The sequence below is a fragment of the Hypomesus transpacificus genome, unplaced genomic scaffold (assembly GCF_021917145.1).
Source record: "Hypomesus transpacificus isolate Combined female unplaced genomic scaffold, fHypTra1 scaffold_131, whole genome shotgun sequence".
Lineage (NCBI taxonomy): Eukaryota > Metazoa > Chordata > Actinopteri > Osmeriformes > Osmeridae > Hypomesus > Hypomesus transpacificus.
Window position 1 is genome coordinate 200,516 of NW_025813707.1, and position 144,179 is coordinate 344,694.

Sequence of the window (144,179 nt, forward strand, 5' to 3'; positions counted from 1 at the left end):
CACCCTCCCCAATCCTCCGGGACATTTGCGAGAGCACATTTCTAATATCCCACTGCAAGTGAATGCAGCACGAGATGACTCCTATGGAGTTAGATTAGTTTCATAATTCAAACAAACAAACGCAACACGATTCAAACAAACTTGACACGATCCAAACAAACGTAACACGATTCATACAAACATAACACGATTCAAACAAACAAACGTAACACGATTCAAACAAACGTAACACGATTCACAAATGTATTTCGTGATTCACAAATGTAACGCAATTCACAAATAAATGACCCTATTACATTCGTTTGCAACCTGACAAACACAAGTTACAAATCCCTGCATTCGTTGGTGTGAATCCCTGCATTCGTTCGTGTGAATCCCTGCATTCGTTGGTGTGGATTTTTGGAACTTTCCTGACGCGCTTAGATTCACAAATGCATTTTTTCTAAAAGATATCCTCTGCAGCCTATCAGATCGTCTCTTCCAATCAAACAAGCATTCAATAACATAAACACATCAAAGAATACATCGAAGGTCGTATACCTTAAACACACTGTGCAATTCTGAAATGTCTTTACAAATAGAAAACATTGTAGTCATAGACCCTTTTAAATCAGCATAAAAATACCTTTTACACACATTTTTTTCCTTTTTGATTAACGGAATTAATATACATATAATTCAGTAGGGAAAACCAGTAAAACCAGGAAAGTCTCAAATATGAGCACTGGCCATAGCCCACAGTACTTCCGTCAGAGAAATGGTGTAACTCGGCTTTGACAACTTCTCCGAAGCTAGGAGGTGCATAACAGCGAGGTATACTCAGTTCTTTCAGATTGGTGAGATCCCTTTTCCAGCACTCCCACCGTGGCTTGAGTGCAGGTGGTAAGGGGTCATCCCAGCTGGTGCCTTGTTTACACATTTCCTGTAGGATCCTTTTTCCTTATAGCAGCAAAGGTGCAATGAACCCAAGGGAATCATACACCTAAGCAACTGTGGAGAGTATATTGCGTCTCGTGGCAGGCTGGTCTTGGACTTGGATTCTGAACTTGAGGCAGTCAGATTCTCTGTGCCACTGGATGCCCAGTGTTCTTTCTAATGGTACATCATCAAATGTGAATTCAACATCCTTCACTTCAGCACGTTCAGAAGTAGGGATGCTCTCCATAACGACTGCGTCGTTGGAAACAAATTTATGCAACCGAAGGCCACCTTTAGCGCATAGCATCCTTAACTCTGAGGCTAGTCTTATTGCCTCTTGTGTGTTAGCTACACTAATAACTCCATCATCAACATAAAAATTCTTAATTACAAATTGAGCACCAAGAGGGTATTCATTGCTGTACTCTTGAGCGAGGTGTTTCAATCTGTAGTTCGCACATGCAGGTGATGACATCTCACCAAAGAGATGAACTTTCATACGGAACACGTCCGGTGTTCTGTCTAAGTCGCCCTTTTTCCACCAAAGGAAGCGTAGGTAATTCCTGTCAGGTTTATCTACGTGGAATTGGTGGAACATTTTTTCCACGTCACACATCAGTGCTATTGGGTGCTGTCGAAATCGGATGAGAATCCCATTCAAATTGTTGATTAAATCTGGCCCTTGGAGTAAATGATCATTTAGGCATATGCCATGGTATCTTGCTGAACAGTCAAAGACCACACGCAGCTTTCTTGGCTTCTTCGAGTGGTATACGCCATGATGAGGTAAGTACCATGTCTCTCCCTTATCGCCATCTTCCATAGCTTCCTCAGCATCTCCCCTGTCTATGATCTCATTCATGAAGTCAGTATAATGCATGTGGAAAGTCTGATCTTTGGATAGCCTTCGTTTGAGGTGGTTGAGTCTGGTCATGGCAAGCTGCGTGTTGTCAGGCAGTGTGGGTCTTTCTTTGAATGGCAAGGGCATCTCATAATGGCCAAGGTTGTTTTTCTTTGTTTTCTTCCATTTTGTTAAGGAACAGAATGTCATCCTGTGACACCCTTTTACTGTCTTCATTGGTGTCTTTAAAGTCACGTTCTAAGATGTGAATGGCGTCTGCTGGAGTAATAGGAGGGAGCTCTTTAACGGCTATGCGGTGACATATACTGTTGGATTGAGGTATGTCAAGGCGTGCTGGTGAATATCCTACTATGCTCCATCCGTGATCTGTCTGTATGCCGTAGGGTTCCTCGTCACCGCCCACGATTACCCTTCTGGGAGCCATTGCCCTTGAGCAGTTGTAGCCTATCAGCAGACCAATTTCGCAGTCCTGGAGAGATGGAATTTCCTTTGCAATTGTTACAAGGTGGCTCCAACGCTTGGCCATCTCACAGGTGGGGATATGGGTGTGATTAACTGGTATACAATCTCTTGTGTAGGCAGACGGGAGGTCAATGTGATTGGTTGAACTATAGCTTCTCACTTGCAAGCCTGTTACCTTTCTAGTCGGTAAAACTGTGTCTTTGTCTAACATGGTGGTCAGCTTCAATTTCACAGGATAGGAGTCAGCTTGAATGGCATGGCTCACTGCTTCATCAATAAACGTGGTATCACTTTGAGTGTCAATGAGTGCATATACTAATTTTTCATTGCTCGGGTTTTTCTTTGTGGATACCTATACAGGCACTATCATAGAGGTGTTGGTATCCTGACCAGTGGCTACATTTAGAGCTGTGGCCCTTGCTTCATTCGACACTCTTTGTGGGTCAACTGATGGAGAAGCCTTTGTCTGCTTTACATAATTGCCGTCATGTAGACTGGTGGGGTGTTTGCCTTTGCAGATGTTGCATGGATGTCGATGGCGACAGTCTCTCGCACTATGTCCTGGCCGCAGACAGCCATAGCAAAGTCTTCTTTCCTGAACGAATTTCCTTCGCTCTTCAAGATCCGTATCTGTGAATTTGGTACAATTGTAGATTTGGTGGTTATTATATTGGCAGAATGCGCATGGCGGCCTTTCAGGTTGTCTCTCTGTTTCACTTTGATCCTCGCTGTTTGTTTGTGTGTTGAATACTCGAACCTTTTCCCCATTGCTGTCTTTCAGATTTTGTTTCTCCATAACTGTGTCTGAGGAGTGAAGGGCGTAGAAGGAGGTTATCGGGTTACATGCGATTTCTGCTTCTGTTGCTACCAATGGAGCGAATTCCTGAAAAGTTGGGAATTCTTGGTTTTGACTCAATGCCTGTGTGACCTGACGGTTCCACCGAGATATGGCCCAATCAGGTAGTTTCTGTACTAGTTTTTGGTTCTCTTGACAGTCATTCAAGATGTGGAGGCCCTTTACATGCAACATTGCATCCTGGCAGGCATTCAGAAAGTCAGAAAATTCTCTGAGACCTATAGCATCCTTTGGACTAATTCTTGGCCAGTTAGCAAGTTTCTCTCTGAAGGCCTTTTGTGTTATGAATGATTGTCCATAGCGGCTATTTAGTCGGCTCCAGGCATCATTATAAGATTCTTCATCATTTCTGTAGAAGGCTCCTTCCAGTGTTTTACGAGCTGGACCACTCACATATTTCTTTAGGTAAAAGAGTTTGTCAGCAGAAGAGACATTCTTTTTGTCAATGAGTGCCATAAATGACGCTTTCCATTCTATAAACTGGATAGGATCACCAGTGAACACTGAAGGTTCTGGTATTGGGAGTCTGCTTAAAGCAATGCTATCCTGAAGGGCTTGTGCGAGAGAGATTGTACCCCCGTCTGACAATGTGCGATGCTAGGTTTGCGCCGATCTGCGATTTGTTGTATTTTGGGTTTGAAATCATCACTGTGGTCGAAGGGAAGTGCATTTATTTCTCTTTCCGTTTCTTGAGTGTAGACCAGGCATGGGCAAACTACGGCCCGCGGGCCACATCCGGCCCGTTTGGCATTTTAATCCGGCCCGCCGAACTTGTCCAAATTATCGTAAAAATCTAATTCAAATTTTTCCCTGCAATGCCCGAGTTTCCCCAATAGATGGCGCATTCCAGACACAGTGACCCTTGTTTGAGTGGTGTAGGCCTACTATACTATTGTTGGGGGCTTTTTGTGACCTCAAGAAAGGAGTAAACTAGGACGGGGGTTAGATGAGGAGAGGAAACAGCCCAAATAAGGAATTAGGCTAGAGAGGAAGACTTGTTTATCCCCATGTAAGGAATTAGGCGAAAGAGGAGACTGGTTGTGTCCCATACTCAGTCATGAGAAAAGAGTGGGCTGGGAGAGTCACTCTCCCCTCCCGTTAGAATGTTCTTTTCAGAGAGGAAGTCAGGTCAGGATGACCTGATGGAGTAGTGCGTTGCTCTTTAGAACCACGAGTTGCACAAGAATGGCCAAGGGAGGGAGGACATCTGTTTATCTTGAACAAACTGTGTGTTGTCTGATAATTGCCAAAGATATTTGTATGACGTAGGAAGACTGTATAAAAGTTCTTGTCTATTGAATGCATGTCAGACTTCTCTGGCTAGAGAAGCTCTGCGTATGATTCCAAACTACCTGGCAATAAAGACGAAAGCCTTTGCAATCAATCTCCTGACTCCAAGCCTGTTAATTCTTACAACACTAAGAACCACTTTCGAGGCTCCAACACTATCTACGTCACGTTTTCCCGTTGCCGTTGGAATTCTTCTGTAAAAATGAGCGAATCAAAGAAAAGAAAAGTGGACCGTGAGTGCCGGGTGTTTAATAAAGAATGGACAACAAAATATTTTTTTACTGAAGTCCGATCAACGGCTGTATGTCTAATATGCCAAGAGACTGTTGCAGCTTTTAAAGAATATAATATCAGCCGTCACTTTTCCACAAAACATACTAACTATGCTAGCAAGCAGACAACGCATGAACGGGCGGCTACTGCTCAGAGATTGGTGGCTAATTTACAGACTCAGCAAAATCTTTTTCACTGACAAACTGCTATTCAAGAATCAAGTACCAAGGCAGGTTTTTTGTTGGCATTCAAATTGGCAAAGGCTAGCAAGCCGTTCTCTGAAGGCGAGTTTTTGAAAGAATGCATGGTAGACACAGCAGGTCTCTTGTGTCCGGAGAGCAAATGCAAGTTTGAAAAAGTCAGTTTGTCACGCAGGACAGTGACTCGCCGTGTGGAAATGATTGACGAAGATATAGCTAGCAATTTAAACAAAAAGGCGGAGTCCTTTAAATTATATTCACTAGCACTGGATGAAAGTACCGACGTAAAAGACACTGCTCAGCTTCAAATTTTTATTCGAGGGATTACGACAGTTTTGAGATAACGGAGGAGTTTTTGACCATGGAGTCCTTGAAGGGGCAAACGCGAGGAGAGGACTTATATGACATGTCATCGAGAGAATGAAGCTACCTTGGAGTAAACTTGCCAATGTCACCACGGATGGATCGCCAAATTTAACTGGGAAAAACGTCGGGCTGCTGAAAAGAATCCAGGATAAAGTGAAAGAGGAAAACCCTGACCAGGATGTTATTTTCCTTCACTGCATCATTCATCAGGAATCTCTGTGTAAATCTGTATTGCAGCTTAATCATGTTGTGAATCCAGTCGTAAAACTTGTTAACTTTATACGAGCAAGGGGACTTCAGCATCGTCAGTTTATTACGTTCCTGCAAGAAACCCATGCGGATCATCAGGACTTACTTTACCACTCTCGTGTCCGCTGGTTAAGTTTGGGAAACGTGTTTCAACGAGTTTGGGAGCTCAAAGAGGAGATTAGCTCATTTTTGGAGCTAATGGGAAAATCCAACGAATTTCCTGAGCTGAGCGACACGAACTGGCTTTGTGACTTTGCATTTGCTGTGGACATATTTTCACACATGAATGAGCTGAACGTGAAGCTACAGGGGAAAGATCAGTTTGTGCACGACATGTACACAAATGTGAGAGCCTTCAAATCCAAGCTGACCCTATTCTCCAGACAAATTTCAAACAAATCTTTCGCTCATTTCCCCACTCTAGCCACGCAGAAAGAGGCCACCCGAAACGTGAAGAAATACAGCAAATCACTGGACGACTTGCACAGAGAATTCTGCCGTCGGTTCTCTGATTTTGAAAAACTTGACAAGTCACTTCAGCTGGTGTCCTGTCCCCTGTCACAAGACCCTGAAACAGCACCGCAGGAGCTGCAATTGGAACTGATCAATCTTCAGTCTGACTCCGTCTTAAAGGAAAAGTTCAACTCTCTCAAACTGAATGACTTTCATGCTTCACTTGACGAAACCACGTTTCCAAACCTCCGGAGGAAGGCACAAACGATGCTGGCGTTGTTTGGCTCGACCTATGTGTGTGAGCAGACCTTCAGCGTCATGAACATCAACAAAGCCCGTCACAGATCCAAGTTAACTGACCAACACCTCAGATCTATCCTGAGAATATCCACTACAAAACTAACTCCAGACTTTGATGCTCTGGCAAAAAAGGGAGACCAACAACACTGTTCCCACTAAAAATGAAATTGAGTTTCTCAATACTGTTATGAAAAAAATGCATTTAGAAATAATTACAATAATAATAAATAATTAATAATAAAATATTCGTACAATAACCCTTGCATATTTATGCTTTGCTACCTGTTAAATGCCAAAACCTTTTATGTAATGGCTTTTATATGTCATTTATATTAGTTCACACAAACACTCCATCGATCTGCTCCTGGCCCGGCCCCTCTGTCAAATTTCAGAACCAATTGTGGCCCGCGAGTCAAAAAGTTTGCCCACCCCTGGTGTAGACCTTTAATTTAGCTTGAGCTGCCTTTCTGAAGTCCCTTTCTGCATGCTGTCTTTCTAGTTCTCCCTTTTGAGACTCAAGAGCTATTTTGTGTTGTTATTCTAATTGTTGTATTTTATTTTTGTACTCTCTTTCTTTTAACAGCACTTCATATGCTGCTTCTTTAGCTGCAACCTCTGCTGCTGCATCGACACGTTTAGTTGCTAAGCAGGACACAGAAGAGTATTGACTGTGTTCATGGCTCGCTTTGGAGACAATGGATCCGAAGATGGAAGGTGCATATTCATGATCAAGTAGTGTGCGGAGGCGGTTTCTCTCCCTTTCAGCATCAAATTCATCAATGCCTGCTATCCTCTCATAAGCAATCTTGATAATGTCTGTTGTCACAGCCTCGCATGCGTCTACACGTCGCCTTATATCTGATGAAGGTGTGACAAGTTGTCTTACTTCATTGTACAGCTTTATCACGTTGTTCTTTACGTCCTCTAGTGTATCAACAAGAATGGCTAACTGAGTTGATATGATGTTTGATTTGAGTTGTTCACGTGTGTTACGGATTTCAGATTTCCAACTATGATACGCTGCAAGAAATTAGCTTTCCTTCTTCTTTGCCTCTTCCTTTTGATAAGCAAGCATTTTTTCAGTTGGAATACGAGTGCGTTGAGTGTGTCGTACGCTTTGGTTAATTTTCTCAGTATCTGGAAGCTGCTCTGAAAGGCTATTTAGTGCCTTCTCTCCGTTTTGAATTTCCCTCTCTATTTTTTGTCTTCCTCCTGCATCAGTTTCACTCTCTAAGGGGACTTTTAAATCATTGATTTCTGTTAGATTTTCAGCTTCCAATTCTTCTAACCCATTGGCCACTAAATACTCATCATCTGACAGGTGGGACATTTTCATTAATTTAGCACAACAATCAAAACAGTTGGATATTCAGTATTTAGTTAGGCTACTTCTGTAATATCAAAAATGAAATGGTGTCACAGTCTCAAAGTCAAACTCATAGGATCAATATCAAATACCTCAAATACCTCAAAAACATCAATGTCAGACATGTTAACTGTTAGGCTAACCTTAAAGAATCACTGTGGTGTAGCACTGAATGAGTCCATTAGGATATATGACAGCATGAATCCATGAGAAATCGGAACAAGCAAGCATGCAAACCCTTTTTTGAAAAGTGTTCAGTTGAAGTAAGTCTCTTCTCTGTCTCCTTTAGCTGAGCGCCAAAACGGTTTCTTAGTCTTTGTTCAGTTCAGCGCCAAAACAGTTTATCTTTGATTAGCTAACTGAGCGCTAAAAACAGTCCTTTAGCCTTTGCTCAGTTCAACAACAAAAACGTTCACTCAGTTTAGCTGAGCGCCGAAATAGTATTTCCAGTGGCTGCTTAGCTTAGCAATATATGTAGCATCCACTCCTACCTGTTAGCTTGTGTTCGCTTGTGTTTCAACCTGTTGGTGCTAGCCGTATCTTGACCATCCACCGAGTCCCTCTACATTCTGCTCGTGTGTCGTAGTGCTCCCAGTTGACTGCAGAACCCTTAGCGTCAGGTCGAGAAGTCTCTTGCATCCGTCTGGTCCGTGTAGGGGATGGAGCGCTGTCCTTTGACGACGTGAAGACTGCAGGGTGAATTAGAACCGTAGAATCTCCGTTTTCCTCACTCGAACGTCTTGGCAGTGGCAGGGGGCTCGATGAAGAGTAAGCTCTTACTGTAGCTATCTCTACTAATGCAGTCAGGGAATTTCCCCCTTCTGCACTCCCGTAGTGGACTATGGATGGTGAGACTACATACGGTCATCTGCGTTGCCAATTCCAACAGTTTTCAAAATGTGCGTAGGCCTACGGGAGGGTCAGAGTTTGCGTGGAGGACCGCACATTCTCCCGTCAAGTTTGTTTTTTATAAATCACAACCTTTGCGTGGAAACCGGCGTACGCACATTTTCAGCCCCGTTTTGTGCGTACGCAAGCTTTATAAATGAGACCCCAGGGCAGTTGGAACGTGCATGGCATCCAACAGCTGTGAGATGGATTGTCCATGGCTAATTACAGTGCCATCGGCTCTGCGGAAGCCTCTCTGTTTCCATACACCTGACATACTCCGTATGCATATGCAGAATCAGTATAGACATTAAGACTCTTGCTCTTTGCCAACAGACTTCAGCCAATTGGGCAGAGCATGGTTGGTCAACCTTTACAGATTGGATGGTCTCAAAAGTGGTGTCATCTTTGAGTTGTACAACACCGTAGCCAGCATGGTTGCCCACGGCATCTCTACAGCAAGATCTATCCACGAACAGGGGTCAGGTGGCTGAGCGGTTAGGGAATCGGGCTAGCAATCAGAGGGTTGCCGATTCGATTCCTGGCTGTGAAAAATGATGTGTCGTTGGGCAAGGCACTTCACCCCACTTGCCTCGGGGAATGTCCCTGTACTTACTGTAAGTCGCTCTGGATAGCGTCTGCTAAATGACTAAAATGTAAAATGCAAATGAACAGAGTGAGATCTGCTGTGAAAGGCTCATTGTACAGGTCTTGTCGTGCACGCATAAAGATATCGACACAGTCGTGTGGCATCTACTGGTAACACCATTTTAGTTGTTGGGTTCACTGTGTCGCACCTTTGTATGGTAAGTAGTTAAATGTGAAGAGCTTGCTTTGTTCTTCAATAACAAAATAACTTTAATAACTTGATCAGAGCTAGTATTATTAATAGTGGGGTCGAAAATGACATCAGTAGATTCTGCAACGTAACAATGAGCACATTTACCTGTATCACACAGTGAACTTTCCAAAATCGTCAGCGAATCTAACTCCAAAACCTCAGATATTGATCTTATGCCTACAACATTCTTTAAGCGAGTGTTTAATAGTGTCTCAAGTCCGGTGCAAGAGATTATCACACACATCCCTTAGAACTGGCGTCTTCCAAGATGCCTTCAAAACATCTGTTGTAAAGCCCCTATTAAAGAAACCCAAATTGGATAACAGTTTGTTCTACTTACAAATTACAGACCAATATCAAACCTTCCATTTATTAGTAAAGTACTGGAAAAGATAGTATTAGTCCAATTAAATTATTTTCTTGAAGAAAATAACATCCTGGAAGTCTTGCAGTCAGGTTTCAGGAAATATCACAGTACTGAAACTGCTCTCACCAAAATAATTAGCGACCACAGACTAAACTCTGATGCAAATAAAGTCTCTATCCTTATCCTATTAGATCTCAGTGCAGCATTTGATACCATTGATCACAACATCCCAATCAATAGACTGGAAAAGCTCATTGGGTTCACGGATAGTGTATTGAACTGGATGAAATCATATATCACAGGAAGGAAGTTTTATGTTAGTTTAGGAGACCATAGGTCCAAGAAACATGAGAACTGCTACGGGGTTGCTCAAGGAAGCTGCTTAGGTCCATTACTTTTTCTTTGTATATGTTACCACTCGGCGACATAATCAGAGAACATAACATAGATTTCCATAGCTATGCGGATGACACAACCCTAACCCTAACTACATATATCCACTGAACCCAACGATGCAACGGCCATCAATTCCATTACCACCTGCCTGTTGGCAATAAACAAATGGATGAATGGTAACTTTCTTAAATTAAATGAAGACAAAACCGAAGTCCTACTATGTGGCCCCAAATCCAAAAGAGAGATGCTTACTAAGAATCTAGGAGGCTTAACCCCCTGTCTTAAACTAGAGGCAACGAGTCTCTGTGTAATCCTGAACGCAGATTTGAATTTCAACTCTTACATTAATAAAGTGACCAAAACAGCTTTCTTTCACCTGAGGAATATAGCAAAGGTACGACCATTCATAAACCAAAATGATGCAGAGAAGTTAATTCATGCTTTTATATCCAGCCGACTGAACTACTGTAACGCACTTTTCACTGGTCTTCCCAAGAAAACCACTTAAAGACTACAGCTCATTCAAAATTCTGCAGCTAGATTATTAACCAAAACTAAAATGAGAGAACACATTAGTCCTGTCTTAGCTACTTTACTCTGGCTCCCTGTTACCTTCAGAATTGACTTGAGGTCCTTTTCCTCACATACAAAGCTCTACACTGACAAGGACCTAGCTACATTGCTAACTCCCTTATAAACTACACACCAGCTAGAACACTGCGATCATCAAATGCAGGCCTATTAGAGGTCACCAGAAGCAGTCATAAGAAGATTGGATTTGGACTTTGTCAATTACGCCCCAAAACTATGGAACAACTATGGAACCAATTACCCATAAATATTAGGGAAGCAAACACACTAGCCATTTTAAAAGACAGCTTAAAACCTACCATTGTACCGAAGCATTTAAGTAATTTTATCTCAGAAGGGTTTTACTACTTTTTTTTTTTTACTTTTATTTATCAAGTGCAAGTCACAGGCATACAGTGCATACAGGAATGTAATGTCTTTTTTTTTTTTTTACTTAATTGAACACCTCCCTCCCCAGACCCATGGTACCCTTATACGTTAAAAGCATATCCTAAATAGGTAAATAAAACGACATACATGAAATAATAATAATCAAAAATAGGTAAATGGATAAACAAATAAATAATTAAATGAAAATAAATAAAAAGAAAAGTAAAATTATAAATACATGTGTACTCTTATGCACCTTATTACCACACAGTAATGATCAGAAATACCAATGAAAGGTGCTAGTGCTGATCGTTAACTGTACAAAGTAGGTATCAATGGTTGCTTACTCCTCAATCATCAAAGCAAGTTATTTGTTGTTATCTATAATGTTGGGGTGACAGATCATGGGGGGGGGCTTCCTGTACTGATCACCAACACAGGCACCCCCCAGGGCTGTGTGCTCAGCCCTCTCCTGTTCTCCTTGTTCACCCACGACTGTGCGGCAACGCACAGCTCCAACCTCCTCGTTAAGTTTGCTGACGACACAACCATCGTGGGCCTCATCTCTGACAGTGACGAGTCAGCCTACAGAGAGGAGGTTGACACCCTGACATCATGGTGTCAGGACAACAACCTCTCTCTTAACATCAGCAAGACCAAGGAGATGATTGTGGACTATAGGAGGCGGCAGGAGGAGGAGCATGCACCCCTATTCATCAATGGATCGGAAGTGGAGAAGGTCAGCTGCTTCAAGTTCCTCGGGGTGAAACATCAGCAATGACCTCACCTAGTCTGTTCACACGGACAAGGTGGTCAAAGCGGCCCGTAAGCGCCTATTCTTCCTGAGTAGACTGAAGAAGTTTGGTATGGACTCAGTCATCCTCACTAACTTTTACAGATGCACTTTAGAGAGCATTCTGACTGGTTGTATCACAGTGTGGTATGGGAGCTGCACAGACCGGGACCGCAAGGCCCTACGAAGTGTGGTCCGTTCTGCTGAGTTCATCATCGGCAGGAAGCTCCCAGCCCTACAGGACACCTAGCACACACGTTGCCTAAGGAAAGCCAGCAGGATTCTAAGAGACTGTTCCCACCCATCCTTAAGTCTCTTTACCCCGTTGCCTTCTGGCAGGCATTACCGCAGCATCCGGTCGCGCACACGCAGACTGGACAACAATTTCTACCCAAGGGTCATCAGGCTTCTCAATGGACACTGATATGGACATTTTCAGTGCACACCAGTCACGAATACACTGTCAATTTCAGCTACTGGTGCTCTTCAGTAACATTGCACTACTGTACCTCACTGTACCTCGCCACCAGGCTCCTGTTTGGTCATTGACATAGTCACTGATCTGCAAATTTGCACTATTGCACTGTACTCCACTTAGGTTAGAATAGGTTATAGGGTTAAAACAGGTTTTTTGTGCATTAGGGTTAGTATAGTTTACTATTTATTGTTATCTGTAATTTAGGAAGTTTTAGTGTTAGGTTTAGTATAGTCGTTTATTTATTGCTATCTGTATATTTAGGAAGTTCACTTATCTAAGCTCAGCATAGATGTACATTTGTTCTGTGTACTTATATGTTATGTAATGCCATGTGCTTGCGTTGTCTTGTCTTAAGAATTTCAGTGCCCAGTCTAACCTTGTGTTGTTCTGTGCACCTGACAATGCACCTGACAAATAAAAGACTTGAACTTGAACCTGCCGCTGGCGGACCAAAACAGACTGGCCAGTACACATATAAACATAGAGTGGGACTTTACAAAGAGATTTCCCGAGCTGGCATCCTGTCTAGATACTTAAGTAGTGGCCTCCACTGAGTGTAAAACCTATCAGATGATCCTCAAAGTGAAAACTTGATCTACTCCAGTTTCAGAAGGCCTAAAATGTTGTGGAGCCAGACTTTGATTGATGGTGGTTGAGGATCCTTCCACAATAACAGAATTCTCTTGCGAGGAATAAGAGAGGCGAAGGCAATAACATTACTTTGAATGTTTGTAGCACGGACGCCGTCCGGGGGCTTTCCGAAAATGGCGATATGTGGGATTGGAGTTAAGGTTATGCTTAATATGTCTGAAATTGTTTTAAAGAATAGTTGCCAGAATTCAGACAACTTGGGGCAAGCCCAAAACATGTGAGTAAGATTACATGGAGTCTGCGAGCATCTACTACAATTCCCATCAAATTTGTCTGGATAAAGCTTTGATAGTTTGTTCTTACTATAGTGTAACCTGTGGAAAACTTTAAATTGTATCAGTGATAGTTTAGCGCAGCTAGATGAGGAATTAACAGCTCCAATAGCTCCGCCCCAGAATACTTCAGAAAAGTTCAATTGGAGTTCTGACTCCCAATCCATCTTGATCCTACGTGAAATAGATTCATCGGCGGAGGACAGTAAATTATAAAAATAGGAGATATGGCCCTTTGACAGGGTTTTAGCCTTGAGAACCAGGTCCATCCAGCTGGGCGTTGGTATCTGGGGGAATGACGTGGCATGTGATTTCACAAAGTCCCGCAGTTGGAAATATCGGAAAAAGTCTGATTTATTTAACTGTAAGGTAGATATTAACTGATTGAAGCTTGCAAATATACCATCAATGTACAAGTCTTCCACACTACGTAGTCCTTTGTTTTCAAAGATGGAGAATCGTGGGTCCATCTTTGCTGGAATGAAAAAATGATTATTGCAAATAGGAGTTGCAAGGGGGAGGGTGAGCCATCCGAAGTGGTGTCTTACTTGAGCCCACATTTTTAGAGTTCCAACCACAACTGGATTAGAGGTAAAACTTGATGGGGAGAAGGGCAAGGTATTGCATGCTAAAGCTAGTAGCGACGAGGAACAAGAGGCTTACTCACTCTGGCACCAACTGGATTGAGGGGAGGTAAACCAAGATATCATCTTATGTACGTTGGCCGCCCAATAGTAGCCGATTAGATTGGGTAGCCCCAGACCCCCAGCTGACTTATCCCTACAAAGCAGTGTATGACTCGCCCTTGGCCTTTTACCAGTCCAGATGAATGATGAAATAGTGCCATTTATAGCTGTGAAAAAGGATTTGGGAAGGAAGATGGGCAGACATTGAAAAACATACAAGTATCTTGGCAGCACATTCATTTTGATAATTTGTATCCTACCGGCTAGAGACAACGGCAAGTGATTCCATCTTTGTAAATCTGACTTGACCATGGCTGTTATTGAAGTGAGATTTTTTTGACAAAGTGAGAGCGGCGTCTAGTCTTAAATTGTCCTCGGGTGACACTTTTGGTAAGTCCAATTTTTCAAAAAAGTTATCTAGTTGGTTTTCATCTGCGGTGGTCTCTGAGGTAAACAGTTGGGAAAAGAATGATCTAAACGCGTCATTTATTCTGTCCGGGTTAGAGGTTATTGAGTCAGAGTCGTCTAGTATCTGAGTAATTTGATTTGATGCAGTTTTTGCCTTCAGTTGTTGAGCTAAAAGGCGTCCAGCTTTGTTACCATGTTCATACACTAACCCCCGATAGTGAAGGAGAAGCTGTTCAGCCTCAGAGGTAAGAAGGAGATCAAGCTCCGTTCGGAGTCTTATTCTTTCTTTATATGAATCCGGTGAGTTTGCAGAGAAGAGTGAGTTATCTAGATCAGCAATGGCTTCTTCCAGCTCCTTCAGCAGAGATCTTCACAATTTATTCGCATGTGACGTGAAAGAGATAATTGTACCCCTTATGTAGGCTTTGAGAGTGTCCCACAATGTGGACGGGGAGGTTTCAACATTCTTATTAGTTTCACAGAAGAAAGTGATCGATTCAGAAACATGTTTGCAAAAGTTGGCATCTGCCAGCAAGAGAGGGTCTAGCCTCCAATGTTTGAATCCCTTCGGCTTCATACTAGAGTGAAGAACGTTTTTTATTTATTTTTTGCTGGGCGCATTTTTTTGCGCCCCCCTCTGAGTGGCGCCCTAGGCGACCACCTATACCGCCTGTAGGAAAGACCGCCCCTGCAGACCGGCCCCCTCAGTAAACGGCGTGCGGCACACTCAATGCATCGCACGTATCGACATCTTGGCCTACTTGGAAAAATACCCATACACTTAGCATTATTTTGGATGATTACAAAGAAATAACATCACATGTTTAATTTCTTACGTTAAACTTCCGAAGTCCGTAAAAACACATTTCAGAAGACAAGTCAGAAAATGTTCGAAACATCGCACCATGAGTGTGAATACAAATCGGGAGGATCAGTATAAACCTCTGTCTGGTATTTTAGGCTTCAAAAGGTCTTAAAACAATTTATACGTAATCAAGCTGTGACATATGAAATAATATGAGATGCTGGCGATGTCAGAGGGCCGGTTGGTAATGGAAATGGGCCAGTATTTTGGGCCATCCCAACCCCGTCGGCCCACCAGGAATTCTCCCGGTATCCCCGATGGCCAGTCCGCCCTTGAACACATAACTTCACTTTATCAAAACTAGCTATTTTGCAGATATTTACTTTCATCCCACGGACAAATAACTTAACATAATTTTTGGTTGAGACTTAGGAACCTTGAATTGTGAACTGAGCTCGGGTAGTTGACGTCATGCAATCCCAGCATGCACCAGTCAATATCAAAGACTACAAAAGCATGCAAAAGCTTTTTTGGGGATATCTTGTTGTTTATGATCATTGACCAATGCACCAATGTGAAGCTCTCTCTTGGAAGTCGCTTTTGATAAAAGTGTCTGCTAAATGAATAAATGTAAAGACGCCAGAGTAGGACAAAGGAAAGTTGATTAGATATTTGTGTAGCAGCAACGCTATTGTTACCCTGAATGCCCCGCGGCAAGCTGAAAAGCTACAGAGTTAAAGGTTTAAACTTAGTTAGATAAGCATTGTTTTGAGTTTTGTTCTTGTGTTCGTTCTGTTTTGATATGTGTAATGTGATGGTCTGTAGTTTGGATACATAAGGTGTTCACCCTGAGTGTGAATGTTGTCCAGTTAGATCCCTATCTAACCTGTCCATCGGATAATTATGCGACGAGATATAATCTTATCCAAGTCGTACATATAGCCGGCATTACAGGTGTAATCTGAAGTGCTGGTAATGTCTGTAGTATTTGGATACTGATTACAGTATCTGAATGCTGTGCGTTGAGCACACGAGTTTCTTTGAATTAATATGATAAATCATTACAACCTAATTAGACTTGATTCTTAATTTGTATTTATTGGAAATACTGTTCTTTTACAGAGAAGTGATATTAATAAAAGTCATATTTACAGGCAAAGAACAGCCTGTAATGTGATACTACAGATATATCTCGAACATTTGGTTCTGGAAAATTACAATTATTTTACGGTTAATTGATGTTAATGAAAAAATATTTTTTTACCGTAATTTAATGGGAGTAATCTGGCGTCCCAGCTGCCAGATTGTTCCAGTTTTTTTACGCTGGTTTATTTTACAGTGAACAACTACACAAAAGTGTATGTACCTAGTACAATTGTTAGCCAGTCGATCTACGTTCCTACACTCACCTGTGGTCACAAACTATGGGTAGTGACTGAAAGAACAAAATCGCGAATACAAGCAGCCGAAATGAGCTTTATCTGCAGGGTGTCCGGGCTCTTAGAGATAGGGTGAGAAGCTTGGTTATCCGGGAGGGGTTCAGAGTAAAACCGCTGCTCCTTCGCGTCGAGAGGAGCCAGCTGAGGTGGCTCGGGCATCTGATCAGGATGCCTCCTGGACGCCTCCCTGGTGAGGTGTTTTGGGCACGTCCCACTGGGAAGAGGCCCCGGGGAAGATCCAGGACACGCTGGAGGGACTTTGTGTCTCGGCTGGCCTGGGAACGCCTCGGGGTCCCCCAGGAAGAGTTGGTGGAAGTGGCCGGGGAGAGGGAAGTCTGGGCCTCCCTGCTTAGGTTGCTGCCCCCTCGACCCGATCCCGGGATCAGCGGCAGATGACGACGACGACAATTGTTAGCAGGTATGGACAGACATCAATACAAACTACCTAGGGTTTATGAGGATAAACAAGGCACAATAGCGTCAGCAATAATTTTGTATCTAGACAGAGATGCAAGCACATAAAGTTTAGACATAAAGTATCATTTTGTAAGATCTACCATAAATGAAGGAAAGATAGTTTTGGAATACTGCACAGATCAAATGATAGCAGTCTCTCCTGCAACCTTACACCCCCACCCGTCACCTAAGGTTTTGTTCAGACAACCGCCTGGTGGTCCCACCGCTCAAGACTGCCCGGTCCCAACACAAGCTCTTCTCCTGCCTGGCCCCCCAATGGTGGAACCAGCTCCCCACCTCCATCAGGGACACTGACTGTCTCCCCACCTTCAAGAAAAGGCTCAAGACGCACTTGTTCCGGGAGTACAACGGCACTTAGGAATGCTTGGCTGGACCTGATGTTAGTTTCCTTCAGGATCACAATGACTCTTATTGAGTGACTTGTTGCTCTTGTAGGTTAGTTATAACAAAGTTAAGTCTTGTACTCGCTGTGAAATATTTTACTGTTGATTGTTCTTCTACAGGTACAGTCCTGCACTTTTTGTGGTTCATGTTGTTTTAATTTGTAACTTGTATAACTGCATGCTCTTATGGGTCTTCCCTTTTGGCACTTGTTTAGTTTTTTCACAATGTTTGCTTCTTGTTTTGGCTGCTTGCAATGTTTGGGACTACCTCGTTGGTATGATCAGTGACCTATGCTCTTTTGTAAAGCTCTCTCTTGGAAGTCGCTTTGGATAAAAGCGTCTGCTAAATGCATAAATGTATATGTAAAGATATGATGACAAAACTTTTATCAAAGTTTAAGTTCATTAAGTTCGCAAAGTATGTGTTTGGAAAACAACCATGTGTGTGTAAAGTTAATCGGATGAGAGGTAGAAGACCTCAGGGTATATTTAGATGAAAGAAAGTCACAATGTGAGATCAAGTGGGGGTGTTAACATGTGTGTATAATATGCTCACAATTGTGAAAATAAATGTTAGCAAATGAATGCCAACAAGATTGGCACGTGACCTGAGCATATAAATTGATGTGTTTGTGTTAAATAAAGTTCTCTTGTTTCTCTCCCCCATGACAGCTAGTTCAGTAAAGATGTGTGCTGAGTGTTTCTTTTAATCCGCACTCTAAAAACTCGGTTAAATAATTTCGCCAGGATCGCTGTAGAACTCTTTGTTAACAAAGACAAACCACAGGGTATTTTCTGTTGCCCTGGTGGCCTGTCCAAGTACACATGGAGGAAAAAGTAGAGGGTCAATGATGATTGTAATGACTTGGAATCCCAATAATACAGTTACCTCCTCGATCTGTTAAAGGAGCCCTGCCCTTTTAACAACAGTTGTTCTGATCAGCTTGACAGCGAAACATATATGATTCAGAACTTAATACATTGTTAATTTATGTTCACAACTAATCTATTGTTAATTTAATTTCACCAATAAATGTAGGCTTATTGTTTAAATATCCATTATAGTGGTCTTTGTTGGTCTACCAGGTCATTTGCTATTTCTGCGTTTATCAATGGTTTTTTGCTTCTTCCAAATACACCAAATAGTTAATTTTGACAGACCAATTTTTTTTTCCAGGATCTGATCCTTAAAGCCCCTACGGTGATTCTTTTAAAATCGAAAAAATACTTTGCTGTGATTCATATTTTGTTTAACAGTAGACTTCCAATGTCAGTATAGGATTGAAAAAACTTCGCACAGATGCCAGTTTAGTTATGTTTAGTTAAAGTTAAATATTTTATGGCACATAAATATAAGAAAAACAAATGTTTTGCTTTAGGGCATCTTTAATATAATTGATGCAGCTCTGCTTTACTCTTATGTTGAGATTGCATTTAAATTGGAATTAAAATTGATGCATAAAAAGAACAAATTGGTCAAACAAGATCTCCAGAATACAGGAAATTAAGTATTTAACTTTCTCCAACCCCCAGACCCCCATTTAATTATACTGCCAAGGTGTCCCTTATTTGACCACATTGGAGGTGGCAACCCTACGGTTGCCCTTCAACAGTATGCGCGTCCAGCATTCTAGCTCGGTGAATGGCGTTTTATGGTAAAATCAAGCACAACAAAAAATCTATCTTCAATATTCCAATTTTGCGCTATGAACTGAGCCGGATGTATGAACAAGAATCAAAGTTCAAGGCGCAATGTTATGACGACGCATGCATGCCGCAAGGGGCAGCTGCATTAGGCCATAATGCAAGCAAAAAGCTGAAGTATACCATAGTACGTAGTAAGTAAAATAAATATAAAACATTCAACCACTAAAAGTTGGGCGGGGCCAATTCCAGTAGCCTATGACTTGGCGTGCAACGCGTGAGACTTTCTTCTTCTTATCCTTTACGAATCGATTGGTAAAGCACATAATTTTGAACGGAGCAAAATTGTTCTGTGCTTAAATAGGCGCCCTTTTGTAGACATAGACATAGGCTATGCTACATTTCACCAAGATGCAAACCAATGTTATGTCCGACATGATTGAATTAAACGGTAAAGACTTGGGCAGGGCGCTCTGCATCATCACCGGAGCGTCGAAAGGATTTGGCCGAACCATAGCGAAGGAGATACCCAAGTTCCTCAAACAGAGGTCGGTGCTTGTGCTGGCTGCACGGTCCGCCGACCATCTAAGGGACGTTCAAGCTGAAATAGCCGCATCGGAGGCAAACAAATTCGGTCTGGTGACAAGGTGTGTGGTTGCAGACCTTGCGACGAAAGAAGGCGTCGAAAGTGTCATTAGTGTGGCGAAGAAGGTATCTTCGGATGATATGGATCATCTGATTTTAGTGAATAATGCTGGTAAGAATACCTGTTGTTGGTTGTCTTAATGCATGTTAAAAAGTGGGTCTGTGTGGGCAGTTATTTGGTTTAACGTGTGACTAAGTCGGGAATAATTTTCCCAGTTGGTTTGAAGTTTGATATTCAACAAATATTCGGACGCTCAGTATGGTGTTATTTAACCGATGTTTAAAACCGCTATGACCGGTGTTACAAGTCAACTGGTTTCCCTACACGTGCGCGTGCTGTGTTCCCTTCTAGTGATGTGTCGTTCGTGAACGATTCGTTCATTTTGAACGAATCCTTATAAGGACTCGGGAGTAACGAGTCCTCTCAACGAGTGATTCGTTCATTTCCCGACTCGGTCTTTCTACGAGTCTTTGGATCATTTTTCACGTGACCTGCATAGGCTCTGTAGCTAGAGGAAACGAACGATTCGTTCCTTTCCCGACTCGGTCTTTCTACGAGTCTTTGGATCATTTTTCACGTGACCTGTATAGGCTGTAGCAAGAGGAAACGAACGATTCGTTCCTTTCCCGACTCGGTCTTTCTACGAGTCTTTGGATCATTTTTCACGTGACCTGCATAGGCTCTGTAGCTAGAGGAAACGAATGATTAGTTCCTTCCCCGACTCGGTCTTTCTACGAGTCTTTGGATCCTTTTTTCACGTGACCCGCATTGTATTTTTTAGTAGAGGAAACAGTTTCCTTATTCCCTTTCGCGTGGCCGCTGTTTTAGTAAGACGTGAATGAATGATATTCGCTCAAGTCATCATACTGACTGGTTTTGTTATTTTCACTTTACATTTACACTTACAGTTTAGTGCAGTGTAATTGTTTGACGTGATAATTAAGTGCTAGTGTGATAATACACGACCAAATCATACAAACTCATGATACATTATTTTAATGCAGGAATTTATTTTGAAATAGTATTTGCTGGTGCACATGTCATGCACTAACCTACAGTGGACGTATAGGGGCTATACGTCCTTTGCAGTGGACGTATAGCCCCCAACCCCCCCCCCCCCCCCCCCCCCCCCCTCCCCCTGAAATGAACAAATGACTCGAAAAAAGATTCGTTCATTTTACTGAACGAGATTCAAAGAACCGAATCAGTAAAAAGAACCGAACTTCCCATCACTATTCCCTTCACATCTGCGGCGGTTGTCTGTCTCGGTCACCAGATTAGTCACACATTCACAAACGTATTACTGGATTTCTTCAAGCTACATTTCATATCCATGGCGGCGATCATGACTATAAATGAGCACTACATCCCAACGACGTATAAAGAAACATATTCAAGAAAATATATTTATAGAAAGATCGCAACGACCTGGATTTGATCCCTGTTGAGCAAAACGGTACCATAGCATAGGGGGGGGGGGGGGGGGGGGGGGGGCGTATAATTACGACCCCTTCGTTATTCCTTCGTTAATAATTCGTTACACAGTTAAGTTGTTAATAATTTGGTACATTAAATATTAATCCAAAATGATTCACACCTTCACAAATTAACAACAACTAACATATAATTTCTGCATTATGCATGTAGCAACGCTAGTGCTAAACAACTATTTAACTGGTCGGCTCCATGACGCCGAGTAAGTAGCTAGCTCTTGAGACTTCTCACCAAAAGAACGAAGGGGAAACTTCGAGAACTGTAGATCGCTCTGGATAAGAGCGTCTGCTAAATGACTAAATGTAAATGTGAGTAAAGTACCTAGCGAAAAGTAGCCTCAACTTTCCTCTAATTTTAGCTACGGCACTAATGCTGAAGGCTCGCTGATATAGCTGTCGGTCTTACTAGAACGGCATATGTATGCATTGTTGCTAACGTGTGCTGACGCAGCTGAACGAATACGCTGCGTATTTTAACCTAAATAGCGATAAAAAAAAATGTTTTACGAAACGCAATGTGTGGCGGCCGGTGTTGATTCTGTGGCGCACCGCCACAAATTAGTCTATGTGTGGGAAACACTGAACTAGGTCATTTAGGGAATTAGTAATGACGACACATGTCGGTGTCCAAGACACCTTTTGGTCTAGGTGAGCTGAGACAACTGGTTACCTGGTAATGTTGTACCCATAAACAATGGGAAGCAACTTTTGCAGACCTCCAAGCCACGCGATCATGACTGTAGAAGTGAGCACTACATCACAACCACGTATAAAGAAACACATTTAAGAAAATACATTTTTAGAAAGATCGCAACAACCTGGATTCGAACCCTGTCGAGCAAAATGGTACATGTGCACAGATTATTGACTAATCCTATGGAGCAAACAAATATTATGGGTGGTCAAGTCATCTAGGGCGATACCCATCACGTCACATCGCGTCTGTGTCCAAGCAGGGGCGGTCCTAGCACATTTGGCGCTCTAGGCGAGCTTCACTCATGGCGCTATTTTACTCATGGCTATGCTATTTTGCCCTGCAAGACTGCATTTCTTTCAAATAAACACAACAACGATCACAACGATGAATAAACATTAAATAAAGAACAAAATCCCTGAGAAAATGTCAAGTCTGTGTTGAAATACGCTTTGGCCACGCCCCCCTGTTCAACGGTGCACACACGGTGCACGGTCACATTCACTCCCTCATGGCCTGCAAATAATGTTTTTTTTGTCTTCTGTTCTGTTGATGCCTGGCAAACAACAATCTTAGAAGGTCTGGGTCACTTGTGGCACATATTCACTCATTTTAAGCCATCAATCTACCTGAACAAAATTAGACCAAACGGAATTCACCAAAATGTCATGATACATCGAAAATTACGCAAATGGCGGTACAGCTGAACTTGAACTGATGTTTCGACTGAATGGCAATAACGAACGTCAGAAGTCACTGGCTAGCTAGTGTTAGCTAACTATCTAGCAAGATTACATACAATTCATTCGCTGAAGTTGACAATACAACACTTGGATTTGTACCATTCCTCACTTGTTGACAAATTGCCGCGTAGCAATTATTGGGTGTGCTATGCAATGAGTAAAATATTTGTAGTGTTGTTGCACTGGCTATTGGCTTTATATCTGTGCCCCTATTTTAATCGTGTTTTTTTTGTATAACGTAGAATAAATGGACATATTATTTTTGATATAGGCTACCCGCCTCTGTAAAATCCTTAAAGAACTAGTTTATGTGACAGGGAGTAGGAACACGTTCAATGATAAGGTACATCTTTTCTTCTTAACTGCACTAAAGTGCCTGGGGCAATTCACGCATTCATGAACGTTTTCTTTTCTGGAATTCATCATAGGATAGACCAGAATTTAAGGATTTACCTTTCGCCTTTGCACATTTCTCTTATTCTTATTATTATTCTAATTCTCTTATATTTCTCCTTTCTTTCCTTCTTAAATTTCGCCCCGGATAGCTTTTGCCTCTTCATTATTTCGTTCTTCAAAGTTCTTGAACACACACACTCTAACCAAATGCCTCACTGTGCTAGCATGTTCTGATAACACCAAGGAGGTAATGTTAGATTTATTTTTTGAATGTAAAAATACTGGTTGGAGATATAGAAAGGCGAAAAGGGCAAAAAAAAAAAACTATTTTTTTATTATTATTTTTTGCGCCCCCCTCTGAGTGGCGCCCTAGGCGACCGCTTATACCGCCTGTAGGAAAGACCGCCCCTGTGTCCAAGACACTTTTAGGTTTAGGTGAGCTGAGACAACTAGTTACCTTGGGCGAATATTACAATAAAACACTTCCAAACATATTTAGCAGTTTCTTTCAAATATCTTCAGATTTGAATAATATAAAAACAATGATAAACTGTATTTAGCAGGCTGGGAGGAGGACGCAGCAGGTTCGGAGGGGACTAGAGCCAGTGACAGCATATGGTCTTTCTCCTCTGAGTCGGAGAGCAATTTAAGGGGTTGCCCAGTCACACTCAACAAGTAAACGCCAACAAGCTCACCTATGAAAAAGATCAGAAAGACACAAACACCATTTGTTTTAGTTATATAATAATAAAATACACATTATTGAAGGATAACTTACTTTGACAGGCTGTGTACTTTGTCGACACATCCCATGTCATGTGCACTTGTTCCGGGGAGTACAACGGTACTTAGGAATGATTTGCTGGACCCAATGTTATTTCCTCCAGGATCACAATGACTCTTGCTTAGAGACTTGTTGGTTAGTGGTAACTGATTTAAATTACTGTACTCGCTGTGAAATATTTGTTACTGTTGCTTGCTTTTCTACAGGAACACTCTTGCACTTTTTGCGTTTCTTGTTGTTTAATTGTAACTAGTTTAACTACATGCTCTTATGGTTCTTCCCTTTGGCACTCATTGTGGTTGTTCACAATGTACGCTCCATGTTTTGGCTACCCGCAATGTTTTGGGGATATCTCGTTGTTATGATCAGTGACCTATGCACGTTTGCAAAGCTCTCTCTTGGAAGTTGCTTTGGATACAAGCATCTGCTAAATCAATAAATATAAACGTCAATGTGGCAGCAATCAATAAATAAAAATATAACGTGACGGGCAAGACAAATCAAAGAACATACTGTACAGCAGAAGTCCTGCTCCACAGGCGGTTTTCCAATGCACCCCCAATGGAACCACAACTGACATGTTGTACACTGGATCTGAGGAGAAGTATGCCAGTAGATTACTATATTATATCTCAAACATTACATACCTGTTAGTTTAATCTTACCCAGTCATCATGGCCATCGCTTTGTCTCCCTGGACTTTGCCATGCATTGCCGCATGCCCTGAATAGTTCTGACAGGTTTTCTAACATATACACAAGTGTCATACATTTTTTTATGTTTAAATTATGACAAAAAATGTACATTAAAAAAGACAAACCTGAATCAGCGACCAGTTTGGAAGCTATTTCCCTTCTCAACTGAATGATGGCTGCCTCATCAGTGGGAAAATCCAGCATCCCACCAGTCAGTATGAGCTCTGCAACCTACACAAGATATGTTTATTCAGCAACATTCAGTGTGCAACAAAATGTCAGCTGCACTCTTACCTTGCAGACAAAAACCCCACAGGATGTTGAGTCCGGCTGTTTTGGATGGCTTCTTTTTAAACAACTCCACCGAGAAATGTTCACATTTCTGTGTCTCATGAAAGCTCTTGATAGAAAAATATAGTTTCTATTTGTAACAAATCATATTTTATGACATAAGCTGATGGAAAACTTGCCTCGTCATGTCCTTGCATTTCTGTAGCAGAGCAGGGGTTTCACCTAAAGAGTCTATAGACCAATTATTTGTTTGTAAACAATCGGGATGCTCGAGCACTGTGGCTGCAGAAAACCGGGAAAGGATAGCATTTTAAATGGCAAAAGGACCACACGGACAATACAAATAGTTAGATTTCAAAAGACCAAAAGCGTCGAGGAGGACCTGCCTTTAGGAGAGAAAGCGATTACCCAATGATCTGTCGCATCAGAATTTTGATTTGGGTCACGAAAGTATTGACATTTGAGTGAGAATGTCGCCCGGTACAGACCGCATAGTCGAGCGGCAACCATGTCTTCACGTCATGTCACAAAGTTCATAATTTTACACTTTTACAGTTAATTCTAAGTCGAGCAGGGCAACTTTCAAGAGATATGGGAATTCTGCTTTTAGTCAGCTGGTCCGATTATTTTTCTGATTTGTTTAAACTGGCAATCTGAGTGAGACTACATCCCAGTTATACTGTTTTGACGTTAGCCTCAGTTAGACTCGCTCACTGGCAGTGTGCACAATGTTGTATTTCACTCCATTCTACACCAGAAACGTCAGGGAGGACTGCCTTATGTAGATACGAGTCTGGTGAAGATAGCCAGAATCTCGGATTTCTTGAACCTGTCTGTTTCATTCGTCATTTGCCTGAGAAAGCGACCTCTGTTAGCCAGGCTAGTTTTGCCCGATCACTTGGACAGGCTATTTAAGGGTATCGGGGTCAAGTGACTTTTGTGCATAGACAAGTGAACGTAAATGTATTTGTCCAAAGGCCAAGAGCCTCAAAAAGTTAATATCAAGCCCTGCAATCCAGTGGCCAGAGATATATGATGACCTGAACGACACTCCAAGAGTAATAAAACGGGGAGAAGTTCGTCTTTTGCAACCCACATGCGCAGTTGAGCCTGCTTGACAATTGTGTGACGTAGGGTGATAATTGGTCTATATAAAGCAGCTATTTCTGCTTTGGATAAATGACCTTAAAAATACAATAAGAGGATTCATAATCACATTCAGTGATCATGCAAGATTACTACACACAGAAGTTCGGACAAACATTGTCCTCAAATTCTTTATTGCAGTCTACTCACCACAAGTCTCCAGTGCCGTTGGTCACAAACTGGTCCAATGATAATTTCAAAGGCCAAGGTGTATGTTATCAGGTCAAGCTGATAACATACACAATTAAAATGCGACTTGTATCTTTAATCCTATCTGAACTGATTTTAAAATGTGTTACCTTTTTTAACCCTTTGAAAGACCCTTGCCACATGGCGGTCATTTGGAAAGAGTCCACCTGGAACACTTTCCTCTCGAGTGCATGTTTAGTTATGGTTGCATGAATGAATGCATTCAAAATCTTAGGGGATAATTGTGTGTCATGTAAAAAATTGCCAGAAAAAACAACAAACATAAAGACTGCATGTTATTAAATGCCTGTACCTCACTCTCTAGCTCCCTTCCGGGAGCCAAATTTTCTTAGTCGCTGGCAAATATTTTAAATGGCCCTACTTTGCTCCACAGCACCCCTCTGAGCTTCCCGGCCCATATGTCAGCTATTACTGAGTTCAGATGACAGAGTTGTTAACCAATACCTCATTTGTGATTTGATGCAGTATCCAGTTCCAAAATCTCACCAAAGCATTAAATTGTATTTGTATTGACATCTACAGTATACTTACATTCCTCTGTGGAGGCAGGTGCGGTCAAGGTGTCGGATGGTGCACCTTTGGAAGGAGACTGCAAGGGGCTGTTCTGCTGTGTTGGAGGTGCGATGGGGCTGTGCTGCTGTGTTGGAGGTGTGATGGGGCTGTGCTGCTGTGTTGGAGGTGCGATGGGGCTGTGCTGCTGTGTTGGAGGTGCGATGGGGCTGTGCTGCTGTGTTGGCGGTGTGATGGGGCTGTGTTGCTGTGTTGGAGGTGTGATGGGGCTGTGCTGCTGTGTTGGAGGTGAGATGGGGCTGTGCTGCTGCATTTGAGGTGTGGAGGTCAACCATTTTGCGGGGATCCGCTCTTCTGGTTCCACATATTGCTTTAAATGATCGATGTTGATTTTTGAAACAGTGGATCCTTTTGCACTTTTCAGGTCTGCACTTTTCCCCTCAATGTTGCTAATTACATACGTGCCCAACCACTCAGCCTCTAGCTTCCCGCCTTTCCATTGCTCCTCCCGTATATTTTTGCGCAACACTTTGTCTCCGACCATAAAGTTGTTGTTGTCCCCCTTAGCCAATTTTCTTTTTTTCACCCGTTCTTGTCCTTTTCTGATGTTTTCCACCACTTTTGTATAGACATCAGGTAGGTTTTGGGTGAGGCTGCTCACGTCCTTATTATTTGCAAGGGCAGTAATGTGGTCCTCATTTATCTGTAACATTGGTGTAGAAAATGAAACAAATTATGGCATAGACACATACAAACTGATAGCGCAGGAAGAGACAATCATACCTGCCACTTGATGGGAAATTCAGAGGGGTAACGGGCCCCCCTCCCATACATCAGGTAGTATGGGCTGTATTTAGTGGTTAACTGCATTTTGGTTCTTAGGCCAAAAACAGTCGACCGGATGTAAATATCCCAGTCCTGGGGTGGTCCTGCACCATTTTTTTTTTTTAACCCTTGAATTGAAACACCATTATCCCCTCCAGACTGGTCCCCCTCTCCCCAGTTAGACTGGTCCCCCTCCAGACTGGTCTCCAAGCTTGTGGACCTGGGACTGAGCACCTCCCTCTGCAAGTGGATCTTCCACTTCCTGACGGGTAGGCCACAGGTGGTGAGAATCGGTGACTGCACCTCATCCGTTCTGATCACCAACACAGGCACCCCCCATGACTCGGTCATCTTCACTAACTTTTACAGATGCACCATAGAGAGCATTCTGACTGGTTGTATTACAGTGTGGTATGGGAGCTGCATAGACCGGGACCGCAAGGCCCTACGAAGTGTGGTCCGTTCTGCTGAGTTCATCATCGGCAGGAAGCTCCCAGCCCTACAGGACACCTACCACACACGTTGCCTAAGGAAAGCCGGCAGGATTCTAAGAGACTGTTCCCACCCATCCTTCAGTCTCTTTACCCCGTTGCCTTCTGGCAGGCGTTACCGCAGCATCCGGTCGCGCACACGCAGACTGGACAACAGTTTCTACCCAAGGGCCATCAGGCTTCTGAATGGACACTGATATGGACATTGTTTTTCTGCACACTAGTCACTTATACACTGTCACTTTTAGCTACTGGTTGCTCTATCAGTAACTTGCACTACTGTACCTCACTGTACCTCGCCAACAGGCTCCTGTATGGTCATTGACATTGCACTATTGTACTGTACTCCACTTAGGTTAGAATAGGTTATAGGGTTGGAACAGGTTTCTTGTGCATTTAGGGTTAGTATAGTGTACTATCTATTGTTATCTGTAATTTAGGAAGTTTTAGTATTAGGGTTAGTATAGTCGATATTTATTGCTATCTGTATATGTAGGAAGTTTCACTGATTTGACTGAGCTCAGCATTGATGTAAATTGTGTTCCGTGTACTTATACGTTATGTAATGCCAGGTGCTTGCATTGTCTTGTCTTAAGAATTTCCGTGCCCAGTCTAACCTTGTGTTGTTCTGTGTACCTGACAATAAAAGACTTGAACTTGAAAAAAGGAAATCAGTCATTCCCCATATGTTCTCAGAATACATTTAGTTTTTTTTACCCTTGAATGGTGCCATTGAGTTTTTCCACTAAGCCATTAGTTTGTGGGTGGTAGGGCACACATAGGCTTCTGGCTATCCCTAGCTTCTCACACAAGTCATGGTTGATCTAGAATATTCATTAAAAGGATAATTTATTTGGAATACCATAGTGAATTTTCCATTGATGTGACCAATAAGACAGGAATACTACTATGGACCTACTTTATTGACAAGTTCTTTGCCACGGTCAGTTAGGATTCTTTTAGGTGCACCATATTTTTAGAAGAAATCCATAACACATTCTGCAACCTCTTCAGCCGTTTTAGTTTTGAGAGGATACACTTCGACCCACTTCGTGAAATAGTCCACCATCACGCAGATGTAGACACAGCTCTTCTCTGTGGACTTGAGCTTGCCCACCAAGTCCATCCCAACCAATTCAAAGGGCTCAGTCACCTTTAGAATGCAAACCAAAGCTAAACACTAACAATACTTCCATTTAACATGTTAAATTGAATGTCTATTACCTCTGGGTTTGTATTGTATCTTTTCCTTGATGGAGCTCTCCTTTTTTTGGGCAGGCAACACACTGGGCAATCTAAGAAAGTGAAAACATGTGCAACACTTTAATATTGAATATGTAAATAATAAGCTCCCCATAAAAATGGAGCAATAAACACTTATCCATTTTTGTATGTCTGCCTTCATACCAGACCAGTAGTACCGCTGTAAAATGGCATCTAGTGTTTTGTCGATGCCACAGTGAGCCCCAATTGCACTGTCATGAAACTCAGAGAAAATTGTATTGGCTTCCTCCGGTGTAAGCACAACCTTTGAGAAATGGTGTCTCTGCTCATCCTGCCTGCGTCTGCACATGTAGTACAGTTGGCTATCTAGGGATTACATTGTCAACATTTGAAACTAGGAAATGCTTATTTTGCTTAATGTTTAGAAATGCTGAAATATTAAATACAAAAGCTGTAAATACTGAAAAGGGAAACTACTATTTAACTGAACATCTAAACAAAAATCCTTTAAAAGTATGAGTGAAAAAGTTGGAATTTTCGCAATAATCCCAGAGATGATGTGAGAGCGAGCAAGAGCAACAGACGTTAACCGGACCATTCAAATATGTACATTAAAATGCTCATGGTTCCCGCCTTAATAACTTTGCCGTCCAATCACCGATTTTATTTCTGAAAACTGCCAGATACTCGTGACAACTTAAGCTCAAAGCACATATCATTGGTTAAGGGGTTACTGGGAGGGGGAAATACATTTATCGTCAGCAACGGCAGCCATTGTTTTCCGAGGCGGAGCCAGAGCGGAGACCATGGGAGATTGCCTACAGTGTTAGATTTACAGCTTCGAATTGAAATCGGAGAAGATATGAGTGAAGACAAGTTTCTTAATATGTGTTGTCAATATTGTCAATTAAAAGTCTAAACTTTATAGTTACGAAGAATTTGTTTGTGGGAGTGACGCGAGTGTTTTCAGGAAAGAATGACGTGTCCGGCTTGGCCGTTTGTGACAGGCAGCTATGACGGTGGTAGCACTGTTTAGCTTCGATTTGAGCAGATTTCTAAAAAACTTGGAAAAACAACATTAACTACCTAGATTATGTACAAATCAAAATTTATTTGTATAGCCCTTTTTACACGCAAGCATGTCACAGAGGGCTTCACATGCGCCCATAGAACTGCCCCTCAACCAACCTAAACCCTCAAGGAAGACAAGGAAAAACTCCCAGAAAAACTCCCACCGGGAGAAAAAATGGAAGAAACCTTGGGAGGAGCAATTCAGAGAGGGATCCCCTCCTCCAGAGACGGTTGGTAAGAGAGAGGAGCAGAACACAAGCTAAACATAGTCATACAGTGTCAATGGGTTTTGAAACACCAAAATCCATTGTTCGGCTTTATAGACGTTGGATGGGACCGGGAAACTCGCTGTTGGCCGTCATGGAGACTGGATTCCGGGTGACGACCTGGTTCAGCGTAGGCAGACCGACGACCAAGCAGGTCCTGACAGCTCAAACCCCCCACACCACAGGGAATGTGTGGGGGGGGGGGACAGAGAGGAGAGCAGGGATTAGAGAATGCCAGGAGCAGCTAACAGTTACAGTCATAATAGAATGAGATCCCCACCGGTCAAGTGTGGACTAGTGCAGCAATTTAACAGAGCAAAAAGGGTATTTGATGCAGCCCCACACACCAAAACAACGACAGCCCCCCTCAGTTGGAACATGAAATCTGTTCCAGGGGAAAGAACTCTAAAGTAGGTTATACTTATACGAATAAGGATGAAAACAACCAGTCCCCCGTTGTCTCCAACTAGTAATAAAAACTATAACAGTAACAATATACAGCAACGGAACTATAATAATAATACTTACAATATACAGTAACAGGTTTACTTTATTTGTAACATCTAGCTGGGCAATGTGAACATAAGCTATAATTAAAATTTAAAAGTTACATGTGATACACACATAGGCAAGCACACACCCCAGGTTTACATAGAAAGTACACACATACTTCCCTTTAACATTCATAGAATTGACTAAACAAGAACGTTTTTAATCTAGTTTTAAATGTCGAGACAGTATCAGCTTCCTTAATTGAGATGGGTAATTTGTTCCAAAGAAGAGGTGCTCTATATGAGAACGCCCTACCTCCAGCAGTTTTTTTCTTAACTTTGGGTATTACCAGATAGCCGGCATTTTGAGATCTTAGAGTCCTTGCAGGGCAATAGGGTGCAAGGAGACCGGAGAGGTACAGTGGTGCCAATCCATGCAGAGATTTGTAAGTTAGTAGTAGAACTTTGAAATCAGCTCTGGCTTGGATAGGGAGCCAGTGTAAAGAGATAAGAGTCGATGTTATATGATCAAACTTTCTAGTTTTAGTCAATAGTCTAGCAGCAGCATTTTGCACCCGCTGTAAGTTTTTTAGGTAGGTAATTGGGAGGCCAGAGAACAACACATTGCAGTAGTCCAATCGGGACGTAACAAAAGCAAAAAAATGTACATTGTAAGCTAAATGTACATGCCTTGTTTGGCCAATTCGGTCGATTGTGGAAGAATCCCGAACGTTTTTCAGTTATAGAGAGGAGTATCCAGCCATAGCGCAAGCTACTTTTGGGGGAGGAAAATTCCGGTTTCCCCTATGTCTCCACTAGTCACTAGAATGGTCATAACTTTTAATCAAAATATGATATTTCTAATCTGTCTTCTGTTCTACATTGCCCACAGATTTGTGGATATTCCACCTGCTCAAAGTTTTTCTCCATCTTGTAATTAAATTGGTTAAAAATTAAGTTGGCTGATGAGGTATGGTGGATGGAGAAGTTTTTGTAAAAAAATGGCTGCCTGAAACCAACTTGATAAAATATGATTTGCCTTAAGTAATCATATATTTATTCACATCATAAAAATCCCCTAGTTCTCCTCTTCAATATGGTATAAACAGTTAAGGTGTATGATTTAATATGAAAAATCATAAAATATGAATATTAATATGAATATCATATTTCAACAGCATATGGAATGTTCAGAATTTTGGCTCAGGCAGTAAAGGGTTTCTACACACTTGGTTGGGAAAAGATAGTAGTGACTTACCGATCAGTTGGTAACTCTGTGCCCGTCTTTTCAACACATACCGTTCTTTTTTTGTGAAATGTGGTGGAAAAATATTATTTAGCTTGTAGGCAAGCAATTCTTCCACCTTTTGGGGATCCATCTTTCTTTCTCTCTTTCTTTCTTTCGTTCTTTCTTTGGTGTTTGGCGAAATAACCTATTTCTCCTGACCAAATGTCGCATTAGCTGGCACATATTCCTTTTATACCGAATTTACGTGACGTTTTTGCTTGATTGTCAATTAAAGGCGTGGTTTCTGTAATACCTTTATTTAATCTTTATTTTTTATTATTAAAATCTGAAGATATTTGAAAGAAACTGCTAAATATGTTTGGAAGTGTTTTACTGTAATATTCGCCCAAGGTAACCAGTTGTCTCAGCTCACCTAAACCTAAAAGTGTCTTGGACACAGACGCGATGTGACGTGATAGGTATCGCCCTAAATGACATGACCACCCATAATATTCGTTGGCTCCATAGGATTAGCCACCATCCTGTGCGCACGCACCATTTTGCTCAACAGGGTTCGAATCCAGGTCGTTGCAATCTTTCTAAAAATGTATTTTCTTAAATGTGTTTCTTTATACGTGGTTGTGATGTAGTGCTCACTTCTACAGTCATGATCGCGTGGCTTGGAGGTCTCCAAAAGTTGCTTCCCATTGTTTATGGGTACAACATTACTAGTATTAAACTCGTCCTGTGGCTCATGTTTGTAGTATCCTTTCACAGTACGATCATTACTGTATTACTGTTTATTGGTCACACAAAACGCACATTTGTTTTGGTCTAAAACCGTCAATGGTGTCTGGTCGCAGCCTCTGTAAAAAGCCTCGCTAAATATGTTTGGAAGTGCTTTAAGATCCGCCCGAGGTAACCAGTTGTCTCAGCTCACCTAGACCAAAAGGTGTCTTGGACACCGACACGATGTGACGTCATTACTAATACCCTAAATGACCTAGTTCACTATACTATTCGTTGGCTCTATGGGATAAGTCACTGACGAGAGCTATGTTACCGTTTTGCTCAACAGTGATCGAATCCAGGTCGTTGCGATCTTTCTATAAATATATTTTCTTAAATGTGTTTCTTTATACGTCGTTGGGATGTAGTGCTGACTTATACAGTCATAATCGCCGCTATTTAGGAGGAGAAGCCGTGCTGATATTCCACTGCCATCTCCTCACAACACACCCAGAACATACAATGACTAAACCGTATCAAACTTTCCAATATCTGTGCAATCGCACATGGCATGACAAATTATCAAATAATTGGAGTGCTACTCATCTGATAGCTTTATTACACAAGACCAGGTGGATGGTCACACCCAAATGATTGTAGAGGAGAAATTATAATAGCACTTTAACGATGCAACTAAATATTCAAAAAAGTTGTATACAGAACACGAGCCACAGATTTGTTTGTTTTCCCATAATATTTAATAAAATGTTCTAATCAATATATTGCAATAGGGATTGGGATTAAAGAAATAAGCAAATGAATAAAATTAATTATTTGGATGAAAGATAAATTATTGCAGCAGACATATAGCAGCCAACTCATCATATTACTGGGGTTTTCTGAAAAACACATGGACTTAAAGTATTAATAAGATATCTTTTTATTTTGTGTAGTCAGTCTGACAGTTCAGTTGAAAATATTGAAGATTTTGAATTCCTAATTTGACTAACAGATGACGGTCAGTGTTTCAGTTAGGGCTGCAACAAATGATTATTTTGATAATCGACTAATCTAACGATTATTAGAACGATTAGTCCACTACTCATCTATTTTTTCACTGATTAATCAGTAGGCTTTGAATAATTATTCAGCTTTTGCAATTTGTTGAAACATTGAGTTGTACGTATTCTAACTAATAAATAAAACCAGGAAATCACTTCAGCTTTTGAAAAAAATATTTTTATTGCACTTTGAACCAACAGAAGAGGCCAAGCTCTTTTTGTCCAATTACTCACTGTTTTTTATTGAACATAACCCTGTTTTCTTTCAAATGAAGCGCTTAATGCTGTTGCCTAATTTAAGAGATGTGTTTACATTCCTAGCTTTATGTCTGTAATGCATGTATAACTGGTGTCTGTGGACATGTTGCTACGGTCTTGGTATGCGTGAAATACTGCGTTATCAACTGGTGTCACTAACTGGCCATCTTGCTTCGTTCCAGCTGGAGCGCACTCACTTCTCACCATCTCCTTTCGTGCCGGGATGTTTCTTTTTTAAATGTTCCAGCATGCACGTTGTGTTCCCATGGAAAGCAAGTTCCGCCTTGCGTGCATTATAGATGACAGTATTTTTAGTGACGTGACTTGTTCTGCTCCGTTTGCACGCTGACATTTTAGCGCTGTTTTCTTTATTTATTGGATAGCATACGGGAGGGCTGCATTAGTCTAGCGCTACAACGCCGCACTGGTCAAATCACGTTGTTGCAGGCACTTAACGATTTGTCGCCAACAGAAATATTTGTTGTCAATTTTTTATCGTCGACGTTGTTAACTAATCGTTGCAGCCCTAGTTACAGTACTGGATCACAACATTGTTGTAATCCACTGCTTTGTCATGCACGGTGCTCAGGAGGACAACAGCCTTTCCCTTCTTCAGCACATAGCTTACCATGTTCATGTTGCCATTGAATCCAAATTGAATGGCAACATGACTATGGAAACATTTGGAACTTGCCGTCTCCCTTGATTTGGATGCCTTCGTGACTTGTATGTTCGGCTTGTTCTGGTGAAGAGTCCCCACAATGTTCAGGTTCTTCTCAAGCAGCTTCTCAGTCAGAGGGACACTGTAAGTGTAGACTTCCAGTCTTCCACTCAGTCTACCACATATGGTACCTTCACATTGTCTGGTTCATTGGCCGGTCGATGATACATTTATTATTCTTTAATTACATTTTTATTTTGAGCCGGCCCAAAAGGTGCCACAGGCCACCGGGCATTTGCCCGGTATGACAGATGTCCAGGCCTATTTGACTTTAAAGTTGGCCTTTGGGTTTTACACCTGACTCCACTTCCTAGGAGTCAGAGTTTGGATGTGTCTCTGTCATTACCACAAATTGTGAATAGATGAGAAAGTCTCACCCTCTAAGTTAACATGTGCAAATGTACTTTGTTAGCAATTAAACAGGGCTTTGACATGTACAGGTCACATGATGAAAAAGCTAGTGAAGTTTGAAATATTCAGAAATTCACTGAAAATAGTGTAAGATGAAAATGAACAAAATAAAGACTGTACAACATGTATACATAGTCAGTGAACACAGAAATGAATATGAGCTATATAGGTCACATGACGAAAAAGCTATTGAAGTTTGAAATATTCAAAGATTCACTGAAAGAAGGTTGATATGAAAATGAACAAAATAAAGGCTGTGCAACGTGTATTCATACATCTTGAACAGTTTAACATTATTTTGATGCTCATAGTTCATGTTGTTGAAAAGCTATTGACTGTTGAAATTTGTAGTTTGTTGATGGTCCCTAAACATATTCGTTTGAATATCTGTTGAATATCGAACTTCAAACCAACTTTACCATGGTAAATTACCCATGGACAATATTTGATATAATATATGGTATTTGTGGTAGCCTACATAAGACTTAAACCTCTAGCATCAGATAAATGTCATAAATAGAGAGCGCGTAGATTATTTGCACAGATATTAACTTTTCACTCACAAAATATATGTATTTACCCAGAAATTCAACAACCGAGAGTTGTACAGACAGCTACGAGCGAGTGCTTGACACGCTCTTATAAGTTAAAGGCAGGGTAGGCGATGTTGTTGAGAAGCACTTTTGGTCATATTTGCCTAAATAAACTTCACATCTTGGTAGCAACCAATACACATAAAGGTTTGACGGAAATATGAAATCAAACTGACATCTCTGGGCATCAAGACTGTAATAAACACAACCAATCATTATGCTGGCCCGGACGAATGATTGGATGGGCTACCTGTCTGTATACCCACCTACCTGCGCGTACTTTGCCCCTCCACTCAATGTGCATTACTGTAGTTTTCAATCAGGCTAGGAAGAAGTATTGTAAACAACTGAGTTGGAGTCACAAGTATGGCGGAGAAACAACAGGCAACAAATCCAGTTCCTGAATTCTCAGTTAAGTCAAAAGAGAAATCAGACATTAGTTGAAAAGGCTACCTCCAAAAATAAATATGAAATATAGCTGCAAGCAGCAATGATGGGGCCAAGCAGCACAAAATATGGAAAATCAGTAGCTAAAGCAGCAGAACAAAACTAATTTCTTTTTTTTGGGCTTTTTAAAAACGGCATAATATTTTTTTGGCAACACGGTGGCGCTACCCGAAACATTTTGATTACTTTCATGGCATTGTGCAAAAGAAGTATACTGAGTTTTGTAATGATAAGCCAATGCTTTCAGTATCATTTTAGGACAACATTCAAAATGGCCGACGCCCACAATGGCCAAACAAAAAATCAGAAAAGTCCAATCTTGTAATTTTACTCAAATTGTTCAGAAGTTCTGATACAAAAAATGTGATGCACTGGCTAGATGTAGCAGCATTATATCTACAAAGCACAATAAATCTGACTCTGAAATCTGAGAATGAAACATTATCGTTTTTCCATTATTCTGCTAGACAGCTACTGTGGCATACCTGGCTTCACTAAACAGATAATCCAGTATAATGACATGCTTGATGGCTGTGGCTGGAATTCGAACCTATGACCTTGCACTTCAAAGAAGCCTGTCTTATCCCAGTGAGCTATTCTTGTATCCCCTGTGGCAAGCGTTGTCAGATTCAGGCATGCAAACTCCTCACCTTTACAGGTGCAGCTCAATAAATTAGAATATCGTCAAAAAGTTTTATTTCAGTAATTTGATTCAAAAAGTGAAACTCCTATATTATATAGATTCATTACACACAGACTGATATATTTCAAGTGTTAATTTATTTTAATTCTGATCATTATAACTGACAGCTAATGAAAACCCAAAATTCAGTATCTCAGAAAACTTGAACATTGTGAAAATGTTCAAGGGAGATTCACAAGGAGTGGACTGCAGCTGTAGTCCGTGCTTCAAGAGCCACCATGCACAGACGTATCCAGGACATGGGCTTCAACTGTTGCATTCCTTGTGTCAAGCCACTCTTGAACTACAGACAACGTCAGAGGCGTCTAACCTGGGCTAAGGACAAAACGGGATGGACTTTTGCTCAGTGGTCCAAAGTTCTCTTCTCAGATGAGTACATTTTGGATTTCATTCGGAAATCAAGGTCCCAGAGTCTGGAGGAAGAGAGGAGAGGCACAGAATCCAAGTTGCTTGAGGTCCATGTAAAGTTCCACAGTCAGTGATGGTTTGGGCTGCCATGTCATCTGCTGGTGTTGGTCCACTGTGTATTCTCAGGTCCAAGGTCAGCACAGGCGTCTACCAGGAAGTTTTAGAGCACTTGATGCTTCCCTTTGCTGACCAGCTTTATGGAGATGCGGATTTAATTTTTCAGCAGGACTTTGCACCTGCACACACTGCCAAAGGTACCAGTACCTGGTTTAAGGACCATGGTATCCCTGTGCTTGATTGGCCAGCAAACTCACCTGACCTAAATCCCATAGAGAATCTATGGGGTATTGTGGAGAGGAAGATGCGAGACACCGGACCCAACAATGCAGAAGTGCTGAAGGCCGCTATCAGAGCAACCTGGGCTTCCATAACACCTCAGCAGTGCCACAGAATGATCGCCTCCATGCCACGCTGCATTGCTACAGTAATTCATGCAAAATAAGCCCCGACCAAGTATTGAGTGATGTACATGTTCATACTTTTCAGTAGTCCAACATTTCTGTGTTAAAAATCCTTTTTTTTTATTGGTCTTAAGTAATATTAACATTTTCAGAGATATCAAATTTTGGGTTTTCATTAGCTTTCAGTTATAATCATCAAAATTAAAAGAAATAAACACTTGAAATATATCAGTCTGAGTGTAACGAATCTACATAATATAGGAGTTCGAATTACTGAAATAAATCAACTTTTTTATGATATTAATTTTTTTTAGATGCACCTGTATGTGAGACTCACCTTTTTGAAATGAAAATTGGTAACCTACTTGATTTGCGCAGATCCGATGGGGTCGTGGCCATGGCCAACACAGCATTTTACCTGTGCTACACAACTTAACAACTGGCTCTGGAACCAATCGTCACTCCTTAAGCCTAAACCTCACAGCCAATCAGAGGCAGAGTGGGGAGAGGTTTACAGACCCATCTTGCATCATCTTGTAGAAACAATTTTAATACAATATTAAAAATGGTCTATTGAATGTGTGCGACGGTGACCCCCTCATCCTCTGCCAGGAACCTTGGGGTTACCATGGATGACGAGCTCTCCCTCACGGCCCACATTGCTGCGGTCTCCCGGTCGTGTTGATTCACCCTCTACAACATCCGGAAGATCAGGAGATACCTGTCTGAGCACTCCACCCAGCTGCTTGTCCAAGCACTTGTCCTCTCCAAGTTGGACTACTGCAACTCGCTGCTCGCCGGTCTCCCATCATGCGCAACCCGACCTCTTCAGAGAATTCAGAACGCAGCGGCCCGTCTGGTCTACAATCTACCCAGACGCTCCCACGTTACCCCGCTCCTCATCTCCCTCCACTGGCTACCCATAACGGCCCGCATCAGATTCAAGACCCTGGTACTGACCTTCCGAGCAGTGAACGGGACTGCGCCCGACTACATCAAGTCTCTCCTGCAGCCTTACACCCCCACCCGCCACCTACGGTCTTCTTCAGACAACCGCCTGGTGGTCCCACCTCTCAAGACCGCCCGGTCCCAGCACAAGCTCTTCTCCTGCCTGGCACCCCAGTGGTGGAATCAACTCCCCACCTCCATCAGAGACACGGACTGTCTCTCCACCTTCAAGAGAAGGCTCAAGACGCACTTGTTCCGGGAGTACAATGGTACTTAGGAATGGTTTGCTGAACCCAATGCGAGTTTCCTCAAGGTTCACAATGACTCTTGCTTAGACTGTTGCTCTTGTTGGTTAGTGGTAGCTGATTTAAACTGTTGTATTCTTTTTTTTTTTAGTTAATCCTATTTTTATTGCTTTCCTACAGGTACACCTGCATTTAGAGATTAATGTTGTGTAATTTTTAACTTGTTTAACTACATGCTCTTATGGTTTCTTCCCTTTAGCACTATTTTTTGGTTGTTCACAATATGTACTTCTTGTTTTTGACTACCCGCAATGCTGTGGGGCTATCTTGTTGTTATTATCAGTGACCTATGCACTTTGTGAAGCTCTCTCTTGGAAGTCGCTTTGGATAAAAGCGTCTGCTAAATGAATAAATGTAAATGTAAATGTGTGCTAGCTTTACAGTAAGTGATACTTTTGACTTAAAAATAAAGTAGATCAACACAGGTAGTCACGTTTGTTTAATTGTTTTTTATGATGTATGCTATACAAAAAAACTATCTATGGTTAAAAGAACATGACATTGTTTACAAGAACATTTTATATAGATCTAGCCTCTTCATTTTGCTCTCAAAGTGCACCAAATTGATGCGTTTAACTAATTTAATCAATTTTCTTCCCCCCTAGAGGGTCGGGGGATAGCCATATACTTCTCACCTTTTTTACCCTTGACCTGTTTGCATGCCTGCAGATTTGACCCAGTATAAACAGCTGTAATTCAGTCATATTTTGACATATCAAGGTGATTATGGTCTGACATGATTTGATTACATTTTCATGAAAATAGGAGAAAAAGCAAACAAGGAGTTAGAAAAAAGTAGGTTTTGATGAAAATTCCAAATGGCCAACGCCCAAAATGGTGGCCACAGGTCAATGTGATATCTTTTGATATGGTATGCCATGTACAATCAGAAGACACCAATTTTGTGATTTATGACAAAACTGTTCAGAATATATAAGCAAAACGTTTTTTTTTCGCATTACCTGACCAGTAGGTGGCGCTGTGCTGAAACTGCAACTACCGGTAAATCATGCTTGTGACGATATTTCCAAAGTTTTGTCTCCATACGGTAAACAGTTGCAGAGGTATGGCCTCACGTCCGCTTTGGTGTGCTCTTTGTTAAAATCGCTTGCGTGTTATTCGTGAACGGTTTGACTTATCAATAAAATAACGGTTTTTTGTCGGCAGAGTCTGGAGATGGTCTAATACGATTTTCATGAAAAACCTTAATGACGACAATGACGTCAGAGTCCAGCCGAATCATCTACATCTAAGGAATCCAATGATACCTCACTTAAAAGAAATGGTCCTATGGTTCAAAAATTGGGCGTATAATATGGGCGTAAACACACCTCCAACTTTGACCCATTGGTGGCACTATAGTACTCGCGTGGTTGACATGAAACTTGGTGAAATTCATCAATAGACTGTGTCTCCAATCAGTGTGCCAAATTTAAAAACTTTTTACCATACGGTTCTATGGGCTGCCATAGACTCCTATGCCTAAGTATAATAATAAAACTAACAAAAATATAGCTGCAAGCAGTAATGAAGGGGCCAAGCAGCATTCAAAATGGAAATTCAGTAGCTAAAGAAGGAAAGCAAAACTCTTCATAAAAAACAATCATGTCATTTTGAGACCAAATGTGCTGGCTAGATGTAGCAGCGTTATATCTACAAAGCCCAATAAATCTGACTCTTCTTGAGTATAAATACCCTGAGTATGAAACATTATCGTTACCAATATGATGATACTGCTAGACAGCTACTGTGGCATACCTGGCTTCGCTAAACAGATAATCCGGTATCAAGACTTGCTTGATGACTGTGGCTGGAATTGATCCCACGATCTTGCTTTTCAAAGGAGCCCGTCTTATCCCAGTGAGCTATTCTCACTGCTGGGAACTGCTGTGTTCGGTTACTTTATGAAAGCCGTGGCAGAAGCCGTTTCTCCCGTGGCGAGCATTGTCAGATTTGACCCAAGTATAAACAGCTATATTTGAGTCATATTTTGACATATAGGTGATTGTGGTAGGAAAATGATTTGTGATGACATTTCCAAAGTTTCGTCTCAATACGGTAAACCGTCGCAGATTCGAGGCCTCAAGTCCGCTTTGGCTTGCTCTTTGTCCAAATAGTTTGCGCATTACTCGTGAACGGTTTGACTTATCGATAAAATTCTGATAACTTTTTGTGGGCATGGTCTGAAGATAATCTGTTACAATTTTCATGAAAATCGGAGCAACGGCCTAGGAGGAGTTCGAAAAAGTTGGCATTTCGGTAACACTTTAGATGAGCTCACCAAATTCATAATTTATTAACCAATTTGTTACCTATTAGTTAATGGTTTGTACAGCATTAGTTATTTATTGTTCATACAGAATGTATCTTTAGTAAAGCATTAGTAAAGCATAACCCTCAACCTTAACCAAAACTTAAACCCTAACCCTTAAACCCAAACCCTAACCCTAACCCTAACTGTGTGAACAAATGCTTCCGGTATCACGACATGCTTGATGAATGTGGATGGATTCGATCCTACGACCTTGCGTTTCAAAGGAGCACATCTTATCCCAGTGAGCTATTCTCACTGCTGGGAAATCCTGTGTTTGGTTACTTCATAAAAAAAGGAAGCTGTTTCTGCCGTGGCGAGCTTTGTCCGATTTGACCCAAGAATGAACAGCTGTAATTCAGTCATATTTTGACGTATCAAGGTGATTGTGGTAAGAAGATGATTTCATGACATGCTCGTGATGACATTATCAAAGTTTCGTCTCCATACGGTAAACTGTCGCAGAGACAAGGCCTCACGTCCACTTTGGCGTGCTCTTTGTCAAAATCGTTTGCGTGTTACTCGTGAACGGTTTGACTCATCTATAAAATGTTGATAACTTGTCTGCATGGTCTGAAGATGATCTGTTACGATTTTCATGAAAATCGAACAGAGTTCAAAAAAGTAGCAATTTCTTAAAATACAAATTACGGAAAATAGCTATAGTGCTTCAGGGATCGACATTAAACTTGGTGACGATAATCAGGAGACCGTTCCAAATCAGTGTGCCAAATTTCAAAACTTCGCACAAATCGGTTCTATGGGCTGCCATAGACTCCTAGTCCTAAGTATAATAATAATAATAATAATAATAAAAAATTAACACACTTTTTCTAACTTATACATGTTTTTTTCTGAATTACAGGAAATACAGATAGAAAGACAATGGCAAACTGTAAATTTATAATTTTACATAAGAATTACAGCCAAATGTTGTTACTCAAAATTACACTAAAATGTCAGTTTTTTAACAAATAATAATACAATTTTCACAAATGTTCTGTTAAAACACATAACTTCACTTCATCCAATCTAGCTATTTTAACAGTTATTTTGCAGATATTTACTTTCATCCCACGGACAAATAACTTAATGCCATCATTTTTGGTTTAGACATAGTAACCTTGAATTGTGAACTGAGCTCGGGTAGTTGACGTCATGCAATCCCAGCATGCACCAGTCAATATCAAAGACTACAAAAGCCTTTTTGGGGCTATCTCGTTGTCTATGATCATTGACCAATGCACTTATAGTAAAGCTCTCTCTTGGAAGTCGCTTTTGATAAAAGCGTCTGCTGAATGAATAAATGTAAAGACGCCAGAGTAGGACGAAAGAAAGTTGATTAGATAGTTGTGTAGCGGCAACGCTCCTGTTACCCAGAATGCCCCACGGCAAGTTAAAAAGCTACCGAGTTAAAGGTTTAAACTTAGTTAGAAAAAGCATTGTTTGGAGTTTTGTTGTTGTGTTCGTTCTGTTTTGATGTGTAATTTGATGGTTTGTAGTTTGGATACATTAGGTGTTTACCCTGAGTGTGAATGTTGTCCAGTTAGATGCTGATCTAACCTGTCTTGTGAATTGACATTCAACAAGATATAATCCTTACCATTTCATACAGCTAGCCGGCGCTACAGGTGTAATCTGAAGCGCCGGTAATGTCTGTAGTATTAGAATACTGATTACAGTATCGGAATGTTATGTGTTGGGCACACGAGATGCTTTGAATGAACATGTTAAGTCATTACAACTTAATTAGGCTTCCTTCATCATTTTTATTTGTTGAAAATTGCATTTTTTTACAGAGAAGTTATGTTAATAAAAGTCATATTTACTGGCAAAGAACAGCCTGGAATGTGATATTACAGACATATCTCATTTGGTACTGGAAAATTTAAATTATTTTACGGTTAATTGATGTTAATGGAAAAACTTTTTTACCGTAATTTAATGGGTGTAATCTGGCGTCCCAGCTGCCAGATTGTTCCATTTTTTTTACTCTATATTTTTTTTTACAGTGTTCATCCATGTTAGCACGTCTCGTTTGATGTGGTAATTTCATGCACAAGGCATACACTAGGGATGGGCATAATTAATCGACGATTGATTATCGATCATTAAGAATTTCGTCGATGACATTATTTGTTCATCGATAAAACTAATGAGTGTTCCGTTGCATAGTTGAGTCTTGAAGGAATGCAATGGATTTCGCTATGTGGCAGGATTTAAACATTTTACCAAACAAAGCCAATGTTAAGAGAAAAAAAACGCCACAAGCCTACTCAGTTACGAGTTTCCATGTATTTCAAAAGTAAACATGAAGAGGTCACGGCGAAGTGTGGCGTGAGACCATTTTGACTTAAAAATTACTTTGTTCATTGCCAACACTGCAAAGCTAAGTATAAATACAACTCCTCCACGACTCAAATGATGTAGCTACCACTTGAAGAACGTAGCTACATCCGACCCTGGTTAGCGGCGGTGCATCCTTCTCTCTGTGTTAGCACGGAGGAGCTGCGATGCACAACGAGCATAGAGAACAGAGACAATTACCCTACGGATCTGCAAGTCCATCGAGATGGATATGCTACCCTTAAGTATTATTGAGGGCAAAGGTTTTTATGAAGTTTTGTTAATTAGCCGGAAAAAAACTAGGGTCAGTTGTGTTTGAGCACCGGCTTCTAGCTGTCGGCTCTGCTTCTATGAGTTACAGAAATAGTTGTTCTTCTTCTAATACAGATCTCAATGTGGAAACACGTTGTTTTTTCTATTTTCACTGCATTTTGATATAGCCTATAAATAGTGAATATTAATATAAAAATGTTAATGATTAATCGAAAATCTGTAACAACAAAATTATATAGCCTTTTACTTGTTTTAAGTGCTGTACACCAATAGGCTACTATGAATGAGGAACCACAAGAATAGCCTGATTAATTCAACTTCAAACAGGCTGCAGCTGACACGACAGTAGGCAACACATGGCCAATTAATTTGTTTGTCAAAATCTTGAAATTGATTTGGGGACAATGACAAGCCGTGTCTCCTCCAGAAAGCAAGCACGGGAAACAGAAAAGGTAATATTTAGCTGCACTCGCCCTTAGCCAGTCCATTCTTTCCTACCAACTTTGACAAAACTTACGATTTTAGGTATTTTAACCATTTGGATGGTGTGTCCCACGTCGCTTTACCTCATCTTTCTACCTTTTCTTCTAAAGAAAACAAAAGAAACAGATGATCCACCTGATCCAAAATTCTGCCAACACTAATCATCTCATCATGTTCCCCACTCTATCACACACAGTAGCCACTAGCACCTGACTATCTATACATCCATAGGGGTCAGATGGCTGAGCGGTGAGGGAGTTTGGTTAGTAATCAGGAGGTTGGCGGATCGATTCCCCGCCGTGACAAATGACGTTGTGTCCCTGGGCAAGGCACTTCACCCTACTTGCCTCGGGGGGAATGTCCCTCTACTTACTGTAAATCGCTCTGGATTAGAGCGTCTGCTAAATGACTAAATGTAAATCCGCTGCCATTGGTCAAAAAAGGCCTCTGTGGCCTGAATTAATTTAGCCCAAACAAGCAGCAAATCAATGGGCGTGCCTCGAAATCTGACACACACTTTAGCTACCTTTCATCTTCATAATGTGTTTGGGCTGGGTTTTTTTGCTTTTCGTGTAAATATTTGGCATTGCTGCTCTAGGTGCCACCAACATTTTAAACAATCTGTTGTAAGTTATTTCTTTTACAATAATTTTCTCAACTTAATTGTAAAAGATAGGGATGGCATAGCCCTGTCAGCCCATTTATACCAAGCGCCCTTGGGCCTACATGAAAATAGGTTTGACTTTTGGCGCATGTACTTTACATGGGGCAGGGGAACAATCAGGTGGGTGATAAATCGATAAAAAATATTATTGAAGTGATGACTTCCCTCAATAAAGATATCGTAACATTAGGAACAACAGTCCATTTAATTTCTGTGGTGCAGCAGGAAGTTGCGGAGAAATGGTATACGCCCACTAAACCACACTGAGCACCTCGAGTGGAGTAGCTAATGTAAGAGGGGTTAAAGAAAGCTTGTTCATAATCCAGTCTTCAACGTAGGTTAGTGATGCAGGCACACAAAATAAAGCTGTATGGACTTAATTTATTAGCCGAGCCACATTCGTTAACATTCGACCCAGACACGTTTCTACTCGCGCTCTCTACCGCGCATGTCTCTAATCAACCTCAACTTAATACGTCACTTCCACATATGTGTAAAATAAAATACAATCTTTAAAACTCTAATTGTACAAAATATTAAACAGAAAAGTAAATCTCACACTTTTCCCTCTCTGAGAAAAAAAGAAATGTCCTCATTTCCAATAATAAACCCAAAAAAATAAAAAATACAAATATATATATATATGATCATTCTTGCATGGATATATTGCCTTTCTCTGGCCACTAAGGTGCGTGCCATATTAAAAGAACACAACATTGTGTAGCAAACTTTTATTTTTAATGTTTAAATTTTTTAAACAAAACAGCAACAATGCTATATAACAGGTCATATAAACTTCCTAGGCCTTTTGCTAATCCGCCCTGAACGAGTTTCTACCCCCTCAGTTGACAAGGGCTTTCCCACTACAGAAGATCCACCTTCCAGCCCTTGAGATGGCTGTTGTATCGGCTGCTGAACAGGAGGTATGCGTCCTGATGGGCTACAGATGTAGGGACGAGACATCAGGGTTGTAGTGTTATTCTCTGCAGCCTCAGGTACTTGTGCCGTCAAAGGAAGAGACCCTGATAAAGATGTATATGTTGGTCTTGCTTCGGGTACTTCTTCCTCTCCATTCTAACCATTACCGGTGGACTGGTTAATTTGAATATTCCAGCTGGATCTATACGGCTTTAAACGATCATAGTGCAAAACTTTGAGTCCTGCTTTCTCATCCCTTAAGTTTAACACTGAGTAAATTACACCATCCATGTCCACAGAAATGATACGATATGGCCCTTTCCATTTGGGCTCTAACTTCTTTCTTAGTGTGGTCGGATCATTCATCCACTTCCACACACGTCTCCAACTTTAAAAGGCAGAAACTTTGCATACCTGTTAAAGTAATATTCCCGTTTGAATTTCTGATCCATCCCATTACTAAGAACCTCTCTAAACACAGTTTCCATGCGCTCAACCAGAGTACAGCTTTGAGGGGTCTCCTTATTAACTCCATTCACCATCCTTGTTGAAGAGAACTTTGGACAACTGATTTTTCAGCGTCCTATTGAATCGTTCTACCATTCCATTACCACGTGGATGATACGGGGTGGTCCTTTTCTTTTTTATTTGCTGTCTTTGACAAAGACAAAGTCTCTGACTCATACTGACGGCCCTGATCTGATAACATTTCCTCTGGAACCCTATGCTCGGGTATATACTGTTCGCAGAACAGCTGTGCTACTGTGCTGGCCTTCTGATCTACTATGGAATAAGCATTAACATATTTAGTGAAATGATCTTGTACTACCAACACATACCTATTTCCTCTAGAAGTAACAGGCATTTCGGTTATATCAGAGCACACAATCTGAAAAGGTCTATCAGCACTAATAGACTGAAGAGGTGCCCGTCGTTCAGGAACCGGCTTCCTCCTAGATTCACAACCTTCACATGACTCACAATTGTTCAATTGCACTTCTCATTCCTGGCCAAAAACACCAACTCCGAGCGCGTTTAAGTGTGCGCTCAGCACTATAGTGTCCGGCACAAGGATCACCATGTAAGCAATGTAAAGTGTCTTGGACAATAGCCTCAGGAATAACTACTTGGTACATTTCAGGTTGACCTGGAGCCAGGTGAGCAGTACGACATAGTACGTCACCACGTAACACCAGACGGGGAAACTGCTACCAGACTTGTCTTAATTTTCCTGTAACTTGTCTGAAATTAGGTCTCTTTTTGTTCTGAAGCCACTTAAAAACCTGTGAGAGATGAGGATCTGTTTTCTGAGACTGTGAAATGTCCTTTCCCTCACTACTAAGAGAAACCTGCAAGGGTTAACAGTACTCAATGTTTGCGTCATCATTAACCCCCGGGGTCAAACAACTTAGAGGCTGAAAACTAGGATGAGTATCCAAGAGACTGACTCCAGAAACAACGCCTGTCCGAGAGATGTCAGTTAACTCTTCAGTTTGTATAGCCACTGTCTTTGTAAGAACGTCCAGTGGTTTAGATAAATCCACAGGAATTCTAGACATAGCGTCTGCATTAGTGTGTTTCCGTCCTTCCTTATGTAGAATGACCCATTCATACGGGTCTAGGTCCATACCCCACTAACCTCTACGTCCTGTGGGATCAATGTCAAACTTTAATTTTCTAAGACCAACAAGAGGTTTGTGATCCGTTACGATTGTAAAAGGGCAGTTGCTCAAATAATGACGAAAATGTAGAAACGACCAAACTATTGCCCATAATTCTTTATCGTAAGTGGACCATTTTCTTTCTGTAGGAGACAGTACATGGCTAGCATATGCCACAACACGTTCATTGCTATTTTGGATTTGGGACAAAACGGCATCAATTGCGAGATTAGATGCATCTGTGCTCAATGTAAATGGCTGATCAAAGTTTGGAAACGCCATGACAGGGGGCGAAGTCAGAGCATCTTTCAGCCGCTGAAATGCCACTGAGCAGTCATCTATCCATTCAAAGAGGACATCCTTATGAGTCAGTCTGTGTAAGGGTTGAGCTTTAACAGCATAGTTTGGAACAAATCGCAGATAAAAACTACACAATCCTAGAAAAGCTTGTACCTCAGTGGGAGACCTAGGTGTTGGCCAATCTCTAACGCGCTGACTATGAGCCGGGTCAAGAGCCAAACCCTCCTTTGACACAATGTGATCCATGTATTTCAAAGATGCTTGACAAAACTGACATTTTTGGGGGTTAAGCTTGAGACCTGCTTCTCTAAACCTGGTCAAAATCTCTGTGAGATTAGCCATATGATCATCAAAGTCTTTTCCCATGCAGATTATGTCATCTAAATAAACGAAACACTTCGTCCAATGTAGTCCTCTGAGGACCAGTTCCATCAGTCTTTGGAACGTTGGTGGACTATTCTCTCTCTGCTTTGTATTGTCCATGTTTTTTGGATCCCCTTGGACTCTGAACATGATAATTCTCACGTTGGTGTGAAGCACTATAGGTCCTATCACCACTACTGTCCCGGTGATCAGATCCACGACGGTCATGCGTGTCATATGTATGTCTGTCATACTTATGTCGCTCGAATGTGCGGCCTTGTGCGCCCTCCGGAGTAAAACTACGCCCCCGGCGTTCTGGAGAAGGACGGCTGTTAGGTATATCTCTGCCTGCTGACCTCGAGCTGAAGCTGATCCACTCTGTCCGACAAACTCTCCAACGTCCTCAGCAGTGCACTGACATCCCCGGATGTCGCTAAGTTAACCGTCTAAGGAATTGCAGCTGCCGTAGTACAAGAGGAGGCAGGTAAAGTTTGTGTAGGAACCTTAACAATGGATCCAGGGAAAAGTCCTGCTGTTGGGGATGACCACAGTTGCGTGTGTGAAGGCATCAGAATCTTGCTGGCCTGATGCGCCTGTTCAATCTGTAGAGCCATTGTAAGAGCAGCATCCAATGTGTTCACGCCTTGTTCATGTATGCGAAGTTGAAGATAAGGTTCTATTCCCGCTATAAAGCGCCTAAATTTTTCTCCGTTCCTTGCATTGTGGGAAAAGCCTCATCCACTAAGCGGCTAATGTCAGCAGCAAAAACTTGGAGAGCCTCCCCAGGCAAACGCGTACGAGCGTTCACATAGCTCTGAAAAGTAGAGAGGTAGATTGTTTGGCCAAAAGCTCCCTTCAGCTTCTCTTTCACCAGTCTGTAGTCTTTCTTCGCATCACTAGGCAAGCTGTCCCAATAACTAAAAGCCGTAAATGTCTCTCGACAGTTCCAGCAATCCAACTCCATGAAGCGCAAACGAAAAACTCAACCACTGTGGAATGCCAGAAAGAAGCCTACGTCGGAATTCAGGAGATTTCAATCTTCCCTACCGGAATGCCTCAATGCCGCATCCATCCGCGTAGTGCCCGCCAAAAACTTTGCTTACATGCCAAGCATGTCTTCCAAACCCGCTGTCACAAAATAAAGCTGTACGGACTTAATTTATTAGCCGAGCCACATTCGTTGACATTCGACCCCGACACGTTTCTACTCGCGCTCTCTACCGCGCATGTCTCTAATCAACCTCAACTTAATACATCACTTCCACATATGTGTAAAATAAGATACAATCTTTAAAATTGTAATTGTACAAAATATTAAACAGAAAAGTAAATCTCACACTAATATTAACTGCGGAAAATGAGTCTTGTTGCCGAAAACGGTGGCAGCGATAGCCGTGGCGAGGGAGTAACTTCCAATAAAGAAATAATTGATAAAAATGGTTTGTCTTCAGATATTTGGAAGTGGTTTGGCTTTTTGAAATCCGACAGAGCAGAGCAATGTTCTGTGCAAATTGTGTCGTAAACAGGTGGCTACCAAGTCTAGTAACGACAAACCTTTGTTTGATAATAAGCAAGGTTTTAAAAAGCTTAAGTTACTTGACCCCAGGTACGTGTTCCCTGACCGCAAACATTTCTCTCACATCGCGCTGCCTAAACTTTGTCGAGTGTAGGGAAAAAGTTGAAAAGACTTATTTTGCTAGCCTACTATTACGGATCTGTGGTCTATTCTCTTAATTATCGTTATCGAATGGAAATATAATTATCTATCGTGATTATTTTTTACCCATTTCGCCCAGCCCTAAGTTCCTTATAATATTGAATAGTATATAAGGCTTTCTTATTTCATAGCAGATTAAGAGATTCTATCAAGAGATTAAAGTATATTAGAAATATTGTAAAGCATGGAATAGAGTTTGAAAATGTGGCTTTATGAACATGAAATGTACCTATTAGAACCATAATGTTAACAATCCAGTTTAAGGATATTAAAGTACAGTCAAAATATGCAATAACATATTTTTCTTTGATAGTAATAGAGTGGCCAGTTTAATGAAGTATGAAACCTTCCATATCTTTCCATAATGTATTAGTATATGGACAACAAAAAAATAAATGTATAAGACTTTCAGCATCAGTGTTGCAAAATGAGCATTTGACATCCACCTGTGAAATTATTTAAATGAACCTCTCTGACTTTGTTAGAGATGCTAAATCGAAAGGGACAGAGCCAAGCCTTTCTCCATTGTATATCTTCTAGTTGTGAGTTCCAAAAACTATTTCCCTCCTGGTGATACCGCTGTCTTGCTATAGATAAATTCCCTTGTGTTTATTGGTACATTTTGTATTAGTGAAATCAATAACATTAATAGTAAGCTCAGGAATTGTTTTGTGGATAATCTGAAAAGCCAAGTGATAAACTGAGACAAACTGGAGGGAAGTGCATAGAAAACAGATCTAAATTCTTTTTACACAACAGGAAAGGCTCTGACATGTACATTTTTTTTCCTTCAGATTTTCAATGAAACCGGGCGTTGACGCTCGCGTACGCTCCCACAATGCCCTACACGAGCGTCAATGCCCGGTTTCATTGAAAATGAATTGGAATCCGATGCCCACTCGCCGCCCCCTGCGTTGTAGTGGACACGCACGGTAACTGTCAGGCTTAGAGTGACTTGGTGCTTAACCAGACCTCCCTGTAACACTGACCCAACGGGAAAACGATGATTTACCACGGATATTCTCGTTTTCATGTTCAACATTGATAGAAAATCAACTTAAATAGCCTACATAGGCTACAACATTTAGCCTAATGCATTAAACAATGATGAACAATGATTTGATAGTTTACAAGCCACGTTACATAGCCTAGTTTGTGATTTCAAATGTTTAGGCATCAGGCATAGGCCTATCTCAATCTAAATTATCCGAGTATAATTAGCTATATAGTTCTTAACAGAAGTCTACAATTGCAAAACAAACCTAAATCCATAGGCTACATCCTCCATTTTCCCGACACAACCATGTTAAAAAGTTAGACTACTGGGTTATGTATTGATTAATAGTAGACTATTTATTTAAAACCATGTCAAAAATGTTAATTTACATGTGTTTAGAGGGTGTCTGTTTTTTAATCAACAAAGTAACTAAAGGTCTAAAAAAGGACCTCGACCTACGTAGCCTATCGTTCACGTCAATTATGGCGTGTCTTTTCATTTTGATGAAGCGGTGGATGAGGGAGCTGTCATAGTAAAAGGCTTAAAGGGAACATTCTTTCTGGAAGAAGTCACGTGGCCGTGTGCATTGCTTTTGCCGTGGTGGATTGTGTGATCCATGTTTTACCTCTCGGGCTGCTTAAGAATAGGGTACACGCGCAAATAGCTTGACTACTTAAATCTGAATTGATTTAGTAGGACTGCGTGAGCTGAAATTGGCCTTTATGGAACCGCTTTGGCCCCACTTGATGTGTTAAGCTAATTCAAGTCTGGTTTGGAACTTTAAGTCCAACTTATTTGAGCGGCCTTTATGGAACAGGCCCCTGCTTTAACAAAAGAACTCTCCCAACTCACTAGACTACTCCAACCAGCCTCCCCACTCTGCTAAGTCGGACATTTGCGAAAGACCGAGGTGAAATCAGTTTTATATTCGAGATTCAACAGACATTCATATTCGTACTTCCGTTCAGGCTCCGCGTCATATTTAGGGACCAGGGTAAAAGACTAGGCAACCCAAATGCCGAAAAACCTAACAGACATTTGACTACACATCATTTTCAGTGTTTACAAACTTCAAACTTGTAGCACATTTTTCTACTACTAGCTGACCAAGTTGTCTAACCTTTGGTTTGGTGATAAAGTTTATTATTGATTAACCAATATCCAAAAAATAAATGAAAACACACATTTTTCAGTGTTTCCTCAATATCTTTGATTTAAGGCTTTAACTTTGTGCCTTAATAATATAGCCTAATGTTTTTGACCTAAAATTTCTTAATTTGGGGGCATTCTAAATAAACATTGCTTAATATGACAGCGATTAAATCAGCATATACTTCTGCCACGGGGTGCCACCCCTCAAAATCTCCTGCCACCCCATGAATATTTTACTAGATCCGCCCCTGGTGTAGTCTGGCTGACCTCACTGCAGAATATCTTGACCCTATATCATCTTGACAATTTTTCTTATGGATTATTGGACTTTAATAAGCTTTTATAGATGAGTTGTGTCCTTTTCTTCTTTGCGTTCTGTCATGTCTGACAAAGAATTTGACCATTGACTTCAAAATGCTGTTGACTTTGGATGAATATTTATTAAATTAATACATACAGTAATGTCAAATACTGTAGTTAAACAACAGCTTTGAATTGCTTACTTTCATCCATGTGAAAAGACTGCAATGTGATTGTGAGAAAAGTGATTTTATCCTAAAACTTCTCTTTAAACGTCCATGTCTGCACTCCCTGGAAGTGCTGTTGGGAAGTTTGGAAATGCAATAAAACCAACATCCACAGGGGCCTTTGCCTCAAGCCGAGGAGCGGCGGCTTTGCAGTTGCCCTTGAGAAGATGCGCTTGCTGACCCAGCCGGCTGCTCTCGAATCGCTCGTGGTACTTTGATGACATAGTGACTAAGTTGGCGCCAATTCAAGACGTACAAAAAATCTAGCCGGCATACACTGCTTCAAGTCAGTCGCTTATCGGCGCTGCATGAAGTCTAACACACTTTTTGACCATTTTGGGCAGAAACCTATGGAGGCACTGACCTTCTTATGATTAAACTATGAGAGCGTGTCAGGCGCTCCCTCCCAACTGTCTGTACAACTCTCGGTTGTTGAATTTGTGCTTGAGTACTTATATTTTGCGAGTGAAAAGTTCATATCTGCAACACTTTCTGCACGCTCTTGACTTAAATCTGAAGTTATAACCTTCTCCTCTATTTCATTCCATATCTACTACCTCCTCTTTTGTCTCTCTTTTTCCCACCCCAGCCTCTTTAGGTAATGTATCTCGCTATGCCCAGACCTTCACCAACATAGCAGAAGTGGACTCCTATCTGTCCTTCAACATCAGCTCTGCCCTGAGCCTCACAGCTGGGGTGCTGCAGGCGTTTCCAAAACGCCCGAGCCTGCGACGTAGCGTTGTCAACATCAGCTCCCTGTGCGCCCTGCAGCCCTTCCCCTCGTGGGTGCTGTACTGCACGGGCAAGGCTGCCAGAGACATGATGTTTCGAGTGCTGGCGGAGGAGGAGCCGGATCTGAGGGTGCTCAACTACGCCCCAGGTAGGCTTCTGTCACATTTAGCTGAGAGATAAGACATACAGTACGTGATGAACAGTACAGCAGGCTTTAACCCTCAGATTGCAATTATCAATGTATGCTCTTTAATTATGATTTAAAAACATAGTTGACCATGAAGTGATTATATCCAGTATTAAGTTAATCTGGATAAGGACTGTAGAGTTGGAATTCAATTGTGAATAGGCATGGGCCGGTTACCAGTTTCATACACCGCGGTTTGAAAAAGTAACAGTTTCAATACCTCTCTAATTTTCCGTTATACTGTTGCTGAGGTATGAGCTTTTTTATGTCTCGTCAAAGATGGAAAGTGCAGGAATCCCTTAGGTTTTACGCAGCGTAGAAAGTAACCCTCCGGTTGCTACAAGTTAAGAGTTAGCGTGTTTAGCACTGGTGAAATAAACTTTTAACAGTACTTTGGCATGCTACAGACTGAGGCTGATAACACGGCTAATTAACGAGCTAGCATCCGCTAGGTTCATGTTAGCCTATGTTACACCAGAGCCATAGAAGAGCAGATTAGCCTACTACAGGTCTCTCAAATCTCACGCATTTGCTGTTTCAACCATTTCTCATGCTGAGTTGATAGTTGTTATATAGATAGCGAGTTATACAGAGTTAAAAAGAAACATCGTATGGTAATCTCACGCCAAACATGTGATAAAACTTGAGCCCTTACTACATTTTTGCGATTTAGTACAAAAATTAAGGCCTACATTTAAAAAACATGTCGTAAAAATCTTGATTTATTTGGGGACAATGACATGGCTGATAGCCGGCTAGTCTTGTTGTTAAACATACTGTCAAATTATAATGAATTCAGAAGGTCAACTATGACGCGATCATCTCACAACCATTTGCAATTCAAATTGCTACACAGGCTGCGGCCGCACTGTAGCCTAGTACAGTACTAGTACCGTATTTCTTCGAATAAACGCCACCCTCTAACAAACGCTGCACCAAAAATGATCATTGTGTAATAAACGCTGCAGCGTTTAATCGAAGAAATGCAGTATATGGCCGATAGTTTGTTCGTGAAAATCTTGATATTGATTTGGGGACAATGACATAGCTAGCCAGCTAGATAGTCTTCTTGTCAAACATACTGTCAAATTATATTTACTGTTTGTCAACTGTACACAATGTTATTGCTAGGGCTGTCCCCACTTGGTTGACTCGTCGATTTTCTGGTCGATATGCTCTTGGTCGACTTGGATTGTTTTAGTCGAGCTGCCATATGGCGATGTGAGATCTGATTCCCGCTTGTGTCATCATTGCTGAATTAACGAAATGTTAAACAGAAATTGTAGATTATTTAAGACAAATAAACCAACTCTAAAATTATATAATTTAAAAGAAAAGGTGTTACTGTTTTCCCTTTCGTTGATCTGCGCTTTGTTTTGGTATTTTGCACATGGCACGAGCACAAGTGGCTGCAAAACTACAAACTCTGCCACAGCCTACTTTGTCGGTGTTATTAGTCAAAATGGCAAAGACATCTGTGTATGTGTAAGACATCTGTATGGCGTCATTACATTAAAGTACATTTACATTTACAAAGTACCGGGTGACTCGAAAAACTTTGAATGCAAACTCTGCCAACAACGATTTATTTTTCATAGTTCGACGTCGAAAATGATGTAGCCTACCACCTGAAAAACGTAAGTTGGTCTAGCCCTACTTCACTCATGCTAACGCGCTGGGTTGAAAAAGGAATATGCCTTTTATAAGAATCACATCCAAATCAAATGTCATTATCTTCTCCGGCCAAGACAAAATCTTTCTCTGTTGCAACGTTCCCTACTCAGCTTCTACTTAAGTTTGCATGCTGCAAGTTTTCAGGCAGTGATAAGCGCGCTCTGATGATTCGCATGTTAAACAAACAATATTTTACATTTGTTGTACATTGTAAGAGATACTAAATACCATCGGCATTCGGTTACAACAGGACTGGTGATACGAGTCTTATTATTAGTAGGCTATTAGCGGCTTAATCTGCAATGTCCAGCAGCCATTGAGTCAGATCGCGAAAATGTTTGTACGATTTTTTGTTTTTTAGCGTTTCAAAGTTCGATTAGTCGATTTTCAGACGTTTTGGTCGACCAAAGAAAATCTTAGTCGGGGACAGCCCTAGTTATTGCCTTTAAATCTTGCTAGCATTAAGTTAGCTTTCTGGCTCATAGCTCAGCCAAAGGAAAGCCAGTATGAGTTATATGAGCTGGCGGGACTAGAGATATCAGAGTTGGCTAACGTTGAATAACTTTAGATTTCTATTGCAAAATGCTTTAAAACATAAATTAATGTAAAACTAATGTGTTGGCATGTGACCATGGTATAAGTGGGATAATGCCCTTCGGGGTGTCCAAAATCATCCAATAATGGACTCACGCATCGGATATGGAAGCAAATCAGTGACATGTTAAAAATTTTAGGCATTGAAGACAAAATTGAAATTTAAACATTTGTCATTTGGGAGAGCGAACAGTAAGAGTTCATAACCTACACACACTTCCTTTAGTAATGTGTCTCCTCACTTTCATAAAGTAATTGTTGCTCTGTGTCTCTGTTCAGTGGTCATAGGAAGCGGCATGATTAAATAATATATTGTAATGTACCAATGAAACATGAGAATAGCAGAAAACAAGGAAAATATTAATCCACAAGTCATTTTTACATTTTAACTATGGAGGCATCTATTAGATAAATGTGGTAAATACTCCGTTGTACACCCAAAAAATATTGGTCTAGTTTTCAGGTATTTTGGGCTGGTTTTGAGCACTAGGGCTGGAAATTTTCGCCAGACCTGGCAACCTTGAACTCAGGTCTAATGTCATTGGATCTCAATGTCAATGGATCTCTGCATGATGGGCCTAACCGGAGCATAGGTGGCCTTACAGAACACGCTTCAAAGTTATCACTTTCAAAAGGGCGGCATTTTGACCCCATCAGGCCAAAATGTCTGGAAGTTTGTATGCATGCCTTATTGCTCATGGGGAACAAAAATGTATCAAAAACCCATAATGTCGGCAGCATGGATTTTTCTCTACAGTGAAAATTTGTGAAGAATTTGAAAAAATAACTTGAAATCAGCCATTGCTCCAATTGTCTTGAAATACACGTCTGTGTCATGTCAATTTTGAAATGGTTTGCAATGTTGCGGAACCCACCATTGCAACCTGCAGCTATATTTAGGGGCCAAGCAGCAAAACTATCACCTATAGTTTTCATTTTATTATTAGGGTTCCTCCGGTAGGACAGTGGGTACCCCCACACCAAATATGAACCACATTTGACTTTAGGGGGCACCACAGACCACGCCCACAAGTCACATTTTCAAAGTGATGGCATTTCTGCCCCTTTGCTCCAATTCTTCAGAATCTTGGTGTACATGCCTTATTTCTTATTAGGAACAAAAAAAGCCTCAAGGACCTATAAGGTCCGCCATAATAGATTTAACTGTACAGTGAAAACTTGGAAATAATAATAAGACTTTATTTATACAGCACATTTCATACAAGAATTGCAGCTCAAAGTGCTTTACATAAAATCAATAAAAACAATATTAGGCCTATAAGTAATAAAACCCTTCTGAACACAGGTCCAATTAACTTAAGTCAGGGTTTGTCATGTGTAAGATATGTCTTCCTATTGGGTGATCAGGAATAAGGTATGAAATACAACATGACTGCATAAAGTTTCTTTATGTAAATGTCCACATTACACATGGTTTTGACTGATGATTTTACAAACTTAATAGACTTCAAGAGGACATTACTCGAAAGTACCGTGCACAATTTCACCTTGCTATGTCAAAAGATGACAGAATTACAGCTGTTTAAACTTGGTCCGAATCTAACAATGCTTGCCACAGGAGAAACTGCTTACTTTTTTAACAGTTTTAACAGTAACTGACTGCTGAAATTCCCAACCCTGCGAATAGCTCAATGGCCTGAGACGGCGTACTCCAAAGTGTAAGCATATCGGTTCAAATCCAGCCACAGACATCGAGCCTGTCATGATACTGATTATTTAGTTACAGACGCTGTAAAGCAAATTCCATGATTTTCTTCCCAGTACATTATACACGTGGGAAATGAGTTCCTGAAAGCATGTGCAAAGCGAGAAAACTTTGTCGCACTGAAATGTGGAGTTAGACCGGTGAACAGTTTCTCTTCCATTTTCAGCTCAGGTTTTGTTTAGGTGGAGCCAAAACCCGACCTATCTACGTTAGCTCACAGACGGTTGCATTCTGTTACTCAGCTGGTACGATGCAAAGACAAAGTAACAAAAAACACTCAGAGACTACAGGTTGGTCTGTTCTGATATCTGCAATTGATTTAGCTAGTGTTGCTGTTGTTGCTAAATTCGAGGGGGCGGAGCTTTTGTTATCAAAGCTACCAATGCTTAATTTTACCTTGATATGTGAAAAGATGACTGAATTAAAGCTGCTTAAACTTTGTCCAAAGCTGACCAAAGCTAATACTCTGCTCTTTATACTTACAGTATAAATAATAAATACTAACAATTGATGTGTAGCAGAGAGGCTGACTTGCAACCACATGCTCTTGAGTCTGAATCGCCATTGAGCCTGTTGTTGTTTGCCAAGCATGAATTAGGAGCCAAGCAGCGAGGCACCTTGTGTTTTTGTTCATTTTATTATTATTATTAGGGGCCAAGCAGCAAAGCTGCAAGGCACCTATTGTTTTTGTTAGTTTTATTGGGGTGTGCTTGCCTTCAGCGAGCACAAATCAAATTGTTCTCTCTCATATATATTATTGGGTGTGATCAAGCCTTCGGCGAGAGTACAACCATTGTTCTCTCTCATATATATTTATTATTTATTATATATTGTTTCTTTTCCCAACCTTAAGGATCCCTCAATATTTGGACTACACAGACAACGTCGGTGTCAAAAGGTTCGTTGTGATAGCAATTGTGTTGCTTGTATTTTTATTTATGTGCCGTTCCACGGTTTAAGTTGAAATTAAGTTTTTGTGGTGAAAAGTGAAGCTAACGGTGGCTAACTTGCTAACCAGAGTCACTGACGTTGTTAATGTCACGAAAACACGCGTGACTGCCTGTAGCAGAACATTAGTTTCGCAGATTGTTAACTTCTGGGAGATAGCTAGGCTAACTATAGCTTTACAGAAACGCCACAAGCAAAGAGGCCAGGGTGATAACTATTTACTCATTTTACTTTGTGATATGAAACACAATTGTGAAATGTAATGTACAATATGAGCTGATAATATTAAGAAAGTACATCCACTTTCAGAAACGGTAGTCTACTATTTCACTGAAGCGTTAACATCATGACATTAGCCTCTGTTGCCCGGGCAACACATACTACAGCGGTCTATGATGCAACGGTTTTCAATCTTGAAAATAAACATTCCTCACAAATACATTTTTGTTGTAGGATTTATTATGACATTATATTACAAGTAAACGATTTGTTGGTGAAATTACCTGTGGTTTCAAAACAGTGTAGCTCAGTGCAACGCTGTACACGAGACACACTAGAAAGAAAAAGTCCACAGCTGTTTAGGAAGCCAAACGGCAACAGAACATGTTTGGCACTCCCCTTACTTAAATCAAGTCTTTCAATAGCTGAAACTATCTGACTACTAACCTGAACTTCATTGTCACAGCCTAAACTTTGTCAATCTGTTCATGAAAAACTTTATTTCAGCCTAAACCGTTCAACGGAACGTTAGATCGAATTCAAGCAACGCAATCGCTACCGAGAAAAACACAGCAGTCGTCTAGTACAGTGTTTTTTAACCTTTTTTGAGCCACGGCACATTTTTTACATTGGAAAAATCTTGCGGCACAACACCGACCAATAATGTTACAAAATGACACTGTAGCCTAATACAGTATATATAATTGGGTGTGCTCAAGCCTTCGGTGAGTACAACCATTGTTCTCTCTCATTCATATATATATATATTAGAAGGACTTTAATTAGTTGTGTCTAATCCAATATGTAATGATGGTATTCAATGACACAAGTCTGTGTTCTAGAAAGAGTGGTCTGGAGTCGCAGAGGTCCGATAATATCAGCGTATTACAGAGTACAGAGCTCTGGGGTTGTCTACGTTTCCCTACCCACAACAGAGTTTGGGCTGGTTCGCGAAGTCCAACTGACTATCTGTCCCTGCCCCATAATATATTATACAGTGCAGTAGGGCTGGGCGATAAATCGATAAAAATAACTATCGAAGTAATGACTTCCCTCGATAAAGATATCGTAACATTAATTCAGAATCAGAAGGATTTTATTCGCCATGCTGGGCGCCATGTTTGCACAAACAAGGAATTTACTTTGGCAGGGAGGTGCATACATTAAACATATAGGAATATTGAAACTGAAATATGTGGACTAACTATACAAAAGCAACAAAGCCTAGCTAATACTAAAGGGGGTCTAGCTAATACTAAGGGGAACTAGAGAGCATACAATTTCTGGGGAAATTGTGAGGGTGTGCTTGCGGCTGCCCATAGTCTCCTGGTGTTTAAATATTTAAAAAAGCATTTAAATGTATGACTGCAGTTCTGACCATTGTGTTCCCTTGATGATAATTTTGTAAAAATTACATGTATCACTCAGATGGAGGAGAGGTGATACTGGTAAGGAGGAGGCCAAAAGTAGCTCATGAAGATGCAGCGCTAGGTAACTTATTAAATTGTAATGAGATATAAACAACTTGTTGGTTGCCCAACAAGAGGAAGACACATCTGCTTCTTCAACTCCTTAATCCTCTCGAGGCAACTGTTGCACCTGGTTATGAGGTTGTAGGCTATGGGACATCTAATATTGCATTTGTCTAATTATGTGTAGGACCGTATTTCTCAAGTGGTAGGACGTTTTGATTCATAAGAGCATCTAAATGTAGCCTATCAACGTCAATATATTAATGTTTTCTGTTGTTTTAAAGCAAGCTCAGAGACGTATGAATGTAGAGTTGGTTGCGATATATGGAGTAGCCTACCGTATAGCCTACACCGTGAGCTGAGCTCGCAATGCCTAGCCTACGTGACGCCGCTTTTTATGACACACTTCAAAGATGTAAAGATGGTACCATTTAACCCTGTAAGACCCCATGGTTGTAAAATTACAACGGCACTTTGAACGGTCTAATTGCTCTTTTTTTTACATTATGGGCGGCTCTTAAAAGAGCCGTTGTTGTGTGTGCTGTGGCTAGCACAGGAGTCGTCGGAGACCGTCTTGGATGTTTCCCAAGAACACATTGTTTCCAACGTGATCAAGGTGGACACCGTCGGGTCGGTACATCCCCACGAAACCGCGTCGTATTTGGGGGTGTTGAATGCTCCCCATCCCACGGTCGGCCAGGAAGCTAGACACCGCTGCGTTGACTCGACGTCTTGCCCTGTCGATACCAGAAGCGCTGGTGCTCCTCTGATACCTCCAGACGCAGCGTTCCAGGATATCCGAAAACACCAGCAGAGTGTTTGGGAACATCTCCATGATGGCCCCCAGGTCTCGCTTCATCCGCCTCGTCAGGTCCAGCCCAGTCACTTGGCTAAGGTAGTTTCCCCCGACGTGGAGCACCATTATGTTCGGGCTGGGAAGCATGCCACGCTTCTCACGGGGCTTAGGCACAAGGTCTGCCCACCTCATGCCCCTCACCCCTACCCATTCAATATGGCACTCCAGTGCAAGGTCGGGGTACAGTCCGACCTCCTCCGCGTGCCGCGCATGCCAGTAGATCAACGATCCAGACGTGGGGACGACTATGGTTTTCCATGGTGTGATATGATCCAACATCCAACATCTGCCTATTATATACTAGCTGGCTTCCCGCTTCTTCTTTTTCAAACAATGCAAGGCTAACATCTGCCTGTTTATTTGCTCCCTGTGTCTGTGTTGTTTTTATTCACAATATTCCCATTGGTTGGCCTTGAAGACAAATAGCTCTCTATTATTTCTGAGACACTTGCGTCCTATTTTGTAATTTTACCGCCCTGAATGGCATCATTTGAGTAATGATGGCAAGCGCAGGCTTATTGATTAGACTACTTAAAAAACGTTATGTTTCATTATGCAGGATAGAGGAGTCTAGTTAGAAAAGGATTTAGGAGTTGTATTATTACATTAGCCTATTGTATTGATAATTTTTGAGTAACCTCAAACCTTTCTTTTGTTTCTTTGACCTTACATTTTCTTTGAGGGCTTATGGTCTCGGTTTAACATCATTATTTATAGCGACATCATTATTTATAGCGAAGAAGCCTACCGGACACTGTTAGCTCGCAACGAAAACAAAGAATGCTCCTGCAACAAAGTTGTTACTTAACTTCATTGCCACAGCCTCAACTTTGTCAATGTCAAAACTGTCTGTTCATGAAAATACTTCATTTCAGCCTAAACCGCTAGCTAGGATATACATTTCACTGGGTCTTGCAGCGCTGCTTGATTGAATTTGCCGGTCTGTAGAGATCTTGGGACAAAGCCACTTTTTTGGTGTTTTACTGATGCAGAATTCGGTCAAATAAAATCGATAGACGTAGCCTAATGAGTGGCACATAACGTGAAGTAGGCCTAACATTGCATTTCATTTTATTTGAGTTTTAATAACTTGTCCAGTGCAGTGGGGCAAGTAGCACTAGCCTAAATTTATCTTCCAGACTTCGAAAATCCACTCTTCCCGGAGAAGGCTTAGCTACATGGCTAGACTGTTGCTACAGATCAGAATCCTTCATATCTTGGACACCCAAAATCAGCGAATCTTGCAGCCAAATCAAGTAGCCTATATATAGGCCTTATATGGCTACAAACTTCTGCTGGGCGTCTAGTATATGGTCTAGCTGGTTATTTGTTAACTCTTTAATGTGACACATTAGGCTATTACATGCAGGTTTTAAATTGGCTAAATATACCGGTGTAAAAAATGACCTAATCTCTATGATTTAAACATCATTGTAAGTTTTTCCCTTCTCGTGATATTTTCAGGCATTAGTAGCCTACTCATTGCATTGATTCATAAGCTTCTTTTAAAAAACGTTACTGTACTGTACCAGTAGCTATCTCAGATGGAATCGCGATTCAAATAGTACCATCTGCTAACTGAAAATATGCCCCCCAAAACGTAAATAAGCTTGACATTTATTTAGGGGGAAATCCCTCATTCATTGTCAGTAACAAGGCAGAATGCGATAAGCCCTGTGTGGAGAAGCAACCCCGGTAGATTGTACTACATACTAGACTGTTCGTCTTGGTACTGTAGCGATTGCGTTGGTTGAATTCGATTTAACGTTACTTCCGTTGTACGGTCTAGGCTGAAATGAATTATTTTCATGAACCGATTGACAAAGTTTAGGTTGTGGCAATGGATGTGCCGCTGTTTGAATTCCTACTGTAAACAGCTGTGGAGATGTTTTTGTTAGCTAGCGTTAGTAGATTAGGCTACAGCGTTGCAGTGTCATGAGCTATACTGGTTTGAAACCACTGGTAATGATACTTTCACCCACAAATCGTTTACTTGTAATCTAATGTCATAATATATCCGTGTGAGGAATGTTTATTTTAACGATTGAAAACAGATGCATCATAGACAGCTGTAGTATGTGTTTCCCGGGCAACAGAGGCTAATGTCATGATGCTAATGCTTCAGTGAAGTAGTAGACTGTTTCCGAAAGTAGATGTACTTCCTTAATAATATTAGCTTATATTGTACATTACACATTACAACTGTGTGTCATATCACAAAGTAAAATGAGCAAATAGTTATCACCCAGGCCTCTTTTCTTGTGGCGTTTCTGCAACTGCCTTGCAGTAAAGCAGTTGGCCTAGCGGTGAAAGGGTGTGCAGGGTGTCATTGTGCAGATTGTGATTTAAAGTCAGTGTGAGTCCTTGGCCTTGTTAAAGAGGCCAACAGCGGATGGGAAGAAACTGTTCTTGTGGCGTGAGGTTTTGGTCTTTATGGACCGCAGCCTTCTGCCGGAGGGGAGTAGCTGGAACAGGGAGTGTCCAGGGTGGGAGGGGTCAGCCACAATCTTCCTCGCTCGCCTCAGGGACCTCGAGGTTTGCAGATCCTCGAGGGAAGGCAGATTGCAGCCGATCACCTCAGCAGTGCGGATGATACGCTGCAATCTGCTCTTGTCCTTGGCAGTGGCAGCAGCGTACCAGATGGTGATTGAAGAAGTGAGGATGGACTCAATGATGGCTGTGTAGAAGTGCACCATCATTGTCTTTGGCAGGTTGAATTTCTTCAGCTGCCGTAGGAAGTACATCCTCTGCTGTGCTTTTTTGGTGAAGGAGCTGATGTTCAGTTCCCACTTGAGGTCCTGGGAGAGGATGTCGCCCAGGAAGCGGAAGGACTCCACAGTGCTGACTGGGGAGTCACTCAGGGTGATGGGGTGAATGGGGCTGTGTTCTTCCATAAGTCCACAATCATCTCCACTGTCTTAAGAGCATTGAGCTATAATTTGTTCTGGCTACACCAGGTCACCAGGTTGTCCGCTTCCCACCTGTAGTCAGACTCGTCCCCATCAGAGATGAGCCCAATAAAGGTGGTGTCGTCCGCAAACTTCAAGAGTTTGACAGACGGATGACTTGAGGAGCAGCTGTTGGTGTACAGGGAGAAGAGCAGAGGAGAAAGGACGCAGCCCTGAGGAGATCCAGTGCTGATGGACCGGGAGTCAGAGACTTGTGTTCCCAGCTTAACGCACTGCTTCCTGTCAGACAAGAAGTCTGTGATCCACCTGCAGGTGGAGTCGGGCACGTTCAGCTGGGAGAGCTTGTCCTGGAGCAGGGCGGGGATGATGGTGTTGAATGCAGAGCTGAAGTCCACAAACAGGATCCTGGCGTAGGATGCTGGGGAGTCCAGATGCTGTAGGGTGAAGTGGAGGGCCATGTTAACGGGATCATCCACCGACCTGTTGGCTCTGTAGACAAACTGCAGTGGGTCCAGGAAGGGGTCTGTGATGGATTTGAGGTGTGCCAGCACAAGGTGCTCAAAAGACTTCATTACCACAGAGGTCAGGGCGACGGGTCTGTAGTCATTAAAGGAGACCTGAAATGCTGTTTTTGGATGCTTTTATATAGGCCTTAGTGGTCCCCTAATACTGTAATTGAAGTATCTATCCTGAAATTCAGCCTTGGTGCATAGTTACAGCCACTACGAGCAGTCCCTCAATGAGCTTTCCTCAAAACGCGCTGTTTCTGTGTCTGTAGCTTTAAATGCTAATGAGGAGGAGAGGGGCGGCAACATGCGCTAATGTTTACAACAGATGTATCGCAATGGCTCGTAGCCCCCGTTGCTGTACGATGCCTCGAATTTAGCCATTGTCATCTGATCACCCTGGTTTGCAGAGGTGATGAATGGAGAGGGTCGTCACAGAAGGGTGGGGGGAGGCCTTACGGGTGGAAAGGGGTTGTTCAGGACTGTCCAATTGTCTTTCAAATCTACAGTAGAACTCATTCAGGTCGTTGGCCAGGCGGGAGTTGTTAGTGGAGTGGGGGGCTCTGGGCTTGAAGTTGGTGATCTGCCTGAGGCCTCTCCAGACAGAAGCAGAATCGTTAGCAGAGAACTGACGTTCCAGTCTCTGCGAGTACAGTCGTTTAGCCTCTCTCACCGCCTTGCTAAACCTGTTCTTCGACTCCTTGAATCTGTCCCCGTCCCCACTCCTAAATGCGGCCTCCTTGTCCAGCCTCAGCCTTCTGAGTTTAGCTGTAAACCAGGGTTTGTCGTTGTTGTAGCTCACCCTGGTGCGTGTTGGTATACAGCAGTCCTCACAGAAGCTGATGTATGATGTCACAGCCTCCGTGAGCTCATCCAGACTATTGGTAGCAGTCATGAACATGTCCCAGTCAGTACAGTCCAAGCACGCCCGCAGTTCCTCCATAGCCTCACTGGTCCACTGTTTTGATGTCCTCACAGCAGGCTTACAGCGTTTAAGCTTCTGCCTGTATGCAGGAATCAGGTGGACCATGGCGTGGTCTGAGTGACCCAGTGCTGCTCTGGGAACCGCATGGTATGCTTTACTGATAGTAGAGTAGCAGTGATCCAAAGTGTTCTCTTCTCTGGTAGGGCATTTGATGAATTCTCTGTATTTAGGGAGTTCTTGAGTGAGATTGCCTTTGTTTAAGTCGCCTAGCACAATAACCAAGGAATCTGGATTTTCATGCTCCACGCACAATATCTGGTTGGCGAGAACACGTTGAGCCTCGTTGGCGCTAGCCTGAGGGGGCATGTAGACGCTGACCTGTATGAATGAAGCAAACTCACGTGGCGAGTAAAAAGGTTTACAGTTAATAAAAAATGTTTCCAGATCAGGAGAACAATGCTGCAGAATCACTGTCACTTCTTCACACCAGCCACTGTTAATAAAAAAACAAATCCGCCTTTCGTTTTGCCAGAAAGCAGGGAGTCACGATCCGCTCTCAGCAGTTTGAAACCTGCTAGCTGTAGTGCAGAGTCTGGGATCATTTCACTCATGTTTCCGTAAAGCACAAAACGGAAGATGAACGAAAGTCTCAATTTTTCCATACCAGTAGCTGAAGTTCGTCCAGTTTGTTGCTCAGCGAACGAACGTTGGAGAGAAATATCTGCGGCAACACTGTGCGCACTCTGCGCCGACGAAGTCGCACCAACCCGTTTACCTCTCCTGCGATTCTTCGCTGCTAGGACAAAGCCGAGGGTGGCTTTGACTATAATTCCTACTAAATCTGCCGCTGGGAGCAGAAAAGTGGGAACTAAATCCACAGGAGTTGTAGTCCTGATGTTAAGAAGCGCTTCTCTTGTTAGAGAACCCCGGAAATCTTGGCAGAACACTGAATTAATAGGGAGGACAGACCAAAAATTTCCTATCAGTTTTGCTCCGTTTTTCTTTCAATTCTGTATGTAACCTAACGTAACTTAAACTTATCCGAAGTCAGATTTCAGTTACCTCTATTAGTTTTCTCACAAATCCCGTTTTTAGGCGTGATTTTAGGTAATTTTTTGAAACGTTCCACCGCTTTAAGTCTTGAGTTTTGTGGCACCGAGAAGCTGTCAAGCTCCCTTTAAGAACGCCATTGTTCTACGTCACAGAGCTCTGCTTCTGGCCAGGGCGGGAAATGTGACTTACATTTGTCATTTAGCAGATGCTCTTATCAGATTCTCTGCTCTTATCCAGACTTACATTCTTTGTACATTGCGAGCTAATGCGGTGTCCAGTACTTCGCTATAAATAATTATGTTAAATCGAGACCACAAATATGCAAATGTTTGTCCCGTTTAGCATTACTGCTGTAATGTAAATTTTTGGCCACTTGGGGGTGTATTTAACGTTGAACAGGGTGTTTGTGTCCTTGTGACATTGCCCATTATTTTCAAATACCTTGATTTGAACACGTCTGTTTGTTTATGATGGATAAAAAGTATACACTAATCGTATTATAAATAATATACTTTATTTATAGGGATATGAAACTTATGGTCCAAAATTTAGTCATTGCCTGTGAAAAAAACTACAGGTTGATAGCTCTCAGAGGACAATTGGGCACCTCTGCATCCATGGTGAAGGTTCAGGGGAGCAACTTTTATCTATTACTTCTATACTAGCTATGACAGTTTGGCTTAACAGGGAGTCACCCCATTACAGGGCCCCCTGTCTCATATCACCAAACTGTACTACTTACATTTACATTTATTCATTTAGCAGACGCATTTATCCAAAGCGACTTCCAAGAAAGGTAAGGGGGGTTTTCTGAGCATCTCCGCTCCGCTTCGCGTCGTGCCTAACAACTCCCCTTACCTGTTCTAAAATCAGCGTAAACCACGCTCTCTTGGGGCTTATTGCTTAATTAACTAAAATAGAACACAACAGTTTAAATCAGCTACTACTTCTAATCCTACCTGTATCTACTTTTATAGACATAGTCCGTTTTAATATTGCAAAGCTAAGTCTGTCTGTGTCCGCACAGGCCCACTTGATCAGACAACCCAATGCTAAAACCAAACAAATACTACTACTACTTATCCAATGCAGCTATCAGATATTATGGCAGACCATTTGGCTTAACAGGGAGTCACCCCCTACTGGGCCCCCCTGTCTCATATCACAAAATGGTCCATCATGAATATCCTCAAGCTACCACAAAGCCTGAATATTACAAACCAATAGCTAAATGACACACTGCAAAGCTAAGTCTGTCAGTGCCGCACAGGCCCACTTGATCAGACAACCCAATGCTAAAACCAAACAAATGAGTATTTACCCAATACAGTCTGAATATTACATACCAATTGCAAGACTACAAACCTATTTATAAATCCTTTCACAGATGTCCGAGCTGAGAACTTCAGCTCTTCTATCTGGATCTAACCCTGACAACCATTCCCAGGACCTATTCTGCTTAAACATGACCATACCCTCTAATGCTATTTTACTTGCCCTGAACTTTGATCTAATCAAATATCCCCAAATCCCTCTCGCATGAAACATTTGTTTTGGGCACTGATCTGAGGACATGATACTGATCTTCAGACACATCATCATACCAAATACATTATAAAAGACTTTGCATCCTGAAAGACAAGGAATATAGCTGTATAACAGGCAAAGATGAAGGCAGGTAAATTGCATTTTATACTAGAAAATGTGGTTTGAGTGTAGCAGATCTCAGTGTGTCAAATTGTTATTTTTATGTGTGTGTCTGTCTGGCGCGGTGCCACACAAGTTGTTAAGGCCTCAGTTATATTTATTAAACTTTATGTTTAAGTTTTATGTATAAAGATGTTTATATTTGTTTTTGAATTTGTTTTTCTATAATGTAGCTCCCATTACTGAGTAAGTCTCAGTAATGGGAGACTTACTCAGTAATGTCCCTCAGTAATGTCCCTGAGTAAGTCCCATTACTGAGACTTACTCAGTAATGGGGTCTCAGTAATGGGAGTTTACATAGTCTTATGTAGAGAGAGAGAGCACACGTACATGCGTTAATATAAGTAGCCTAAAGACCTATTAGGGGGGGGCCCATTCACTGGACTTTTTCAGGGGCCCAGCCATTTCTATGGGTGGCCCTGCCAGTAGGCCTACAGTATTTTTATCTGCCATAGAATTTCTTTTCTTGCAAAATTGATTGCCAGAAAGAAAGAATATTCACGCTTTTTTTTTTAAGTTTTGCATTTCCTGACAGACAAAACATTTTATGATTGGTTCCGATTTGTGCTACGTGACAAGAACATTTGCATATCACTACCATGAATCATTTCGGTAGAAACATTTATTTAAAAGTCACCAAGAGAGTGGGTTTTATATTACCAACCTTTGTTTTTTGTTCTGCACACTGTAAAGATACATGTAAAATATTTATCTTTCAAACCAGTAACCATGACCGATACTTGCATCCACATACGGGTATATATACTAAGGCTAGTAGCACCCACATGATGTCAATCAGTTGATGTGAACATTGGAAGCAGCCTTGCATGAGTCAAGCGCGGGAGTTACAGAAGCTCTAAACGTCTGACGTCACAGGTTTCTGAAGGACTTATTCAGGGAGCCAAAACACAAAATGTATGTCTTTCGATTTTCTTTAAAATTTGACTGATGACGTCTTTCTACGTAACCTTGCTTTCCAGGAAGTATCAGGGTGGTGCCGACATGTGGGGAAAAGTTACAAGGGAAAAACCAACCTTTTTCTCAATAGAACGTTCAGATTTCAATGCATTCATTCCTATGGGATTTTCAGCAACATGTCTTCAACTTGATTTTTCTCAAAATGTATATGTTTTAAAATTGACTAAATATACCTTATTTTGAAGAAAACAACCTACTCTTTCATTTAAGATATGTCTCCCGGTGGTGCCGACCCTCTATGAAAGGTAGCCAAAGCAGCAAAAACTATAAACATTATTTTCACACACTTCCTCAATATGTATTGCAACCAACATTTGATAGCATTAAGGGGTAAGTGTCCACATGTTAACTGGCATGTTTGTTTTTAATATCTCGATAGTAGTCGCTAGTTATAGAGCTAAGAAAAGGACGTGGACCTTAAAATTCCGGTGCCAGATTTCTCAGTGGCGTTCTTAGCTACATTCAGGCTAACTTAGCATTCGATTTAATGCGTTTGCTACCGGCGTTCCACAGTATTTGACAGTTGGTTAGCCTAGGCCAAAAATGACGCGTTCTATTGTCCTCCCTAGAATTAACAGACAAAACAAGACTAAACAGAGCACACCTGCCATCGTCGGCGCCATTTTAGGATTATTCATTTTCAATATCGATAATGTCGATAGAGAATAATTAGGAACAGCAGTCCATTTAATTTCTGTGATGCAGCAGGAAGTTGCGGAGAAGTGTTAGCCTACGCTCACTAAAATATGCTGAGCACCTCGAGTGGAGTAGCTAATGTTAACTGCGGAAAATTTGTCTTATTGACGAAAACATTGGCAGCGATAGCCATGGCGAGGGAGCAACTTCCAATGAAGAAATTATTTATAAAAAGGGTTAGTCTTCTTCAGTTATTTGGAAGTTGTTTGGCTTTTTGAAATCCGACAAAGAGCAGAGCAATGTTCGGTGCAAATTGGTGTAGTAAACAAACAGGTGGCTACCAAGTCTGGTAATACGACAAACTGCAAATGTGGACTTCTTGTTGACCTCGACCTACGGTCTCGGTTAAGAAACGTTCTAACAAATCTCAGGTTACAAAGGTGTTGGTAGATCTGTCAAAGTCCATATTAGTTTTTTTTATATAATATCAACACGTAGGAAAATCCCAAATCAAACACGACGAATCTGGAGCATACGTCATGTTGTCAACATCTCCAAGGCAACCGCTTGCTAGGTCCGTAAATCGTTTGTGGACCTCTGGAGAGTTCTTAGAACGTCTCTAGACCAAAGAAGAACAGCGTATTGGTCCAGTTATAATACTAATAAGAAAAGATACTAATAATAACTACTAATAATTAAAGATAATTTGTACCACTTAAGCAAAATCATGCGTTGGAACATGCAGAAAGTGTGAGTTTGCACCAAGGTATTGATAGGTAGGCTATTAATAAAAAGCAAGGTTTTAAAAAGCTTAAGTTACTTGACCCCAGGTACGTGCTCCCTGGCCGCACATTTCTCTCACACCGCTCTGCCTAAACTTTATGCCGAGTGTAGGGAAAAAGTTGAGGAGGAGACTTATTTAGCTACTACTACAGATCTGTGGTCTATCGTTTAATTATCGTTATCAAATGTAAATATAAATATCTATATCAATAATTTTTTACCCATATCGCCCAGCCCTACAGTGCAGTAAGACAAAAAGATGAAAAGAGGGTTGAGCTTTCTCATGCATCAGGGAGTTGTTCTTGCCAGCGCGTCCCACCTGCTCGGATGCCGGTTTCAAGATTGTTTCTGAAATTATAAGATAAAGACACAAAATACAGCCTGTTTCCCACACACTGGGTGAGATACAATGTTTAAGCCTAAGCAAACTTCTAAGATCATAAGACAAAACTTGAATAAGCCCAATATATAATTTTAATAGACACAATATATTATTTAAGTCCTGCATCTGTAACCGGTGTGAACTGGTGAAACTCACTCCTCAGGTATGTAGTGGGCCACCCGCGTCAACGAATAGCTAGCTTTTCTTTGGCGTAGTTGGTAGTGGTTCCGCTTGGAAGTCTAGAGGTGGCAGGTTCGACTCCCTGTGGGAGTGAACATTGGCCAAATACCTCTGACAGAGCTTGCAAGACCACGTCCGTTAAATACTCGTCACACATCCTTTATAGAGTCGTACAATTTTTTTTCCTGTTGCCATATTCACTAGTGCACAGTGCCCGTGATGCATTCGGTGATTAAGATGCCACAAATATTAGTAACTGGAATTTCTAGATAGTGCTGTGCCTTTGATGCAGCTGGTGATGACAACTCAAGAATTGTACTGTAATGTATTATACATTTTTTTATATATATTATTTATTTTCCCACCCCTAAAAAAACTTGGTCCCGATTGAGTTGCTTGTATTCGCGCCAACCTTCTGTTTCACAGTTTAGGCTTGAATTACGTTTGTCGTTTGTGTGGCAAAAAGTGCCTTGTGTGCACAAAGGGAACTCAGTGCTAACGTCACAACATCATCCCATGTTAGCAACGATGCATAGATACAGGTTCTAGTAAGACAGCAACATCAGCGAGCCCTCAGCATTAGTACTGTAACAAAAAGTCTAGGAAAGTTGAGGCTACTTGGTTCGGTTTGGTGAGCAGTCTCACGAGCCCTACTCACCCGGCATCAATGAGCCGGCATAGCATTGGTACCTGCATATACCTACAGCTGGCAGCTGTGTTCCGTTTAGCTCCTAGATTCAGACTTAGCCCCGGTAAATAGTAGAGCTAGCTAACTACTACACTTCTTCTGTGTGGGAATCGCAGGAGCTAACCAGTCGAAGGACGTACAAAAATACAGGAGCACACCCCACAGTTTTCTCTAAGAAATAACAAGGCAATTAGCTACAGTGCCCTCCAAAAGTATTGGAACAGTGAGGCCAATTCCTTTATTTTTGCTGTAGACTGAAAACATTTGGGCTTGACATCAAACGATGAATGTGAAACCAGAGATCAACGTTTCAGCTTTTATTTCCAGGTATTTACATCAGGATCTGATGCACAAATTAGAAAATATCACCTTTTTGTTCAAACCCACCCATTTGTCACGTGAGCAAAAGTATTGGAACATGTGACTGACAGGTGTGTTTTGTTGCCCAGGTGTGTCCTATTACATACATTATTCAATCAATAAATACCACTGAATGTCTACACTCAGGTTCAGATTGGGTAAGATAGGTTTTGTCTATGCAGACTGTATTCAGAGGTGAAAACAACATGAAAACCAGAGCGCTGTCTTTGGGTGAAAAACAATAAACAACAAAGCAATTGTGAGTCTTAGAGAAGATGAAAAATCAATCAGAGCCATTGCAGAAACATTGGCCATAGCCAGTACAACCATTTGGAATGTCCTGAAGAAGAAGAAAACTACTGGTGTACTAAGTAACAGACGTCGAACAGGTAGACCAAGGAAAACATCAGCAGTTGATGACAGAAACATTGTGAGAGCTGTAAAGAAAGACCCTAAAACAACTGTTAGTGAGATCAGCAACAACCTCCAGATGGCAGGAGTGAAGGTATCACTATCTACTGTTCGCAGAAGACTTCATGAACAAAAGTACAAGGGCTACACCAGAAGATGCAAACCACTCATCAGCAAGAAGAATAGGAAGGCCAGGCTGGAATTTGCCAAAAAGTACAGAGATGAACCTCAAAAATTCTGGGACAAAGTTTTATGGACTGATGAGACAAAGATTAACTTTTACCAAAGTGATGGAAAGGCTAAAGTTTGGAGAAAGAAAGGAACTGCTCATGATCCCAAACACACAAGCTCATCTGTGAAACACGGTGGAGGTAATGTCATGGCTTGGGCTTGCATGGCTTCTTCTGGGACGGGCTCATTAATCTTCATTGAGGATGTAACACATGATGGCAGCAGCAAAATGAACTCGGAAGTCTACAGAAACATTTTGTCTGCCAATTTAAGGAAAGATGCAACCAAACTGATTGGCAGAGCCTTCATCATGCAGCAAGATAACGACCCAAAACACACTGCCAAAACAACAAAGGAGTTCATCAGGGGCAAGAAATGGAAGGTATTAGACTGGCCAAGTCAATCTCCAGACTTAAACCCTATAGAGCATGCATTTTACCTGCTTAAGAGGAGACTGAAGGGAGGAACCCCACAAAACAAACAACAACTGAAAGAGGCTGCAGTGAAAGCCTGGGAAAGCATCAAAAAGGAAGAATGCAAAAGTTTGGTGACGTCAATGGGTCACAGACTTGCTGCAGTTATTGAAAGCAAAGGATTTGCAACTAAATATAAAGTCTTATTCACTTAAATATGTTTTAAGTATATCTGTTCCAATACTTTTGATCACATGACAAATGGGTGGATTCAAACAAAATGTGATATTTTCTTAGTTGTGCATCAGATCCTGATGTAAATACCTGGAAATAAAAGCTGAAACGTTGATCTCTGGTCTCACGTTCATTATTTGATGTCAAGCCCAAATGTTTTCAGTCTACAGCAAAAATAAAGGAATTCGCCTCACTGTTCCAATACTTTTGGAGGGCACTGTATGTGCTGCCACCCGGACAAATATTACATTACTCTGCCAGTCACTAAATTACAGACACTCGACAAAGCAACATTCGTAGATAATAATTAATTAATTATAATTTTTTCTGAATTTTTTTAATACTAAGTAAAATTGGATAATTTCTCACGGCACGTCTGATGATCTCTCACACAGTGGCACATTGGTTGGGAATCGCTGATCTAGTAGTAGAGCTAGTACAATTTACCTGGGTCAGCTTCTCCACGCAGGGCTCTAAACTGAGACCAAATGGTCGCATTTTGCGTTGTTACTGACAATGATCGCTACCAGTTAACTTTTTTTGAATGAGCGATTTCACCCTAAATAAATGTCAAGCTTATTTACGTTTTTGGGGGCATATTTTCAGTTAGCAGAGTTTTGCTTTGCCTCTTTAGCTACAGAATTTCCATATCGAATGCTGCTTGGCCCCTTCATTGCTGCTTGCAGCTATATTTATTAGGGGCCAAGCAGCAGCAAAGCTGCTGTGGTACCTATTGGAATTGTTAGTTTTTTAATTAGGGTTCCTCCAGGAGGAGGAAACCTATTGTTTTTGTTAGTATTCTTATTGTTGGGTGTGCTTTGCCTTCGGCAAGGGCACAACCATTGTTATCTCACATATATATTATTATTGTTTATTTTCGCGCCCCTAAGGCTCAGTCAATATTTGGACTGCATACACAACGTTGATGTCAAAAGGTTCGTCTTGGTCTCGATTGAGTTGCTTGTATTGGGATTTACGTTTCGTTGCACAGTTTAGGAGGTTACAACGTTTTTGTGGCGACAAAGTGCCTTTAGTCAACGAAGAGTAATCTGTGCTATCTACGTCACCACGTCGACACACGTTAGCAACGACTCATGGATACAACGTGATAGAGACTAGCACGCAAATTTGAGCTTGGATTATGAGTGAAAAATACCACCCCCAAAAATGTTCAACCATTGGACTTTGTTGAGAAAGCGATTTCGAGTGGAACTGCGATCTCAGATTTTTCAGTCTGAAAGTCTTTGTAATTTGAGCAAGGGCGGGTCGCCCGTGAGACCGCCTAGTCTTTTAGGCGGCAGCCATGTTAGAAAGCGTCATAGTAGTATTTTCGTAGCAAATTTTAAAGTTAAATTTTACATGAAATAACAAAAAAAAGGGAATGTTATGACAATATGACTATTGTGAAGACAGCCATGTGGTGAGATTTTAATGTAGGTTGCTGTAAAAACTTTGATTTGTTTGCTACGTGAGAGCCCCGTCAGCCTCCATTGAAGATTGCGGCAGCAACAACAGTGTTGTCATCGTCGACAACAGTGTTGTCGATCTGCGTCTGATGAGTATTTTCTTAATTTCGTACCAGGGTCAATTCTACATACAAATGGAGAGCAGTGTTTTAAAGATATGGCGATTGCGAAGACAGCCAGCGGGTCAGCATATTTTTGTTATTTGTGTAAAACTTGGAATTTGAGTGAAACCGCGTCTTGTTTTGACGTTAGCCTCAGAGTCACAGACTCGGCTCGCCCACTGGCAGTGTGTAGAAATAGGCTACAGTATTGTCTTCAATGCCACAGCTAACTTTATTATGTCTTATTACATGGCTGTTCTTAATGCTGTAGAATGCTCCATTCACTTGAATGTGGCTTCCCAACGTTCTGCGGTGAACAATTTTCTCATATTTGACCGTTGCAATGCATATTTGACCGCTGTCAAGGGAAGTGGCCTTTTTGCCTCGGATTCACGTCTTTCGTAGCACTCCGCAAGTAGTCCGGTAACTTTTCAACCCCAGCGTACTCTGTTGCTTAGCGACGTCAGCTGATTTGAAGTCTAAAGAATGTTCAAAGTCTATGAATTTTAACGTCTTTGGCCAACTATTTCTCTGCTGATCAACCATACGAATGGTAACAAATACATTGTAAAAAGACACTGTGTTAAGTAATTTTTGTTGGCAAGTAGCCGTGTAATAAGCAGGATAATGTATAGAACGCCGGTCATTATCGCTTCGCGTCGGGTTGCTGTTCGTCCTGTCGGGGCTTATTTTACAGATAATTTCGGCGTTCTATTATAGAGTTAATACAACTAGAGTAAGCTACTTTTGTCTTCCAAGATGGTGTCCCCATTCATTTCTATGAAAAGTGCTCAGTTGCGCAGTGAGGCAAGCGAGTGCGCGAGACTGGACGCGGCCATCTTTCCACTTCCATGTCTTCCGGTCTAGCTTTAAACAGTGGCTCTTTTTTCCCCTAGCTCCGAGACCTCGTGCACGCTTGCAACTAGCTGTACACGTCATACTTTGCGACAACCAGTCGCGATCATAGATTTATATGGTTAAGAGCGTGTGAGCTAAGGCATTGCAGTGGCAGAATCTATGGACAGAAAGTCCGATAAGAATCAGAGACATGTTGCAAACTTAACGGAAATGTATTCTGTCACTGTATAGTATTCCTTCCACTTGTTTTTTAGAAATAGGCTATAGGGCTAAATATAGGGCTATTCTAGATGGAACTCATCACATATGTTGCTTTTTTCTCCATGATATGAGTATGATTTCCAACGTATTGTATCGGATGAAACAAACTGTTAACATGAACAGCTCAGTTGTTGTTCTCACCAGGCAAAGAAAGCTTAGTTATTTTGGTAACCGAAATCTTCCATAATGCAGACTTACCATAGCTTACTGTCAACTTTATATTTAAACGAAATGCCACGAAATTCACCCTGCCTTCAATAAATCATCAGTGTAGAAATGTGGCCAGTGTTTTATATGTTCATCCTACAAAACCAAACGCCTATTAATGGATATAACTTGATCTAACAAGACTTGGTAATAATGTAATAAATAAAAGCTTGAGAACTGTGTCTAAAATATACTTTATTGAACATTTGAAAGGGGCTTATTCACATAACCATATAGGCTTCAAGATGTTTCCATCAGATGTAAGTGGGGGTGAAACATAATCACTGAGGACCTTCATTGTCCCACAGAAGCAGTCTGGCTTGATGACACGATCAAAAAAAGAATAATGGGTGTGTTTAACAAAAGCTTCTGAATGCAAGACTAATATTATTTAAATATATAAATTATGGTTAACAGAAAGTATTATTCGTTGTCTTTGCTCCAGATAGACATGTCAACAATCTATGCCCGCTCTTAACACAATATATTTGCCATCATGTCATGAAAGTTTTTACGAAAAATCAAATCTGTTTTAAAATAACGGGAATAAACTATATTAACAACATTTCATGTACGTGTGACAACCATTTGCTAAACTAGCTACAACAGGGCAGGCAACTCAAGCCATTTCTCCCTGTGCTCATTCATTAAGTCTATGGCTCATTCAGCTCAATGTAAATCGGCTATCGGCCAATGTGAACTTTTGTGCTCATGCCCTGTTAGTATCTGCGAGCACATTTGCAGGCAACTTTTATTGACGTAGGCAAATAAATGGGTTGCTAGTTTGCCCATTTCGGATTGGTTTCAAACTTAGCAATAATCAGGAAAAATTATTCTATGAAAAAGCTAGTAGCATGAGCCAGGTTCGAGAATGGAACAACAATTATTGGGGGAGATAGTTTTGTAAATGTTGACTGGAGTTAGTAGAATAAAAACGACCGGAAGACACGGGAACCTAACCGTAAATGCAATACCACCTACATCCACCGGGGCCGTTGCTTCAAGCCGAGGGGTGGGGGTCTGCGTTCTATCCACCTTAGTCTCAGGGGGTCTACTGTAGAATGATTATGGGTGCAACTTCCGGTAGTAGTCCCAGCCAGCCGTTAACAGTGATTCTTTCTAAAGTAATTTTTGTTTTTAAACATATATTGTCATTTATATTATTATTATTATTGTTATAAAAGTCATTGCGGAGCTCTGGTAAGCTACCTGTTGCGCTGTTCACGGCTTTACTAACAACCAGACTTAGCTAAATCTGTGGCTTCAACGACAGTGTGTTGAACACACACCCAAAACAGAAAGTGATTGTTCTTGTGACAAACGGTACAGTTTCCATCACCTGCCAACAGATGAGGACTTCAAAAGAATGTAGCTGAAAAACCTAGCCTTGAAGAGACCATCCAAAACACTATCGTATCTGTATGCTACTCATTTCATTTTGTGGACAATAAACCGACGGAGGAAATCCGCATCCTACTTTGTGTTTGGGCTACGAAAGACCTCCACAGATTAAGGGTGCTTTCACACCTATTAGTTTGTTTGCTTGGTCCGAATCAGTGGATGAGTTGTTACTTTGTTGCGTTTTTCATTAGGTCCGGATAGTGTTCACACGGTCCTGTTTTAAGCGAACCAACGTTTGTAAAAAACAATGACACGCGGTCATACAGGTTGTTAATCTATTGGACAGAAAATGATTGAGGAAAAATCACTTCCTTGTCACAAAACAACAATGGAGCAACAGCAGCAATTGAGATTGCAATACTATCTTTAATTGTTATGACCAAGTTTTTTGGGGTTGCTCGTTGGTCTTTCACCCAAGATTATATCCAGGTCTTCAAACCATGGGAATAATTTTTTTTTGTCCGACGAGCAACCACTTTTCCATAGAATATCACACACTTTTTGCCTAAGTTTTTTTAACTTTCAAATGACATTGGTCCACTGTGCAATAATAACCCTTTATTTCAGTAGGCTTATGTCACTAAATAATTTAAATACCTCGCTATTCTTATGTGTCTCCACAAGTATCTCTGCAATATGATCATCAGCCCATATTTGCAGAAGAGCTTTCACTTAATCAGTTCCCCACGTTTTCCCTCAACTAATTTTGCTGCTAATGAGTGGCATGGCTGTCTCTGTCAAATGTCAACATCCACTTCACAACACTTCACTCCTAAAGCGAACCGAATCATGGTTCACTTGGGGGGACCATGGTCTCGTTGTTTGGTCTCACTTATCCAAACAAACTGGACTTTCAGATAAAACGGACCATGGACCGATTGAAACGGATCAAACATGTCAGGTGTGAAAGCACCCTTAGTCACAGTTCTGCCAGTAAAGGTAGGAATTTTTGTGGGTTAGTAGTGCCCTGGTCCAGCAACAAATGAGCACCCAGCCGTTTGTATTTCACCTGACGATGAAACTAAAACCCAGGACCGGTGATGTGGGACTTAGAGGCTCTGACTAGGGTCTATGTCTGCTTTAAGGTAGACACGGTTGTGTCCCACCTCCTTTATTAAAACGCGACCAACTTTATTGCTGTGGAGGTACCTAGTTTCTGATAAGACTCTTAAGCTTTTCAGGTTATTCATCGCTTCACCGTCCGTAGCAACAGAGTTAATAAAGTAGCTAAATATGCTAGTGTACGTTATTTGAGGCCACTTTTTCAGGTCGTCCTCCCATCCCTCGATAGTAGAAGGCAGAGGTATGATCAAATTGTCAAAACTCATTTACGTTTTGGGGGGCTTATTTTCAGTTAGCAGACGGTACTATTTGAATCGCAATTCCATCTGAAATACTGCCAGTGACATTGTTGTTACAGTAGCTTGTTTCAAAGGGGGTTCCTTGTTTGAAAAGGATGTTCTTAATGAATTATGCAATATGAGTAGGCTAAATGCTTAAAAATTTCACTAGAAGGGAAAACAGACCCACCTGCAACCGACGCAAGCAAGCACACCCTACAATTTCCCCAGAAATTGTACCCTCTCTAGTTATTATTATTATATTTCTCCGCTAAATGGCTCAATTGCTCAAAAAGTCCTGGACCCGATTTTTTCCAATTTGGCCCAATAATACAACAGGTCACTCATTACTCCCAGACGGCTAGTGGCCCATGTGCGCCCATAGGTGACGCTATAAAACACGCCCAAAGTCTACTTGATTTCCCCAGCGCCCCATTACTCCAAAATGCCTGAAATTGGTAGATATATGCCTTATTTCCCATGGGGAACAAAAAAGCCTCAAGAACCCATAAGGTCAGACTTATGAATTTTCTTGTACTGTCCAAATTTAGTACAACCTTCAAAACCCTTTTCCTCATGAGCCATAGATCCAATCGACTTGAAATTTGTTCCAGATGTGTAGAATACATGTTTTTATATAGGTCAAATTGAATAAGATGCTAACCCTATGCTATACAAAATGGCTGAAAGAAGTGTATTTATTAGAGCTGTCAAACGATTAAAATATTTAATCGCATTAATGTCATAGTTAACTCGCGATCGATCGCACATTTTTATCTATTCTAAATGTACCTTGATTTCTTTTTCATCCATTATTTTTTCAAATGTTAATGCTCTTATCAACATGGAAAAGTGATTCGGATTGCTTTGTGCAAATATTTTTTTTATTGAAAACAACATTGCAATTGCCTGGCTTTGAAGAGCGGGCGGAGAATTCTCATCAGCTGTGTGCTTGGCCATCAAAATTGTATTTTAGACTCCACGACGTTCTGCGATGATAGCTCAGTTCACAACGACAGAACACACTGATCACTTTGGTCTTGTCAATGGAACCATTTGGCAACCTTTTAAAAGTAAACTTCCATTCAGAATCTTATTGGCATCCATTTCGGCGTCTGGCGCTGGCAATCAACTCAAAACGTAACGTTAGCGTACTACCAGAGAATGTCTAATATCCGTAAACAGGCTCTGCTACTACTCTTTAGCCGGCTCGCAAGCCCAAACAAGTGTGTGTGGCGTGCCTGTTGTTTTGTTTCCGGTCTAGCTAGGTCAAAAAGAGCGTTACTCGCGCGAAAAAAATCATCGACGCTGTTAATTTGGGTTTGCGTTAACGCCGTTAATAACGCGTTTAACTGACAGCACAAGTATTTATGTAAATGTCCACATTGCCTCAATATCTTTTGTGTTAATAAATCAAATATAATTTTGACTGATGGTTTTTCAAACCTAATAGGGTTCAAGACGACATCACTCTGAAGTACCATAAACAATTTCACTTTGGTATGTCAATACCAATTCAAGTGAATTGCTCCACAGCGCGAGCGCTCCAAATTCTCACACTCATCCTACCCCTTGACACTAGGGTGACCACCTGTCCTGCTTTGCGTTGTCGCATAGCATTTTCACCCCTTGTCGCGCACGTCGCATATAGAAAATGCTGTGCGATACAGCGCAAAGAGGGACAGGTGGTCAACCTACTTGACACATGCGCGAGCTTGTCGAGACGCACACACAACCTTTCTGTAAATGGTGTGCTGACCAAGCTCCCACCCTCGGTTTTTAGCTCCTGTTTCATTTTGCTTCCAATTACAGCTCGCCATTACGAATATAAATTATTTTTCGGCGGTCATTGTCGTTTTCAACTGGAGTCGCCTGATAGCCGCGTTGGAGGCAGCCACGTTCGGTAAGTCCTATTTTGACACATTTTAAGAAATAATCAATGATTGGGTTTGTGAAAGTACACTACTCTTGAATTATGGTGAAGGTTTGAGCACTTTGAGACCTTTAAATCGTGAGTTTGGACTGACGGAGAACTGAACTCGAAAACTAGCTAACTTTTCCCCTTTGTATTTATAAGTAGTGAATAATTTTGCATCTCTGCGAATTTTTCACCTAGAAAGTGGAGGGGCAGCCTTTAGGAGAATAAGCTATTCCCCACAGACCTGTCGGCTCAGAATTTTGATTTGGGTCGTGAAAGTCTTTGTAATAAGCCTATGCGCCAGGGAGACCGCATAAGCTTAGGCGGCAGCCATGTTTTGGTCGCGTCATGTTCATAAGTTCACCATTTTACAGTTCGGTCTACACCAAAAATGAGGGCAGCCTTTAGGAGATGTGGGAATTTTGCTTTTAGCCAGATGCTGAGATTATTTTTGTGATTAGTAGAAAACATGCAAGTGGAGTGAGACTGCGTCCTGGGGGTACTCGGCTCGCTCACTGGCAGTGTGTAAACAATTTTGTATTCCACTCAATTGCTGAAGATAGCCAGTATATAGGATTTTTCAAAGCAAGCCTGTTTCATTCGTCATTTGACTGAAAAAGCGACCTACGGTAGCCAGGCTGGTTTTGCCAATTTCACTATGTCAAACTACTTAAAGGTCTCTGATAGTCAGAATCACTGTTTAAAGGCAAAGGTCGAGCTGGTTTTTGGTCAGATGTGTATATATTGACCAGTTTAGAGCTAAATAATCTTGTCAGAGCCTGGAATCAAAACCGTGTTTTGATTGACTTTGCATGGGTGTCCATCAGGTCAACACATTTGGATTCAAGTTTGAACTAGTGCTACATTTTTCACTACTAATATGGACCCTTTCTTCACTTTTACAGGTCTGAAGGGTCATGCAGAGGCCTGCTCAACAGAGCATGCTAAGAGCAACAACAGAGGATGCTGAGTGTAACAGAGGATGCTGAGAGAAACACAGACCCCTTGCTGGACTTCGCCTCTAGCTGGATGGCTTCTCTTCAGCCTTGACCTCAAGACAGCTTCATCCAGCTGGACTGCCCCTGCCTGCCAGCCCTCCAGAGACACCCCACAGACTTCTGTGTCTTCTGGTTCTGCAGACTGCTTTTTTTGAGGACATTGATGAAAGTCTAAATGTTTATTCCTTTCCATGTCCCAGCATTCCAAGCTGCTGACTTTGAGTGTCTTAAGTGATGAAACCATTTCAAGTGATAGACTTTTGACCTGAATTCAATGATTATTCATCTGAATAAAAAACTCAAGAGAATTACTCCTTCTTGGATGATTTGTGCTCCACATCAGTACATCTCCACATTTGCCTTTGTTTCCCTGGGATTCATGGAATTGCTAGTTTCTGCTCCACCATTTCCACCATAGTGTAATAATAAATATAATTTAGGACAATAACTACATTTTGTGTGTTATCCTTTCGCATTACACACATTTAGTCAATGTTCTTAAACTCAACTCATTATTGTCACTTTACCATACTGTTCATATTGAAAAGACATCAGTGTTTACCTGGAAAGATTACTGTATATTTCCACTTCTGATTTGTATATCCATCGAAAGTTTTGTCTTTAATTTCATTTGGAAGTGGTATTAAAAAGTCTTAAATATAACTTGTTTATACCTGTAGACACCCTGTGAAGGCCCCACCCCCCACTCCAGAGACAGTTGGTGACAGAGAGGTGTAGACATTAAGTTAAACATGGTCATGCCTTAAGAGTACAATAAAAAATAGAGATTAAATGTGTAAATGGATGTTGAAACTCAGTTCTCTGAGTTGGTGCATGTCAGTTTAATTCAGATTTGATTATAACTCTCTCTTTTATAAATTTATAGTTGGATTTGACATTTACAGACATTTAATTCATTTCGCAAGTTGTTTAACTCAAACAACCATAACACAGTACATATGGTATACAAAGCTGCAGTCAGATTTGGCGATATTGTCATCTTGAATGTAATCTTTTGTTGATTTCTGTTGCTATGAAAACCAGTTTAGCCAAGCTAACTAACATTGTTTTTAGCTAGCTTCCATTACCATTCAATCGCTAACAAAAGATTAGTAAAAATAGCTTGCTAATCGGGCAGAACTTTTTAATGCGGGAGACTCCGAGAACTTGGCACGTTACTAGCATCTTGTCATATCACGCAGTAGGAGCACAGCTAGATAATCAGCGTCAGCGCTCTTGGGTACCCAGCATGCAGTGCGGCATGCCAAAAAATGAGAATTCTGAAAAATAGTTCGGTTACAACAGCCATGTGAGGGATTTCAGTTGTTGTTTTCGTTCAGTTAGATGTTTGTAATGTTACTGTTTGTTAGTTAATATGATCTTGTTGGTCACCCTGAGTGTGCATGTTGTGTAGTTTAATCGGAACAGAAAGTCTGCCAATGCTCTATTAAATGCCACACTCGCATGCAATTCTAAGCAGACTGTGCCCTAGCCTAGTTGCTAACTAAACTGTTCTTGATTGTGGATTGACTGAGGTCCTGGAAAGAGATCTACTCAGGGAGAGTCAATATATGCCGTTTTCAAGCCATCTTTGAGAAATTCTGTAAGCAGTGTTGCGGATAATATGTTTTGATTGTCGGAGGCATGCAGCCGCTACAGCATTTCTGCTTTGGCGCGACCTGCGTTGGGAGAGAGGGATAAGGCATGGATGGGGATAGTGTGCGGGTAAATGTGTCTTTATATAGGGTGAAATGGAAGGAGAAATGCAATACAAAATTTATGGAAGGGGTGGATTTATGTCAATGTCCAAATTGCTTCAATATCTTTGTATCAATAAATCAAATATAATTTTTACTGTTTTTTCAAACCTTATTGGCTTCAAGGGGACATCATATCTGTTTTACTTATATCTTATGAACAGTTTTGTCATAAATCACAAGATTGGTCTCTTCTGATTCTTTGTGGCATACCAAGTTGTAAAATATAATACTTTCCCACGTCAGCCATTTTGGGTGTCGCCTATTTAGAATTTAGTCCTAAAATGATATATTTACTGAACGCATTGGCTTATCATTACAAAACTCAGTATACATCTTTTGCACAATGCCATAAAGGAAATCAAAACGTTTTGGGGTAGCCCGACCGAGTGGACAAAAAGTATAATGCAATTTTTTTAAAGTCAATGTCTTTGTATTAGTTTTGCTTTATTTCTTTAGCTATTCAATTTCCCTCAATTGGCCCCTTAATTGCTGCTTGCAGCTATATTTATGTATTGTAAAAAACAAAAACTAAGAATTGAACTCTTCAAATTGACATGTTTACTGCTGTTCAAACTATTTTAAATGTTGCTAAAAAATTAAATATATTATTGTGTTCAACTAAAATATTTCAGAGCTGTAATTGCAATACCGTGAAACCGTGGTATTTTTTCTCAAGGTTATCATACCGTCAAAATCTGATATCGGCCCATGCCTAATTGAGAATGATCAATTATGTCCTGTCACCCGGCTCATCAGGTCCCCTGGACACAGATATGCAGGTGGAGGCCAGAGCCAACACAGCCGACTCCAATGTGAGGCAGTCCTTTGCAGTCATGCACTCTCAAGGTCAGCTCCTGACCTGTGAAGAGTCATGCACCAAGCTCATGAAGGTGCTCCTGGAGGATGACTTCCCTTCCGGAGCTCACATGGACTACTACGATTTATAAACAGGAAGCAAGACCCTTATTTGAAGCGGGATGCTGCTTTGTTTGATATAAATCAAATGAGGGTCTTGTATCAGTTTTCAAATGTATTTACCATTTGTTTGATATAATGTTGATTCATCTAATAGTTTCGGAAGTTATTTAGTTGTCCCAATGGGAGCCCTACATTCCTGTTAGAGGGTTCACCAACAGTGGGTTGACTAAAAAACTATATTTTTTCACCATCTGAAATTTGTTTTAGGCCAGTTTTGCTAAATTAGAGCTTTTGGAATCAAGTACCGCCTGTTCTCATTAGTTTAACAATGATTAGTTATTTCCCGTCATATGATGATTGTGCCTTTATCCTAGAATAGTTTTTTATATCGTCCTTTGATTCTATCTTTCAAATTATGCTGACAAAATGTAATGTAATGATTTTCTGTTGTGTTATGTATGATTATATATACATCATTTCAGTAACACATTACAAATACATTTGGTTTGCTTAATATGCACTTTTTGGTTTGTTTTTCACTGAATCTAAAACTACCCAGCCATAACTTGTTCATGGCACATGTCTTACACAACTTTCTGTAATTAAAATAATTGGCAATATTAAGTAATACAAAGGTTCACACTGCTTTTATCTAAAGTGGTGTACGGTGTGTGTTGAAGAGGTCTGTCCTTAAACCACTGATCAGTTAACAACAATTAAAGAAAATGATTACTTTATTATTTTCAACTGTTTAAAATGTTTTGAATATAATAAACAATGTTTGATCTACACCTTGCTATATTAAGCTCATGAGCACATAAACTTTGGTTATGTCCAGGAGAGAAATATGCCTATCTATTAATTATGTTTCTTGTATCATTGATACATTTATATTATTCTGTTTTATTATGCCTGCATAGCCATAAGTTGGGTCTTTGTAAGGTGCGACTATGAAAGGCCTGGGTCACTAAAACAAGTCAGAGGTCACAATATTGCCAAAGTGTATAATGCCATGCAACTTTGAACGAGGAAAAAAGAAAGACGAGTGAATGACGAGGCCATTTCTGGGAGCCCTATCTAAAGACCCAAACAAAAGCTGTCTAGCATACAGTGTCCTTTTTCAGTGCCTGCCAAGGCTATGTTAATCATATTGTATCCTCCCATATTGTGATACCATATACTCTCTTGATTTTCTGTATTCATGGTCCAGTCTTCTCTGATACTCAACTTGAGTGTAACAGACACCTGCACCTCACATATGTGTAATAAATGCTTTGATTTTGTCTTAACCTTGTCTCGACTAGATCTTAACAATTCCTTTCATTGACTTGGCACTTTCAGAGCAATTGGGTAAAAGAGATGCTTCTTCAGTGTATACAGCATAAGACGGTATTGTAAATCAAGAACTACAAGTCTAACGGCTTTTTCAAAACAAGCTCTACTGATTAGCATGCAGTGTATGCAACAGTTGGATACAGATGTAGCTTTGTAGTTTAGCAGGACTGAATTATGATAGAAAAATAACCCAGATTAATCTACTGACTGAAAGGGATGAAGTTATACCAAACATACCAAATTGTAATCCAATTATACTCGTGACCGATTCTATCCCCGCAACCCCAGCCATTCTGTCGCACACACATGCTAACTATGAACAGCTTGTTTATCTCGTGCAGTATATTCCTCAAAGGACCTTTGTTTCAATAGCTTGCTTTTTTAAATTTCAAATCAGTGTGATGTCTAGGACAATATGACCCATACAGTTCAATACCAAAATTCAAATTAAAACAACTTGCGTCACATTCTGGGAGTAGCTCAAAGGAGTCGTGAAGGGTCTTTAAGTGATGAAGTCTGCCTTTCGTTTTACTATGTGACTGTAAATGTTTGAGAATTGGGTTTGAGTGGTACAGGGTTGCCTGCTTGATTATGAGTTTTTTTCTTGCTCGTCTTTGGGGAAGTTCTACCAGGATGCTGATTGTGAAAATTGATTCGATGAGTGCCAGGTGTACTGCTGTTAAAATGCCTTCTCAAATTGAAACACTTCAGCTTTCTCAGTAGAATCATGCACTGTTGGGCCTTCTTTTAGACCCCATCTCCATGTTGTGTGAAAGACAGGCGGTGGGCAATCTCGGTGTCAATGTTTTTTTAAGATCTCGATCTGTTGCTATTACAAGTGATTTTGTTTGTGTGTATGGAGAAGAGGATTGGTAACAGGACACAGCCCTGTAGGCAGGGATGGGCAAAGATACATAAACATGTATTTTAAAATAAAATACCAAATACCTTAATTGTAAGTATATTAAAATAAACTACAAAATACAGCAGCCACAACATGTATCAAAATGAACTACTGTATTTTTATATTAAAAAATATATACTTTTACAAGAGAACAAATCCCTTGACAAACCTATCTATTGCTTCACCAATACATGACTTCAGTTGATTAAGTAGACAATGTTTGACAGCAACAACTTTTCTCTGCTTACAAGTCATGCAGTGAATCTGTCATATGCAATCAGTTGACCAATCAAATATCCCTGTGATCACCCAGATGAAGGTTAGTTTTAAAGTAACCAATAGTTTAATGTTTTACTAGCATTTTGCTAATGACTCATCATTGTAATCTAATTTAGTTCCTTGGTGTTTGAAAATGAAGGGCCTACATCAGCAACACTGACTCAATGACGAGTCAGTCATAAGAAGATAGGATGACACTTATTTAAAGCAACTATTTTCTAATCAATCAATCGTTTGATTGTTAATCCTAAATGTTATACAACATTATGTATCAGGCAGTTATTCATGCAAATCCAACCACTGAATCAAGAGCCTTAGAACATAGGTATAAAAGGGAGTCAGATGGCTGAGCGGTTAGGGAATCGGGCTGTTAATCAAAAGGTTGCCGATTCGATTACCGGCCGTGCAAAATAACGTTGTGTCCTTGGGCAAGAAACTTCATCCTACTTGCCTCGGGGGAATGTAATCAGAATCAGAATTGGTGTTTATTCGCCATGAAAGTTTGCACAGACAAGGAATTTACTTTGGCAGGAGAGCCTACCCAGGCAGCCATTTTCGGCGCCAACAAGAAAAGTTACAGCATAACATGAGGAGAGAGGAGGAGAGAAAAAGTCAACCCCCAAACAATGCTCCTAGAGGAGTACAGTATGGGAACAGGCAAAAACCTCAGCACATAAGCCCAACATTTACACAGACAGTTGCAACGGGGAGTGGGGGGGGTAGACAAGCAGCATCTGGACCTGCAGCCATGGTAGGCGCTGGACACAGACCCACCATCCACCCAGGGGAACAAGCAGTCGAAGGCGTTGGATGGGGGTGGGGGGGTGGTGGTATCTGTAGTAGGTGAAAGTTAGTGTGTGAGTAGGTCTGGGTTGGCGCCCTCGACCTAGGCCACAATCAGTCCGAGTCTCCCTATGCAGATTGTGTTGGCAAGGAGACATCCTTGGTCATGACCCGGGTAGAGACCAAGCCACAGATGTAGGTGTGGGAGGGGGAAGGGAAAGAGCAAGATAGTCTCGCTTCAGCGCTCTCCAGGGGAGTTGTTTTCCAGCAACGGCCTTGGCCAAGGCCTGTGCTGGTTACGGGGCCGAAAGTAGATAAGATTGGTGTAGTTGTTTTGACGAGTAGACGCGACTCAATTTTCACGTCCACCCTTCAGGAAGGCCTCCAGCTCCTCGATCTTCCTTTGCAGAGCCGCAAACTTATCCCTTTTGTAATCCATATTACGCTGTAGGTTCACAGTCAGAGCTCCAACGGCTCTACCCACCGTATCAATCAGGTCGGGCAGCCTAAGTGGGCTTTTGATGGCCGCAGCCGTATCCTTGACTTTCCGATATACAAGCCAACCGCCTATTCCAAACAGCAGAAAGCCTGTAATCACGGTTCCGAATATAAAGATGTCTTCAACGTCCTCCACGGAAAGCGCCGCTAGACACACGACACGCCAATTGTCCCACGCGTCCATCGTGTAGCCAGCTGCGAACGTCCCGTCAGGACAGTTGGGCTCCCCCGAACCCGAGCTTCTCTTCGAGAAGATGGTGTCAATAGCATTGAGAGACCAGCTAATTAATTCCATGCTTCTAGTTTCGGAGAGTGGTGGTGAGAGAGTATTTTGAGACAGACAAGACAAGACAGAGCCAAGCAGGGAAGGTCAGGGAGGGGAGGAGAGAAATGCGACCGGCTTCGTCGAGAGCAAAAAAGGAAAAGTAGTACATCAGTAATGTACTTACTGTAAGTCTCTCTGGATAAGAGTGTCCGCTAAATGACTAAATGTAAATCTCTGGTCGTAATCAGTCCTTCACTAACCAATCAGCATTCATTAGCAGAATGCTAGCGCATTATGGGGAACAACGACTCGCCCTGATTGTGCATTAAGGGTGACTGCGGATCACACTGCTCATTTGGGGTCGAGATCAGGCACCCGCCCCAAACAGACCTACGGGAATCATCAGAATCAGAATCATCTTTATTGGCCAAGTACATATATAATATAGTAATAAAATATAATAATTTGTCAACTGTTCATTAGAGTGACAGCAAGGGGGGAAAAACTGTTCCTGTGTCCGGTGGTTTTGGTGTGCAGAGATCTGTGGCGCCTGCCAGAGGGGAGGAGCTGGAACAGATTATGTCCAGGGTGAGACATAACGATGAGACGACAAGACGTTTTTGGGAGGAATACGGCAGTCGTAGTGGGGGGCTGGAGGCTGTCATGGGCAGAGTCAACCCCCTCTACCTGATCCTGCCCCTCATACTGCTTTTCCTGCTCATTGCTGCCGTGGTCATCACTGTGTGGAGGTGTCACTCTCGCAAGTACTCTGAGCGCAGCCCCGCCATGGGATGCCCTCACCGGGAGTCCGGCCTGTCTGTGGTCTCCATGGACCAGTGGGGGAGGGACTACCACCCAGAGCACCTGGAGCTCAGCGTTCACAGCAGCCCAGCTTACCCAGGCTCCGAGCTCACACCAGACAGAGGAAGCGCGGCAGACCCCCCGCCATCTTACGAGGAGATGGTGGGCCATACCGACGTCCATGTAGAGACAGAGCCCCCCCCCTCAGTACGAGGACATAGTCAATAGTGCTGTTGTAGGCCATGGGAAGTGACTCCCCCCCCCCCTTTTGCCATTGCACTGATTTGACCCAAGAGACTCCAGCCCTCCCTTGTCTGCACCTTCAACAGCAATACCATCCTCAGCTCACCCCCTCACTGTAGTTTTTTTTATTGTTACAACACAGAGTTTTGCTGGAGACGGTGTTGTCTAAGCTTGCACTAATTGCTCGCTAGGGTTGAGTGACAGTGGAGACAAACGCCAATGATATCGCAATACCAAAAATGCACTGAAACAGATCTACATCCTGTGGCTTCCGTACTAGCATTCTGTACGGTAACAATAGGTTGTTTTCTTACATATGAATGGCGCATGGTCAAAGTGTTTTCTGCAAAGTGTTTTCTGTTTGCCATATTTGTAAAAAGGAAACACGTTCTATTTATTAGGGTTCCTCCGTCAGGAGGACCCTATTGTAATTGTTGGTATTATCAGGTTCCTCCGGTGGGAGGGAACCTATTGTTATTGTTGGTATTCTTATTAGGTCCCTCCAGTAGGAGGGAACCTATTGTTATTGTTGGTATTCTTCTTCTTCTTAGGGTTCCTCCGCTTCGCGTCGTGCCTAACAACTCCCCTTACCTGTTCTAAAATCAGCGCAAACCACGGCCTCTTGAGGCTTATTGCTTAATTATCCCTTACAGAAATCCACTGTTAATTTTGTTGTTGATCGATTTCCAGCTGATTGTTTCTGTTTGTTTGTGTTGATATTATTATACATTTCCCCGTGAACACGCTTCTATTCTCAGTATACAAACTATATGTTTTCTAATTTCTCTATCAGTAAAATGTATTTTCCTTTTCTTTTGTTTTTCTTTATCCATGGCTTGTTTTGAAGGGAGATAGGCTAGCTATAAAGTGCGCTTCGGATAGGCTCAGAGAATGTCAAATAAGCCCGTGGACTGGCTCTGATAGGCTCTTAAATGTGTTGCTTGGCAACGATCAACGCTTTCGCATTTTCACAAGGACGTGCATCTTAAGACCAGACGTAGCTACGATCTTGGTCTGTCAAGCTTGGTGCACTTGGTGTAAATTCAAATCACAAAGTCGGACGTAGCTAAGACCGACGTAAGAGTTAAGACCAACTTCTTTACGCCCAGCTGGTGCACTCGGCTCCAGGTTTTCTGCTCAATTTTCACATTTTCCTGCAGCTCATCTTTCTGAAATGTTCCCCTTTTTGATTTGCATTTTTCCTCTTCTTTTCTTCTGTTTTCTGCCTTCATCTTGCTCCAGGTCCTTTCAAAAATACCTTTCACAACAGTACCTTCCAAATGCCAGTACTTTTGAATTTTTCTTCTCTTTTCTGTACTTTTCTGCCTTCATCTTGCTGCAGGTCCTTTATAACATACATTTTAGGCGCTTTGAAGTTTCAGCTTATAACTTTCTACAAAATGTTCAGCTTTTTTAGCATGGTCAGCTATCCCCATTCAGGTTTTCAGCATTCTCACTGCTGTTTCGCAGGAACAGCCTTTTCTAGTTATTATTCTTTTCCCACCCCTAAAACTTTGTCAATATTTGGACTACATACACAATGCCTGTGTCAAAATGTTTGTCTTGGTCTCGATTGAGTTGCTTGTATTGGGATTTATGTTCCGTTGCACAGTTTAGGAGGTTACAACGTTTTTGTAGCAATAAAGTGCTTTTAGTCGACGAAGGGTAATCTGTGCTAGCTCAGTCACCATTGACGTAACTAGCCATTGCTCCAATTCTTCTGAAACTTGGTGTGCATGCCTCATTTTTCATGAGGAACAAAAAAGCCTCAGGGACCCATAAGGTCTGCCATGATGGATTTTCCTGTACAGTGATAATTTGGGAAAATCTTCAAAATAGATCTCCTACAAAAAAGGTCTAATTGACTTGACATTTTGTGCAGATCTGTATCATTGACATAATAAAAAATGTTACTTAAGACAGTTGAAGCCCTCTGTGACATGCTTGCGTGTAAAAAGGGCTATACAAATAAATTTGATTTGATTTGAATCAAATACAAAATGTCTGAAAGGGGTGTATTTATGTAAATTACCACATTGCCTCAATAAGTTTGTGTCACTAAATGGAATGTAATTTTGAATGATGGTTTTTCAAACCCAATAGGCTTTAAGATGACACCATCCTGAAGTACCCTGCAAAGTTTCACCTTGATATGTAAAAATATGACTGAATTACAGCTGTTTGAGCTTGGACCAAATCTGACAATGCTTGCCATTGGAGAAACATCTTATTTTATTATCCACTTGATGACTGAACATGGCAGATTCCAGATCTGGCAATGGCTCAATTGGCTGAGATGTTGTGCTGATAAACAAAGGGTTGTAGGTTCGAAACCAGACAGATCGGTTTCTAGTGTTCCGGTCAATCCTCCGGTTGTAAAACATAGCAATGGGTGTTTATTTGAGCCCATAACAACACTCCGATCATCTGTTAAGCGAGACTGTGTAAACCACTGCAAAACAAGCCAGGTTTACAACAGTAGCTAGCTACTTGAAGTCTACTTATGGTAGTGTCAGATTTACAACCGAATTAGCTCGAATGAAGTATATTGATCATCAGACATCTCGGCTGCAATAGAAGATCTTACGACAGCAAAAGTCATAAATCTCACAACGGGGATATTTTTTTTTCCTTTCCCACTTCGAAGAAAATACGGGGCAACATGTAGCGGATCGCCTGGGATGCAGCGGTCCAGTGCAAAAACATCCCTTTTGCTAACAAAACGCGTTCTATGTATGTTTGCGCTCAAAATTTTCATAAAGGTAAATTATTTAAGTGATGTTGACAAATGTGAAATATCTAACGTTACATCCACGTGTAGTTTTGGACGAATTATGTGGCACAGGAGATTAATTAAAACAAGGCATGGTTGATTATGTTCAAGTTCAAGGGAGTCAGATGGCTGAGCGGTGAGGGAGTTGGGCTAGTAATCAGAAGGTTGCCGGATCGATTCCCCGCCGTGCCACATGATGTTGTGTCCTTGGGCAAGGCACTTCACCCTACTTGCCTCGGGGGGAATGTCCCTGTACTTACTGTAAGTCGCTCTGGATAAGAGCGTCTGCTAAATGACTAAATGTAAATGTAAGTCTTTTATTATCGGCGAAACATCTTCAGTTTATACCGTTAAATGTCATGCAATCGTCTTATAGGCTACAGGGCTGTAACATATATGTACTCTTACTTTAGTATAATTTCTGACTAATAGTAACCCTTCTGGTCCCATGTAATGAAGCTTAAACCTTTTTTAATGTTATTGCAGGTCAACCAGCATATGACATGATAGAGACAGAAATCACTTGCACCAACACTGCACGCTCTGCAAGGCAGTGTTGACCAGCCTGACCAGCCTTGCATTTACAATAAAACATGAAAAAAAATCAGAAATGTGTTGTTAATTGTTTTCTTGTGATTTAGTTTGACAGTTAAATGGAAACAAACATATATAAAGGTTTAATGCTTTTTGTTTTTAGGTTTATTAAAAGTCATATTTTGACGATTACAATAGTGCAAACTGCAAATCAGTGATTTATCTGAACAGAAAATGTATGCTTAAGTTAATGTCAGTGAAATGTATATATTTGTGCATGTACTGACATTAAAGTCCTTTGGTCGGAATGTAAATCCGCACTCCAATTTACTGCAGTCAGCTCGTATGAATCTATGTCTTGAATGGATGACAATATCTCAAAATTATGGTCCCTAGCATTTTTGGTAAGTTTATCGCAGTATAGCCATTTCTCAGTTTTCTTGTGCTTCTCCAGTTTAGTGATTTATTTGCTTGTTATCTTCAGTAAATTCTCATCAGTGCTCATCGACTGCACATTAGCTGTACCTGGAAAATGGTGGCGCGGTGACGTCACACACAAAAAACCCACAAGTCTGACAAAGACCTGGCAACACTGAGCACCTTGCCGCTTCCTTTCACTAGTTCCATTGTTTACAACAGCACCTGACATCTGCATGTGTAAAAGATGTCAAAATGTCGTCGCGGGGGGAGGGGGCGGGGTCATCTGTATGGTATAGACTACCACGCCCCCTCACCCACGACAGTGTCCTCTTTTTCACAAACTCAAATATGGTCACCCTTTATTATTTATTATAATATTAATAAACGTATTAGGCTAGTAGGCAAGTGTTTCTGTTAGTTCAAATGTTTTTCTTTTACAACGCATTGTGCAAGCCAATGAAAGTCAACAAACAAGTTAGCACAACTCCAGAGGAAGCAAACATTCATATGAGTAAACTTTGTTGGCAAGTGTAAGCAAGCGTTAATGATGTCTGAAAATAACGCCAGTGGGGTTGATGTGCCGAACAAAGAAGACAAAAAATAAATACAAATAATAATAAAATCAAATTTAGCCTACGTCGTTTGGAAATAATTTGGTTTCAAGTTATCCGACATCGACCAACAAACAGTAGCCTACTCTGTAAGTTGTGTCGTCGAATTGTGCTAGCCAAAGGTGAAAACACTGGCAATCTCTTTCATCACCTGAAAGCCATGAATGTGCGCAAAAATGAATCTACCAAAATGCGTCGTTTGACAAATGCCAGGTTGGTTAGAATTGTGAAATGTATGTCTACACTTAAAGCCCAGAGGGATTGTTGACTGAGCACTTAATTGACGCGCTTGTTAGATGTAAAATAACTTTCCAACCTTGCGTTCCTGGTTAGGCAAACTTTATTACTCACGGTAAAATCCAATCAATAAACATGTCCATACATCCAAACTCGCATTTAATTTACATGTAACAGACTTTTGTTATACAAATTATGCGGTCAAAAAGCTATATGCGCTCTCCCTCCGTCAAGCAACACCTGACACCTGCAAGAATGTTCACAACTTTCAAGCCCAATTAAGGTGGAGCGCCATCTATTGTCCCAAACAACATTAAAACATGAACCAAAATGGCTCCTACTCACCGGCCCCTAATTGTGATGGCCAAGACATCACAATTCTAACACATACCAATGGGAGCCATAAAGAAAGAGGGCAGAGTGAAATCACACCTATTGATACTCCACAAGTTTGAAACATTAGCAAGATAAAATGATGACAAGTTAAGGCTAACCTCAACTCATACATCAAACAAAGTTTTGTCACAGGCCATTCAATGATGCTTGTTTTTGTCTGCAGACATACTGATCGGGCAAGCCCCCTATTATCATGAAAAGCCTCCAAGACTCTTCCAAGTGGCCAAGAACCACGTGGGGCAGTAGGGTCCATAATGATTACAATATCTCCAGGTTTAAGATGTTCTCTCCTTTGATTCCATTTCTGCCGTTCCTGCAGTAAAGGTAGGTATTCGCGTATCCATCTTTTCCAAAAGAGGTCAGAGATATATTGGACTTGTCTCCACCTCCGTCTGACGTACAGGTCATGTTGTTCAAACAATCCGGGTGGTACAGATGGTTTTCCTTTCATAAGCAGGATATGGTTGGGAGTCAGGGGTTCGAGATCATTTGGATCATCGGAAAGTTTGGTAATGGGTCGGTCGTTTAGAATAGCCTCTGCCTCGCACATGACTGTATGAAGTCCATCATCGTCTAGCCTTTGCTGTCGAAGCACTGCATTTAGGATTCTCCTTACTATGCGAATGACACGCTCCCAGACACCGCCAAAATGTGACCCTGCTGGAGTATTGAAGCTCCACTTGACTCCCCTTTGTTGCAACGTTCCTTCGATCTGTGCTTGATTCAGACATGAGACTGCTTCCCTTAATTCTCTTTCAGTGCCTGTAAAGTTGGTCCCATTATCAGATTGAATATGAACCACTTGACCCCTTCTACAGGTGAATCTTCAGAAGACATTAATACATGCATCTGTATCCAAGGAGGTGGCTACTTCTAGGTGGGCTGCTCTTCTGGTCAAACAGGTGAAAATCACGCCATAGCGCTTGACTGTACCTCGTCGTCTTTTCACCTCTATCGGTCCAACGTAGTCAACTCCCACATTGGTAAATGGTGGGTGATCGGGAAGAATCCTTTCTTTTGGCAAATCTGACCTTTTTTGCTCCATCATTTAACCATTGTGTCTTCTACAGAAAGCACATTCGGTGATGATTCTCCTCACCGCCGAGCTTGCACCTGTGATCCAGTACCGTCTCCTCAGTGTGGATAGCACATGATTACGACCACTATGGCCAAGCTGTTGATGGATGTGATGTCAGAATGAGAGTAGCTACATGTTGGTTTTTGGATATTATCAGTGGGTGTTTAGTTTCCTCCGGCAAGGCCCCTTTAGTCAGCCGCCCTCCGACTCTCAGGAGGCCGCCATCCAAACGTGGATCCAATTTGTATAGAACACTCTGTCTGCTTACAGCACCGTTCTCAGTTGACAACATAGTAATCTCTTCACTGAATCTTTGCTGTTGACAGTACTGAACTATAGCAAGTTCAGCCTCCAGCAGATCCTCTGCCGACAGAGCTTTTCCTCCTGAAACAATCACACGCCGTTTGTGTGCATCAGTGGCCTCAGGCCCCTTCCTTCTGTGAATCTTGCGCTGAAGTATCCCTTTCAACTGAAGAAACCAGGCTGCTGCTACCTTCAATCTCCTCCAGTCTGAGAAGTAGGCAACAAGACGGTTGGTAACAGTAAGGAAGTCCCTCACATTAACTGCATTTACAACGGCTTCCTTCTTGACCTCCGAAGTCGTTGGCTTCGATCCCGGTATCCACTGTATTGGCTGGCCAGTCCTCTTCTGGCTTACACAGAAACCCTGGGCCGCCAATCCACCTGTTGTTATTGATGAAGTCTCCAACCCTCACGCCTCTGGAGGGATGGTAATTGCCTTTAAAGGGGTGACTCTGGCTTTACCTGTCAGGAATCCCACATGAAAATCATTTCTGTTGTTTTGCATCCTGAGGTAAGTAACCTTCCCGTATCCTGACTCGCTAGCATCAGAGAAGTGATGGAGTTGAGCATGTGTGATGTTTCCAAAGCCTTTAGGTGGACAGTCATACGGAACTCAGCTACATGCTTGGTCAGATCTCCCTCCAGCCACCACAGAAACCGCAGGAAGTCTCTATCCTTTTCCGGGACTTGAACTTGATGAAACATCGCTTGCACGTCTCCCATGATTGCCACTGGTTCTTGACTAAATCTCAGGAGAACTCCCAGCAGTGTACTGTTGAGGTTGGGACCTTGCAAGAGCTCTCGGTTTAGAGAGGTTCCCTTAAATGTTGCAGCGCAGTCAAACACCACTCGTAGAGTTTTCTTTCTTGGATGATATACTCCGTGGTGGGGGATATACCACACATTGCTGTGGCCGCTACTCAGCTGCTGGGTAGGTACTTCCTCTGCGTATCCTTTATCAATCATCTCATTGATGTATGAACTGTACTCCTTGAAAAAGAGCTCAATTTTCTGGAACTTCCTTTTCAAGCAGAGAAGCCTTTGTTTTGCCAGAGGGAAGTTGTTGGGCAGACACAATTCTTCATTCCTAAAAGGCCATTTCAGGCAGTAGTGATTATGCTCAAGGTTTGCAGACCTTTTCACAATTTCCATGAATTTGATGTCTTCTCTTGACAACCCTTTCTCTTCCGTAGCCCTCTCATTAAAGTCATTATTGTATTGATTGTCTAACATTTCTTCTAACTTGCACACAGAAATCCTATTAACCATGGTTGGTGTACTCTGACACTCTGCTCCGGAACTGCTGTTGTTTCCATGCAGGGGACCATTAATAACCCAGCCTAAGGCTGTTCTCAAAGCGTATGGGCCATCGCTTTTACTGTTGACAACCTCCCAGGGCTCCAACATTTAGGGTGCGTTGCTTCCGATCAACAGATCAACATTCGCCATTATGCTGGGGATTTTAATCTTTGCCAGGTAGGGCCACTTTGCCAAATCTCCTTCGTTCAATAGGTTATCTGAGTTTACCAGCATTTTCTTCTGTGTGTTTATAAAAAAGGTTGTCATTGATTCCGGACACCTCCAGGCCTGAGACCGAGTATGCTGGCACCACTCTTCTCTGTCCCATGGTTTGTAGGAGAAGATGAGTTTGTCTTCCAGCAATGTTGAGTCTTCGCATGAGCTGCTCTGAGCAAAATTTTGCGGAGCTTCCAGGATCTAAGAAGGCAAACGTTTGAATTTTTTGGTCTCCCTTAATGGACTTGACTTGGACTGGCAGGATGGGGAGCTGGCAGCAATCCCCTCCGGCCCCTGTTTGACCACAAGTTTTCGGGGATGCTGTCGGCACTTGGACACCTGATTCCCTGGCGGGTTCTGTAGGTGCATTGGCTGTCTCTCTCCAGTCTATGTGAAGCACAGTAGGATGCCTTTTTCCACAGGACCTACAGGTCAACTGCCTCTCGCAGTTCCGACTCCTGTGCCCCGCATACAGGCAGTCAAAGCAAAGATCTTTCTCCTTAAGGAAGCTCAGCTTGTCCCTGTGTTTCATCTGTGTGAACTGTTGACACTGCTGCAATGAGTGACCTTGAGTGCAACACGCACAGCCTAGCACCACTGCAGAGTCATGTCCTTGCGATGCATCTCTCCACTCTCCGTTATTCCCCATTGATTCCATAGGTGCAATGGTTGTGGCAAAGCTGTTTCCCTTGATCCTATTTCCCTGATGGGACCTCTGCCTATTAGCAAGCATAGATGCATTCATTCCGGATGCTGAGTCACTTATGTCACCATACAGAGGGTCTGATATTATTCTGACATGTCTTTCTAGGAATTTCACCAGGTCTTTGAACAGGGCTCTGTGTTCGGTTTTCTCCAATATGTCAAATGCAATGGTTCTCCATCTCCCTCTGAGCTTGAATGGCAGTTTAGACATGATTGCCCTCATATTAATTGGCATATCCAACTCTTGCATGTACTGCAATTCCTCCATTACATTACAACAGCTGCGTAGAAAAAGAGAGTAAGCCTGCAATGCGCTTACAATTTCTGTCTTTATTATGGGCCATGACAAAGCCCTTTCTGTATATGCCACAGCAATCTTGTATTTACTGCCAAAATGTTCACATAGCAGCTGCTTTGCTTTTTTAGCATAGCCATACTCAGGTGTCATGTGAAGACAGCTACGGATCAGCTCCCTTGGCTGACCCCTAGTGAACTGTTCAAGGTAGTAGAGGCAGTTACCCTTGCTGGCCTTCTCCTCCACTCCTTGTTCAAATGCTCTCATGAATGAAATATATTGCAGTGGATCTCTATCGAACAAGGGGATGTCTCTTGCTGGCAATGATGATAGGCGTTGTTGTTGGACGAGTGCTGATGTTATTTCATTTTGCCTTTGCATTACTATGAGAAGGTCCCCAGAGTGACTTTGATCTGTTGGTTGAGTGTTGGGATGGGAACGTTCCAGAGTCAACATCAATGTTTCCCTTTCCAGTGTATGATGGCTGTTTGAATCAGTCCACTCCTTCAGTCGAGTTTAAGGTGTTGGCTAGCACTCTGAGGCACCCTTGTGGCTGTTAATGGGTTGTTGGCTGCTGGCAACGACAACTGCTGAGTCCGCTGGGGTCTGCTTGGGGGTATAAGATTGAATTCCTTTGCCAATGGGTCCAACCTGTTTACAGGTTCCATGTTTCTAGTTTCCCTCTCCAGGTAAGAATTCATTGCATTGGATACCTTTGACCAGCTATCAGAGGCCTGTAGCACAGCGAGTTTAGCTGCAGACTCAGCAAGCATGGTTTCCAGTTCCTGTTGTTCCTTTTTCCTCCTTATTTGCTGTTCCTGTTCCTCCAAAGCATGTTTTTCCTTTAACGCCGCCATACGGACAAACAGCGCTGCCTTGTTTGCTTCCATTATAACTCTTGCGGAGGAAGTAGTGCTTGATCCACTACCACACACACTCTTCCTGCTTGAGTGTTGGCTGCCTACATTTGAGATACTGTCCTCAGTGTTGATGCCATCATCATCATCATCCTTTGATACATTTTGTTCACCATCATTGAGGACATTTTGTTCACGACTTGAGACCCATAATTGCACCTGTGTGATACATTCAGTTATGTTCAACATTTGAGCTTTAAACCACACATCATGTTTCTCTTGTTAAACCTCAGGCAACATACTCATCACAGAATCATGAACACCCTTTGCTTCATCACATACTTTAAGCAGCTCATTAAAAGCACGCTGGACCTGTGATTTCATTTGTATAAAGTCTTTTATCTTTCCTTTTAAGCGGCTCGCTTTATTAAGCTTAGCCCTCCTATCCTTTTGCAATCGTACATTTTTTTCAACAAACGCTTTAGCAGTCAATGTTACAACACGTTTTTCTTTGTCCCCTTGTGCATCAGTGCCATTTGCAACATTGTTCGAATCAGCTGCTGGCCCAGTGGGCTTGTCCGAGATTTCATACATTTCAGTTTGAATGTTAACCAGCTAACACATGACGTTGCGGCAACGTTGCCAGTAAGTGCTCAGTTGGTAACCCGCGACGTTACCTTCTGGCAACGTTGTGGCACCGTCGTACCTTGGTCGGCTGGTTACGTTATTTTGTGACCCGTGGACAACGTTGCCGCGACGTCGTACCTTGGTCGGCTGGTTACGTTATTTTTGTTCCCATGGACAACGTTGCCGCAACGTTGCACCTTGGTCGGCTGGTTACCTTATTTTTAGACCTGTGGACAATGTTTCCGCGACGTCGTACCTTGGTCGGCGGATTACGTTATTGTTTGGTCCCATGGACAACGTTGCCGCGATGTTGTACCTTGGTCGATTGGTTACGTTATTTTTGGGTCCCGTGGACAACGTTGCCGCGACGTCGTACCTTGGTCGGTTGGATATGTTATTTTTGGTCCCGTGGACAACGTTGCCATGACGTTGTACCTTGGTCGGCTGGATACATTAATTTTGGTACCATTAAGTTGTCGTTAAGTCGCTCTTTGGTCGCAGGACAACCGATCTCGAGTGCAATATAGTGGTTTATCCAGAGATGGAGAGATCACGCTGGACTGCTCTCAGTTCTGACACTAGTGTAGCCATAGTCTACATGAATTCCAATCACACACAATATTAAATGTTGCACCCAGCACGTATAAATGTAGACAATGCATGTAGCCTAATTCATGTGCTGCTCAGCCCCAGCATGTCATTGGTCATCAATTTTCTCATATGCAGAAACATAGCTTTAATAAAAAAAGACTGAATTTGGAATATAATTTAGTCTTTCATTCTTTACTATAAACATGTATAAAAGCAATCAATGTGTGATATGTAACATGATTAAGCAAACTTTAATAACGTCCTAAGGACATCCTTGGGACGTCCTAAGGATGACGTCACGGTATAACCTATAGGGGACCAAATAGGAACGTCACCGAACTTTCCCAGGACAACATCAAAACAACATCAAACGTGGCACTGCACGTTCTCTGAAATTGGACACCTGCTAAATTTGAACTTTGCAGAGTGCCCGGTTCTCAAGATAATTATAGGAAACTCATTGCCCGATAATCCCATTGTTAAACCACACAGACACGCACAAACACAGATTCCTGGCACTATTAGATGTCGCTGGATTTAAGACCATTCTCTCTGACGTTGGGATCCATCCAGTCCATTAATACAATCCTGACATACAAGTGTGGTGAGTCAAGGCCTGGCCACTGTATCCAGAACATTTTGGCTGGTACCCTCACCTCCCTGTTTGACCTTGTAGGAAAATTGGAGCTGGTTCAGACTCTCACCCACCATGGTGGTAAGCTCCCCAGCGAACACCCTCTCATTTATTTGCAGAAGATGGAGGTAAGTAAGTAAGTAAGACTTTATTTATATAGCACTTTTCATACAAGAATTGCAGCTCAAAGTGCTTTACATAGAATCAACAAAAACAATAATACAAGTGTTGATCGAACTAGCCGCATTCTATCTGCGGTCTCTCGAATCCGTCTTAGATCCGAGCTGCCACTTGCAGTTTCTAATACACAAACATGACAAGGGGGTAGACGGGACAAGAAGAAATGTTCAGCATAACATGAGGAGAGAGAGGAGAAAAAAAAGGCAACCCCCACACTATGCTCCTAGAGGAGTACAGTGTGGGAACAGGCAAAAAACACCTCAGCACATACATTGTACAACATTACAGAACCACATGACTTGCAACGGGGAGGGGGGGAGGGGTATGGACAAGCAGCATCTGGACCTGCAGCCATACTAGGCGCTGGTCACAGACCCGCCAGCCACACCGGGGGAACAAGCGGGGGAACAAGCAGGCGAAGGCGTTGGATGGGGGAAGGGGTGTGTATGAGTGTGCCTGGGTTGGCGCCTTCGCCTAGGCCACAATCAGTCAGATTCTCAGTTCGCAGATAGTATTGCCATGGAGATATCCTTGGTCATGACCCAAGACAGAGACGCAATCCACAAGTGAAAGTTAGTGTATGAGTAGGCCTGGGTTGTCACCATCGCCTAGGCCACAATTAGACACTTCTCTGTTCGCAGATTGTATTGCCATGGAAACAGCCTAAATCAGGTCCCAGACAGAGACAACAATCCTCAGGTGTCTGTTGGAAGTGCAATTTGCACGTCTACTCCTTTTTCCACCGGTAAGCCCTTTTTGCTGCTTTGATGGCCTTCAGAAGGTCGTATCTGGCCTTCCTGTACTCATCAGGGTCCCCAGAGTTAGAGAAGACAGTGCGGGCTCTCAGCTTGGCCCGGACCGCGGCATCAACCCAGGGCTTCTGATTTGGGAAAGACCGGACAACCCTCTTGGGGACAACGTCGTCAATGCAGTGCTGGATGTAGCTGGAGACAGTGTCTGAGTATTCGTTTATGTCCCCATCAGCTGCCTCCCTGAACATTAGCCAGTCAGTGGTGTCAAAGCAGTCCTGGAGGGTCGTCACAAACTCGTCACTCCATAGGTGAACTGACCTCTCAACCGGTCTGACCTGTTTCAGCTTTTGTTCATATGCGGGGAGGAGAAGAATGGAGGTGTGATCAGCCTTCCCAAAGGCAGGGCGGGGGAGGGGTTTGTAACTGCCCTTGAATGTTGTGTAACAATGGTCAAGGATCTGGTCTCCACGTGTGAAGAAGTCAATATGCTGGTAGTACTTGGGCAGGAATTTCTTCATGTTAGCTCTGTTGAAATCACCAACAACAATGAAGGCTGCCTCTGGGTGCACATTTTCCAGACCATTGATAATCCCATACAGTTCATCCAAAGCAGCGGCCTTGTCTACCTGGGGGGGATGTAGACTGCACTCATGACGACCGCAGTGAATTCCCGAGGTAGATAGAAGGGTCTGGTTTTTACAGTTACAAGGCAGTTTTACAGCTCAAGGACCGGAGAGCAGTGAGATGCTAATACCGCTACGTCTGTAGCCCAGAGAGAGTTAACCATAACAGAGACCCCTCCGCCCCTGCACTTCCCTGAGTCAGCTGTTCTGTCCTGGCGGTATATGGTGAATCCCAATGCTGTAACCGCTACGTCGGAGATCTCCGGAGACAGCCAGGTCTCGACGAAAGCCAGTACACAGCAGTTCCTGATGTCCCGTTGGAATTTAACACGAGCGTTAAGTTCATCCATTTTGTTGTCGATGAACTGAACGTTAGCTAGTAAGATGGTTGGTAAAGCAGGTTTGAAGCACCGTTTCCGAGTTCGAACGAGGACTCCAGCACGCCGGCCACGTTTCTTCTTCCTCCGTCTGAGCGGCGGAACAACAAAGTCCCAGTTGCAGTCTGAGCTCGCACTCCGAAAAGTGGAATTAAAGTTCGTAAAATAATCCTTGCCAAGTGACAACTTAATGTCCAGAAGTGTCTGCCGGTCGTACTGAATAAACGACAATATAACATTGACAAAACAAGTAACGAACACTAAAATGACGAACAAAAAGCTAGGTTTTTGCGGAGCTCTCGTCAGTGCGGCCATCTCTTAGGCGCACCTGGCCATTCGGTACGTAAATCAGATTTTGCAGGTTGATTTTCTACCGGCGAATCAGCGAACAGAGGGAGTGGCTGAGAACGATGACGTTAATGTCGTGCGCCAGTTTGTGTTGTAGTTCCGTTATGGCGGTGGAGAAAGATGCGAGCAAAGCCATTCGGTCCGTTGTGTCAACACTGCCGAATATCTATAAACTAAAGCCGGAGCAAGAACAAGTTTTGCTGAGTTTTGTTGGTGGCCATGATGTTGTGGCCCTCCTCCCCACGGGGTTCGGGAACAGTTAGATTTTCCAGCTACGGCTGGTGTTGGTTGCGGTCCAGTTTCCATTGGGTCGGTCCTTTTGAACATATGTAGAAGGTGTTCAACTATTCTGCGAAGAAGGCGGGGTCTCTTATGCCTTTCCTCGCATCGCCCCTGGCAGCGACGGATTGGGGGAAAAAGTGGCCCGGGAGTTACTGTCAGACCGGCCCACTCAGTACACGGAGCGGCCCACCCAATATACGGCGCATTGCCCACTCAATGCATCGCACGTATCGTCCTTTTTCTCCCTGAGCTTTTCAGCTCCACCTTACGTTTTGGTGCCGATAACATGCTCTAACTCTCAAAAATAACTTTGTCTGCTAGCAAGTGACGCACATGTTTAGTATAGGCAAGGCAACTTTATATATTATACGTGTTCAGGCTGTGTAATAAAAAATGAAAAGTGAAAATAGTTTGAAGTGCAGGCGATGTCAGAGGGAGGGCCGGTTGGTGATGGAAGTGGGTCGGTATTTTGGACCATCCCAACCCAGTCGGCCCACAGGGGATTCCCCCGGTATCCCTGATGGCCAGGCCAGTCCGCCCCTGTCCCCTGGTGAACGTCACCTCCATCTTATTTTTGTAGATGAGCTTGGCTAGCTTGGCTTTGAACTTAAACTTCCATTTCAACTGTTCAGCTATTTGGGCACAGACATGTTTGTCCTCTGTCATGTAAGGAGATATTGAGGATATTATGTTGGTTCTCAACATAACACTATAATGTTTCACTTAATATCCACTTCTTCTATCGGGATGCAAAGTACATGAATGGGTTTAACGGTTAAAATTATTGTTAAGTGTTTGATAATGGATGTTCACAGTATTTTGCCCTCTTCCTCCCCTGACAGACAGACACAGCTGCCCAGACCAAAATACCCCTGGTACCAAGCCCAAAGAAGTGAAGAACACCCAGGAGGATGAATTCGAATCCACCTTACACCCCCACCCCATGGACTAGCACCCTGCAGACTCGCCCCCTGCAGACTTTAAAGCCCATAGAGACCAGTCCACGGCGTTTATCACTTCATTGTGTCTCTGTGTCCTCCTCTTCGCTGATCGATGTTGGTTTATAGCATCCACACACTTGGTAACCATATGAGGTCTGTACAAAGAAATGAACAAGGGGACATGGACCCTTCCATGTTCCATGACTTTCTACAATGGAATGTATCCCCAGACTTACTGCCCTCCCCTCACATCCCTGACTCTGGAGGTGGTTCAGTCTCAGAAGGGCGAGTCTATTTTTGGCCATGTGTGGGTTAGGCTGAGGAGAGGGGCAGGTGCCAAGAGTTATGTGAAGATTGCGGGCATAAGTTAGAGCACAGGTCTCTCATGTTGCAGTAGCTGGTCTTTCTTTCCCTCTCTATTTCGTCCACTTTTTTGCTCCCCGATCTCTAGCTTTAATTTCTTGGATATGACTTTGGAGAATATGGAAAACGTGGAGGTGTTTGATGCTGGGGAGAAGGGAAGAGGCCTGAAGACCACCAAGGAGCTGTGGGCAGGGGATATAGTGTTTGCTGAGGCCAGCTTTGCTGCAGTGGTGTTCGACAGGTAGGGCCTTGGTAAAGGTTTGACTTTCAATAGCAATGCATCTATCGTCTAACTGTTTTAAGTATCTCAAAATAGTGTTCTGATTACCATTGCCAAGAACAAGCGGTGAAGAACAAGTCTAATTCAAAAAGTGCACTTGTTATTGTTAATTTAACAAGACAAATGTATCTCACTTAGCTATTTTAAAATGGCTATGCTTAAATTGGCTCAAGGCTGCACATACCTCTACATCATTTTCAACAAGAAAGTTAAAACTGTCCATTACACAGAAATGTTTCATGTGTAAGACCTAACTAGTATTGATCAGTATTCAATATTGATACATTACATAGCCATGTGAAATTAGAAACGTTAATAAAACAGCCTACATGGAAACCCTAACAAATTAAACTTTAACATTGTATTAATTATCAAGACACTTTTATCCAAAGCGATGTACAAATAGTGCATGTACAATGTATAGTAGAAGATAAATGAACAGAAATACATAGTTCTACAGTAAATTGGTGGTCAGAGTCAAGGTATGGTCTATATTTACAACTAGCCACATTCCAAAGTAACCTCATCTCAGCTACCAGGCATGGTGAACAACCATTTTGTTATCACAATGTATACAATCTGGTTAACAAATTGATATTGAAGATTGCAGTTGTGAAAAGGACATTGAAAAGGGCATGTTTTCAAGTAGAATATTTGCTTTAATAAAACAGCAATGACGTGTAACTGCTGAACACCATTGCCATTGAGAGGTTACCTGAGAAGTTTGTGATAACAGGTGGCTGAGGAGAGGGGGAAACATCTATCCATTTGAAGTGACAGGTCATTAACACTATCTAGTCATTACCTTCTGGTACAGAACAGTTACAGTATTACACTTTACATTTGAAAGCAAAGAGCAGATATTCATTTTGACAGAGTTTAAAACAATGAAAAGGAACAACTAACTATCAAACTAGTTAACAATAAGTCCAAATATTTCATTGGTTCTTATTCATTTTATTTGTTTGGGTTTGATTCACTTGACTCAACTTATATTTACATTTAGTCATTTAGCAGACGCTCTTATCCAGAGCGACTTACAGTAAATACAGGGACATTCCCCCCGAGGCAAGTAGAGTGAAGTGCCTTGTCCAAGGACACATCGTCATTTGACACGGACTAGAATCGAACCTGCAACCTTCTGATTACTAACCCGATTCCCTAACCGCTCAGCCATTTGACTCCTTACCAACTTATGAATGTTAAAGGGATCTCTAAATCATCGGTTACTGGTGACAGACATGCCTGTAGTTTATGATGCCAGTGTGGGACCATATAAGAACTAGCACAGCAAAGACAGCCGACACAGCAGGTATGTGCTGAGAGGACCATACCATTCGGAGGGACGAGCGTTGGTGTTTTCCAAACCAGGATGGAAAAAGACTGTGTTTGAAAGAGAAACAGTGAGGACAAGAGAAAAAAGAAAGCTTGAGTGTTTTCTTGTGTGTTTGGTGTCTGTGTGTATGATGATGAGAGAACAAGTAGAACATGTGTGTAAGTGTCCTTTTCCTGGCAACTTATACAGAGGCTTCACAGGGCTTTACTGCATGCCAACAATCACTACAAGCATGAATTAGCTTGTTCTATTTCATTTTAGACCCACTCCCAGACACCTCTGGATACACTGTATACACAAAAAGATACATATGTGTCTATTAGGTGTGATGGACTATTTTTGCAGTAATATAAACTGAATATTTTTTCCTTTTACAACTTTAGAATATCCTAAATGTTTTTAGGTCAATTGAACTTATACTTTAGGTTTTGTATGTGTCAAAAGATACAGACATGCTTTAGTAGTTTCCCAGGTATCTTTTCATGCTAGACACACATACATACACAGACATACACGTGCATACATACATAAACACACACAGCTTTTGAGGCACAGTTAGTATTCTCTGTGGTTTTTCTGTTCCCTGAAGTCTACTTGATTTCAGAATGTTTTTTTGTGTCTCCCTTGGGGGATATACACAATAGTATGTACAGTGTTATTGTAAAATGAATAACCTGCTCTATCCATGTCAACACTGTTCAGAGTTGTATTGACTTTTGAGAAACGTCCTTGTTCCTCATGGTTCTAGCTCCAACTTCTGCATCCATAAATAGCCTGTGTTCTTGTTCGGGTATTACATTCCGGAGAGATGACACAGGCTATAACGGAGAATCAATTTCACACTTTATCTTATTAAAGAAGTGGAATGCAGCGGAACAAAATTCCTATATAGGGGACCACGGAAACAAAAAGAGGGAGAGAGGACTCATTGAGAGTATCATCATATTTCATCTCAAAACAGCCCATTATGTAAATGTGTTATACACGTAAAATAGGTGCCAGTATTTCTATAAGCTTGGAAACGGGAAAATGAGATAAAGTGTTGGAGAGAAGAGAACTGACAGAAAGAAAAGAAAGTGTTGATTAAAACAGATTGAAATTCATCTACAGACATAGAACAGAGCTCACTCATAAGTTATGTAAGTATGGCTACCCCCTTGACCTTGTTAGGATGAATGGCTCTTCCACCCACCAAATCCTTAACATTATATAGGTGTCTGCACTGAAAAAAGTGAAACGACCTGTCATATGTTCTCAAGTGCATTTTTAAATAGGTGTAATACAAAATCATGGTTCCCGGTTCAAACCTGTTTTGTTCAGTTTGGCTAAAAGCTAATAAAACAAAATTTTACACATTATTTTGCACTGAAAAAAGTGAAAAGACCGTGTAATTTGTTTAAAGTGCATTTTTACGTTGGTCTATTCCAAATCAAACCTGTTCACGCAAATGATTATGTAGCCTAAGGGTGTTTGATATTTTCATATCAGCGTTTGTATTTTTTACTTTGTGCTATGCAACACTGTAAAATAGACTTGTATTTTCTGTATCTAACCCTAACCCTACCCATTACGGGCACTGTGCACTAGTGCCTTTAATTGTAACAGATCATGTCATTCATAATGCTTAAAATATTGTGTTAGATCGATTGAAGTACTTTTGCTAATGCTTTAAGTTCCTGGTACTTGAAATGGTTTTTATTGTGTCCGAAAAGCTAATTCACCAAACGTAAAGAATGTTATTTCAGGAGTTGGCATAACGCAAAAGTGTAAGTATAAAGTGTTGCGTTAATTTAGTTTGTTGACCCAATGTCTTAAAGAACATTACAGTATTGTAGCGGAGACACTCTTGGTTCCCAGCATGCCTTGAAGCAGGACGAAACGGACTCTATTGGGTAGTTCAAAAAAGTAAGTTGGTTCTTAAGTCACCTTAGGAGTGTAAGCTAGCTACTTAAATCGCTATCAAAGTTGTTCAATACTTACAAACATCATATCCTTTTAATAAGCAGTTCGACCACAATTCAAGTGTCTTTGCCTGATTTTCTTACTGTAGACAGTAGTGATGTGTCGTTAGTGAACGATTCTAGAGGAAACTAACGATTCGTTCATTTCCCGACTCTGTCTTTCTACGAGTCTTTGGATCATTTTTCACGTGACCTGCATAGGCTCTGTAGCTAGAGGAAACAAACGATTCGTTCATTTCCCGACTACGTCTTTCTACGAGTCTTTGGATCCTTTTTTCACGTGACCCGCATTGTATTTTTTAGTAGACGAAATTATTCCCTTTCGCGTGGCCGCTGTTTTAGTATGACGTGAATGATATTTGTTCAAGTCATCATACTGACTGGTTTTGTTATTTTCACTTTACATTTACACTTACAGTTTAGTGCAGTGTAATTGTTTGACGTGATAATTAAATGCTAGTGTGATAATACATGACCAAATCATACAAACTCATGATACATTGTAATGCAGGAATTTCTTTTGAAATAGTATCTGCTGGTGCACATGTCATGCACTAACCTACATGAGAATATCATACGTGTTTGCAGTGGACATATAGCCCCCCCCCCCGTTGAAATGAACGAATGACTCGAAAAAAGATTAGTTAATTTTACTGAACGAGATTCAAAGAACCGAATCAGTAAAATGAACCAAACTTCCCATCACTAGTAGACAGCAGCTGTATATTGTGTTGCAGTAAAGCAAATGTTTGAGTAAACCTCCATCACTGTTCGCAAGAATGTGTCAAAATTATAGTTTATACAGAATCAGAAATATAACTTGAGATTAAGAAAATAGCTTGTCATGAAATTATTTATATGGTTTATTCAAAATACTTAGATGTAGGGATGGACGATATGGCCTGAAATCCATATTGCGATATACATTGCGGCATATTGCGATAACGATATATATCACGATATATACATTATAATAGAACCATTTCAGTACAAGTTACATAGACCAAGAAAGCCAAAGTGCTAAATGTATTATTTTTTTTTAAGAAAGAAAGAAACGTATGTAGTTTTGAGAACATTTATTGTGAAAAAATGCATTATGTTGTAATTATACAACATAATATTGCAGAGAAAAACTGGTGTCTTTTTAGTTAAGGAACAGACACTGTACTGAAAATACTTTCAGTATTAGGCAAAGAAAATGATGTATTGTAATGCACAGATACTTTAAATAAAAACATTTCAAACAAAGTTTCTAATGTAACCCATTTGGTTTTAAACATTTTGTTCTCGTAATGAAATGAAAACAGGTGTCTTGTTTATAAAGGAACGGATACTATGAATTAGTACTTCAAATTAAAACATATTAAAGTGCAAAATTAAATAATAATAATATTTTTTTGGAATAAAGAAAATACTTCCAGTATAAGGCTCATATGTCAACCAAAGAAAATGTTTCAAGAATAAAAGTTTCTTTACAGTAGTGCCATGCCATAGACAGTAAAAAGAGCAAAACAGTGCAGAAGGCACCAAATGTAGTTTTAGTTATTTTCTTAAAGGACACACAAGATGCAAAGAGCAGGAAAAACTGGTGTCTTCTCAATTAAAAAGCAACACAACAACAAATCTTAAAATCAGGCACTCACTGAGATTGTGTTTACACCATTTGTCATTTGTTAGGCCCTAAAGATTATTTATGCCCCTAGAAATGCCCTTTCTGAAGGAGAACTTGTGGCCGGGATACAGAGATATTTCTGGGCCAGTCTTGCCACCCTTGGAAAATTAGCTTAGTACACCCGCCACCAGTCCAGTGGGTCAGTCTCTCCATCAACCTGCATTGTCTGCAGGTAACTTTTTAGCTCCACTTCAATGGCCTCTCTGTCAGCGAGAGCAGCTGTGCCATCTGAGGCCATTTTGAAAAAGCTTCCCAGGCTCCGTTTCAACCTCTTGGAATGCCTTTCAACAGCTACTTCAGCAGCTTCAGCACCATCAGCTGCAGCTTCTGTGCTTGTGTGTGGCTCTGTGATCGTTGCAGCTTGCACCTCCAACAGTGACAGAATTTCTGCTACCGCTCTGGTCTTGATGAACTCTTCGTGGTCATCAGCTATATATTTACCTTTGTACCGTGGGTCGACCAAGGAGGCCATATCCAGCAGGTCAACCGTTTCTGGGTCTGAGTATTTCTTGTTTAAGTACTCCAGGATGACTTTTTTCATGTCTGTGGTCAGCTCTGTGTCATCATCAGATCCAGCAAGAACAGTGTTGTTGAAAAGTTAACCATCGAGTTTTAAATATTTCCGACGCTTCCACCAGAGTGAGTTATTTGTGCAAAACGGAAGCTAGCTTTAGTTAGCTTCCGTTACCTAGCAACCTAGCATAATACTCATAGCTATGCTACTACCTGCTAGTGCTACTTGTTAGCCTCCTAATTGTAAATTTTAAAGCCATAATATAGCGTTTGTCATATAGTTTTTCTCTATCGGAAAATAGTCGGTTGGAATGTTCAAAATCACACGTGTGACGGTACATTGTGGGCCCAGCTTTCGAACGATCACATATGAGTGACGCTACTAATTAACAGGTTAACACAAATGCAACAACATTAAAATAGCATTGGCTATACAACTGAACAGAGGTAAATTCTACATCTCTAAACGCAAATGCATAGCCGCGGGAACATATTTTATCAGGGGGGTGCTGGCGGGGGCTTAATGTTGCGGGGCGGCAGGGAGGAACTGGGAGTAAAAATTGGCCCTGGACTTTGATCCAGACCGGCCCACCAGAACTGGCCCCCATATACGCCACCACAGCTGCCCTGCTAATGCAAACATATTCTGTGTTCGATGTGATGCGAGTTTGGGAGTTCTATCCTTAATGCGAGCGCGCAATAGCGCGCGAGACAAAAATTTTTGGCCTTTATTTGAGCGCAAAATAGTTGAGCTTCATGTAAAATAAACATAGCCATTTTTCAATTGGTAAAACTTTGTCTAGTGAAGATGATTTCTTTGTCTCTTAATTTTTCAGCCCCACCCTACGTTTCTTAGCCTGGTTTTCCATCGTTATTCTTCTCCCGGTGCTCCCGATTGCCAGTCCGCTACTGCGGAGCTGAGCCACGGTGGTTGATTTTGAAGTCATATCATTTAAATTCTCGTGCTGGCTGGGGGTAATTCCGCGGCCATGCGCAAATGCAACATTATATTATACACAAAATGTTTTAACTTACCGATGGCGAGGTGCAGCCTGTGCCCGAAGCATTGCAGCCTGGTCCAATCATTCAGAGACGCTGCCTTGACCACGTTCGTTCCATTATCAGTAGTGATATACACTTGGCGTTCTTCTTTTAAACCCCAGGACTCAAGCAATTCCTTGAGTCCTTGTGCTATCTCCTCGGCCATATGTGCAGCAGGAAAATACGATGTCTCCAAACACCGGCTGCCAAGATTCCAATCGTCCGCTATATAGTGAATGGTCAGGCTGATGGAGGGCTCCATCAGGGTCGGACTGGGACTGAAAAACAGCCCGGGATTTTGAAACACAGACCGGCCCGCCGCCCCCCCCACCCTCCACTTTCTCCCTCACTTTCTTTTTCCATACTTGTCTCTGTTTCTGCCTCTGCTATTTGATGTTACAAAAGAACAATAATCAGTTAACTATATTCAATAATGACAATCAATTCAACAAACTAATTTCCATATAATAACCCTGTTAACAGACTGACTCTTGTGTACAGGTGCAGTGCTGCACCTGTCATAGTCTCTCCACTGGACCCTGTCACCACAGCAGCCTCCATCTCTTTCCGTGTCACCTGTGAAAAAAATCAAGACAATTGCATTTGAGCCACATAGCACATTTATTATTTAAAGCCAAAAAACATGTTGTGCATATTTAGATGAGTGCCTTTTTCTCTTGGCCATTTCGTTTACTTCATTTAAAATGTATAGCCTATATATTGGCTAACAGTTATACCAAATGTATAATGTTTTGGAAAAATTAAAACAATATGGTTTGGAATGATTTTTGAATTTTCTAAATGTCGAAATTACAGCAGCTTACAGCTACTTGCACCTGGCGCCTCTCGGACAGCCGCATCTTCGGGCTGCAAACTCTCCGTCTTTTGACGGCGTAAACATGTATTCTATACTTCTACATTGTGCAGCATTTGCTTGCTGTGCCCGTTGTTTTTCTCCTGTTCAAACGATAGATTTTTGACCAATCGGGATCTGTAAAATGGACGGTGCACCGTTCGAGTTTACACGGGGGAAATGCCCACCCCCACCCTTTGGATTTTGGATCGCTCCAGTTAAACAGTTGAATGGTATTAAGGCCGTCCTCAAAGTGAGCGTAAACTATTAGGATTTTTTTTCTTGAAAAGTGCCGTGGCCGTAGCGGCCGTTTGTTTGACCGGCCGTTCTGGAAATCTCCCGAGTTTCCTGTTGGCCAGTCCGACCCTGGGTTTCCATGGTAGCCTACGGCTGGACCACAGGTCCGTTGTAGTGCCAAAGTATTTCAAGTCACACAGCTCTTTTTGAACCTTTTCGCGGAGCTCGGCATATCATTTTGGCATCTCCGTTTCTGTGAAATACTTGCGGCTTGGCACTTCGTAACGTTGATCAATAGCCTTGATCATGGCTTTAAAGCCGCGCCTCTCTACAGTTTGAAACGGGACCATGTCCTTACACAAGTAAAAATGTATGGCCATTGTAATTTCAGTCCATCGCGGGCTCTTTCTACAGGAAGGAGTACCTTTCGAAAATGCCTTCTGGATGGAGGTCTGGATCTGTTGTTGTTGGATCTGATGCTGCCCTGCGTTCTTCGAATTGGAACTTGGCTGCATTGCCTGGTATTCAGTAGCATGTTTGGTTTTGAGGTGGTAGAAAAGATTGGATGTGTTTCCTCTATTAGCCAGAACTGTTGCCCCACACACTTTACAAAGTATAGTTTGCTGCTGTTTGTCTGACGTCTTAAATCCGAACCAAGTGTAATAATGGACGTTGCACCGGTCTTTTTAACCAGCTCCTCCGTTTCGCTTACATCCATGTTTGTTCAAGATGATAAATACGAAGACGCATTGCATCCATAAAATTTCGCAGGTAGTTTGCATCATCAACATGCATTATCGCGATAGTGCAATATAATTAAAATCTCTATCGTAGGCCAATTTTGTATCGTTTATATCGCCCATTTCTACTTAGATGCAATAGTAAATATCAGGTTATTCCAAAAGAAACATTTAGGGCCTCATTTACTAAATTTGCGACCGCAGCTTAATCTGCGCCTTTGCTCGTCGGGCAATCAGCGCTTTACTCCACCCTTTAGTGTTAATTAGCGCGCTGTTAAAAGACGGCAAAAATCGCCTGCATGTTACTGCCACCATGGGTGATTTGAGGAAAAGAAAAATAAGGTTCAGCGAACAGGAGATTGAAATATTGGTTCACGAAGTTACAGTTAACATTAACATGTTACAAGGAAGAAATACACCTCTCCTCCCATCTCCTTACTCGTATTTTACACCTGAAATGGGCGCAATCCTGTTAGTAAATGAGACCCTTAGTTATAGTTATAACAAAAAAAAAGAAAACTGGTCTTTATATATATAAAGGCTATATGACTCCTTCTAAAACCAAAACTATAGAAATGTATTTGGAACAATAAACGGGATAAAATAAGTAAGTAATTTCACTCTACATACTGTATTCTCTCCATGCAGCAAAACAGGTTTTGGTTAAAACTGCTGTAATTAATGTAAAATGAAATGTCTCCTTGGTGGTCTTTTTATGATTTACACCCATACAAATGACTGCAGAAGTTCCATAAATTATGGAATAAGTTATGGGCCCTGTTTTGATTTGAGAAATCACTAATCTAAAAGCAAATTTATTCACTTTAAAGAGCTTTCATATAGGTTATATTTATAACCGTAAATGTCTCTATATATATATTTATATGAATTACATCAGGGCCTTCTTCAAGGAGGCCATAGACCTTTCTCTCTCTGAAACCTTCTCTTCTCGACTTACCCCCAGTCTGTATCACCAGGTTTGCCACAACTGTTTCCGTCATCAGACCAACCTGCACCGCTGCGCTCAGTGTAAGTTTGCCCACTACTGTGACCGCACCTGCCAGACAGCATGCTGGGAGGAGCACAAGCAGGAATGTGCTGCCATCAAGAAGATAGGGAAGGCACCCAATGAGAACATCCGGTAAGGAGAGAAAGACAATTTAAGTGTGCACATGTGTCAATGTGTTTGTGTGTGACCTGACACAAGTCACACACCTGTGTGTGACCTGTGAATAAATAAATGTGACCTTCTTTAACTATTCTTGTGGGGACCAGAAGTCCCCTCAAGAACAGTAAAACAAGGACAATTTGAACTTGTGGGGACATTTTCTTGGTTCTCCCAAGTTCAAGTGCTTTGGATGGTTGTAGGGATTTTAGGGGTAGGATTAGTGCTAGGGTTAAGGTTAGGGTCAGGGAATAAAGGATTTTCAATGGAACTGAATTTTAAGTCCCCTCCAGAATAGCCATACAAACAGTGTGTGTGTGGGGTATGCATATGTGTGCGTAGGCAGGTTGGTAATTTATTTATGATCAGTCTTGCTCTAAAAATGGTTAGCTTCACCACAACCATGTCATTGAGGGGGTAAGCTGGACTGTCCACAATGACCCACAGCTCCTCCATTCCTCTAGGGTGCCAAGGTCACTCTGTGGAACAGATCCTGCTTTCCTGAACAGTTTGTAAATTATGTTGGAATACCCTGCCTGGCACCCCAACACACCACAGCATAGAAGATGGCACCGGTGACTACAGACTGGTAGAATATGAGCTGCACATGTCAAAGCACCATAGTTACTTCAAGAAGTAGAGCGTCCCTTTTTGTGAGGGCCGTGGTGTTACCAGCCCATTCAAGCCTGTTCAAGTGGATTCCTAGGTGCTTGTATAATAGGACCCCCTATTACAATGTCAGTCCCCTGGGTAAGACCAGTTGTTGAGGGGGCCTTAGTACTTTGGGAATTCACCTCCACTACCTTTGTCTTAAATATGTTAAGCTGCAGACCCTCTAGCACCATCCCATGGGGAAGTGGTAGAAAAGAAGTTAGGAAGGAACAGGGAGAGACAGAGACAGAGTAACAAGGGAAAAGAAGAGTATAGATTGGAAAACAATAATAAAAGAAAGGGGGAGGAAATGGAAGGGCAATCATATTTAATGTATTGAGCATGTCCTTAAGAGACTGTGATGTACATTAATGGGCAATTTCTGAATCAATGCATTACTTTACAATAAATTACTTTTAGTCTTGCAGCCCGCATGCTGTGGCGCATGAAGAAGCACACCGGTATTGTGTCAGATGGCCAGCTGACCTCTGTGGATCAGCTGGAGGACCATGTGGCCGAATTACCCGTCGACGACCTCAAGGAGCTCAAGATTGACGTGCACAACTTTCTGGACTACTGGCCGCACAACAGCAAGCAGTACACTGCTGAGTACATTGCACACATCTTTGGCATTGTATGTAACACCTTACATCATACTTATGTACAGTGCCTTCAGAAAGTGTCTCTTTCTCAGTATTTTGTTGGGTTATACACTTATTTTAAAAGTGATGAGATGTTTGCAATCAGCTTTCATCCCAAAACAACATGGTTACGAATTTAAAACATATTGTAAGATTTTATTGAATAAAACAATTTACATTTTGATACCTTGCTATGACACACCACACTGAACTCAGCTATGTCCTATATATTCTTTGATCATTCTTGATATTTCAATCATTTTGATTGGATTTAATGATTTAGTGATTTAATGATTTAAGTAAATAAATGATTTAGAAAGGCACATACCTACAGTCCCACTGTTCACCATGCAAGTCAGGGCAAAAAAACAAGCCATAAAGTCTAATGAACTCTCCATAGACCTCAGAGATGGGTTAAATGGGTTTATTTGTATTTAAATTTTATCTGGCTGTTATATCATCCCAATTTCACAACACAAAGATAAATAAAGTACCTAGTACCTAACTACCTTAAACAATCATGTAAACAACACAAACAAATGGAAAAAGTGGGTCTGAATAACTTTGCAAGATTTGTGATATTTACCGTATTTTTCAGAAAACAAGACGCATTTTCAATAACCCGCACCCCACAAGAATGGGAGCCTTGTGTTTTTTGTGGGATTTTAAGCCGCACTGAAATATATTCCGCACTTGACATGGGAACAATGGGCCTCATTCTCGAACGCAGGAATTTCTTCTGAATTGGATTTAGGAAAACATTTGGCATTCATGAAAGTTTTCTCATTTGAGATTTATTCTGAAATTCAGAAGACTTTCCAAACTCAAAATAGCAGTTGTAAATCGGCCAGAGTTGTCTAAAATGCGATTCCTTAAAAGACCACAAGGATCAAAGGAATGGCATTTAAGAAAACTCTCCGTGTTTGAAGTGTTAATGAAGTTATGAGAAATCGTTGGTGATTGCGTTCACATCAACTCTACAGACGTTTTATCGTTTAACCAATGAATTCTTGATGTTCAATATTGGAATTCTTGATATCAAGAATTGCATTTTGGATATCAAGAATTCGAATTTTGGATATAAAGAATTCAATTCTGGATATCACAATTTGAATTCTGGATATCAACAATTTGAATTTTGGATATCAACAATTCATTGGTTAAATGATAAAACGGCTTGTCATACTTACTAAAAAAGCTTAAAGGTCACATGACATGAAAACTTCACTTTAGGAGGTTATTTAACATTAATATGAGTTCCCCTAGCCTAACTTTGGTCCCCCAGTGGCTAGAATTTTAGATAGGTGTAAACCAAGCCCTGGGTGTTCTTCTCTGCCTTTCAGAAAATAAAGGCTGAATTGCTCTGTTTGAAAATCTCCTCCTTGTGATGTCTCTCTCTGCTTTGCCCGCCCAGATAATCTGGCCCGTCCATGAGAAACTGAGCTACGATCGTGCAAAGGCAATATCGTTTTTTCCTGGAGAGACATCATGGCTAGCAAACGAACAAAGCATATAGTTGCTCTGTGTTTGGTTGTACAAATCAAAACAAACGTTTTTTTTTTTGTTCCTTCATCCGAGCCTCTACACAACCAGTATCTTAATTTAATTTTTGCTGGAAATGCATTGACACGACTTCCCAAAGTTTTGTATGTCTGCGTCAAACATTTCAGCCACTTTTTCCTCAACTTGAGCCAATACAAAGCTGGCCTTGCTGAAATTAAATTCTATATCATTACTAACTCTCCTTGATCAAGCTACAAACTTTGGACAAGTAAGTTAACTAACGCTATATTATTTGTTGCTTCTCTGTATATGGGTTACCTAGCTTGCTACCCTTAGTATAGTGACAATTTATCCTGAGTGTCCCTTTGTTTGTCACGGTGGCGGCGTTGACTGGGGGTTCTTTGACGCTTGTGTTGTGAAAATAAATTAAATCCAAAGCGGTCCAAGTAAAGTTCCAAGTGGTTGGTTTATTAACAAAATGGATGGTACAACTTGTGGGTAGTAAATAAAGTTTCAGAGCACAAAAAAACAGCGAGGCCTATCCTCCAGCAAACTAATCAATCAGCAAGGTCAAAAGCTGTGTGCTCCTAGTCAGCCGCACCTCCCACAGGTCACTCTCCTATTTATTTGCCTTTTGACCTGTAGAGGGCACAAATTCTCAGACAATAGAAATAAATGCCAGCATTAAAATAACGTATACAATAAATACAGAAATGGCTCCTACATAACCGGCCCCTAATTGTATTTGGTAAGCAAAACAATTACGAAATTAAATAAAAATGGGAGCCTTGAAATCATTACTTTTCTATGTGTCCGAATGTATTAAAGACAAAATAGAGTGTACTAGACCATCGTCATCTGGAGTCGTCAAGCTTTATCTTCATCACCCTCTAGTATCAAACAGAGCTTTGTGATGGGTCTTTTCATGATGCTGCTTTGGGTCTTGATGCTCACAGTTCGCACAAGTCCTTTCTGGTCAGGGAAAACTTCAATTATTCTTCCTACAACCCAGGAGCCTCTTGGTGCAGTTGGATCCACCACTAAAGCAACATCTCCGCACTGGAAGTTCCTTCTTTTAGTGTTCCACTTTTGGCGCTCTTGGAGTAGTGGTAAATATTCTAGTGTCCAACGTCTCCAGAAGAGGTTGGCCAAGTATTGAATCTGCCTCCAGCGTCGTCTGGTGTAAAGGTCAGTCTTATCAAATGTTCCTGGTGGGAGAGTTGGCTCTGCCTTGAGCAGTAAGAGATCGTTTGGTGAGAGGGGATGCAAGTCTTGAGGGTCAGTGGTGACTGTTGTGAGGGGCCGACTGTTCAAGATTGCTTCCACTTCACACAATACGGTCTGGAGTCCCTCCTCATCGATGTTCTGCTGTTTAAGAACAGAACAGAGGACTTGTCTGATTGATCTTATCAGCCTTTCCCATATGCCTCCATGATGGGATGCGCCTGGTGGGTTAAATGTCCACTCTATGCCTTGTTCTCTGAGTGTTTTTTGTATCTTGTCCTGGTTTGCTGTGGTCAATGCTCTCTGCAGTTCTTTCTTTGCACCAACAAAGTTGGTTCCATTGTCTGAGCGTATGTGTTTCACTTGGCCCCTCCTACAAATGAAACGTCTCAGAGCATTGATACAGGCATTTGTGTCTAAGGAGCTGGCCACTTCAATGTGAACTGCCCTGCTGGTCATGCAAGTGAATAACACCCCATATCTCTTCACCAGTGTTCTCCCTCTCTTTACTTCGAAAGGACCAAAATAGTCCACTCCGGTGTTCGTAAACGGAGGTAAATCAGGCTGAAGTCTTTCCTTTGGCAAGTCAGACATTTGTTGTTCTCCAACTCGAGCTCTGTGTCGTCTGCACACCACGCACCTAGTCAGAATCTTTCTGGCTGCTGAATTTGCATTGACAATCCAATATTTTCTCCGCAGTTCAGACAGCATATGATTTCTTCCACCATGTCCTGTTATCTTATGCATGTACTGTAAAATCAGTGTGGATACGTGTGAGTTTTTTGGGATTATGGCAGGACATTTTCTTTCTTCTCCTGTGGTTATTTTGTTCAACCTGCCTCCCACTCTTAGTATTCCATCCTTCACATATGGGTCAAGTTTGTACAGTACACTTTTCCTCTTTAATTCAGGAGTCTTTGTGGTAAGCATTTCTATTTCATTTGGAAAGAACCGAGATTGGGTAAATTGAACAATGGCAATTTCAGCTTTCTTTAAATCTTCAAGACTCATCTGCTGGCCACTCAGTGGGTAATTAGGCATGTCCTTTGTCTTACTCCTGGTAATCACTTTGTTCTCACCCAGTTTTCTTTTTTGCACCAGTCCTTTTAAGGTTTCCTTTAGCTTCAGATACCATGCAACTGCAAGCTGAAGTTTTGTCCAGTCAGAAAAGTGTGACATCAGTCTTTGTGTTGCATTTTCTTCCTTTGTATGTTTTGTATCTGGAGTGTTCGTTTGCTATGTACTTTAGTACAGATTGGCTGTCTGTCCAGAACATGGAATGGTCTAAATGCAGCTGCAAACTAGATCTCAGCAGCTTGTCCACTTTTACGGCTAAAACTGCTGCAGCAAGCTCCAACCTGGGGATTGTCATTCCTTTGAGAGGAGTAACACGTCCTTTTCCCATGACAAAGGCGACATGGACAATGTTGTGGTCATTCACAAGCCTTACATAACTTACAGTTCCATAGCCTTGGTCACTTGCATCTGCAAAGTGATGTAACTGTGCATTTTTGACTGATCCAAATCCTTCAGGTTTAAAGCAGCGTGGCACCTTGAAGTCTGAGATTCTAGTCAACTCAGCTGCCCATTTCGACCACTGCTGACGGATACCAAGGGGTACTTCTGCATCCCAACCTAGATTCATCTTACAGAGCTCCTGTAGCAGGAATTTGGCTGTTAGTGTAAAGGGTGTCAGGAAGCCAAGGGGGTCCTAGATTGAACAGACCATTGACAACATTCCTCTTTTGGTGAGTGGCTGTTGTTTTGGCTGAACATTGAAAGTAAAGTTGTCGCTCTCGATACACCATTGCAGACCTAAGGCCCTTTCAGTTGGAAGTTTGTCTTTGTCAAGGTCGAGATCCATCATCTCTTTGGCTCTGTCCTCCACGTGAATGAAAGACAACACCTCCCTGCTGTTTGTAGCCCACTTCGAAAGGTGAAAGCCTCCTCTTTGGCAGACGGCTGTGATGTCGGTGATGAGTTGCATTGCCTCCTGGGCTGTGGGCACTGATTTCAACAGATCATCAACATAAAAGTTTTGCAGAACTGTATCTGTTACCTCGGGCCTGAAGTGCTCTCTATTGTCCTTAGCTGTTCTCCTCAGTGCATAGCTTGCACAGCTGGGGGAAGATGTTGCCCCAAAGAGGTGGACAGTCATTCTGTGTTCCAAAGGAGGTTGTGATATGTCTCAGTCTGGCCACCACAGAAACCTGAGGAAGTCAGCATCACTGTCTGCTACTTTCACTTGATGGAACATGGCAGTGATATCCGCCATCAGTCCTATTGGCTCCTGACGGAATCTGTTGAGCACATCTATAAGACTGTTGGTTAAGCCAGGCCCTTTGAGTAATTCTGCATTCAATGCTTTTCCACAGAAGGATGCTCCACAATCAAACACAACTCTTAATTTTCCTTTCTTTGGGTGGTAAACTCCATGGTGGGGCAGGTACCACACCTTTCTATCCATTCTAGTCAGCTGCCCCTCTGGCACAATTTCTGCATATCCTTTGCTGATCGTGTCAGTCATGAATGAGGTGTATTCTGCTTTGAATGACTGGTTCCTATTGAATTTCCTTTTCAGGCTTTGGAGCCGTTGCGCTGCAAGGCTACGGTTATTAGGCAATGTGGCGTGATCCTTTCTAAATGGTAGCTTGAGACTGTAATGTCCATCCACAATTTTGGCAGATTCATCTGCGATTTTCAGAAACTGTTTGTCTTCAATGGACATTTCCTTCACCTCTTCGCACAAATTCTCACTGAAATCAGTATTGTACTGAGCAATCAGCATCTCCTGCAGGTTATGTACTGAAATGCGGTTGACTGTATGAGACTGAATTTCATTGTTAGATCCTGTTCCTACTGGGCCACTCACTACCCATCCAAGAAGTGTTTTCATTGCATATGGGCCGTCTCCTTCACTGTTTATGATTTGCCAGGGCTCTATTGCTTTGGGTGCATTTGTGCCTATCAGCAATTCAATGCCTGCATCAATAGTGGAAATTTTGACATCTTTAAGATAAGGCCACTTTGATAGAGACTTCTGGTTGGGTATGTTACTCTTTGTTACAGGAATCTTTGTTTGTGTGTATGTCTCTGGCAGAGTCATGAACCCGTTGTCATGAAGTCCACTTACTTCCAGTCCAGTGATGATATTAGTAGACATAGTTTTCTCCTGGCCCATTGTGCGCAGCATGATGCTTGTTCTTTTCCCTTGTACATTTAGTTGGCGCATTAATCTATCAGTACAAAAGGTGGCAGAGCTGCCGGGGTCAAGAAACGCATAAGCTTGTATAACTGTGCTGCCCTTGTTTGATTTTACCTTTACAGGTACGATGGACATCAGACACTGTTCTTCACCGGCCCCAGTTTGACTGCATGTTTCGAGGGACACAAGGCCTGTGTTCTTCACCCTGTTGGGTTCCTTGGCTGCCTCCTTATTTGTTTCCTGTTTTTCTGCTCCTTTGTTCTGCTCCACTTGTCCTATGTGCAGTACAGTAGGATGCGGCCTCTGGCAAATGGTGCATGACTGACGCTGGTTGCAGTCCTTGCTCATATGACCTGTTAAGAGACATGCAAAACAGATACCTCTTTCTTTCAAGAATGTAATCTTGTCAGTGTGACGTTTCTTTTTAAACCAAGAACAGCTTACCAGTAGATGTCCTCCTGAGCAAAACAGACAGAATGGCCTATGTTGGACTGGTGACGCGCTATTCCTCTGTTTGGGATAAGTGGAGATAACATCAATGGTTGCTGCATTGGTTGTGAAGCCCTTGTCACTGAATTTGGATTTCACAGAACTTGAGTGTATGGGCCTTAGACCTTGTGCTTTTGGTGAAGGATCTTGTATATCACCAAAGACAGGATCTGTCAAGATTTTGACTTGTCTTTCGATAAACTCCACTAAGGTTCCGAATGTGGCTCTGCTGTTTGTATTTTCTTGAAACTTGCATACTTCAACTCTCCATCCCCCTCTCAACTTGTAGGGCAATTTGCTGACTAACAATTTCAAATTAGAAGCCAGATTTAATTCATCCATGTAGGCAATTTCATTCATCCCATTCAAGCAACCTCTGAGGTACAAAGCATATGATTTCAGGGTTTGTGAATCCTCAGATCGAATGGAGGGCCATGTTAATGCCTTTTTAATGTAAGCATTGGAGACTTTGGACAAGTAAGTTAACTAACGCTATATTATTTGTTGCTTCTCTGTATATGGGTTACCTAGCTTGCTACCCTTAGTATAGTGACAATTTATCCTGAGTGTCCCTTTGTTTGTCACGGTGGCGGCGTTGACTGGGGGTTCTTTGACGCTTGTGTTGTGAAAATAAATTAAATCCAAAGCGGTCCAAGTAAAGTTCCAAGTGGTTGGTTTATTAACAAAATGGATGGTACAACTTGTGGGTAGTAAATAAAGTTTCAGAGCACAAAAAAACAGCGAGGCCTATCCTCCAGCAAACTAATCAATCAGCAAGGTCAAAAGCTGTGTGCTCCTAGTCAGCCGCACCTCCCACAGGTCACTCTCCTATTTATTTGCCTTTTGACCTGTAGAGGGCACAAATTCTCAGACAATAGAAATAAATGCCAGCATTAAAATAACGTATACAATAAATACAGAAATGGCTCCTACATAACCGGCCCCTAATTGTATTTGGTAAGCAAAACAATTACGAAATTAAATAAAAATGGGAGCCTTGAAATCATTACTTTTCTATGTGTCCGAATGTATTAAAGACAAAATAGAGTGTACTAGACCATCGTCATCTGGAGTCGTCAAGCTTTATCTTCATCACCCTCTAGTATCAAACAGAGCTTTGTGATGGGTCTTTTCATGATGCTGCTTTGGGTCTTGATGCTCACAGTTCGCACAAGTCCTTTCTGGTCAGGGAAAACTTCAATTATTCTTCCTACAACCCAGGAGCCTCTTGGTGCAGTTGGATCCACCACTAAAGCAACATCTCCGCACTGGAAGTTCCTTCTTTTAGTGTTCCACTTTTGGCGCTCTTGGAGTAGTGGTAAATATTCTAGTGTCCAACGTCTCCAGAAGAGGTTGGCCAAGTATTGAATCTGCCTCCAGCGTCGTCTGGTGTAAAGGTCAGTCTTATCAAATGTTCCTGGTGGGAGAGTTGGCTCTGCCTTGAGCAGTAAGAGATCGTTTGGTGAGAGGGGATGCAAGTCTTGAGGGTCAGTGGTGACTGTTGTGAGGGGCCGACTGTTCAAGATTGCTTCCACTTCACACAATACGGTCTGGAGTCCCTCCTCATCGATGTTCTGCTGTTTAAGAACAGAACAGAGGACTTGTCTGATTGATCTTATCAGCCTTTCCCATATGCCTCCATGATGGGATGCGCCTGGTGGGTTAAATGTCCACTCTATGCCTTGTTCTCTGAGTGTTTTTTGTATCTTGTCCTGGTTTGCTGTGGTCAATGCTCTCTGCAGTTCTTTCTTTGCACCAACAAAGTTGGTTCCATTGTCTGAGCGTATGTGTTTCACTTGGCCCCTCCTACAAATGAAACGTCTCAGAGCATTGATACAGGCATTTGTGTCTAAGGAGCTGGCCACTTCAATGTGAACTGCCCTGCTGGTCATGCAAGTGAATAACACCCCATATCTCTTCACCAGTGTTCTCCCTCTCTTTACTTCGAAAGGACCAAAATAGTCCACTCCGGTGTTCGTAAACGGAGGTAAATCAGGCTGAAGTCTTTCCTTTGGCAAGTCAGACATTTGTTGTTCTCCAACTCGAGCTCTGTGTCGTCTGCACACCACGCACCTAGTCAGAATCTTTCTGGCTGCTGAATTTGCATTGACAATCCAATATTTTCTCCGCAGTTCAGACAGCATATGATTTCTTCCACCATGTCCTGTTATCTTATGCATGTACTGTAAAATCAGTGTGGATACGTGTGAGTTTTTTGGGATTATGGCAGGACATTTTCTTTCTTCTCCTGTGGTTATTTTGTTCAACCTGCCTCCCACTCTTAGTATTCCATCCTTCACATATGGGTCAAGTTTGTACAGTACACTTTTCCTCTTTAATTCAGGAGTCTTTGTGGTAAGCATTTCTATTTCATTTGGAAAGAACCGAGATTGGGTAAATTGAACAATGGCAATTTCAGCTTTCTTTAAATCTTCAAGACTCATCTGCTGGCCACTCAGTGGGTAATTAGGCATGTCCTTTGTCTTACTCCTGGTAATCACTTTGTTCTCACCCAGTTTTCTTTTTTGCACCAGTCCTTTTAAGGTTTCCTTTAGCTTCAGATACCATGCAACTGCAAGCTGAAGTTTTGTCCAGTCAGAAAAGTGTGACATCAGTCTTTGTGTTGCATTTTCTTCCTTTGTATGTTTTGTATCTGGAGTGTTCGTTTGCTATGTACTTTAGTACAGATTGGCTGTCTGTCCAGAACATGGAATGGTCTAAATGCAGCTGCAAACTAGATCTCAGCAGCTTGTCCACTTTTACGGCTAAAACTGCTGCAGCAAGCTCCAACCTGGGGATTGTCATTCCTTTGAGAGGAGTAACACGTCCTTTTCCCATGACAAAGGCGACATGGACAATGTTGTGGTCATTCACAAGCCTTACATAACTTACAGTTCCATAGCCTTGGTCACTTGCATCTGCAAAGTGATGTAACTGTGCATTTTTGACTGATCCAAATCCTTCAGGTTTAAAGCAGCGTGGCACCTTGAAGTCTGAGATTCTAGTCAACTCAGCTGCCCATTTCGACCACTGCTGACGGATACCAAGGGGTACTTCTGCATCCCAACCTAGATTCATCTTACAGAGCTCCTGTAGCAGGAATTTGGCTGTTAGTGTAAAGGGTGTCAGGAAGCCAAGGGGGTCCTAGATTGAACAGACCATTGACAACATTCCTCTTTTGGTGAGTGGCTGTTGTTTTGGCTGAACATTGAAAGTAAAGTTGTCGCTCTCGATACACCATTGCAGACCTAAGGCCCTTTCAGTTGGAAGTTTGTCTTTGTCAAGGTCGAGATCCATCATCTCTTTGGCTCTGTCCTCCACGTGAATGAAAGACAACACCTCCCTGCTGTTTGTAGCCCACTTCGAAAGGTGAAAGCCTCCTCTTTGGCAGACGGCTGTGATGTCGGTGATGAGTTGCATTGCCTCCTGGGCTGTGGGCACTGATTTCAACAGATCATCAACATAAAAGTTTTGCAGAACTGTATCTGTTACCTCGGGCCTGAAGTGCTCTCTATTGTCCTTAGCTGTTCTCCTCAGTGCATAGCTTGCACAGCTGGGGGAAGATGTTGCCCCAAAGAGGTGGACAGTCATTCTGTGTTCCAAAGGAGGTTGTGATATGTCTCAGTCTGGCCACCACAGAAACCTGAGGAAGTCAGCATCACTGTCTGCTACTTTCACTTGATGGAACATGGCAGTGATATCCGCCATCAGTCCTATTGGCTCCTGACGGAATCTGTTGAGCACATCTATAAGACTGTTGGTTAAGCCAGGCCCTTTGAGTAATTCTGCATTCAATGCTTTTCCACAGAAGGATGCTCCACAATCAAACACAACTCTTAATTTTCCTTTCTTTGGGTGGTAAACTCCATGGTGGGGCAGGTACCACACCTTTCTATCCATTCTAGTCAGCTGCCCCTCTGGCACAATTTCTGCATATCCTTTGCTGATCGTGTCAGTCATGAATGAGGTGTATTCTGCTTTGAATGACTGGTTCCTATTGAATTTCCTTTTCAGGCTTTGGAGCCGTTGCGCTGCAAGGCTACGGTTATTAGGCAATGTGGCGTGATCCTTTCTAAATGGTAGCTTGAGACTGTAATGTCCATCCACAATTTTGGCAGATTCATCTGCGATTTTCAGAAACTGTTTGTCTTCAATGGACATTTCCTTCACCTCTTCGCACAAATTCTCACTGAAATCAGTATTGTACTGAGCAATCAGCATCTCCTGCAGGTTATGTACTGAAATGCGGTTGACTGTATGAGACTGAATTTCATTGTTAGATCCTGTTCCTACTGGGCCACTCACTACCCATCCAAGAAGTGTTTTCATTGCATATGGGCCGTCTCCTTCACTGTTTATGATTTGCCAGGGCTCTATTGCTTTGGGTGCATTTGTGCCTATCAGCAATTCAATGCCTGCATCAATAGTGGAAATTTTGACATCTTTAAGATAAGGCCACTTTGATAGAGACTTCTGGTTGGGTATGTTACTCTTTGTTACAGGAATCTTTGTTTGTGTGTATGTCTCTGGCAGAGTCATGAACCCGTTGTCATGAAGTCCACTTACTTCCAGTCCAGTGATGATATTAGTAGACATAGTTTTCTCCTGGCCCATTGTGCGCAGCATGATGCTTGTTCTTTTCCCTTGTACATTTAGTTGGCGCATTAATCTATCAGTACAAAAGGTGGCAGAGCTGCCGGGGTCAAGAAACGCATAAGCTTGTATAACTGTGCTGCCCTTGTTTGATTTTACCTTTACAGGTACGATGGACATCAGACACTGTTCTTCACCGGCCCCAGTTTGACTGCATGTTTCGAGGGACACAAGGCCTGTGTTCTTCACCCTGTTGGGTTCCTTGGCTGCCTCCTTATTTGTTTCCTGTTTTTCTGCTCCTTTGTTCTGCTCCACTTGTCCTATGTGCAGTACAGTAGGATGCGGCCTCTGGCAAATGGTGCATGACTGACGCTGGTTGCAGTCCTTGCTCATATGACCTGTTAAGAGACATGCAAAACAGATACCTCTTTCTTTCAAGAATGTAATCTTGTCAGTGTGACGTTTCTTTTTAAACCAAGAACAGCTTACCAGTAGATGTCCTCCTGAGCAAAACAGACAGAATGGCCTATGTTGGACTGGTGACGCGCTATTCCTCTGTTTGGGATAAGTGGAGATAACATCAATGGTTGCTGCATTGGTTGTGAAGCCCTTGTCACTGAATTTGGATTTCACAGAACTTGAGTGTATGGGCCTTAGACCTTGTGCTTTTGGTGAAGGATCTTGTATATCACCAAAGACAGGATCTGTCAAGATTTTGACTTGTCTTTCGATAAACTCCACTAAGGTTCCGAATGTGGCTCTGCTGTTTGTATTTTCTTGAAACTTGCATACTTCAACTCTCCATCCCCCTCTCAACTTGTAGGGCAATTTGCTGACTAACAATTTCAAATTAGAAGCCAGATTTAATTCATCCATGTAGGCAATTTCATTCATCCCATTCAAGCAACCTCTGAGGTACAAAGCATATGATTTCAGGGTTTGTGAATCCTCAGATCGAATGGAGGGCCATGTTAATGCCTTTTTAATGTAAGCATTGGAGACTTGGTACTCATTTCCAAAGTGCTCTTGGAGCAATTCTTTGGCCCTTGCAAAGCCTATATCTGCATCTAAGAAGAGACATGTCTTAACCAGCTCTCTGGCCTGACCAGATGTATATTGCTCCAGATAGTACAATTTGTCCTTTGCATGCTCAATTTTGCTCTCTATCATGTGTTCGAATGAACTGATAAATGATCTGTAGTCAATTGGATCATTAGTAAATACCTTCATCTCCTTTCGTGGCAAAAATGATTTGTCCTGTTGCCTTATCAAAGATGCTGTGATGTCGTTTTGCCTCTGCAGAATGTCATAGAGAACAGTGTCTTGTTCTCCAGGAGAGGCCCAAGGTGCATCACCTTGGGACTGTTGCCCTGAGTGGGGCTGTGATGGACCCTGGGGTTGCAGAGTGGTTTGAGAGGGCTGTGTTTGATGAGAGGATCTACTAAGGCGTGAAGGCTCCTCAGTGTGGCTAAGGGGTTGTGGCTGGGATTGTCGTTGACTTGGTTGGGCAGAGGACCTGTACAGAGATGTATCTGGCCAGAGGGGGGGCCGCACAGATGGAAGGGAATACGGCTCTTTTATGGCATGAAGTTGCATTGGTTGAGGGGGGAGGGCATGTGATTTAAGTCTAACACTCGCATCTTGCATTCCTTTGCTATGCCCCTTTTCCGTTTTTGGTTCATCATATTCCTTTCCAATTAATTCCTTTGTCCCTTGTAATTGGAGTGCTTTCTCAAAATGCTCATTCGTTACATCTCTCTGTGAAACACCACTTTTCCTACCACTTAATATATCGAGTTTGGCCTTAGCTGCCTCTAATTCGCTTTGGACAGCTAACATTTCCTTTTGTTTTCTCAGTTTTTCTTGTCCTTGAGCCAATTCTGCTTCTTCGCTTTCTATGGCGTGCTTTTCTTTAAGAGCCGCCAATCTAATTTCTAGCGCAGCCTTCTCCGCAGCTGCGCGACTCAACGTGGAGGAGGTTGAAGAGACCTTTGATCCCCCGTCGTCTGCTTTCCTTGCATGAGTTGCAGAAACACTGTCCTCTGGACTTATGTCCTCTCCATCGTCGTCATCATCATCACGCTTTTCGTGTTCACCTAGCCATGCATTCGCTTCTAACATGAACGATTCATTAATCTTTCTTTTAGGTTCATACCACCATGCATCATCAGAGTCGCGTTCCTTTTCCGACAATACATGCTGATACTCCTTATGACTAGCTTTAAATTCACCCAATAAGTCATCATATCGTGCTACATTTTCCGTCACTTGTTTTGCATTTGACGGAACAGTCATCAGTTCTTTAATAACGTTCATCTTGCGTGTAAGCATTCCGAGTTTTATCTTCCTGGATTTACGCAAATCTTTTGCGGTTTCATTTTCATCCAACTCAGTTTGCACATTTCTGTCTTCGGGCTTACTGGTTTCATCAGCCATTGTGTAACAAAAAAGGGAATAATCTTCGCAAAAATCAAAGTATCCTTTCCACAAATATATCAACGCTCCGTTGCAATTAAGCTAATTCAGCAAGGTGAAAAAATGCGCGCATCAATTAACAGCAGCGCTTAAACTTTCTTCTAGTAACTTAAAAGTCTCATCAAACTTGCTTCAAAGGCAATCCATAATTCGAACAAAAATATTATCTAAATAATTAATACAATCTTCGGCTCCTAGAGCTCTTTGTCCAAGTACAACTTTAACTTTTTAAAGTATAGAGGCCTACCGCATTTTCGGGATTTGTTTGTCGGCTTTCCTTTGTTCCTTTGCGGCCTGTTCCTGGCGTGGCTTTCGAATTCCAATCCTCGTAATCCACAGGGTTATCCAGATCCAATAGCGAGCTTTTGACTAATATAGTGACAATTTATCCTGAGTGTCCCTTTGTTTGTCACGGTGGCGGCGTTGACTGGGGGTTCTTTGACGCTTGTGTTGTGAAAATAAATTAAATCCAAAGCGGTCCAAGTAAAGTTCCAAGTGGTTGGTTTATTAACAAAATGGATGGTACAACTTGTGGGTAGTAAATAAAGTTTCAGAGCACAAAAAAACAGCGAGGCCTATCCTCCAGCAAACTAATCAATCAGCAAGGTCAAAAGCTGTGTGCTCCTAGTCAGCCGCACCTCCCACAGGTCACTCTCCTATTTATTTGCCTTTTGACCTGTAGAGGGCACAAATTCTCAGACAATAGAAATAAATGCCAGCATTAAAATAACGTATACAATAAATACAGAAATGGCTCCTACACTTAGAATGTCAGAAGCAGAATCAGAAAGGGATTTATGGCTGTAACATTAGCTAACAGCTGAGTTAAGGCCAATTTATACTTCTGCGTTTTTACGGACACGCACACAGGGAACGCCCTCTCCGTCATGGAACTCCCTCTCCGTGCCATCTCCGAACCTCTCGGAGAGCTCTGCGTGCACCTCCTGATTTTCCTGACTATCCGTCCGTCCGTCCTTCATTTTACGGATACCCCTTGGCTGTGATTGGTCTGTATTAAGAACTGCTTGAGTCAGGGGCGGGGGTGGGTTTGCTTGACCAACAAGAGAACAGAATCCTTTGACCGCCATTGATTGTAAAGTTTTTACAATTCATATTTCAGCTAAACGGTACATGTAAATCAGCATCTGAATTAAAATGTGACGAGAAATGGGCAGTGTAGTTGCTGAAAATTTGCGTATTTTATTGATGAAACGTCTAATTTGTAAATTTGCTCCGACTTCTCGGTAACCTAGGTAAATAAACACTTAACGACGTCTAAACAAAAAAACGTTGCGCCACCTACTGAATTGTGAATTGTTTTCAGCACCCACAGCCTACGGAGAACCATAAACGCAGTCTATCCGTCCGTATCCGTGCGCCCGCCCATCAGTAAACGGAGACGCAGAAGCATATTTTTGCCTTAAATTCAACCAATCCGTCCGACTCTGTGTGTGCGTCTGTCCGTAACGGAGTCGGAGAAGTATAAATCGGCCTTTACTGTTGCTAATGTAAAGGTAGATAGCATCAAGTATGTGTGTGAATACACATGCTGTAACGCAAGTGTTGTAAACTTCTTTGTTATTTGGATAACCGTTATGCTGTTGGTGTTGAGGCGCGCGCGATATCCGCCTTTTCCCTCATTGAAATTACTATGAATGTGCTTCTCTGCAAACCAGGGTGATCAGATGAGAATGGGCAAATTCGAGGCATCTTACACAACGGGGCTAGCCAGTAACTCAGCTGAGCCAGCTGAGTTACTGTCGCTAATGTAAATGTAGATGGCATCAAGTGTCTGTGTGAATACAAACGCTGTGTACACTTCTTTGTTATTTGGATAACCGTTCTGCTGTTGGTGTTATGTAGACCCCAAAGCCGCCACCAAGCGCCGATAAGCGGCGCCATTTAAGTTTCAGCCAAAGCCAGCTAATAATTTTGTCAGCCAAATTGAGCCGCCATCTGATATTTTTTGGCTGAGCCAGCTGAAATTATTTGCATCAAACAATAATTCTATCTATCACATAGAGACATACACACACGAAAAATAGATGATAAACTAAATCAATGTTGCACACCGGATTCGCCACATTATCGTGCTCGTTGCTATGATACACAGGACTCAGTGAATTGATGACTAATTAAAATTGTGCTTTTTCCCATAGTGATGATCATAGACACATAGACAGTAAAAGAAAGAATGCATTTTTCTCTCACGCTGAGCTGAAATGGCGGAAACAACTAGAAACGGTAATTGTGTTGTTCTCACATACTTTCCTAATTTCCTACGTTGGATACTCAGACTTTTGTTAGATCTTCAGTTTTTGGAAGTATGAATGCCGTTGTGTCAGGACTATAATGCCGTTTGTCTTTGTGTCAGGACTAGTTATCGATATTTTTGTAGGCTACGCGTTTAGCAGTGTTTCCTCATGTTGAGATTGCGTGTGTGCGTCCTTAAGAAGTGTAAATCGCATAACCGACGTTGTCAGTTTATTTAAGCCTGTTATTGTATTAGTCTGTAGTTATTTTAATTTAAATTAAGTTAACTGGTGATTTTCGTTGTTTGTATTTTTCCCTTGCTAGCTACAGTAAATTGCACGTCTGTCTGTTGATAGGGCGGACAGACCTGCCCCTACTGCTAAAAAAAATCCTAATCATAGAGGAAACACTGTTTAGAACTTGGAAATATTGAGATCTAGTAAATCAGTATAACATACACATCTGTAGACATGAAGTGTATGGGGCGCTGTTTGTAAAAGGTTGCACGTCCGTTATTCCTGCTCAGTTTATGCACATTTAGCACAAATAAATGCATCAGAATTGGGGCAAAGTGGCAGCTTCAGCCATTTGTAGCTATTAACATTTTGGCGGCTGCAGCAGCTATTTAAGTTTTGGCTGAGCTGGCTAGCCAGCCAATAACTTCATCAGCCAGCCATTATTCTCAAAACAAATGGCTTCGGGGTCTAGTGTTATGGCGCGCGCGATATCCGCCTTTCTCCTCATTGAAATGACTGTGAGTGTGCATCTCTGCAAACCAGGGTGATCAGATGAGAATGGCTGAATTTGAGGCATCTTACAGCAACGGGGGCTACGAGCCATTGCAATAGACCAATTATCACCCTAAGTCACACAACTGTCAAGCAGGCTCGACTGCGCATGTCGGTTGCAAAAGACGAACTTCTCCCCGGTCTATTACACTTGGAGTGTCGATCAGGTCATCATATATCTCTGGCCACTGGATTGCAGGGCTTGATATTAACTTTTTGAGGCTCTTGGCCTTTGGACAAATACATTTACGTTTCACTTGTCTATGCACAAAAGTCACTTGACCCCGATACCCTTAAATAGCCTGACCAAGTGATCGGGCAAAACTAGCCTGGCTAACGGAGGTCGCTTTCTCGGGCAAATTACGAATGAAACAGGCTTGGTTAAAGAAATCCGAGATGCTGGCTATCTTCATCAGGCTCGTATCTACATTAGGCAGTCCTCTCTGACGTTTCTGGTGTATAATGGATACAACATTGTGCACACTGCCAGTGAGGGAGTCTTACTGAGGCTAACGTCAAAACAGTGTAAAGGGGACGCAGTCTCACTCAGATTGCCAGTTTAAACAAATCTGAAAAATAATCGGACCAGCTGGCTAAAAGCAGAATTCCCATATCTCTTGAAAGCTGCCCTGCTCGACTTTTTGGATTTAGTATTTAGTATTGACTGTAAAACTGTAAAATTATGAACTTTGAGACATGACTCATGATCATGAAGACATGGTTGCCGCTCGACTATGCGGTCTGTACCGGGCAACATTGTCACTCAAATTTAAAGATTTTCGTGACCCAAATCAATATTCTGATATGACAGATCAATGGGTAACCGCTTTCTCTCTCAAAGACTGTCCTCCTCGACCTTTTAGGTATTTTTAAATCTAACTATTTGTATTATCCGTGTGGTCCTTTTGCCATTTAATCTGCTATCCTTTCCCGGCTTTCTACAACCACATTGCGCACGCATCCCGAATGTTTACAAACAAATAATTGGTCTATACATCCATTGTAAACATTAGCGCATGTTGCCACCCCTCTCCTCCTCATTAGCATTTAACGCTACAGACACAGAAACAGCGCTTTTTGAGGAAAGCTCATTGTGGGACTGCTGGTAATGGCTGGATTTATGCACCAAGGCTGAATTTTGGGAAAGATACTTCAGATACAGTAATAGGGAACCACAAAGGCCTATATAAAAGCATCCAAAAACAGCATGTCATTTAAAATGGTATTTTTTATATCAAGAATTCGAATTTTGGATATCAAGAATTCATTGGTTAAATGATAAAACGGCTTGCTATAACAGACATCCTCAGATTTAAATAATTATAATAATTAACCTTGCTTAGTTAGCCTGGTCCTAACCAGACCCTCGTACATTTCATTTGTACAGAGGGTCTGGGATCGCTCCATTGACAAGTGTTAACTTCCTTGAAGGCGGGTCCTCTTTTGAAGTTGAACTATTGGATCTGCCCAGAGCCACTCTGATCTGCCATAACCAATCGCAAGCGTTCGCCTTAGCCAACTCCTTCACCACTACTGTAATGGAGCTAGCTGACGTAGCTGGAAAATCAAACTTTTCCCGAACCCCATGGGGAGGAGGGCCACAACATCATGGCCACCAACAAAACCCAGCAAGGAATGTTCTTGCTCCGGCATTAACTTATGGATATTCGGCAGCGTTGCCACAACCGCAGAATAGCTTCGCTCGCATCTTTCTCCGCCGCCATTACTGAACTACTCAAACTAGTGCACGACATTAATGTCATCGTTCTCAGCCACTCCCTCTGTTCGCTGATTGGACCTATAAAAAATTTGTTTCTGAAAACCGACTTCAGAGTCAAACTCCCAGACCTAGTACAGAAGCAAAATCCAAATTGAGCGGAAGTACGTAGGAAGGCAGAGCCAGGCTATTGCTTAGTGTGCACACTGTTAGATCCAGTGGAGAACAATTCCACTGCTCATCTTACTGGCATGATGTTGCACCGATGCACCTGTGCACCGGTTGCTTTTCGCTTGGACATAACTTGCGATTCTGTTGCTTTCCTAATTGTGTCGATTCCGACTGCACACGTCACTGCTGTTGCGTGCCCTTATAAGGAGCTGGGGCATGTATGTATACAAATTCAGGAGCACGAGGACGCGCTTTCAACTTAAGAAAACTCTTCCCTTGGAGCACAACTCAGAAAACTTCTGCTGAGTAGGAACACATTTTCAAGCGTTCATGAATTTGGCGGATGTCTTTTCTTACGTTGTTTTTCAAAGCACGTAAGAAACAATTCAGAAGAAACTTTAGAAAATGTTCGAGAATGAGGCCCAATGATACCAAGCAATACATGAGTAGGCTATATGCGATCTTACAGCATGCGGTAACACACTTCGGTTGTGGATAGTATGTCCATGCGTGCAGGGACGGCGTTTGCTATAGGCGAACTAGGCAGCCGCCTAGGGCGCCATGATGAGGGGGGCGCCAAATTCCGAAGCGCGTCCATTAATTTACCGTCCCGCACTACCAACAGAGGGCGCCGAGGCGGGATGGGGGGGGCGTCTATCCGATTTTCACTCCCGGGGGGGGGGGGGTTGAAAAATCTCGCCTAGGGCGGCGAAGGTGCCTGCGCCGGCCCTGCATGCGTGGCAAAATCCATTGTTATGTCTACAAAATTATGTCGTTAGCGATGCTAGCTAACGTTAGTTTGCTAGCTGTATATAACATTTCACTGGGTTTTGCAGATGTTTGATTTACTGAAATTATTTTTAAATGTTAAGTTCTACTAGCCATTTGCCTACTTAGCAAGTCACTGTAAGCCCTGATCCAAGCCCTGATAGTGTAACTGAGACGACACAGTAAATAATTTATCTTTCAATTCCTCTTTCCCCGTTCCAGTGTGGATCATTAAATTAGCTGCACGGTCTGTAGAGATCTTGGGATGAAGCCACTTTTTTGTTCTTAAACCAGGCTGTACGCCGCTTTGAAATAAGCAGTACAACCACAAGAAAACTGTCAAATCGGGGTACAAGCCGCGGTTTTATTTCCGACTAGAATTGCTGCAGCAAGTCTGTTGCAGCAGCAAGTCTGTTGCAGCAGCAAGTCTGTTGCAGCAGCAAGTCTGTTGCAGCAGCAAGTCTGTGCAATAGACACAAACCTTACGGTGGCCTACCTTACGGTGCAAAACACACCCACTAATATGAGTCATCATAAAAAAACACTCCCCCCAAATACGAGTCAACTCCCCCCAAATAGGATGACTTGCTCACCTCCCCCCAATACAAAGAGACGCTCCCCCACATGGGAAACAACATCACATTACATTTAAATGTATTCATGTAGCAGACGCTTTTATCCAAAGCGACTTCCAAGAGAGAGCTTTACAAAAGTACATAGGTCACTGATCAACTGAACAAGATAGCCCCAAACATTGCGGGGAGCCAAAACATGAAGCATACATTGTGAAAAACCAAATAAGTGCCAAAAGGAAAGAACCATAAGACCATGTAGTTAAGCAAGTTACAATTAAACAACATGAACCATAAAAAGTGCAAGAATGTCCCTGTAGAAAAGCAATCACAGTAAAATATTTCACAGCGAGTACATTAATTTAAATACGTTACAACTAACCTACAATAGCAACAAGTCACTCAATAAGAATCATTGTGATCCTGGAGGAAACTAGCATCAGGTCCAGCAAATCATTCCTAAGTACCGTTGTACATTACATCAACTCATAACGTAAAGGGTTGCAATCTCAAGCTGGAGGAAAGCAAGAGAGGTCAGACAAGAATTGCTGGTACAGTTTCTCATATTTTATGATGTTACCTAGTGCAGCTTTATGGGCTGGTGAAGTAACTGTCTCTGTCTCTCTCTCTTGCCTATCCCTATATTCTCTATCAATGTTTAGTCTGTGGTTTTCTCTCTCTCCCTCCTCCCTGTAGATCAACTGTAACGGTTTTACTCTGAGTGACCAGAGGGGTCTTCAGGCAGTGGGAGTAGGTCTATTCCCCAACCTTTGTCTGGTTAACCACGACTGCTGGCCTAACTGCACCGTCATCCTCAACCACGGCAAGTACGTACCCTTAGTGTTTGAATCCACAAACCCAATTGAACTTAAGACAAAAAGGCAGAAAGACAGAAAAGAGGGACCTAAAGACACAGGATACATCAACACAGTTAAAATACTATATTGTGTATTCACACTTTGAGTTGTGGATTTATAGATAAAGAGTGAGAGAAAGAGAAAAACCATTAAACAAGAAAGTGTCGGCTCAGGAACAGAGGTAGACCCAGATGCAGACTCAGACACAGGAGGTAGCTTCCAAGAACAATAAGGTTTATTTAGGGAGAGAGTAGTCGGGGACAGGCAGGTGGTCAGTGCACAGGCTGGTAGAGTAGTTGTTGTCCAGTCTAATCGAGGTCTAAGGTACGCGGGAACGCTCGGTAGAAACACACAAGACGAACTGGCACAGGACAAACATAACCCAACTGACTAAAAACCCTACTAACGAGCAGACGAGACACACCTTGAGGGGGCGAGGCCAAACAAAACAGGTGAACACACACAGGATGTGACAGAAAGAAAGTGAGATAGGTATGTGTGTACTTCTATTTGTGTTGGAGTTTTGCAACCATAATTGCAGTGTACTGGTTTTTAAATCTAATTTCTTTTCCAGTCAGTCAGCTCTGAACTCGACCTTCCACTCTATGAGGAGGTGGGTATGCCTGGAGGGAAGAGGGATTCATAACATTTAATCCTTGCACAGCCTATCCACATTCACCCACTTTACGGTCACCATTACTGTTGTCATCAAATAATTACTGTTGAGTTTGAAGTAGTACTACATGACAGTAATGTTAAGGCATTTGTCAAGCCAACATTTTCAAATTTTCCTGCCTCTGGACTAATGCATTTTAGCAGTTGCATGTCGAGGGAAGTCATTTTTACGAAACAAGTCCCTCAGGCTCAGCTGTTAGTATATAGACTATTGAGAATACTATAAACAGCCTGCCCGTATCACCCCTCAAAAAACCCAATCCTAGCAATCAGTCCTTTGTCGTATTTCTAATACAATATTTATTATAAAATTAGAAGACTTATTAGTGTTCAGAGCATTATCTGTGTTTCAGGGTTATGGTTTTCTATTTGGCTTGTACAATTGATCATAACAATGTAGACTTGTTATAACACTGACCTCAAACTAATGTCTACATTAATTGTTTTTGTTAGTTTTTTGTGCTCTGGTATATCCCTGTGGCTTTGTGACTGACATGCTAAAGTGTGTAAATCTGTACTGCAAACTTTACCCTTCAGGGTTGAACTGTTTTTGTCTTTTCTCTCATCTGATCTAATGTGTGTGTGAACAGCAATGACCAAATACCATGAACTAAACCAATGCCCCCCCAACATATATAAACCACCGCTAAAAACACAATGCCCTCCATTGCCCAACACAGCCTCTCTCTCATCCAGGATTGAGCTGCGTGCGTTGGGTAAGATTGCTGAGGGTGAGGAGCTGACAGTGAGCTACGTGGACTTCCTCCAGTTGTCTGCCAACCGCCAGCACATTCTGAAGCAGCAGTACCACTTTGACTGCACCTGCCAGCACTGCACCGGACACATCAAGGATGACCTGATGATGGCGGCCAAGGAGACGGAAGAGAACAAGGTGAGAGTTTTGACTGTAGGCCCCATGACAAATGAAATCCAGGATCCTATCCCTGTTCCATACACATTTGAGAAACATTGAATAGGATTTGATTGTGTGGGCATCCATTCTCTGACAAAGCTGGGAAAATCAGATCTTCGCTCTAATTTATCCAAATTAGACATGCTGTGTTTCCTGCCCTTACCATAAAAATGTTTGATATTAGTATGACATTGTTTTCACTTATAGTGGGGGATAGTATTCTAAAAAAACTTTAAATTGAGAGTACAAGCAGTACAACGCTCTAATAGCCTGAGTTAACATTTTGACACGGGTATGTCATGGCTTGATAATCATTTTAACAATCTCTGGATGTTAAACTTGTATGAAACTGAACATTTGCTTGGATGGTTTGTTCATACGTGGGCCTTGTTTCTGCATGTCATCAACAATTACACCCCTTTTTTTGAGGAATGCGTAATTTATGTGTAAATTACTTTGCATTGGTGTCCCACCTCTCTCCCCTTATGGTTGTCTAAGGTAATGCATACAGTGTGACGATGCATGAGGATGAATGGGCACACTAATGCTATGGTTGTGATTCCTCTATCCAATTGGTCTTTCTTTTTGCTAAATATAATTCAGTATAGATAAAACGTGACTCCATGAATGAACATGTTCACCCTCTACTTTCTCTCTAAGCCCTCTGCTGAAAAAGTAAAGGAGGTGACCGACTTCAGTAAAGAGTGTCTTGTTAAGCTTGAGATGGCTCGAACCAACGGTGACTACCATGAGGTAGGCTATTGTGCAACAAAAGCGACACCAAAACAGCTGCCATCTTAAATTTTTAACGATGAACATTGCAGCTTTAAATTTAAGCAACAAGATTTTAATTATGGATAATTACTGTCCTTAAAAATAAGTACCCATGCCATCTACTTCCACTTCTCCCTTTCATTGCTCCTCTGCCTTTTTATCTGGTCTTCTGCTTTCTCCACCCTGCTCTCCTCACTCTTTTCTCCTCGTTCTCTTCATTGCTCCGTGTACTTTTTTCTCTTTCAACTCTCACTCCTTACATCTCTCCTGCATCTCTCTATGTTCCTCTTTCTGTCCCACAGGTTGTGAAGCTGTGTCGTGAATGTTTGGAGAAGCAGGAGAATGTGCTAGCTGACACACACCTCTTCCACCTACGTATGCTAAGCACAGCCAGTGAGGTTCTCTCCTACCTGCAGTATTTCACTGAGGCAGCAGACTATGCCCGTAGGATGGTGGAGGGATACATGTGAGTAGTGATCAGGACCAACTGGGTGGGTGGTGGAGGGATACAGTATAAGCACATTTAGAACGTGCCAATATGCAATTCCTTAAAACACCATCTCTCATCCCTATCACTATGTCTCGGGAAGCCTCTTCCACCCTGCCTTAGTGGAAAATTGTTGACAAATGGTTTAAAGGTGGTTTCCTAATTTGATTGACTGTACATTGACTGTAATTTATATTAGAGTTGATTTGAACATTTCCTGCCCTCTTTTTATATGATTGATTTTGTAATTCTGTTGCCCTACTTGGTCTGTTTAATAATTTCCTCCACCTCCTTAATTCCTTCTCTCTTTTTAGGAAGTTATACCATCCCAACAATGCCCACCTGGGCATGGCCACCATGCGTGCTGGGGTGACCCACTGGCATGCAGGGCTCATCGAGGTAGGCCATGGCATGATCTGCAAGGCCTATGCTATCCTCATGGTGACCCATGGGCCCAGCCACCCCATCACCAAAGACCTGGAGGTACCCTACAAAAGTCTACACAGCCTGCATGAGGTTGATTTAGCTTTTAATTGGTTGCTTGACTTGACAAAAAACATTTGCTACCTAAAGTGCTATCAGAATAGGATGTTGTATATGTTTTGTCAGTCTGTAATCTACTTTAAGACTGTAATGAACTGATATAGTCCCACTAGGATCATAGAAGAAGAAAGTGGGCTGCTTGAAAGGACCCTGGTTGGTGGTTCATTTTATATGACAATCTACAGTATGGCATTGTAAGGCTGTTCATGGTCTCTGGGTATAACTCTTCATTCATGGACAAGTGTTAAATCACTTAGTGTCCATCCATTAGATCTCCCTAATGCTTATCAGGGATAGTAACTTCAGGGGTTGATTTAGAAAAGTAGATTAAATAGAGCTTTGTCCATCCCCAAAGGAAAATCCACGTCACAGCAGCCCCAATAAAATGTACAGCAAAATGGTCAATGTAAAAAGAGTAAAAATAAGTATACACAAAATAATACAAGTATACATAGAAACATAAGGAGTCAGATGGCTGAGCGGTGAGGGAGTGGGGCTAGTAATCAGAAGGTTACCGGATCTATTCCTCGCCGTGTCAAATGACGTTGTGTGTGGGCAAGGCACTTCACCCTACTTGCCTCGGGGGGAATGTCCCTGTACTTACTGTAAGTCGCTCTGGATAAGAGCGTCTGCTAAATGCCTAAATGTAATGTAAATGTAAGATTGCACAGTAATGATAAAAGTATAAACAGTGATATACAAGTATAAACAGTAATAATACAATCATGTACATTAACTTCACAGTATTGCTTTCAACAGCATGGTGTATCTCTTTCAAAATGTCCGGTGTGCAAAGACAAAACGTGAAGTCAGTTCTGTATCCAGTATAACAGACCTGACTGGCATGGAGGACCTAGTGAACCTTTCTGTTTGAAATCTGAATTTGAAGTCTGTTTAAACTTAGACCTGTTCTGACTCATGACTGATTGTTTTTCTTTAGTCTATGCGTAGACAGACGGAGATGGAGCTGAGGATGTTCAAGCAGAATGAGTATATGTACCAGACCATGAGAGATGCGGCGCTGAAGAACAAACCAAGGGGCATGATGGCTGAGCAGTCAGCCGCTGACGAAAAGATCAAGGACCTATTCCGAAAGCAATGAGCTCCTCTAGATTCTTACTGTCCTCTGAAACAACAACTTAAATAAAGCCAGGTCCCATAGTTCAGGCCTACCTTGTTTCCCTTCCTGCAACAGCAGCATAAAACTGTTGGTTCCAAAGCAGTTTTCGCCTTTAAATCCAAAAAGCTAGCCTACACCCAATGATGTGCATTGTCCATGTCTTGAAGGCTAGACTACACACAATTATATGTGTTGGCCATGATATGGAGCTCAAAATCCAAAGCACTTTTTGGTACTGTACTTGTACTGCTGAATTTGTGACTAAATCAACTCACCAAATAAACATTTGATGGGAAACTATTCAAGGATATTGTCGCTGTTTACATTTTAAGCATAGGACATCCCTCACTTTATAGCAAAGAAGACCATAGTCAATATATAATTTTGCAGCTTATTTTAAAGGTTTGATCAGAAACTTGAGACACATGGCATTACTTCATTCACAATCAGTCACAAAACAACCAAAAGTGATACAATTTAGAGTTTTGATGGTCAATACCAACAAAAATTCAATAGCCAACCAGTTTTTAAGTGTATTACATCTACCTACTGTATAGTGACCCCTCATGTGTGGTCTGACTGGCCAAACCACATACTACAATGGTGTCCCAGTTCCAGTACAGTTACTAACTTAGCAAGACGATTGCTAAGTGGCTTTCCTCCCGAAATAGCAGTAAACCCATGTCCTGAAAGATAATGAAAGTAAATAAATAAATACAAAAACGTGAACAGGGACAGCATAGTGTCCAGGACTTTTTGTGTGGATTCTGACTAACTCTAACTTAATTTCATACTCAGGCATCTGTTATGCACTACATGCTACTTACTGTACCTTGTCTGTAACCATTTCAAAAGCCAATATGCCATTTAACAGCCACTATATAAGAAAGAACATTAAATTTTGCCATAAGAATGTCAAAGTTCATTTATAGAGCCATGTGTTGAGAATAATTGTGTAACACTGATCGAAGGTGCAAAGATAAGTCAATGAGTGCTGAAATCAGCATAAATGTCAATGGTGCTTATACTCTGAAAAAAAAAATAAAAAATAAACACCAAACACCAAAAACACAGTATAATAGTGAAATAATGAATACTGCCTACATGTCAAACGTAACAATTTTGGCCATAGTATAAGATATTTCTCCTGACTTGAGTCGGCAAGTTGTCCCAGGCAATAGAAGTAAAAACAGGCAATGGTGTAAGAAGTCCCCACATAAGAAAATCATTAACTGAACACAATACCAGGTGACTTAATTATTGTATGTGGCAGCAAATGAGCCAATGAGATTACTATTTACTATTTAGGTAACTTATTTAGGTTTTATTTCACCTGTGACGCCCACCTGTGCCCCTTCAGGCTTCACCCTGCCAGTGCACGGGCAGAGGCGGAGCCTGAGCGCTTTATTGTCTGCACCTGTATTTAGGGTGGGGCTATAAAAGGGTTCTTCCTTTCACTCCCTCTCTCTCATTAGGCACTATGGTTTGATATTCTACCTCACACTCACACTTTGGTATCCTAACAGATTGATGCATTCATTCACCCACTCATGCACGACATCAAACATTACCTTTTTCATACCCCTGTTTTGTTGCTTATCGTTGTTGGTGTAAATAAACACTTATAATTTGACTTGAAGCTACCTTGTGTCTTGTCCCTCATTATGCAACGGTAACCCTTCACAAGTCTGCCGTTACATAATTTGGGGGCTCGTCCAGGATTCCTGTAAAAATATCCGGATCTTGGGCTGTTCGTGTGTTCAGGTGTGAACGTCCCACGTTTTGCATTGGCTGTTGTTAAGAGTAGTAAGAGTAGTAAGAGAGAGTGCTCCAGCTGGGTCCAGCCTTTCCTTCGGAGCACTGGTTGTTGTTTTCTCTTTGTTGTTTTGGTTTGTTATTTTTGAGACAATCCTTGTCCGAAGTTGAATAACTTCTGTCAGGGGCACGCTTCGTACAGCTAGTCTGTAGCGAATTAAGCGTTATCCAGTCGCCTCAAGGCCGGCACGTCTCAGAAGAGCTAGCCAGGACAGTTAGCTTCTTTGGTTAGGTATGTAGGAAGCCAGTGGACTGCCTTACTAAACACACATCTTCAGTAGGAATAAGTGCCGGCAATCAATGGACGATTCCACCTGGATGCATGGGAGTCTTTTGGTTCGTGCTTGTGGATGTGGTGAGTTTTCTCTTGTGAGTGTTCTGTAAATTAGTTTTCTGCTGTCTCTGTTTACAGCGCAGGTTAGTTGACTTGTAGCTAAGATGCTTAGTTTGGAAGTTACTGTTCTTTGTTTGGAGGTGTCTCCTTTGGCTTGTTTGTACTCAGCAACTTTGTGAAGCAGTAA

General features: G+C 41.8%; 3 protein-coding genes across 4 annotated transcripts; all 3 read left to right on the top strand.

Moving 5' to 3' along the window:
* Window positions 1–19,192: 19,192 nt before the first annotated feature.
* LOC124488280 (sepiapterin reductase-like) lies at window positions 19,193–86,365 on the top strand. 2 transcript variants are annotated; one of them, XM_047050904.1, is made up of 3 exons: window positions 19,193–19,840; window positions 53,634–53,924; window positions 81,295–81,404. In XM_047050904.1, the coding sequence occupies exons 1-3, from the start codon at window positions 19,477–19,479 to the stop codon at window positions 81,387–81,389; spliced, it is 750 nt and encodes a 249-aa protein (XP_046906860.1). In that variant the 5' UTR covers window positions 19,193–19,476; the 3' UTR covers window positions 81,390–81,404. The 2 variants fall into 2 exon arrangements, with proteins under 2 accessions (XP_046906860.1, XP_046906859.1); XM_047050903.1 differs by lacking the exon at window positions 81,295–81,404 and adding an exon at window positions 84,915–86,365 and having other exon boundaries at window positions 19,195–19,840.
* Window positions 86,366–89,719: 3,354 nt separating this feature from the next.
* LOC124488284 (transmembrane gamma-carboxyglutamic acid protein 1-like) lies at window positions 89,720–90,286 on the top strand. The gene is given in 2 exon segments (XM_047050909.1): window positions 89,720–90,136; window positions 90,138–90,286. Coding segments are annotated over 2 exon segments (474 nt in total). The 3' UTR covers window positions 90,195–90,286.
* A 15,254-nt stretch (window positions 90,287–105,540) lies between these two features.
* On the top strand, window positions 105,541–142,143 carry LOC124488278 (histone-lysine N-methyltransferase Smyd1-like). The gene is made up of 10 exons (XM_047050900.1): window positions 105,541–105,867; window positions 115,224–115,400; window positions 116,496–116,709; window positions 137,171–137,301; window positions 137,906–137,944; window positions 138,703–138,898; window positions 139,580–139,672; window positions 139,996–140,159; window positions 140,495–140,663; window positions 141,664–142,143. Exons 1-10 carry the CDS (start codon window positions 105,731–105,733, stop codon window positions 141,823–141,825), a joined length of 1,482 nt encoding a protein of 493 aa, XP_046906856.1. The 5' UTR covers window positions 105,541–105,730; the 3' UTR covers window positions 141,826–142,143.
* Window positions 142,144–144,179: the final 2,036 nt, after the last annotated feature.

What these genes read in the sequence shown, in the direction of transcription:
- LOC124488280 (XM_047050903.1), top strand. Translation starts at nt 19,477, where the DNA reads ATGCTACATTTCACCAAGATGCAAACCAATGTTATGTCCGACATGATT. An exon ending in GATTTTAGTGAATAATGCTG is followed by an intron (nt 19,841 to 53,633) that starts GTAAGAATACCT and finishes TTCCCACCCCAG; the next exon opens with CCTCTTTAGGTAATGTATCT. An exon ending in GGTGCTCAACTACGCCCCAG is followed by an intron (nt 53,925 to 84,914) that starts GTAGGCTTCTGT and finishes CCGGCTCATCAG; the next exon opens with GTCCCCTGGACACAGATATG.
- LOC124488278 (XM_047050900.1), top strand. Translation starts at nt 105,731, where the DNA reads ATGACTTTGGAGAATATGGAAAACGTGGAGGTGTTTGATGCTGGGGAG. An exon ending in GTCATCCTCAACCACGGCAA is followed by an intron (nt 137,302 to 137,905) that starts GTACGTACCCTT and finishes TTTCTTTTCCAG; the next exon opens with TCAGTCAGCTCTGAACTCGA. An exon ending in CCAACGGTGACTACCATGAG is followed by an intron (nt 139,673 to 139,995) that starts GTAGGCTATTGT and finishes TCTGTCCCACAG; the next exon opens with GTTGTGAAGCTGTGTCGTGA.